The sequence below is a fragment of the Ischnura elegans genome, chromosome 12 (assembly GCF_921293095.1).
Source record: "Ischnura elegans chromosome 12, ioIscEleg1.1, whole genome shotgun sequence".
NCBI classification, from domain to species: domain Eukaryota; kingdom Metazoa; phylum Arthropoda; class Insecta; order Odonata; family Coenagrionidae; genus Ischnura; species Ischnura elegans.
In genome coordinates this window covers 23,464,881-23,597,136 of record NC_060257.1, presented here as the reverse complement: position 1 = coordinate 23,597,136, position 132,256 = coordinate 23,464,881, and the positions used below count along the sequence as shown (strand labels likewise).

General features: G+C 37.9%; 6 protein-coding genes and 1 long non-coding RNA gene across 7 annotated transcripts; 4 read left to right on the top strand and 3 right to left on the bottom strand.

Annotated features, from left to right (window-relative positions):
* Positions 1-7,238: 7,238 nt before the first annotated feature.
* Positions 7,239-8,064, bottom strand: LOC124169220 (protein Asterix). Its single transcript, XM_046547744.1, has 4 exons — positions 7,875-8,064; positions 7,691-7,799; positions 7,514-7,611; positions 7,239-7,426 (listed from the first exon to the last, which is right to left on the bottom strand). Exons 1-4 carry the CDS (start codon positions 7,916-7,918, stop codon positions 7,345-7,347), a joined length of 333 nt encoding a protein of 110 aa, XP_046403700.1. The 5' UTR covers positions 7,919-8,064; the 3' UTR covers positions 7,239-7,344.
* Positions 8,065-8,303: 239 nt separating this feature from the next.
* LOC124169219 (trafficking protein particle complex subunit 5) lies at positions 8,304-9,773 on the top strand. The gene is made up of 4 exons (XM_046547742.1): positions 8,304-8,543; positions 8,621-8,747; positions 8,836-9,018; positions 9,109-9,773. Exons 1-4 carry the CDS (start codon positions 8,377-8,379, stop codon positions 9,205-9,207), a joined length of 576 nt encoding a protein of 191 aa, XP_046403698.1. The 5' UTR covers positions 8,304-8,376; the 3' UTR covers positions 9,208-9,773.
* A 16,010-nt stretch (positions 9,774-25,783) lies between these two features.
* LOC124169394 (ribosome production factor 2 homolog) lies at positions 25,784-28,198 on the top strand. Its single transcript, XM_046547990.1, has 5 exons — positions 25,784-25,918; positions 26,004-26,136; positions 26,234-26,393; positions 26,511-26,941; positions 27,788-28,198. Exons 1-5 carry the CDS (start codon positions 25,896-25,898, stop codon positions 27,971-27,973), a joined length of 933 nt encoding a protein of 310 aa, XP_046403946.1. The 5' UTR covers positions 25,784-25,895; the 3' UTR covers positions 27,974-28,198.
* Positions 28,199-35,386: 7,188 nt separating this feature from the next.
* On the bottom strand, positions 35,387-45,853 carry LOC124168958 (8-oxo-dGDP phosphatase NUDT18). Its single transcript, XM_046547379.1, has 6 exons — positions 45,586-45,853; positions 45,198-45,388; positions 44,948-45,068; positions 43,144-43,338; positions 39,333-39,535; positions 35,387-38,638 (listed from the first exon to the last, which is right to left on the bottom strand). The coding sequence occupies exons 1-6, from the start codon at positions 45,689-45,691 to the stop codon at positions 38,363-38,365; spliced, it is 1,092 nt and encodes a 363-aa protein (XP_046403335.1). The 5' UTR covers positions 45,692-45,853; the 3' UTR covers positions 35,387-38,362.
* A 9,641-nt stretch (positions 45,854-55,494) lies between these two features.
* LOC124169569 lies at positions 55,495-56,430 on the bottom strand. The gene is made up of 2 exons (XM_046548210.1): positions 56,340-56,430; positions 55,495-55,976 (listed from the first exon to the last, which is right to left on the bottom strand). Exons 1-2 carry the CDS (start codon positions 56,428-56,430, stop codon positions 55,495-55,497), a joined length of 573 nt encoding a protein of 190 aa, XP_046404166.1.
* Positions 56,431-70,402: 13,972 nt separating this feature from the next.
* On the top strand, positions 70,403-92,186 carry LOC124169559. The gene is made up of 4 exons (XR_006867154.1): positions 70,403-70,524; positions 70,992-71,351; positions 76,381-76,486; positions 91,739-92,186. It is a non-coding gene; the product is annotated as an uncharacterized LOC124169559 (long non-coding RNA).
* An 18,028-nt stretch (positions 92,187-110,214) lies between these two features.
* On the top strand, positions 110,215-131,258 carry LOC124169053 (coiled-coil domain-containing protein 112-like). The gene is made up of 9 exons (XM_046547522.1): positions 110,215-110,482; positions 110,579-110,682; positions 110,935-111,010; positions 113,834-113,984; positions 114,087-114,234; positions 123,959-124,173; positions 125,150-125,245; positions 126,617-126,759; positions 130,937-131,258. The coding sequence occupies exons 1-9, from the start codon at positions 110,364-110,366 to the stop codon at positions 131,172-131,174; spliced, it is 1,290 nt and encodes a 429-aa protein (XP_046403478.1). The 5' UTR covers positions 110,215-110,363; the 3' UTR covers positions 131,175-131,258.
* Positions 131,259-132,256: the final 998 nt, after the last annotated feature.

The window sequence follows — 132,256 nt, the reverse complement described above, 5'->3', positions numbered from 1 at the left end:
ATAATAAGAGTGTTAAAAAATTCGTTTTTACGAGACCCTTTCGGTGTTGGCTCTCGCCATAGCGAGGGTTTCACCGCCGGAAGACTTTCATCAAGACTCCTTAACCTCTGTAATTGCTAGTGATCTGTTAGAAATGAAGTTAATGGAGTGCTCAGTCTCAAATTTATGTGCTAAACTGTCGTTCGATAAATATAATGATTAACGAAACAATGCTTTGCACGATTTTTATTCAGTGCGGCGCTGATAAATTGTTTGAATAGTTAGTCGTTATTTGAGTAAGGAAATTTAGTGATGCAAAAAAACATTGCCTTTCGTCTGGATTTATGCTTACGTTTATCGGATAGATGTTTATCTGTCGCCGCATCACTCCTGTTCCTGTATATCTGTTCGCAACAGGTATATTGGCTATTATTTTCTCCACCTCCGGTAAAGCGACAATTCGCTATAGCGAGTGTTTATTAGTGTACCGTGGGGTGTCGTTATATCGAGGTTGCACTGTAATATATTTGAATGAAATTTTGACCCCTTGTCTATCCAAGTACATAGCTTCCATAGTAATGACTTTCATTCCCCTTGGATTGTTAGGTTAGCCAAAATGATGTCAACAGTTGTGAATTAACCGATTTTTTTAGCTCAAAAACATTACTTCATATTTTATGAATTATCACCAAAAGGCAGAGTAGTTAACTCATCCAATTTTTTTTATTGAAGGTTAATATGTGCTCCAATATACTGTGAAATAAAAATGGTGGTGTTTTGACTGCCGCTATGAGTATTTCAGGTTTTACTTTTTTTTCTGCCTCTGTGAGAGGGATTTTGGACATGTACTGTAAGATAATAAGTATATGTGTATCCATACCTTCATGAGGATATATTTGAAATAATGGTCAGTAAATCTGAGACCAAACATGTTGTCTAGTGAATGTGGCTCTTGTTCATGCAATTTTTTTTAAGAACAATACTTGGCTTGTGGCAGCTGAGGGGAAAAGAGTCCAAATGGCTCAGAAATGTGAAATGATGCTTTTTTCCTTGGGTAGTTTCCTTCATCAAAGAAAACGAAAGTCATTGATTGCGATTCATTACCCACCATTAGTGTATTCATAACATACAAATTATTTGGTTATAGAAATACCGGTTTAGACGAATGGCAATGGCCAATTTTATCCTCATTTGAAAAAGGCCAGATTGGCACCCATGCGATGCCACTACACGTAACGTCACAGGGACCTAGTTTCTATACGAGTAGATAGGAGTTTTACATCGTCTGAGATTACCAATGCATGCATGAGGCACAGAGCTCAGGGAAACGTCTTAATAATCACCCATTAAAACTGCCTAAGGTCACATAGTTTTCTTTGTTTGATGGGGTATTAATAATCCTTATTTAAGCCAAGCGCTATCTGATAGCAGCCTGCATCGTATCAGCACTCAGAGCCTCGCCCCAAGATCACCTCATATGGCGAAAGGGGGAACCAGAATGACGTCACACGGGGTTTTCCCAGCATTCATACTTAGCCGTAGTGTTTTCGCGCGGTTGAAAATGGTCACTTTTCATTTAATTGCGAAAAATATATACCATCATTTAAAAATCTATAAGCGTGAAATATGTACTCCAGGAGTAATAATCTTTCAATTTATGCAATAAAAAAATAATAGGAAACCACTCTATTGATATTTATTTTTTAATACAGTCGAAAGAAAATTGTAATTGTGTTTTGCTGTTTTATGGAGAGTATGATGCGTTTCGAATGTTCGGTCATTATCAAGTACTATACTTTATACTTTGTATCAAATACATGTACTTGATAATGACCTAACTGTCAAAATGTGTCGTATTCTCAATAAACCTGTGGAAAAGTGCCATCTCTCTATTCTTTTAATACTTACAGGATGTCATTCCACTATATTTCGCTTGCTTCTGTTACTTTTATTGAAGAAAGAAGTTGTATCTTTCATATCCAGCTGGCCATTGTTAAAAATTTAACACTCTTTTCTCTTAAAGTGGCTTCAAATAATCTCTTGTCTAAATTGTTGGTATTCGTTCGATATAGGCTTGCTGTCTAGTGAACTGTCATTCTAATTTTCAAATATCTTTGCGACTGAGAGGCAGGTCCCAAGTTCTTTGGGGGTTGATGATGGAGGGCATGTGCAGGGTTTCCTCTCAACTGTGAAAACCTTAAAACAGAAAATTTCGTCTACCGTGAAAAAACCTGGAAATAGCCGTGAATTTTGTTGTAAAACCTTAAAAACCTCTCAAACTTGATTGTAGAGCTACGATTGACAGATCAAAAGAAAAATCGATATGTCGATCATTATTTCAAGGTCAGTCAATCGCAGGCGCTGTCCACGCATTTATCTGCACACATATATTCGAAGCGCAATAATTGGTCCATGTGCCATGATGATACACAGGCCTTAAGCCTGTGAGTGGAAGACCGGTAACCAAGGTGCTCATTAATCCTGGCAAAAAATTCACTTCCCTGCCACCTTTCATTTTCCCACTCACAACAATTTACCTTTAATTTTGGTAACAATAGGGTTGTTTCCTTCATCAAAGAAAATGAAAGGCATTGATTGGGATTCGTTACCCAACATTAGTGTATTCATAATGTACAAATTATTTGGTATTTAGAAATACCGGTTTAAACAAATGGCCTTGGTCAATTTTAACTTCATTTGAAAAAGGCCAGATTGGCGCCCATGCAATGCCACTCCACGTGACGTCACAGGGACCGAGTTTCTACACGAGAGGATTGGAGTTTTACATCGTCTGAGATTACCAATGCATGCATGAGGCACAGAGCTCAGGGAAACATGTCTTAATAATCACCAATTAAAACTGGCTAAGGTCGGAAAGTTTTCTTTGCTTGATAAGGTATTAATAATCCTTGTTTAAGCCAAGCGCTACCAGCTAGTAGGGTACTCTGCTACCTGCTAGCATCCTTCGTCGTATCAGCGCTCAAAGCCTCGCCCCAAGGTCACCTCACTTGCGGCAGCGGGAACCAGAACGACGTCACACAGAGTTTTCCCAGCATTCATACTTAGCCGTCGCGTTTTCGCGTGCTTGAAAATTTTCACTTTTCATTTAATCGCAAAAAATAGATATCGTCATTAAAAAATCTGAAAGCATGAAATACGTACTCCAGGAGCAATAATCTTTCGATGTAGGCAATAAAAAATAATAGGAAACCACACTATTGGCGACGTCATAGGAGCACTTTCATTGCTGCGTTTGCATTCCCAGCGTTTATTGCGTTTGCTAAATTTTTAGTTAATGTGCGGCCGGTTATTGTTACGTGATCAATATTTCTTCCTAAAATGGCTGTGTGCCTAAAAACCGTGAATTTTATAATTTAATTAGAATTGGCGTGGCTTCCTGGAAACAAACCAAAATCTGATATGCGGAGACAGTGTACCTACACTTTCAGAGGGGATTGAGGATAAACCCTTCGCATAGGCCCAGGAAATGGTCAGCTACCAAATGGCCAGCAATGCTGTTAGTTGTTAATCTTCCGTCGGGTGCAATGGATCTTATAGGCACAGCGGGAGTGTTTTTTCATTTCTTCATGGCACTAGACGACATAGGCCCGTGATGCTCATAGTAGCTGTTTGTTTTGAAATGCTCTCTGCAGCCTTTTGCTTTTCGCATTTATGCTAACAGATCAGCGGTGAATTATTTAGCATAGTTAAACAAAATAATCACACAATAAAGGAAAATAAAAGCATTACTAGCTAAATAAGTTAGCAAATTAAAAAACACTGATCTTATAGAATTCACATGCTAAAATGCATCACATATAGTAGTACTCAGTAGCCTAAAGACCATGTTAAATCGCACTTTGCTGTAGCAGTCCGGGGCCGTATGGAGGTGTGGAAAGGGGTACGTATTTACATAGCAAATAAGACATCATTTAAGTGCTTGTTTACATAATAATGGTGCTTCAAATGTTAAAGGTGTACCACTGAACCATGCTAAGAGTTAGTAATGTTTTTTCACATCTTTGCCTGTCAGGCACATTGCGCCTGAACTCAGCAATTCCAATATTGCGGCTGACGATAGGTTAACACAGCCTAGGTTGGTGAGTGACTGAATTTCTGAAGTGCTGGCCCGTGCCTGCTGTCTTTTGATCAGCAAATGAAAATTCATGTGCTGAGAAACTTTCTCTCTGGTTACCCCCACTTGAAGTAACAACATCTGCTCAGCCACAAAGATAAATTGAATCAGGTATAGCTAGCACAGAAGGAGCTCAACGTACTAGCTAATAGGATTTAGGATCGTTATTTTACTCGGGGGCACTTGCTCATTGATAGTTGGTTGTAGCCATTCTGAATTTGTGGAGCTCCTCAATCTTCTTGTAACAAATAATTTATTAGCAGTGCCAACCTGCCTATTCAACAGTACGGTTGACTCTGCTGTAGTACCGGCCGTTGCCTTGTCGTCTATCATTGTGGCACTGTTGCTTGTCATAGTGGCACCATTTGCTGGTTGCTATGGTTTTTCAAAGGAGAACTGCTGCAGTGGGAAGACGCAGCAGGAGTGGCATAGCAAGGGGTCTAGCAAGGTAGTCCAGGGGGTCTAAACCCTCCACCAAAATGTAAAGGCCAAAGATTGATTTCACATTAGCTGGAGAGCCACAATATGTACTACACATACTGTAACAACACACCAATAAAATAAAAAACCAAATAATTTCAAAGTGCAATAATCTTTATTGGTGAAAAATTTCAATCAATCAATGCGATTTTTGACATTATTTATTCTTGACGAGTGTGTCGATATATATTTCATATTGTGTGGTATGATACAATATTTCAATATGGAGGCTTCCGCGGTGATTAAATTGATGATTGGTTTCCGGGTTAATTCCACATTAACTCATTTTTGGCAGACGACAGTGTCGCGTGCGTTCCATCTCCTGTCATCTTTTGGACCCGAAGAAGGGAGCTGGAATGCAACCAAAACTGTCTTCCGCCAAAAATGAATCTACGCGGAATTAACCTGGAAACCAATCATTAATATCTACAATATTTTCCTTAGCCTCTAGGGGCTGAAAAAAATTAGCCTATGGGCCGAATGCGGCCTGAGGGTTGAAGGCCCTTTATCTAAAGCCTGTAAACGAAAATTTTTGACTTTTTAATTCTGCATAATTTATTTACCCGACCATGGTTTTCATGTGGAATGTTATCATCAGGAACTATAACAAGTATAAACATAAAGCTGTGCTTAGACAAGGGTTGCTGACTAGCTTCTCCCATCCTAATCCTTTCTCTTCACCAATTGCTTTGTGGTGTAACTGGTTTCAACTGGTAGCCTGACCGGCAATCGGGAGATCCGAGTTGGAATCCCGGATAAGCCAAATGAGTTTTTTATGGCGAATCTCATCTTCTATATTATACATGTATAAAAGTCATAGTTGTTCTTATAAAATGATAAGCAAACTCCAAGAGTCACACAGGAGACGACTACATTTATTCAAAACCTGTTTAATGCATATTATTAAAAAGGAATTTGTTGTGCTGCTCCCCGTTTGTATAGATCCTGCTAACTGTACAACTCATACAGGGCCAGCAACAGGGCTGGTTTAAGCAGTAAGAAAAGTATGCGGCCACGTAAGGCACCAAGCAAAAGGCGACACGTAAGCACTCAGTATAATTTTCAGTGCTATCACACAAGGAGATTAAAGGTTGATGGGTTTACTCCACAAAATTATTGTAGAAGGATATATTATTAAAGAGATTCCCATACCACCACTACTTGGCTCATCGAGTCGTCTGTCACCTACTGCCTCTTTCATAATGGGACTATGGATTTTTTATGTAATTGGTTTTTAAGCTCTAAAAATATCACATTCAATATACATAAGGACGTTATAAGTTCACGCTGATATTTAAGCCTCGACCCTTTTCTTAAAGTATTTATTTACAAATATATCCAGACGGAATCCCTAATACCTCTCAGGTTATTTTTGAGTGGGCACTGGAATGTTGTTTGCTTACAGTAGAAGAATGTCTGGAACTGGCCCTGGCCAACTGATGGATTTCAATTTGTATTCCCTTGTGTTCTCTAGGTCTACAGCATCTTGGGTGGCTGCATTGGTTTCTCACTGGATATTTCTTGACATTGCTGCTCACTATGTGCATTTAATTACTTAATGGGAAAGCCGAGTAGCCTTCCGAGTTCACTGAAGGAGCTTTCACTTTAGGTTGATGACTGGTGCCCTAATGCCTCCTGTGTAGGGTATTATGTAATTGTGAATCTTAATCAGTGTCATAACTAGGTATGTGCTTTGAGGTTCTGGGGGGGGGGCAACCCCCCCCCCCGCAGCAAAATTTTTGAAAGATAACATACCTGGAAATAATGTAATTTTGGAACTTAAATTTTAACTTCAAGCAAATGCAGTTATTATGTATCAATTCTAGACAATAGTTTCAAATAATTATTTTATTTATGTAATGGTTAGGCTTTGGAGGGGGATCTATTCCCTCATCCCCATAGTAAACCACTGATCTTAATTCTGTTGGTACATAATTCTGTAATCCTCCCAGTGCTAGTGGAGTGATTTTTCAGTCAATAGGATTTGTAAAAAGATTTTTACTTCTGACTGGGATGGTTTTTTATACCAATCTTTACCTTGCTTTTTTCCCAGGGATGTTATGATCGAATGAAGAAGTGAAAATAATATTTTACTTTGTCTACCCGAAGAAAAATTTCAATCGGATAAATTGCTGTCACATTGACATCAACTATATCCAATTCAAAAAATTTATTTGTTCAAATTTTGAACCGACTGACCAGGACACAGTAAGATGCTCATTTGCATCCAAGACTGGAGACAAAATGATATTGATTCTGTCTTCTCAGCCCTGAGCATTATGGATTGAAAATATTAATTTGATTCCAGCTTACTATCGTAGAAGATATCCAAGAAGGTATTTTTCGCTTACATCAAATGAGGCTGGCACTTACAAGGGTGTAAATTAGGCATATTAACAAGATACGATTTGATGTGATGCCAAGTCATATTATGCTCCTTTTTCAGTCTAACATTCCCTCTCTCCCAATAAAAACCATACCTGGATGTGCTGTAGAGTTGATAGCTTCAGGTTTTAAAAAATTATGTTAAAACATACCCACCGTCATGTGCTGGAGGTAGATGATGACGTACCTCATTCATATGAATAAAGATTCTTTGACAACACCTTTTAGAAGTCATGTTAGTTAGAATGAAACAATAAGAAAACGATAAATAACTTTAATGATAAAAACATTGTGCCATAGAATATTTGGTACTGAATCGATAGGGAATCAGTATAGTCAAACCGCATCCATAAAACCTTTCACTATCATTGGAATGAGGACGACCAAGGGGAACTCATTGGCTGTGGATTCTGCAGATACGACATTACTACTGCAGATATTGATAGCCTGTAAAATGAAGTCAAGAAATTGAACATGGAATGGTAAACCTGCAACCTATGTATAAAACTTACAAAAAGTTCACTTGTTACTCACATGAAACTACTGAGAATTTGCTTAGTGTCATCGTTGACTCGTGAATTGGCAAAGCTAATGCAGGAACAATATAGAGCAACCCAGGCACACCATTTGAGCTAAAATGAAAGGCAAAACGGCATAAGAGGAAGCATTAAAATGGCTTACGCCAATCTGTCGTTACCAGTTTCATTTTACCCTCATCATAAGACCACACATGCTGAAGATCATCCCGAGGATGTTCATGTAATCCGGAGTCAGGTCTTCGCCTGGAGCTGTTTGAGACGTGGGCGCCGGTGGCTTATACCTGTCACAGAACAAAATTACGTTATATACAGCTTGAGCTTAGAAATTAACTTCGTTTTATATTCCCAAGGCTCACCGATGCTCCTTTTCTGGCCTCCGAGGATCTGATGCTGAACTCATTGTGCGCTTTTAATGTAACCAGAGAAGAAAAAATAACCACGTAGGCAATGGATATAAATTAAATAAGGGATTATTGTGCTACTTGAATATATTTGTGCCAGTTGTACTTGGTTCTTGGATGTGCGTTTCGTTTGTCATTTTTTAAAATGCCACTTATTTGTTTGACACGGGAGTACCAAACTAATTATGTTCTTTGTTTCAATAATAATGATTTTACTCTCAAATAAAACGCATAAAAATGGTAGCGAAAGGTAAAATCTTTCAGCTAGTTACCATGATTATCAAGTCATTCATTTCTTCATTCAATAGATGTTAATTTATTCTTCGGCTGAAAATAATGCTTTCAGCTGGTATAGATTGTGTGTTGCCTAGACTGCACAAGGCTAATTTGTACCCGTGTTATTTGTTTTCACTGGTTTTCACTAACTTGTTCGTCTGAATTGATTGTTTTGTCGTGCATGATGAGTGTTACAATATCTGCTGTTCGTCCCAGGACGAGTATATTAGATAAACCTTTAAGCAAAGGCAAAGGGGAAGTTAGTCTAAGCTGCTTCGCTCTCCTTTTCTCTGAATTGGTGCAGTACTGTCAGAACAGAGTATATACTGTGCCAGAACTTCAGAATAAGTAAGTTTCGCCATGAGCGTTTTTGTAACACAATTTTGAATGAGGCAAGTTACCATTTTTCTTTCTTCGTTGTCCAGGCTGTCAGAAATGGGTCGTGAAGTTGGAGTTAAGTTTATTGATCTTCTGTTCGTGAGGGAAAGAAATGGCAAACGTGAAACTAAACTCTTGAACATGCTTCTGTTCATTAAATCCACACTTTGGAAGGTATTTAAGCAATATTCATTTCGTATGATTGATATAAATCTTTTTATCATACAGCATCAAGTTATCGTCTAATTGGTATTCATTCCAGTCACTATTTGGGAAAGAGGCAGATATGCTCGAGCATGCTAATGATGATGAAAGAACCTATTACATCATTGAGAAGGAGCCATTAGTTAATCGTTACATATCCGTGCCTAAAGATAAAGGCAGTTTAAATTGTGCTGTATTCACCGCTGGAATAGTGGAAGCTGTTCTTTGTGGGTGTGGCTTCGTGAGTAGAAATGCGATAATCTTCGTTTCAGATTTTTACCTTGCATTAACACCTTAGTCCAAATTTAATGAATATTATTATTCATTTCAGCCAGCCAAAGTGACTGCTCACTGGCATAAAGGAACTACTTACATGGTAAAGTTTGATGACCTCGTTATAACCAGAGACAAGCAGTTGGAAGACAGATAAAGGTTCTGAAATCACTGATAAAACATTTTATTCTGTGCCAGATGGTCATTAATTACCTTTTGGGAAGTAAAGAGGGCTTATTTTCCTACCTCCCTTACCGTGGCATGATCTTGTTTATCAGGTTATTCTAGAATAGGCGTGGACAATTTGCGCAATGAATGGAAAAATTCTCCATTCAATTCTTTACCTGAGTGCACTGCTGGTGGTGAAAAAAGTACTTAGTGATTTTTCCCTTCATGGCGACTTAATAGTTGACAATACTTCAACGTTACTGACTACAGTGCTTTGGCTCAAGTGAATTTCTGTAACCTATGAAAAAGGTACTGATTTATTTTCTAAGGGACTGCAATTTAGTTATTGTATGTAACTTGCCATGTGGCAGCCCTAAAAAGCTGCATATGTTGACTAGGAGTGAAAATGAGATAATTTTCCTTGGTTACAGACATGATAACCTTTTTGTATCTGTGAATTTAAACCCTAATGATGACATTCCTTTGTTAATGGCCGCTTAGAATTAGTATTAGGCCTTTGATGGATTGAAAGTTATAATATCTCGTTTCATTAAATACTTTGTTTTATTTTTATCTCCCCAATTGGTACCTTATGGGGTTTAGTTAATGTGCAATATTGTATTTATGGTTTGGGCAGTCTGCCTAATGATCTAATTCCTGGCCTTAAGTCAGGGGGCCAGTTCCTCTCCCTAAGGTGTCTTGCTCTGGGAAGATTTTGTGTGGGTGTCTGTGGACCACCCAGGATTTAAAAACAGTACACTATGGTCAGTAGGCCAAAACTTGACCCCTTGGGGAACCGCACTGCCCGATGGAATGTGGCAAACATAAAATCAATAAGATAATCAATTGAGATCCATGAAAATTGTACAGCTGTCTATTACTTTGAAATATGCTCTGTCCATTCTTTCTTTAAATGTTCACTGGCTTTTTATTTTGCAATGAATGATGAAAAAAAAACGGTTATAGTCTGTTCACTTAATGCTTGTGGGTGAGCTTTCGTGAGAGCCCGGACACTCTAGGAGGGCTTTGCTGATGGGGGTGGGGTTGTACAGAGAGGGAGTATGGGATAACTGAATGTTGCCAAATGTCACGTAGTCACTCTAGTTTGTTACTGAAAACACGTGAGTCATGGGTGGCCACAGGTACTATGGGCCCAGTGCCGAGAATATATATCTACTCATTTATAAGATAGTGAGGATAAACCCTTCACAGAAGTCCATGACATTGTCAACTGCTAATGTGGTTCCGTTGGTGAAAGGCATACCTCAAGACACACTAGGAAAAAGTGCAAATTTTGGCAACACTGTTCCACAAGCAGATTCACAATGTTGACACAATGGAGGCCTGAGAGGACTTACTGTCTGACTGGTGAGAGTTGTCCAAGGGTAGCACAAGAGGAGGGGTGGAGAACCCTGTGCCAGTGCGGTTTGCAGCCAATCTCTGTCTCCCAAACGCATCTCACACCCTTGCCTAGTCACGCAACATTGTCACATGCATATGAACCACCAAAACAAGCCTTTTCATCTAGTCACCGAAACAAGGGATTCTTCCTTTGGGTCCTTCTCGCTCATCGTCCTTTCTGGCTCCTTACTGCATGGAAGCCTTTTGTTTACATGTGGCATAGGCATTTCCCTGTCTTACCTTGAAGTCTTGCCCCCTACCCTGAACAAGACCCTTCTGCCTGTCATTGGACAACTCTCACCAGTCGGACTAGTTTCCTAAGTGCTAGGCCATGCCTGTTATCCTGATTGGTAAAGGGAAAGTCACATGTTGAGAAACCTTCCCTCTACCCCAATTACTTTAGCCACACCAGTTCATCCGCAAAGATAAAATAAACAGTCTAGAGCAGTGTTTCCCTAACTTTTTCGAGCCCCCTTGGATCCATAAAGCTATACTCAACGCCCCCCTAATCGGTATATTTAAAATAATAATCAGAATCATATACTAATTAACCAAATGAGGAACATTGTAATAATTAAATTAAAAACAATGACTAATAAATAATTAAGTTCTCTGTGTCACGAAGTTGTACCAACGATAGACCAAATGAAACTAAACCCATTCAAACGTTTCCCATGTGCAAGAAAGGCTTGGAAATATTTTTCAACTGTTCTTACTTTAAAATGTAAGAAAACACATGGTTTAAAATAATTCCGTGTGCGGGAAACAAAGTATACTTTAGAAGCTAAGCTTGAAAACGAAGACAAAAGGAAGGTTACGGAAACTTCGCATTTGTCACATTGTCAGACCCCCTTCTCGCCCCCTTGGCACTTTTCGCCCCCATAGACTATAGCAACGCCCCCCAGGGGGTGGTAGCGCCCAAGGTGGTAAAGGAGAGGTGGTCTCAGTGTCTCCCGGCAAAGACTGACGTCACGGCAGACACCCAGCCATACTCTACATATGCACTGCATTAAAATTCACATTTTTGTCAACGAAAATTGCTGTATATATGCGTTTCTGCTCTTATACCACTACTTGTGAGTTATATAAGCATTATAAAGAATGCATTGTACGGTAGCTACGTGCGCTGACAGCTCTAATAAAGCTACAAAGAACGTACTTTAAATATCCTTTCACAGGTAGGAAAATCGTTGCACTGTTGTTATTATTTTGGATGATATATAATTCTAAAGTTAAAAGCCGTTTACGAATATATAGCTCCTAATTTATATTCATTTGATTATCTTGAAAAGTTTTCCAAAGTATCTGAAAATAAAGGAGGAGAGAATCATGAAGTGCAAGAGGAACGGTTTATCACGGCTGATTCTCCGAACTCATCTCCGTCGAAGACTTCAATAGGGATTTGCAAGAGCAGCTTTTAGATTATCGCCTGAGTCGGAAATTGTATTCGTATGCAGCCGCTTTAACATGATTTTTTTCTTCAACTAAGCTGTTATTTTCTCTTCATACCATGTATTTATACACTTGTGTGTTATTCGACATTTTAAAAATTTCCTTCTTAATTAGAATACTAGCCATACTTGGCACCCCTCTGCTCATGTCACCACTATTTGTCGCGCCATGAATGTCATTATAATTTAGCGAATGTGTTTAAATTGGTCCCTTTTAATCCTTATTTATGATTACTATTAAAATTATTTTAAGTTGAAGGCACTGGTTATTGAGATCGTAGATCGATTTTGGTTGGGAAACGTTCTATGTTAATTATCGGTTGGTCTCTCCGCTATTTAGTGAGATATTTCCAGGCATTCTCATATAAAAATAAAGCAACGAGGATCAATAATAAGTAGGAAAATAGGGAGGCTAGCGTGATTCACAGGATCATTCATCACATAGATGTTCATTTCTGAAGGCTTTACCATCTGCGTAGATTCCGCGAAGTGTATGCTTATTTAATTTTCAATTCTATTACAGGGATAGGATCATAGTTTATGAAAATGGTACCCAACATTAAAGACTTGGGACTTACGAGTACATTCTAGGAGGCGAGAGAGGAAGAAAGAACGGTTGACTGAATCATGCATGTACCAACCAATGCCCTGATTTTTAGAAGTACTTACTAGTAGTTACGAAATTTTGTGTTCATGGGTTAATAAGATTGATTTTGCAAATGGCACTGTTAGTTGTTCTTCGGATATTGTGCTTTTTCAGCTCGGTGGTGACTAATCTGTGCGTTGGGAAATGCAAAAAATAGCCGGCGTTCAACGTCGTCCTGTATTTATTTATTTTTTTATATACATTTAGAATATAACAGGCTATTTCATTGAACGAAATCAGATAAAAAACATATATACTACCAATCCACAGTCCTTACATTGACATATCTAGCTAATCGGTGAGAATTTAAATAAATATGACAGTAAAAACCCGGGAATAGCACGTTCCTGCCAGGTGCCCGAGCGAGGTGTCTGCCGTGACGTCATCAACGAAACGTAGACAGCGAAGTGAGTCCACCTTACCTTCTATCACCTTGGGTAGCGCCCACTTTGGGAACCACTGGTCTAGAGGCTCTCAATTTACTGTTTTTGTCTTGGTGCTAATTTTCAGGCTTGTTACAGGCCAGGGAAATATGGAAAAAGTCAGGAAATCTTGTCAATGGCATCAGGCAATATTTGTCATTACTCGTCTATTAAAAGTTTGAGGTAATTTTCTTATACCGTTCTGTGCTTGTTTTTTAATGTTTTGAACTTGCTACCCCATTCTGCCCCGGGTTCCCCTATATATAACCATTTGCAATATATTTAAGGACATATTAATAACGAAAAAAGTGGCACATGATAATATGCATTATTAAATGGAAAAATTAACAACGTTTACATTATTGGTACCGAATGGTATTTGGAGGAGACAGTGCCAGCTTGAGGCAAAGTACTTACCTGGGAAACTTCTGTTGTGTTGCCTCCCTACCGAGGGGTCTGGTTGGAATATCCCCCAATTAAATGTTGGGTCTGGGTAACCTCCTTTGCTGTTTGGGTGTTTGGTCACCCACCAGCTATGTCTACCCGGCCAAATGCCGGGGTTGACCGGCCCTGGGAGGAGACAAACGGCAGGTATGCGTAGGGAAGGAGAGAAACCTGGCATTGCCATTTGCCTGCTCATTTATATGGGTGGTCATTCTACTGGCATTGGGTGATATCAGTGGTTTCATGGTGCCAGAATGCCGTTTCAGCACTGGTTAACAGAAGACATTGTAACACCTAATTTTGAGTGGTTTGTTTTGGTTGTTGGTGTGACGAAATAAAAGCAATAATAAGCAGCAGAGGTGGAGTGAGGTAATTGTTGGGATTGTTGACGGCGCGGGAGGAGATGAAAAGAGGGGAGTCGGATTGTGATAGTTATGGCGGACGGGTGTTCCCTCGCTCCCGAGTATGTATTATTTAAAGTGAAATAAAATGTTTGTAAGTGACGTGTGAAACGAAGAGTAATTAATTGAAACGTTACAACATGATAGACAAATAACTCTTTTGTCAACTTTTTTGCCTCAAATTTTCTAACATACACATTTGTAACAAAAAATTTAGAATTTTTTGCCTAAAACAAAAGTTTTGTAACAAAATGTAAATAATAACTTTTAATGAACTAATGGTAAATGAAGAGCAAACTTAGTGCATGTCCACAGTAATTTTATTTTATACGACGCGTTTCAGCGACCTTACTTCGCTATCATCAGGTACAAAATGCCATATTTTCATCAAGAAGTCATATACATATATTAGCCTGGGAAATTACCAGGAGGAGAAAACGCAAGGAAAATCTTTTGAATGACATTGAGTTCCTGAGTTATTCCCTGTTTGTAGCCCTCCCCCCTCTCAAAACCTTCAACCGAACCCCAAATTCTTACGTATCCCAACCACCTCCCCACCCCCTTCCCCCATCCTTTACCCCCCCCAAACCCTCTCCCACTTCCGCCGACTCATAAATATACCCCTCCCATTTGCATGATTGTATATATATATGAATTCTTGACGAAAATATGGCATTTTGTACCTGATGATAGCGAAGTAAGGTCGCTGAAACGCGTTGTATCAAATAAAAATTACTGTGGACATGCACTAAGTTTGCTCTTCATTTACCATTGTATCATTATGTTCCACAACATCTCGCCGAACACCGTTGAATACATCTTTAATGAACTAAACAAACGGTATTATTTCACTTCTAGAAAAAGTTACGGAAAGTGCTTTCCGGCACTGCTAATTTTGCTATGACGTCAGTGGGTGACTTTCAGGTGCAGGGATGAAAATTTTCTGCTTCCACCGGGATTTGAACCTGGGACCAGGAGGAGAAAAGAAGAGACACGATACCAGAATAACACTGTCATGATAGAACAATATTTTATCGTTTCCCAAGAAATGACGAATTGGCTTCATTAAGCCTGAATCAGACCACCATTTTTTTGTCCCTTCCAAGCGATCGTTCCAATGATGGTGCAAATATGACTGCATCACACGATCATTTTTCACGATGGCTCCAGGGATGGAAAACCCATCCCTTTTTCCAAAACTCGGCATGTACTTTTACCCGTCGCTGGTACCAATGTCACCTAGATAGGGGGCTTACATTCCAACTCTTTATTCTACGTTTTATATGTATCTTCAAGCACGTGTGGTCTGGGGTGATATGGGGCCCTCGGCCAGGGCACAGCCTCACATAACCAAATTAATCAATAAAATGAATACTGGGATCTATATGATCAGGAAACTTGCCCAAACTACCTCAACTCAGATTCTAAGTCTCATCTACTTCGCCAAAATCCATTCTTTCTTAGTTTACGGAATTGTATTCTGGGGTAATAGTAGTGCTGCAATAAAGGCATTTTCAATACAAAAGAGGGCTATCAAGAGTATGCTAAGGGTCTCAATTAGGACCCCAGGAAGACCCCTATTCAAAGAACTTAAAATACTTACTCTCCCCTGTATTTATATCTTGAATTGCTGTACTTTTGTGAGAAACAATAGGCACCTGTTTATGCCCAACTCGTCAATCCATAACCACGGGACACGTGGTAAAGACAATGTCCATCTGAATAATCAGCCTTTTAATGTAAGCGGAAAAGGTCCTCACCACTCAGCCTCTATGGTTTATAATAAAGTTCCAAATCCAATAAAATGTGCAGTGAGTGATAATACTTTTAAAAATAAGCTAAAAGAACTGCTACTTAAGAAATGCTATTATAGCATTGATGAGTATCTTAATGACAAATTAATATAATTATGTATGTATTAACTGCTTATCATTTATTGTAATTTCTATGTAACTTTTGTATATACTTTTCTTCCTTTTTTGACTAAATCCTATGTTATACTTGTATAGCCAACAGGAAATTAAATATTATTATTATTATTATGAAGGGGCCCTCTATTTGTTAAAAACTAGATAAAAGTTGAAAAATTGCATTTTTGTTGGAAATATACTATGAAAATAGCAAATTTCACAGCTCGTAAAATATAATAATATAGCATAATATTGCAGCATCATACGCACAAAATTCCACATATTTACAGCGGTGCAAAAATAACTGGAAAGAATGAAAAAAGCAACATATTGAAGGTATTAGCAAAAATCACAGTTTTATATTACAATTCCTCAGTGATATCCTGTGTCCTTCTCATTAACACTGTTGTAATGTGAAAATTAATATTTTGTAGAGTTTTGCATTTTTACGTTCAAGGTGATGATGAATGTTTGTTTTGTTTTTTATTTACGTTGCCAATATAAAAGTGATTGTTGTGCGACCTTGGGATATTGAAGACGAATAAAAATAGTTTAAGACGTAAAGAAGATTTTTTTTCGTTTTTTGATAGATTATGAGACTTAAACACTAAGTGTTGATGCGAAGCGAAGTTTTTCTTTTGATGGTGTGAACGGCGAATACGTTTGAGGTTAGAAGAAGTGAACCCCATAATTGTTCTTTGTAAGTTTGGAATCATCAAAAATGGCGGAAGAAAAGAAGACGTGTATCCCAATACTCGACAGCGATAATTACGATGTATGGGCTGTAAGAATTGAAGCTTTTTTAATGAAGAAAGATTGTTGGGAAGCGGTAAAAGGTTTCCATCCATACATAACATTCGGCAGTGATGGAAACGAGATAGAAATGGAAGACGAAAGCCAACTCCCACCACAAGAGGTTAGGCGCTGTCAGCGACAAAATCAACAGGCCAGAGCCATTATCATACAATACGTAGATGATTCATTTTTGGATGATATCGTGGGACTGGACCTAGCGAAGGATATGTGGGAGGCATTAAGAGACATGTGCACCACTTACGACGTGTTCCAGGAGATAATGTTCCTAAAGGAAATGGTAAATACCGAAAAAACGGAAGACCTTTCCATGATGGAGTACATGAGCAAGATCCAGAATTACAACCGTAAAATTACTAAGTGTGGCATTAATCTCCCGGATAGAGCACTGGCTGCGTTCTACCTCATGGGTCTGCCTCGAGAAAAATATGCTGGGTTTATACGAAGTATTTACAGAACAAATGAAGGAGACATAACATCCAAATATGTTAAGTCCCAACTCCTGCTAGAAGAGAAGAGAATGAAAAATGAGGATTACGCGAAGACAGAAGAACACGAGGTTCTCAAGGTAAAGAAGAAGCCAAACAGACCTAAAGTAAGCAGTGAAAATAAATCACAAAATGCTCCAAAGAAACCTATTGGGAGGAGATACATTTGTTTCACATGTGGAAAGGAGGGGCATACTGCAAGATTTTGTCCTGCCATACAGAAGCAAGATGAAGAAGAGAAGAAGTCATCAGCATCAGTAGTATCAAGAGGCTATAAAGTACTCTGCATGCAAAGAAATCCAAACCATGCAAACAACGGCATATGGATACTGGATTCAGCAGCATCGGATCACATGAGCCCTAGGAAAGATTAGTTTGTTGATTTCAAACCCCTCTCTGGAGAAGTAACTGTGGGTGATGGTACATCACTAAAAATAGAAGGTCAAGGATCAGTGACCATCCAGATGTCGAATGAATGTGGTGGATGGAAAATAAAGTTAACTCATGTGTTATATATTCCTTGCCTCCAAGACAATTTGATTTCGGAAGGGAAATTAGAAGAGAAGGGCTTGACCATTGTGAGGAGAGACGGAAAGACTACTGTTAGCGACGAAGAAGCTACTCTGTTCCAGGGGTATCGCGTTGGTTTCCTGTATTACCTCACTACTGAAGGGAGTGCTTCTATTTCACAAATAAGAAAAGAAGCTGAAGAACATGAAGGTATGAAAGCATGTAAAATTGCAGCAACAACATGGCACAACCGTTTGGGACACCTGCACCATGAAGGGATGATGAAGATAGAACCATTGCGGAACTTAATGAGTAAGAAGACAGAAGAAGAATGTGAAGCATGTATACAGGGAAAGTTTAAGAGACTGAAATTTTCCTACAATGGAGAAAAAGACAGTAAGACTACACATGTCCTCCAAAGGGTCCACTCTGATGTCGTGGGGCCTATGCCCTGTGCCTCTTTGAGTGGCTGCAGATTTTTTGTCACTTTTATTGATGAATTTTCTCATTTCACTGTTGTAGTTCCCTTGAAGGCCAAAAGTGAAGTCACTGAGCAGTTCATAAAATATCAGAAAATGGTGGAAGTCACACATGGAACTAAAATACAGGAGTTCCAGAGTGATAACGGTGGGGAATACTCATCAAATGAATTCAAGAAACACCTTGAGAAGAGTGGAGTCCTACATCGTCTCTCTGTACCATATGTTCCTCAGCAAAATGGTCTGGCCGAGCGGTATAACCCGACAATTTTGAATACCATTCGTGCTATGCTGCAACAATCTGGTATGCCAAAACATTTTTGGGCTGAGGCCCTAAAAACCGCATGTCATTTAAGAAATCATTGTCCATCAACAGCAATAGATTCTGAAATTCCACTAAAGAGGTGGCTTGGAAGAGAACTTGAAGAGAAGGATTTTCAGTACCTAAGGGTGTTTGGTTGTCAGGCTTGGTATCGAGTAGTCCATGGTGACAAGCTAGATGCCAGAGCAAAGGAAGCAGTGATGCTGGGGTACCCAGAGGGCACCAAAGGCTACAGATTGTGGGACCTAAATACAAGGAAAGTCATTATTAGTCGAGATGTCATATTCAATGAGACTGTGTTCCCATTCCATAGAAAGGTAAACAGTGAGAAAGGCGACCAGACAGAAGACACATCGAGTGAAGAAGAAGAAGTTGATGCAGCCCTCCCGACACATATGCCACAAGCCATAGCCCAGAGGCCAGGAGAGGAAAATGCAGAAATAGAGGCCCAGGTCCAGAATGAGGAACAAGAGCAGGAAAATCCTCAAGTCCTGAGGAGGTCAAATCGGCAGCGGGTGCCCAAAGGACCGTGTGAATGCTGCAACGTCACCCGTTCTGTCCTTGGAAAAGATGATGTCCCAACCAGTTACCGCCAAGCCATAGAAGGATCTCAAGCCGACAACTGGAGGTTAGCCATTGAAGAAGAATTACGGAACATCGAAGGCCAAGAGACCTGGGACATCGTGAGAAGACGACCGGATATGAAAGTAGTGGGCTGTAAATGGGTTTTTGCTCTTAAAAGGAATAACGAAGGTAACATTGTAAGATTTAAGGCAAGACTTGTGGCTCAGGGTTTTACTCAAACATACGGTGTGAATTATCATGACACTTCCAGTCCAGTTGTTGAAAGGAAATCAGTTCGTCTGTTAGCCTATATTGCTGTGGAAAATAATTGGGAAATAGATCACCTAGACGTGGTGGGGGCTTATTTAAACAGCAAGCTGGATGAAACCATATATATGTCTGTTCCTGAAGGGATGGATGTAAACAGAGATTATTTTGTTTGTAGGTTGAAGAAGAGCCTTTATGGTTTAAAACAGTCAGGGAGAAATTGGTATGAGTTTCTCAGTAAGATTTTGGTGGAGTTAGGGTTTGTGAAATGTATCAGTGACCCTTGTGTGTACTTAAGGAGCAATGTAATTGTTGGAACATATGTTGATGATTTCTTGATTATAGGTGAGAAGGAAGAAGTAGGTGTGTTCAAAAATGAAATTGCATCCTTCATTCAGGTGAAGGACTTGGGTATGGTGAACACATTTTTGTCCATCCAATTCACCAGACCAAACAGGGGAACTGTCATTTTGAGACAGAAGAAGTATGTCATGTCTTTTCTCAGAGATTTTTATATGTTAGAAGGTAAAGGTGTTTCTTGTCCACTACAAGCAGGTGCAAATTTTGAGAGTAAAGGAGAAGGAGAAATTTTTTGCAAGGAGAAATACCAGAGTGCAATAGGCAGCTTGTTATACTCGAGTACCAATACTCGTCCAGATATTGCAAATGCAGTGTGCAAACTTAGTCAATGCTGTAGCAACCCCACTGCAACAAATTGGAATGGAGTTCAACATGTAATGAGATATTTAAAGAGTACATGTGATTATCAACTTGTTTTCAGGAAAGGTGAAGGTTTTTCATGCTATTGTGATTCAGATTGGGCAGGGGATAGAGATGATCGAAAGTCTGTCACTGGGTATGTTATCACGCTGGGAGGTGGAGCAATGATTTGGAAAAGTAGGAAGCAGAGAAGCATAGCCACCTCAAGCACGCATGCTGAGTATGTTGCTATTTATGAATGTGTGTGTGAAATCCAGTGGATGAGGCCGTTTTTTTGTGAATTGAAGCAAAGCAGCCTCATTCCAAAGACCTGCACCATTTTTTGTGATAACCAAGGTGCCATATACATTGCCAATAATGACATAGTAAATGAGAGGAGTAAACATTTCATGGTAAAATACAACTATGTCCGAGAGGCTGTGAAGGAGGGAGAGATTTCATTGAAATATGTGAAATCTGATAGTAACATTGCAGACTGTTTGACAAAGAGTTTGTCTGGACCTAAGACATTATTGTTTGCCAAAGAAATGGGCATAATTAAGTTGGAGTAAGAAACTCACAACTAAAGTTACGAAGTTATGTATGATGTTTTTTGTGTTCCTTTCCATCATCCTCGAACGAGGGGAGGTGTTGTAATGTGAAAATTAATATTTTGTAGAGTTTTGCATTTTTACGTTCAAGGTGATGATGAATGTTTGTTTTGTTTTTTATTTACGTTGCCAATATAAAAGTGATTGTTGTGCGACCTTGGGATATTGAAGACGAATAAAAATAGTTTAAGACGTAAAGAAGATTTTTTTTTCGTTTTTGATAAACACAACATATTGGGGTATTTAAAATAAATCAAATGAAAAAATCGTCTGTGGTAGAGAACATCCAACGCATGAAACAACATATTCTCGTTATTGCACAAATGACTGATTAATATAAAAAAAACTGATTGATATATCCAGTATCTTTCTCATAAGATAATACATATTCAGGGCATTGCAAAAATCACTGAATTATATGAAAAATGCCTCATTGATATCAAGCATAGTCATAAAACAAACCATATTCACGGCATTGAAAAAAATCACTGAATTTCATGAAAAACCATCAGTGAAGTGCTGCACCACATTAAAATCACACCACATTCATAGTATTAAAAAATCACAGAGTTATTTGAAAAAACCCTCAGTGGTGTCCATATCATTCTGCAACATATTTACAAAATCGCAAAAAATCTGAATTTTATGAAAAAAACTCATAAAACAACATATTCACCGCACTGCAAAAATCACTTATGTAATAAAATCCCAATGTGACATCTAACATTCTGCTGATAAAAAAAACAATCACGACATGGCAAAAACCACTAATTTATATGAAAAACAATGAGTGATATGCAGATACTATTCATAAAACAATAAATTCAAGACATCGGAAAAATCACAGAATCATTTCAAATGGCACTCGGTGATATCCAGGGTTTGCTATAAAAACACAAAATGTTCAAGGCATTGCCAAATTAACTGAATTCTATGAGAAATGCCAAAATTGATATCAAGGGTCTTTATAAAACAAACCATATTCTCGCCATTGCTTTAATCAATGAATAGGGAAGTGCACTAATTTTTTTTAATTGCTGAATTTGAAAGTTTAGCCTAAAAAAGAAACATTAGTATAGTCACTTTTATTTCCTGCATCTGGGGTATGCACTTTAAAACGTTTTGAAAGTCGGAAAATTTCATGTTGCCCTGAAACACAGTGCCTCCATCTTGATTGAGATGTGACGTCACAAGACAGTAGTCACCAGTGGAGTATCGCTGTATTCCGTCGCCTTCTTTAGCGCGGCGAGAGTTTCCGGGAATCGGTGGAGTTTGCTTCCTTAAAATGTCGTCTAGTACCGAAAACATGAATTCAAAATAGAATTATAAATGATTTTTTGTTGCAAATTTCATCTCGACGTCGAAACAAAAGCCTGGAGAAGATATTCATTCCCGTGCCTTAAGCACAAGCTATACGGAATAAATGGTTCAAGGCTGCTCCTGACTCTTACCTATCGCTGATATTCTGTTTTGAAGATCATTTGAAGGTATTGTAAGATCAAAGTGATATTTATATTATAATAATTTACTTAATAGGTACCTCCTTCCAATCAGAAAGTGTGTTGAGTCAAAATATAGCATCTTCCGCGTAGACCTACGTAATTTATAAACTGAAAGTAGTTTGGATAAGAATTATGGCGCGACTGTTATTTTACACGACCGGGCAAAATGCGTACTTTGCCCATGATATGTGCATATATGATAACAAACGATTTTTGTTAAAGTTAATCTTTATTTGTTGAAATTAGTACATTTATAGGTGATACAGATATAAAGGTACACGGCAGGTCGCGCGGCGTAATTTGTACTCCACTGGTGACGGGTTTATCTTGCTGATCTAAAAAATTAGCTACGATACCTCGAACTTTGAAAACTCGCAATATAGGCAGTAAAAGTACATTGCAGGAATACACGAGACCATTCTAGCCCAGAATGTACGTACAATGTTGAAATCCTTGGTTTTCAAAGATTGGCGTATTTTATACGCCAGCGCGCCCGGTCCAGGGTTATCAACTTTTATTTCATCCTATTTGTTAATTGAAATTATATTTCGGAATGGTTCTTGTAGCACTGCTACTGAGGTAAACTGGTAGGCACTAAGGTAGGTACTGAGAAGGTAAACTCCCTTTAGAGTAATGTGAATTACAAGTGTTCGAGATATATGGCATTTTATATTCGCTTTGTGTTCTTATTAATTATGTCTGTACGCATATTGTTGCTTGCCGCGAGCCTTTAATGGTATGTGCTCTTGCAAGAGTGTTTTTTATTTTTAATGTGGAAGTTGGTCAGTATAAGCAAAGAAAAAATTAACATTTTAGCGCACACCAACCCTTGTAGTCATCGTATCTCTGCGTTTGTAATGACACTGCTAAAATACCTAAACGCCATTATGATGATAAAAAAATTGTCTCATGTCAATGATTGCTGCAATTATAATTAATGATAAACTTGACGCCGTATGATCACCATGAAGACAACAAAAAATAATGCCATAACGCAGTCTTGAACCCTGGTCCTCAATGTGGGGGAATATCTTAGACATCGTACACGCTACCACTATCCCAACAGACCCATTGAGTAAAAAGGAAATTTTGTATATATATATATATATATATATATATGACTTGTGAAAAGTAACGCATGAAAATTAATTAATTACAGCCTAACTAAGGCCCTAATTGAAAAAGATGGAGCAAGGTACGTGGTCTCCCCTTGTTGGCCTTAACGTCTTGCATTTCTATGGAGCGTTGAACCTGTCCTCCTTTTTCAAAAATTCAGTGACCATAAATACATCAAAGTTTGGTATACCATATATAAATCGTTGGAGTTTTCCTTCTCCCAACCAAGATTATCTTTTCTTGAACCCATCCTGGACAGCGAACCATTGTAACAACCAGCCAGCACGGAAATAAGGCTAACATCCCATGATTTTAGTTGCGAAGGGCGAACGTTCCGGCCGGCCATACGCAACGAATAAGTCTTGCAGCAAACGTCTGAAATAGGTTTATTAGTTTGACTCGGTTCTTACAAAAAAAAGTTTTGGCATGATAAACGGCATTGTGCCGAAATATACCCAGCGAAAAATAAATACCATCATCTGTTTATTAAAGATTCAATGTGCTATTCGTACTACTCTTTCCAAACTTGAAGTTGACACGTAAATAAATATTAATATATTACGCAATGATGAAGTCATTTACTCAAAAGAGAAGCAGCCACATATATATTCTGAAGATATTTTATGACAGTAAAAAACGGATACCCTCAAATTCTGTAATTTTTCTATGCAATAATAGTGGTAGAACTAAACGGCATAGAAGCTGCCTTCTGCTACTGCCTTGTGACGTCACGGACAATATTCAACATGGACACGCGTTTTAGCGGCCTTTGAATTTTTCCATATTTCGGACGGTCATCTCGGATCAAATATTCACTATTAGGATTTAAACTGTGGTTTCACGACATTATGTTATTCTGAACTCTAATTTAAAAAATGTGTTTGGTGCATTTGAAACACTAGTGTACTTCCCTATTATTTGAAAAGCCCACAGTAATTATAAAAATTAAAATTGTGTAAGAAAAAAATACTATGAAAAGTGACAACTTCACGTGAAGCGAATTCAAAAGAATTTTATAAGCTGTACAGCTAATAAAATTTAATTATGTAGTATGGATCTATTATCTATTTAGTGAATTTGTTCCTTGAAAATGCCCTAAAATCTAATAAACCTCTAAAATAACCTTCTCAAATAACCCATTCAAAAGGCAAAATTAAAAATGTAAAATATTAGGAAGCACATTTTGGGGCCAGATAAAGACTTTTGGTTGCTACGAATTAACTACGTCTAATTAATTTTTGTGTGGCATATAGATATAGTCACTATAGTGGTAGCTTTTATCCATACTTGTTGGTTATTGTTTTAAAGGGTAGATAAAAACTTGGTCAAAAAATGAGGCACTAATTTTGCAGATATATTTAAGAATTAACATATACACCTCGAACAATTTTTTTAAGGATAATCTTTAACAATTTGTTTCCTCCATATTTATCAGCTGACCAATTAAAACTGTTGGGCATAGAAGAAAATAACAGGTAAAGTAAAGGCCTAGGATACATATTTAATATTTTTATTTATTTGGATTTGGATCTTTATATTTGAGAATAGTCGTTAAAAATGTATTTTTATAAGTAACTGTCAAATATCAATGGACCCAATCAACATTCAATTATTTTCCTGGCCAGACCGCCCCAGAGTGAGGGGAAGGTTTGGTTCGAATGAAAGTGCGGAGCAGAAATTCAAGGGAGTAATCAGGGCCCTCCTCCCTTTTTGTTCCTGAAAAAGTGTTCGTACTTCTTATTCTGGGACTACAATTTTGACTAGCCTAGATTTGTAAGACTACAATCTAAAATTTTCAGACTTATTCTTAGTATTTTTCAATAGTTCTCCATTGTTCATTAATTATTATCTCTCTTCTCCTCACCATTCCTCCAACCATTATCTCCTTAACTTCCCTTTCCCTTATGACCTTATTTCGCACCTTTATCTTCCGTTCTGTATCTCTTTCCATGCGGGCTTAGCCCCACCTTCACTTATTCATACAAAAAATCAGGTCGAGACCCTGATTGAGTGATTCTAGAGTTTTTAATTCTTAAACAGGCTAGAACATATTCTAGACTACATCATACCTAACCGCCAAGAGGGTGTATAAGCCTAAATTAAGTAAATACTTAATTTAAGAGTGCTATCAGCGCTACTTTCCGTTTTGTAGACATGCCTTGGCTACTGCAGTGCACCTGATTGTCTATTGCAGAATGAAAATAGTATGTACATTTACACCGGTATTTGCCAGGAAAAAAATCATTAAAACGCTTTGGTTTCTCACTGCCTCATCCCTTAGTAAAAAAGATTCTGTACGCAGGACAGTTTCTCAGATAGGCGTTGATTATTAAAATTACTTCCACTTGTTCAGTAAAACACCCGTGTTGAACTGGGCGGGAGGAGGAGGTGGGTGTTTCTCGTAGCGCCATGGGTGGGTAATTTTTGGAACACATACAAAGCACGAGTGCCGCAACTGCCGCTGCGGGCCGCATCCTATGCTGTCCTCCTCTTTACAAACTACTTGCTCCAGTGAACAGAAGAATGACGAAATACGTCCGTTGCGTGTTATTGCGGGACACGCTTTATTGTCTGTAATTTACGTTTCGTCGTAATTTCTTCATTTATCTCGACGGAGGAAGGCATTCAAATATGCCAGTATTACAGAGGGTGGTGTAAGTATATAAAATAATTAATGGTGTTCGTGCTCGTATTTGCTTGACGAAATTAGTAAGGTTTGTTTATGTTTTCTCACCACAGTAAACCTACCACGAGGAAGGGGAAGAAAGTTTTATTAGGCCGAGAACCAAAAGTTATCGAGGATCCAAAGCATGCCTTATTCATCCGGGGAAGGAATACCAATGAACTCACTATGCATTTTATGAAGGATATTGTGAGTTTTGATATCAGCATGTGAATGTTGCCTTGAGACTGCAAAACATATTCAAATTTGTAATTAGTGCTGACCTGTATTTATTGTTTATTCCCAGCTTGCTTTGAAAAGACTCCATGCTACTATGCTCAACCATAAAAATGACTTTTTGCCTTTCGAAAATATTGTGCCTGTGGAGCACTTGTTGACAAAACATAATTCGTCCCTTTTTATGTTTGCATCTCATAACAAAAAGCGACCTAACAATGTGGTACTTGGTGAGTATTTTCTTTAATTGCTATGAAATCAATGACTTATCAATGGAAATATTGGGATGTACCCGCAGAGATTTCGACAAATGAATATATTCAAATCTAGTAATGTGATGTTTTCAGGTCGCACATTCGATTCCCATCTATTGGATATGATTGAAGTTGGAGTTGAATCTTACCGAGAGCTGAGCGATTTTCCTGGGGAAAAAATAATGGTTGGCACAAAGCCTATAATTCATTTTATGGGAGACTTTGAAAGTAGCCAGGACTTGGTCACATTGAAGTCCTTGTTAGCAGATATGTTTTGTGGCGAGCGTCATGTCAGCGGTGTGTCTCTCGCCGGTATTGAACATGTACTGGTATTTACTTCTGATGTTAAGGCAGGAAAAATCTATGCCAGAAGTTATAGGATTAAGCTGAAGAAATCGGGACAAAGAACTCCCCGAGTGGAGCTTGAAGAAATGGGCCCAAGTTTTAATTTGGTTGTGAGAAGAACAAAGATTGCGTCTTCCGACTTAATGAAAATTGCCTGCAGAACTCCTCAGGAAGCGAAGGTATGTGCTACAACTAAGATTTTTATAGCAGAGTCGCATGGACAAATCAATATTGGAGTATTTTATGTACTTGACATGTATTTACGATGATTGTTTTACTCATTATGAAGGCCTGTTTACACGGTACATTAACACGTACGGGTTAATGTCTAAATGTGTGAACGCGAGAAAGAACGCCAAAATGCACCATGTAACCACCCAACCTGTGCGAATGCATGCACAGGAAATTGAACCTGCTGTAATTTGGTTCATGAATTTGTACATGTTCGGTTCACAAAAAATCGTTAATGCAAACAGAAATTAACTCTTACGTGTTAATGTATCGTTTAAACAGGTCTTGAGGTTTTTCATATTTTGTAGAGACATAGCATCTATAGCATGAAACTGACGTAGCTTTAACTCTGTGATAGTGGAGGGGAGAATGCCTAATTCATTTTTTAAGAATCATGTATCACGTATTACCACTCATTTTTTTGTTCCTGATGTGTATCAGAAAAGAATTAATGGAGTCAGCGTACTCAGAAGTTTTAGTTAAAAGTAACCATTTTATCCAACTGAGCACCTCATTTTTTAGGGCAATTGCAGAATTATAAGGATGATACCAGCTTGAAAAGTTGAAACGATACATTTTTATAGTACTATTTGCATAAATAACGCTGATGAAATTATGTGGTTTTTTTTATATATCCTTCGCTAAAGTAGAAGCAAGTATATAAAGCTGTTTCTGCTTTAGAAACACCCATGAAAACTTTTCTGAAGGATCTTTCTAATTCTATAGATGAATAGGTTTGTTGACAAACAGAATTGGTTCCATATTACTTATATTATTTTCTTTTTAAATCACAGAGCCGACCAAAGAAAAATATCTCCAAGAATGTTCTTGGTACTACCATGGGAAGAGTACACATAAAGAAGCAACGCATTGACAAACTTCAGACTAGGAAGTTGAAGGGCCTACGCAAAACCGCAGAGGAGCGCAAAGCAGAAAGGAAAGCCTTGATTCAGAAAAGAAGGAAGAATGCTGTTGGCTAATGAAATTAATTCTTGTGGACTGCTTTGATGATTGTGGGCCTGTAACATGGATTACACTTCAGGTGTCTTGTTGCATGCTTAACATTATCTTTGCTAAGCTTCTCTATGCCCTGCTGCATCATCCATTATGTTGCAGATGTTTGTGTTTTAGACTGGCTTATGTACATAAATTTGTATGTATGATTACCTATTTTGAAAATTATATTGCCTTTTTTTGCAACCAGAGTGGTTCGTAAACCTGATGTTGAGTTATTCAAGGAATTAATTATGGACTAGTCAGTTGTGTACCTACACCGAGTCATCAGCAGTTTTATGTAAAGTGTTAAAGTTCCACTTTGGAAAACTCATTTGTTCTCAGAAAAAAGAAACTCCAACAGTTTGGAAAACTCAAACCGTGAAGGAACATTTGATTGTCCTACAGTTGAATTTTCTCACATTATTGCCGACACTAGCTGCAGAAAATAGGGATAGTGAGATTAATCAGGAAATAATCTACAAATTGAGAGCCCCTCTATTAATTTTTCTGTCATTAAAAGATGTCGCTGGTAAAAGCTATAATTTTTAAATGGTATAACGTGTTTGAAGTGAGCAGGAATTTTTTCAATACCTGAATGTAATGCAGTATCCCAATCCCAGCCAAGTGAGGAAATAATTTGTGTTCAAACACGAAAAATTATGTATAGATGGTTCCTTTATCAAACCCTACTTGACATCCCCTCACAAAAGAAGGCATCCATTATTCTTTGTAAGTTGAAATCCCTTTCCAAAATTGATTTTATGTTTTCCAAACGAACAGAGAAAATACGAAGAATTCAAGCAGAAAGGCTGAGTAAAGGCTGTTTTACACGGTACACGGAATTGTGCAATCTGACGTACGTGCAAAGGCGCAATCAAAATTGCGTCGTTTAAAGCGGTGAATTGCTAAATTGCTAGAACACATGCGAGAATGCGTGGATGCGAGACGTCAAAATAGCCCGTTCTAATTTCGTTCATGCATTCGTGCAATGCCGTGCCATTTTAGAAGTTAATACAGCTCTAGCCTGCACAATTCCGTGCCCCGTGTAAAATGGCCTTAAGAGAGGGTGATAAGTCATTCAAAAGATTTGTGTGACTGGTATCTCTTCCTGAACGGACTTCTGATGGATTCAGGTGACCATATTGTGTAATATGAAAATATTTTTCGTCGATGAGATGGAAGGAATATTCTGACTAAATACCGTTTACAAAAATTTTAATAGGACTAAAATGGGAATAATAACCTTCAAATGTGGTAACATTTAGTACAAATATTTAGAAGAGTTAAGAAAACATCACATCTAAATTGTTTTGAAATGGTGAGAAATCTTACAAATTAAAAAGTACTCCATGAATGTAAACAAATTACTCTAAAAATATCAACTATTTTTCAAATGCGGAAGGTATATCAAGATAGCCTAATCCAGTGCATGTGCAGGAAACCATCATGAGAGTAGATAGAACAGAGCAGAGGAGCGTGGGGAACGATTGAAGGACATAGGCCGGCGTGGCATCAATGTGATACCATCTGCCTGTTGGCAGGTGCTACACTGGGCATCAATGCGATGCCATCCGCACTCAACGTGTTAATCAAAACTTTCTTCAAGTGGATCTTGGTAGGGATGCAAGAACAAAGGTTTACTTCCAGAAAGCATCCTGCTGTGACAAGTTTTTCTATTGCAATAAGGGCAGCAAAGAATGAACCAAGGTTTATCATACTCTTATCCTTAAATAGTAATTTTCTTCCTTACTGTCTTTCATTAAGTCATTGTCTTCCTTATTAGTGGTAGACTGCGGTCACGACATTAACTCTCCAATACACCAAAAGTAACCCAAGTCATGGGAGAAGGTTTGTTTGGTTGACATAATGAACTACCTTCTCTTGGAATTCTACTTGAATCACACTGTATCTAAATATGACAACAACAAAGCAGAGTACATACTACTCACACCTACATCCAAGTTTGCGGGAGTCCAGGCAGTGCGGTGCGCACAGTACCTTAGCTATATTTCTCACCGACCAAGCTTGCAGCCTCAGAACTCATCCTAGGGCCTTGATAGCAATGGACACGACTCTTTGTTAAACTTGAAATTTCTCGCAGTATTTTATACTGTATGGATGGAGCAAGGTAGTTTAGTTATCACTTGATATTTTCTTCACTTTGTGTGGTTGAGTATAGGATTTAAAAACTGGCATCCAGATATTCTTTTATTGTTTCTGATATTAAAATGACACAGGGTATTAATTTTGCTGAATTTTCCCAGCAAATGGATAGCTTGAGAAGCAGGCTTATTTTTTTAAGGAATCTCAATAGCAAAAATAAATATTAATTAATGAGTCAATTATATGAAGTTAAGGTTCATTGATAATGAAATTAATGCTGAACTTTGACCCTACAATTCATGATAAATAACTACAAATAGTAATTTGCACACTTCAATTCACAACACAACTACTACCTATGGTTTCAACATATTATGTCATTTTCAAGGTCAAAATTGAAAATGACATTTGTTAAAACCATGGTCGGTAGTTCAACTGTGAATGTAAGGTGTGGAAAATGCCATATGTAGATTTCATCATGAATATATTAAATTTCCGCCCGAAGCGATTTTATACATTGACCTGACGAGTATGGGCAATCATGAATTTTTATAAATATTCTTCATTGAGATAGATTGAATGATAAAGAGATAAGTACTTTTCCATTTTTCAATCCATCATCTACTTCTCTAGTTATTTCCAATGAAAACTTGATGACCTGAACCCTTAAGCTGCTTACAATTAGATGATGATGTCACTGGCTTATGCTGAGCAGTTCAGTTTATCTCTGTCACTCCTCGGGCTTATGCAAAGACTTCTCCTGGTTGCTGTTGTTTTTACTATTGTGAGCCATTTCTTCATCCAGGGAAGGGGGTCTGTTTGAAAAACTTACAGAATGGAATCTCATGACTACCAACTTGAAAAGTGGGTAGCAACTTTTGTGTTTTCTTGTTTTAAACTTTTTAGAAAGTTAGTTGCTGTAAGGGGAATGTTGTTTTTTCATTGTAATGTAACTTTACTTTCTGTCTACTGAATGCCTCAAAATACTCCATTATAAGTCGATATCTCCGCTGCAAAAACCCTCTACAATCACCCACTGAATCAAATCCGCACATCTAATAGCCCAACAATATGGACACTGCCAGCTGAGCGGATTCATATTGTTGGGCTACTAGATGAGCGGATTTGATTCGGTGGGCGATTGTTGAGCGTTTTTGCAGTGGAGGTATCGATGTCATTGTATTCCTGATTTGTGAATGAAAAACTTTGCTATTTCTACAATTTGTAGCTTTATTTTCCTGACTAGTTTCGATACACTGTATCATATTCATAGGACTAGCAGTACAAGTAGCGTCGTTGTGGGTTATATACCAAAGAGTGGAAGGGGTGGAGTAGATGAGACGTCTGTAGAGCGCTACATTGTTGCGCTTCGCGTAATATGGAAAGCCCTAGGAAGGGGGGGGGGGGAGGAAAGGGAAAGGAACCGTGCTTAGGGAAGGCGGCGTGGGTTAGCGTCATGGGGATTTTTCGGGTGCAATATTGGGATGTCTCCACTCCCCCCTCCTGGACATTCCGCCTTCCCTAAGTACGCTTCCTTTCCCTTTCCTCTCCCCCCCTTCCTAGGGCTTTCCATATTACGGGAAGCGCAACAATGTAGCGCTCTACAGACATCTCCTCTACTCCACCCCTTCCACTCTTCCCCTCTTTGGTATATAACCCACAACGACGCTACTTGTACTGCTAGTCCTATGAATATGATACAGTGTATCAAAACTAGTCAGGAAAATAAAGTTCCAAATTGTAGAGACAGCAAAGTTTTTCATTCACAAATCAGTAAGATGGATTTCTACAACGTGAAGGCCTCTACTATTCAGTGCGTCATTGTATTCAATGCATCACCCTTTATTACTCATAGTGAACATAATCGACGTCATACACAATTTCCTCTCTTGATTTAAAATACTGTAGGAGTGATTTTTTTAGTCTTCTCAACCTCTGTTTCCATGATTGGCATAGTTTGCTTATTATGTAATTTACTGATGCCAGAAATGGATAGAAAAACTTATACAGTGGAACCCCGATTTATCGTTCCCGCATTCATCGTTCGCCACTCCTGGTCCCAAATTAACCCTTAGGCTGCGGGAACGTTTTTAAACGTTCTGCATGGTGAGTGCGGGAAAAACGTTTTTCTACGTTTGACCAGATTTTCTTACCACTGGCAAACTTACCTTAGGATTTTATTGCCATCCTTTCCGCGGTTGCTTGAACTCGACCCAACCTAGTGGCAGAGAGCACAAAGGCGTCTTTCGAGGACTGGGCACCCTCACCACGGGGAGCGCTACCCAGATTATCCCTTCTTCGAGAGAGAGGTCTCTCTGCTCTCCGCGGCACATTCACGAAGAAAACAATTCCAATGAATCCTTACATTTCCTAGGAATTTTTTAATCTTGTCATTGTCCATTAGCCGGGGAAACTTATTTGAAAGCATTGGTTATTCTTTCTTATACTTTCGGTGGTGGGTCTGTCGCACCTGCGTAATTACCAAGGACATTTCTTTCCTTTGAGTATTATAATCTCGTTCTGGATTTCCCACCGAATGGGTTTCCCTTCGAATATCCCGTCTTTTCCACATGCTCTATTGATCTTTACTCAGTTTTTCCAGAGTTTCGGTGGTGTACGTTTGCTCCTAATCAAGTACCTACTCAAGTGACTACATTTTGTGAATCTCTTCATTTATTTTCACTATGGATAGTGAAAATTTGCCATCTCGGCCAAAAGGAGAAAGGTTTCTCTCGTGGATGAAGTTCTCAATATTTTATTCGACTCTGATTGTAAGAGTGAGGACGGAAATTTTTCCGATATGTCTGTGTCTACCAGGGATACTGAGACGGATGAGGATGATGCAAATGATTCCGGCGATGGTGGTCCATTCAATTTGGCTGAAGACATTGAATCCGCATCATCTTCTTGGTCCAGGACTGATGATTTTACTCGTCAGATTTTCCAGTTCGACAGCTCCTCATCTGGTGTAATATCGGACCACCTTCATGAGAATGCCTATTATAACCTTTATTATCCATTATCTTTACCTACCACATCCAAACATACGTTCCAAATGCTCCCCAAAGTTCAAATCGGCTGAAGTATGGTTGAAATGTTGAGGAACATGGTTAAAAATCAATGGATTTTTTTACTGTTTGATATCAAATCGCTCATAAAAATATCATGCTGGCCAAATTTGAGGAAAAAAATTCATTTACATTAAATTTAGAAAAATTAACGTTCAAATATTTTAATTCCAATTATGATTCTTAGAAAGGGCTCAATTGTATTCATGGTCTGTCGTCAGGGGGCAGGGTGGGTAGTCCCGGATTACAAGGGTCCACTACCTGCTAGACACACGCCCGGGGTCGACGGAAAAATATCTTCCCCGTTCATGTCCCGCACACAGTGGCAGAAATTTTTTGACGCTCCCGCAGCTAAAGGGTTAAGTTCCATAAACACAATGTAATTTTTTCCCGCAACTATCGTTCCCCGAAGTATCGTTTTCCCTCATTGATCGTTTGGAGATCGCGGTCCCGTCGAATAATTTTCCCGCATTCATCGTTTGATAAAAATGAGACGAAGTGTTTACAACGTGTTATTTATGGCTAATAAAAACAGACACATAGTTTGAATCTTCCCCAGGAGATTGAAATGCGATAGGGAGAAGCAGAGTGCCATGGGATAGTTACATTAGCGAATTTCCCAAGATCCGGTATCCCCCTCCATTCAGCACTCACCTCCCCCCGGTTGAAGCTTTCTTCTTCTCCGAAATAAAAAAAGGTCCCAGCTCGAGCAGGGATCGTATTACGACGACCTTAGCTTCAAAAGAAAATATCAAGTTACTTGAGAACAAAAGAAACCTTTTTCACGCCTCCCCCTCTCTCGACCGCTGACTTTTTCTTTAGCCGACTCGCTTCAAAGGTGGAGGTCAACTGCTGCATGAATCACCAATTACCCCAAAAGGTATCTAAAAATGAATTTCGGCAATTGGTATTATACTTTTATTATATTGAGATATTAGTGATGTGCACGTAATTCAGTAAAGATTGATACCAAACACGACGTATTTCTAACGTTATTTAAGCATTTTAAGCAAGGAAATAGTTGGAATAATACGATGGTGATTTTTTGGCGAATAACGATATCCTCGCAGCTGATAGTGAGCTTCACGGCAATTGATGCGATTTTTTTTCGAAAACAGGGCGTCTGGTTACAATTTACGAGTTATGCTACAAGTTTCACTTGTCTGAGTTGCTAACGAAGCGATGTCTTCTCAGGATATTTTGTTTCTCTCGACTAGCAATCTGAATTTTTCATCATCTAGAGCTGCGCTACTTATTGTTAGAAATGACTGGGTAAGTTGCCTTCTCTATAGGTTCCGTACTTTCCGGGGTGGGTTGACTTAAAACTAGCGAGTGTTTTCCGTGTGGGTTCAATGGAGTCCGGTTTCATTTTTATTAGTTTTATTCTTATTCGTCTTCGGACTATGGCCCTTCCGAAGACACAAGTGAGAACTTTAAAAGATGGACTGAAAATAATTGATGATGAAGAAAAGAATCAGGGCTAGAATGCGTGAATATTGCAGAACGCCTAGGTATGTCCGGTAGCACATGACGGCAGGGGTGGGGGTAGAGCGAGATCCCTAGTGAAAACAAGAAGTGGGATGAAGCCGAGGATCAGGTGGGTGTGCCGCTGACGATTAACGCCACATTGCCTCAATCATATTAAAAATTTAATAGCTAGAAAGGAACATTTCAAATAAACTATTTTTGGCCTTCTTGATCCATTTCATAACCAATCTCTGCAAAGGCGAAATCAGTTGTTTGAGGCATAACACGCACATTTCTCTCGTAAATACCTGTACTTGAAATGGCATTTGATGGATAAGAATTTTTACGTCAGACAGAAATGCATAATAGCCGTGAAAATTCCGAGTGGAGTGCAGACATTTTTTTAGCAAGGCGGCTTGTTCATTTAGGATTTTAGAAAGAGAGATAAGTCGAATAAACAATATGACCTAAGTGTTTCGATAAAGTAATAATATTCCTGTAATCAGCTGAAATCTCGTTTGAATCCATTAATGAATGTCATAATTAGCAAAAATCCAGCGGATCCTGGGACATAGGCAACCCGGATAAACATTCCCGCATTGATCGTTTTCCCGCATTCATCGTTTCTTTCATCCATCCCCCTGAAAAACGACAGATCGAGGTTCCACTGTATATTCATTGATGCAGGTGAAATTCTCATGAGGAGATTTTTCAACTAGACTTTTGACACCACAAGAGAAGATAAAAAAAACCACAATATTGCTTTTTAATGCCTTTTATTTTAAAAATTGCAACTAATAATAAAATACATGAGTATCAAAAACTTTTCACTGGCTATAGACAATATTTATATAACTTGAAATGACAATTCAAATGCATGGATTTGTTTGCATGACATAGAAGAGCCATCCCTATAAAAATAATATCAATATGAGCAAAGAGTACATATATACTCTAACTTGAAGGAAATATACAAAAATGTAAATCAAAATAATACCCAGATGATACATGGTGAATATGCATTTAAAACAGTAAAAAAATGCAACAAACGAACAAATATAGGCGATAAAATATTTAGGTACCACTCAAATTATCATATTTGCCTTCAATCCCTTAATCATCCAACTGACAGAAGGCATGCATTAATATATAATTATACCTCAAGAAATTATAATTGGCCGCATCAATTCAGGAGATTAAAACAAGAGAATTTGGCTATGCGTAAATAAGATAAAGACATAAAACATACATACAACCATACACAACATGCATGGTCAACAAAATTATATGGAAAATTGTAGTTTAGGCCATTATCAATATCTATCAATCGTGCAGAGTTAAGAGTAAATGTTTTATCTCTTTAGATTATTTGTATAGCAGCTCAATTTCATGAGATATAACCCTAATGTGTGATCTATTTAAAAAATATAAACCTCTTACCTGCCATCGAACAAGGCATGATCATGATTGAGGGTGGAGACTGAATAACTCAAATACAGTTCATGAACTGGATTGAAAGCACATGATAAGCTGCATTCATTATTAGGTATTTTCTTCTCCAGTTTCCATATTTTTTCCAATCAATATCTCCCCTCCCAATGCATTATATCTATTGCCACATGAAATATAATATGATTGGAATATTTCTGTAAAATACATTATTTGCTTCTTTCATGAATAGGCACTAGAAAGAGAATTCTACCTTTTCACACCTACAGAGATTGTGTTATAACCCAAGATACATGGTGATTATTTCACCCTTTGGTGACTAGTATGGACAGAAGAATAAAATCTTGTGCAGACCATAAGAATGGGTGTAGTTTCGTACAATTTGTGTGAAGCAAAGCGCTTCTACATTCAACTACTCTCCAATTGAGTGCAGGATATAGACAAGAGGTAAATGAAGTACAGGTAACTCACAATTCACATGGCTTGCACTCCTAGACATTAGTACCCACAAACAAAAAAAGAAATTGAGATTAAGCTGACAATCACAGGCATATAGCTTACTTCGTCTGCCGTATTCCTTTAGTCCACTTTATGAGTTTTACAAGTAAACTATGCTGGGTGGGATACCTGTTTTCAAAGTATGGAACTCAATATAATTAAACATATAAATCCATCCAATGGATTATTAAAAAATGTCAATATCCAGTGACAGTTTATTTTCATATTCAACTTCTTATTGTGAGTGAAAAGATATAAGTAATTGATTATGTCAAGTTGATTGAGCAAAAAAGATAAATACAATGTTCACTCTTACATGATTGATGAAAAGGTAACCTGCTAAAAATTGCAGAGTCAATAAATAAAATCAAAACTTGTGAAATGATTAATTACAGTGGCAAAACTGACAGTTCTTTCAATCGACCATTTTGATGCTTCAGTATGCCTGAGGTGATGTAATTACATGAAATCTTCCACAAAAAGACAATTCACAAAATTTCAACAAGTAAAAATTCCTTAAGCTGCACTAAAATATTCATTTTAGAGTGCTCAACTGGACATTCCATTGCCTATTTTTGTAGAAACCTAAATGAATGCAAACATTCGGAAAACCTAAATTTGCAATGACTCAATTTCTGTCACTTGAGTTTTTCCCTCAATAATATAACAAAACCAAATTATTAGTGTGATAAAGTTAAATGGCAATAAAGTTAGCTTTTGATACGAAAGAGAATCTTAACAAAAATTAAACGCATCCTTCTATTATAGCTCCATCCAATGATTAAACAAGTTAGCTTTCTCCATCTTCGGTGATAAAAAGTTAAAAAACACCATTATGTACCTCCGAAGAAACTTGCACCTTGCTCTTCGAATTTTCCACTTACCTACGGTGGCTTTTACCTCCTTTTATGATAAAATATAATCTTAAATACTGGAATCATAGTTAACATGGAATGCCATGATGATATGCAATACTCTAATGGAAAACACTAGTTGAAGGCATTGTTTTCCAGTAAAAAAATGTAGATATGTCGTGTCTTTTACATTCCTCAATTCATTAAATTTCAATGGTCACTAAAATAATGAAGAGAAGCCATGTAAAAAGTGTCACCAAAGTGTTAATCATTAAAAAGAATTAGTTTGCTGAAATGGAAAATGTCTTCACAACCTTAAATAAGTTAAGAGGTAAAGTGGGAGTTTATATTTATGTCTTTTAGATACTGCAATTAGTTTAAAGCATAAATGAATCTCAAGTAGTTTATGCAAAAATTTTACAACGGACTCTACTTAGCTTCATTATCATCAGTCTTCCTCAGATTTTACGCCTAATTAGCAAAACTGACGAATCTTACTTGTAAAGGCATATCACAGCATATTGCAGATTAGTGATGCTTCCATGAGATAACATGAAATTGGTAACAGACTACGGCTAGTAAGCATTATTTGAGACTTCAAAATTTGAACAATATGACATAAGTAATGAACTAAGATATAGAAATCTGACCTAATAAAAGGAATACATGTTTGTAGTAGTAGTTTGTTTGAGTTTAGAAAAAAATATTCCTACGTACATACAAAATGCAAAGTAAGGATAACATAAATATAACTTTCTATGATTTCAGTCATAACTTGAAAGAGTAAAAAAAAGTCAGCTCAACAATTGAAATTTGAATTCTCAGGTAAAACGTGCATAAAATTTAACAATACATAACCATAAAAAATATAACCATAGTCATAGTCCAATGTACCCAGATGCAAATATCAATATCATAGAAGCCATTAAGGCTTTTATGTTCTCTTAGGGGGTCCCAAGTACACAGTCATATTGCGTGCAAGCCTGTTAAGTATTCTCTGCCCAAGAGGCTCCGACACCTCCAACCAAGTGTACTTATCAATCAATCCCACATCCTCAAGTGGATCACGGATAGACACCAGAAGGGTTAGACAAAGGCCATCATTCTCAGCCTTAGCTTTTGGATTCTCATTTCCGGTAAGTTTAGCTTTGTGCTCCAAGCAGATGAGTCCATGCGGACGGTGTTGCGGGAGATCAGCCCCAAATATTTCCTGAGAGTAAAACAATTTTTGTATGTGAGAGTAATCCTGAAAACATTTGACTACTGCAGTCATTTAATTCAACAGTAACAGTTGAGTCTATTTTGATTAATGACATTTTCAAAAGCTCCAATAATCAACTTGATTTGACAATCATTTTAAAATACATAAGTACTGTTCGAGGACAGTTTGAATATGAAGCAAAATGAAAAATTCCTCAAATGACCATTCAATGTTGATAGTGTACCAATGCAATGTGAAAAAAGTAGCTCTGAAAATGTTGAAAGCAATGAAAAAATGATGAATTGTGTCAAGTGTTTGCCCATCAAAACTAATACTCAAAATGGCAACTAAAACTCAAAGCACCAATGGTGAATATTGAACATTTTTCTTAGGACTATTTAATGTGAAATTATGATTAAACCTATATTGTATGTGGATGTACATGGGAGTCTGTTTTAAGTCCCATTAGTACATGCACTGAAAAACAACGGGAGGGATTTCCAAGATTTCAATTAACAACCAAGGTTAGAACAAGCAATGCCATTGCTCATTTGAATAGGGAAATAGTTTGGGGTGAATGGGGTAATGTTTCCTCATTATAAACACATACATACACACCTATACCTATGGTCGCCCACATGTTTGCAATAGTAAGTTTCTGCATGCAAAATACTGAGGTAGCTTAAAACACATAAGCACTTACCATCATATACTTTTTGAAGGTGTTATGAGTACTGTGAACTGGGTTGAGTTCACACATGGGAAGATGGATTTCATTCTTCTCTGACAGGAGAATATGAACGCGGTTGTTGGACCTCTTCCTCACACAAATGACGACCCGTAGGTACAACTTCTGGTGGGATTTCTTGACAGGCAAAAGAGATGGATGCCATTGGATAGAGGTTTCTGGAAAATAAATACCGTACCATATCTCAAGTAAATCTCTATTGGACAATGAGAGAAATGAAAAAAACTTAACAAACATAAATTACCAAACACAACACAATACATAAACAAACACAAAAAACAATATGGGGAGAGGTGGCATGGATAATTGGAAAACAAGGATAATATGAATTTCACTTATATATCTTCTAATTTAAAAAATTTAAATAAATCAAACAATATTTAATTACGTAAGCACATAGTCTGTAAAGGCTGTTTTACACGGGGCACAACTTGCACAATCTAACGTGTGCACGAAGGCACAATCAAAATTGCGTTGCGTAAAGCGATGAATTCGTGGATGTGAGATGGCAAAATAGCCCATTTTCTACTTTCGTTCAGGCATTCGTGCAATTCCACGCCATTTTGGAAATTAATGCAGTTCCAACCTGCGCAATTCCGTGCCCCATGTAAAACGGCCTTTATTTACGATCTCTTCAAAGACTCATTTAGAGCTTTCTTCACCAGAATGCCGATATTTTTAGCGGTGATAATATCACTATACCCGTGTTCCCTCTGCTACATATAAGACTTTCGTATCAAAGATCCATGCATCCGTGGATGAGTGGTCGGCAGAGGCAAGATCACAGATCCGGGAAAGTGGTTTACAAGAATACTTAAAAAAAAACTGCAAGACATTTGACCCACTGGTTTCAAAGTTATCAGAGGTTTGCGTTGTTTACAACAACTCCGTTAATTTTAGTGGTATAAGCAATTTGTTTTCGGAAAACTGCTAATAATAGATATGGCTTCTTTACATCAAAATTGCAAGTTATAGGAACGAAAGCTACGGGAATGCCAAGCGCTCAAATCTGGGCAACTTGATTTATGCGCAAAAAACTGGTACTTTTTTGAGAAAAAATTAAGTACAGGAAATACTATTGAGCCGAAGATCTTTTAAAGTACATGATACAACGTAGAAATAAATTCTCTTTCGTATGCTTTTTGTTGCATTGAAATTGATAGCTTCGTTTAGACGCTAGAGCTCCTCAAACTCTGGTATCTCGTTTTTTTTACAGACAGTACGAAATATGTAACATTGTCAGGCATCACGCCACACGTTCACATCACGCAAAAGTTGCATGGGAGGCAGGACTCAGATGCATGATCACAGAGTGTGATCGCACCCAGCTATGCTTGGAAAATAGGAATGCGGAGCTCCTGTAACGGCAACTGGCTCACAGTCATGCTGTCGCGCAACAGCAGTCTAGAAAACCAGGGCTTATAGCAAACTGTCAAATGCATTAAAATACAATTAGGTATCTAAGTGTTTATCGACCCCATTTTATACTTTATAAAGATTGTGAAAAAATTGAAGGAGGGTGAACCTCGTGCACGAACAATCAGGAGTTTATTTATTTATTTCACCACCAAAAACCGCACAAAGGCTTTCACATTGGCTGTTACTTAAATAAATAATTACTATAAGTAAACAAACAATAACACACTAAATAAAAAATAAAAGAAAACACAATTTTTTAAACATAAGAAGGGGCACTATGGATGAGACAATGGTGAATTATTCAGCTGGCATTTTAAGGAGGATTTGTAACTAGTGGCAGAGGAAAAGAGGTCTAGGAAAGGGATTTTTGAAGCCATGGAGTTAAATAAGGATGGCATTTGGTAGAACAGAGAGCGTCGAGAGATGGAAAGATGAAATCGTGGAATGTGAAGCAGAGAGTTATTACATAAGGGGCAAGGAGGAGAACTTAGTTTGTCCGGAGATAACCGCTAAAGATTCTATGCAGAAACATGAGTTCAGATAAGGCACGGCGGCTAGTTGTTTTAGAGACCCTGAGGGAGGAAAGAATAGCGTCACGGGTATCATATCTGAGAGTGGGGATTCAATGACAGGCTACAGCAATAAAGAAATTGACAGGACGGTTGAACAAGTTAAGAGTAGTGGGGCAGGTGTTAGACCAAACTGGTGAGGAGTATTCCAGCATGGGGAGAATACATTTTTTTAAAACGGTTCTTAAAGCGGTAGGGTCGTGAGGGTCTGCTAGAAAGTTGAGAGACCCATATTTATCTGTTTCCAACTTCTAGGGTTATTGGTGATGAAAAATCCAATGCATGAATGAATGCAAGGGCGTACCTAGGATCAAAAATAGGGGGGGGGGGGGGGCAGCCATGGTTGTTCAAGTTGTAACATTTTAGCACAGAAAAGGTGAATGAAACCTACATTGTTAGAAAATTATAACTGCGCTTTCCAAGTTTAAAAAATTATTTCCTTGAAAAAAAAATGTTTATTTTAATTACATTTCTTACATACTAATATCATTATTTGTGGGTTTAAAGAAAAATTGTTGAAAACTTTTGTTGCATCCACTCATAGCCTACTTCATAGCTGAATTAGCAGACCATTACCAAACAGCAGAATTAGCAATAGGGTAGTTTCCTTCATCAAAGAAAACGAAAGGCATTGATTGCGATTCGTTACCCACCATTAGTGTATTCATAATATACAAATTTTTTGATTTTGGAAATACCGGTTTAGACGAATGGCAAGGGTCAATTTTATCCTCATTTAAATAAGGCCAGATTGGCGTCCATGCCATGCCACTCCACGTGATGTCACAGGGACCTAGTTTCTATACGAGTAGATAGGAGTTTTACATCGTCTGTAGTTACCAATGCATGCATGAGGCACAGAGCTCAGGGAAACATGTCTTAATAATCACTTATTAGAACTGGCTAAGGTAGGAAAATTTTCCTTGCTTGATAAGGTATTAATAATCCTTATTTAAGCCAAGTGCCACCAGCTAGCATAGTACTCTGCTACCTGCTAGCATCCTGCGTCGTATCAGCACTCAGAGCCTCGCCCCTAGGTCACCTCACTTGCGGCAGTGGGAGCCAGAACGACGTCACCCGGGAGTTTTCCCGGCATTCATACTTACCCGTCGCGTTTTCGCGCGGTTGAAAATTTTCACTTTTCATTTAATCGCGAAAAATAGATATCGTCATTTAAAAATCTAAAAGCGTGAAATACGTAGTCCAGGAGAAATAATCTTTCGATTTAGGCAATTAAAAATAATAGGAAACCACCCTCTTGCATTCGGTGTAAGTGCAGAGTAATTTCTTGGAGTATTCTTTTCGGCCTTGTGTAGTTTGTGGAGAAAATATAGGACTCATTATTGGTGGCATACTGATAGTTATTACCACCTCATTTGATGGGGAAATTCAGGATGATGCTATGTGGCAGCATGAACAATTCAACCTTACAATCCATGGTTTGAACTAATATCATGGCATTAGTAAAAATTATGCTTATTTATGGTTCAAAACTTAACAAGTAGAAAAATGACCTAAGAAGAAGTCTCAAGATTTGGTGTGAAGTGGTAAAAATATACCTCAAAAAATTGCTCCAAATATGCATTCATTTTAAAACAAGGAGAAGCCAGTAAATTTTGAAATCAAGTTTTTTTTTAAGCTTATAATTCCTGGATTAAATATTTAAATGATGAATTTTTATTTGTGGATGATTTTTTGTCAAAATTACTACAAAGTAATTGCTATGCCACATAGGTATCCATAGGGGAAGGCAAAATACAATGGAAATTGTTTCATACCATCAGCTCCTTCCAATTCCCTTGCCTCAGCAGCAACTGCACCACCAGCCTTGTTAAAATTATGAAGGTAATTCCTGCACTGATCAACAATAGGGTAAATGTCATCTTTCCTTAGATCAAGTTCATCAATGTTGGAGATCCACTTTGCCTGAATTGAGTGGTCATCTGCATCAGCTGGAGTTTTCAGCGTTCCACCTGAAATTACAATTTTTTTTATCAAACCAAGTCCATTAAAAAAAAGTACCAGCCACTCAAAATTTTTTGTACTCTAAGCTTACAACTACGTTACATTTACTACATTCTGATTGGTTAATTCATCTAATCTTCTATATTATTTCTATTGTATAGATACCTATTTTCTCAACTTATACGCAACCAAACTCTACAAAAGAGGTACCAAAATGCACAGAATTTATCAGAGAACATGCGACTGCATGTATTACTTCCTAAATATTGCTATTGTTTCCTAAAATTGGTTTTTAAATAATTAAAAAAAAAAACAAAAACTGGTAAATATTCCTGACGTTAATGGTGCACAAACTGATACATTTGTTCATTTGCAACAATATCTCGCATTCTTTAAATAACTTTCATCAAAATTCGGCTGATTCCACATTCAAGTCTCCTGTTGATACGTGAGCACAGAGTAGGGATATATATCTACTCTGCGACCTAAGTATGAGTCATCATGTGAGTTTAACATAGGATAGAGTAATTACTTCCAATGTTGTGTGTAAAGAGGTCCTCTGACCTCAATTTGTACATGAAGATTCCAAATTAAATTTGTACATTAGACCCTGCCTTTTTTTCTACATTATAAATTAGAAACATGCCTATCCTCTGTGGACCTGCATTGAAAAGAGCGGGGTAAGCCCACTGGGAGCATCGAGCAGATTCATATTTTGATCTCAAATTCTACAGCATAACTTTATTTCATTAGTAGCCATATAGTTTGAGAAGGAATCTGCTCATTATTGTTGTCCATGGAGAAAGAATCAGCAACGTGAAAGGTAGCATCAAATCTCATTAAAAACTTTCATGTCCCTTTTTTGATACAGTTACGAAGTTTCACTGTAAATAACTTGAGAAAAGCATTGGATCAAGAGATATGTGCAAATGCACTTTATTATTTTTTCAAACTCTTTCAGAACTAATGGTTGAATAATAATAATTTAAGAGTACTCTAGAAAGTATTTTATCATTACTAATATATCTCGTTTCCATAATTTGAGGAATTTTCAGGTACTCCATCATGAAAAAGTATCATATTAATAAGAAAAATAATTTTGTAGAATAAAACTACAATTGTTCAGCTATGGATTTTATATCTTTCCAAGGAGTGAAGCCAATAGCTGTTAATTGTATTTAAGTTAGGATTCATACTTTAAACACCGAAAAAGAGATTCATTGGCCCCCCCAACATTGCACAATTTTCCACTGCCAGCAATTGCATTTTTGTCTTTTTAAATTTTCTTTTTCTCATGCCCTCTATTATTATTGCTGTGTTTTACGCGGTTATTTGCCGTTCCACTGCCTGGCAGTTAGCCTTGATCAAATTCAGTACTCAAGTGTGAATGGGATCTGCTTTGCTGGTGGCACTAGAAACAGTTTAAGTGTCAATCTGAGATGTTTCACATAGTACTACCTATATTACTCAGATAATGTTAACATATGGAAGTTATAAGCATCCTTATCGTTACCGTTTGCTTACGTTGGCTATACAAACGTAGGGTCGTAAAAAATTTAAGACGCTTGACAAATACGAATGCATTAAAATAAACAATTGATGAACAAGAAGACTTACCAACAATTTTTCCAGTAAAAACAAATCTCATCCAGCCATCAGCAGTGCTCTGTACCATTAGTAAGGAGGTTGGTTTCATATCAAGCCCAGTTTCCTCCTTAACTTCACGCACCACCGCATCCTTTAACAAAACAGAGAACGAGAAATGAGAGCAAGAATCAAACACGACCGTAAACCTATCAGGCCGAATCGTATATTGGCGGAAATCGCTAATAGTTAAGCTGTACAAGTCGTCAACCATGAAACTTACATCAATGTCTTCATTTGGTTCCAGGCAACCAGCAGGCAGGTACCATTGACCAGCACATGAGCTTTTAGCTTCTTGGATCATTAGCACTTCATTCTTTTCATTTATAATTATAGCTGCCACAACGTAGCATATAGTTTTGTGCAACTTCGGAACAAAATCTGAAGGGACGGACGGAGTAACTCCTCTGGCAACTGAAAAATGAAATCATAGTACTCAATTTGAGTATAACAAATTAAAGGACAACTTATACACTACCCAAGTTCATGTCAGAAAACCAATTTGAGCATTGAATAAGGAACTAAAGGTACTAAAATAGACAATCGTTCCTCAAAGTCAATAAATGACTCTAAATTATCAATAAAATAAACATTAAGGACGAATAACTTACCTGTTGCCTCATTTTGGTCTGCTATAGTGAAGTCACAATATTGATTCGGCTCCTCGATTGTTTGACCACTCAATAATTTGTTGATATTTTCTTCTATTCGATCCATTTCTCCCTAGTGTTTTTACGTTAAACGACGCGGTACAATTTTCACGAGTAATTAACAATTTATCAATGGAATGCCAACGTCAACATTCCTCATCTTCAAAGGTGTGTCAGACCTTGGGGCCGGATGTGAGCATAGCGAATCGAACCTTTCTTGGACTGCATTCCGATCCGCGAGGATGAGACTATCGATACCATCGATACATACCGGTGTAAAATTAAGGCGGGAATTAAGAACTTCCTTTTCGGTTTTCCGTATTTCCTTACCGCTTATTTAAACAATGATGTGTTTATAGTTGGTATATTAATTTATCTATTCCAATTTTATGAAGTATTATTGATTAAATTGATGAGCGATGATCATTTACCATTACATGAAATTTTTTTTAAGCTGTGGTAGCTGTAGGTAACGACTCGACAGTGTTGCTTATTAAAAAAATGTGTATGGGATAATCTAAAATAATTATAAATAGGTAAATATATAGGTTTACAATAAAAATATATACATAGGATGTCCATAAAATTTCTCACACCAAAGCTGCAAGCTATCCGTTATAAATATAAGTATATTTGTCGTAAATGGGAATAAGATATGCTATTTCAGAGCAGCGTATGCATAAAAAAGAGTTTCATACGAATTATTATGAAATATATGTAATCATTCGCAGTTAAAAATTAATATCGAATATTTCGCAGAGATGCATCCGCGAATAAATCTGTGGGGGGAGTTATCAATACAATGTTAAATTAGTCCTCGAAATTCCGCAATTAAATTCACTTGTTTCACTAATTTATTGTCTTGAAATATGTAGATATTCAGTGGTGTATAATCAGACAGCCTTGGTTTTCTGTGTTTCTTTTTTTTGGAGGAAAGAAGGCAGTTTATCCGCAATTTAAATACCAATCTACTCAATCAATATATCGGTTTAGGATCTGTAAGGCTCTAGATTCAACTTGTGGTGCGCGTGACCTCCACGTCAGGCCAACGGCGTCGTGGGAGAGAGTTCCAGGAAATTTTCTAAAACATAAAGGTGCTACATTTGTGTCTAATAAATTTAAAATAGTTTGGTTATTTTGCCATTCGTTGCATTTTTGTTTTTTTTCTCCATATTCCCCCTCGAAATTTTTTACCGTATGACTACATTTAATTAATTTGCTTAGATATTTGGATTACAATAAGTATTATTCAAGTTTATCGTTAAGCGCCTTGAAAAGTGCTGAGTAGTTAGATAAATTCGTGTGATTAACTTTTATTCTTTTGAATCAGATTTGTGCATAAATGCGCTAAACTTTACTTCGGCTGTCGAGGTGATTAATGTCTTCACGACTAGATAACAGTGGACTTAGCATTCGAAAAGAAATAGCGATGGTTGTTGCGAAGTTATCAGAAATATGTTTAGCCGTATTTAAAAAAATGTAAAACATTGTATTGAATATAACATTTTACCTGGAGATATCGCAAAGCAGCGAAACTGGTTGCACAATTTATTTTTAAAATGTGAGCAAGTACAAAGTACAGTCATGAATAATAAAAAAATTACTGCCGACAATTTAAGGAAAAGATTTATAAGATTTCGATGCCAACTTCGAAGCTGGCAACTATTCTATCCGAAGCTGGTAAGTCCTCCCACGAAATTGGCGGAGCAAATTCCTGGCTACGTGCCTGACGCTACACAAATATAAATTCTCACAGTAGGAGAAACAAAGGGCATTTTTGGGCCGAGTGCGGTGAATTTCCGTTGCAGGTGGTTTTGTAGACTCGGCGGAGGGGGTAGTTGGACAAACGCAGTGGTTCCAGTATCGACTTCTCACGAGGAGCCCCCTGGTATGTTAACGACCGATATAATTAGCCGCGCTGAGGTCAGGGGTAATCTCAGTTGGACTTAATATTTTATTTCGACATTTTCTAAGTTACACATTCCTTTTTTTTGGGAGACCTAAAAGCAAAACTTTCCTCATTATAAAGGGTGATCTTCCTTAAATTTCTTGCAGCATTCTGGTAACAGTCAAACACGTGACCAGAAATTTTCTTCAAGGGTTGCTTAGGATACACACGGGTTGCCTATGTTTCTTTTTCAATGTGCGCGTATTGGGAATCCATACATTTCAATGCATCAGCTATACATTTCGCTTGTACTGCGCTGAAATTGAATTCATCGTGTATTATTGGCAAAAAATATGGAATGTAACTGCATCGTAAAATGGAGGGCCCGATGCCCCTCACAATCAGCAGATATGTCGTAGGTAGTCACCACAAGGAAAAAAATCGAGGAGGAATTGGGACTCCTTAAATGCCCCCTCCGACTGCGTGCCTCGTAACAGGTATTTTATGTATTTTATACAGGTGGGCAGTTAACAAGAAAATTTGGAGTAATAATGAATTGGGCGTCAAATATGAAGAAAAAAAAATATACCACTTACAATTAGATATTTTATTCATAGTCGGTCTCGTGAAATCTTTTTAGCCCATCAAGGTTTGGAAAAATAAATTCGCGCAGAAATAAGGCCGGAAAAGGAGGTGTAAAAATTAAGATATACTATGATAATATTAGAAATATTAACCTCGTAAAATTATTGATATTCATCGCGAATAATCTGAGAATCAAGCTTTACACACATCCGTAGAATGGAATTGTGAGCTAGTCTAGATACCGTTAGCCGACCAAATGGAACACGCGATCAATACACAACAGCGACCGGCTTCTGGTGCGGAATGCATAATTAATTAGTTCAAAGATGACAGAATACTGATAAATTTAACATGGAGATAAATTATTAGGATCTTCGATGTCCTTTTTTTGTCCCTTTTGATACCCATCTTTGATGGTTGCCAAAGAAAAAAATAAAATGCCCGGTGGATAATCAGAGGTATATAATGTACAGCTGCAGGTATCGATCTATATGGCTATTTGCAACCTGTCATACTTCACGGCATTCATGCTATCATGGGAATAAGTTTGTATATTCCAAAACAGGAAATAATATTTATTTAAATGCGAAACTCGAAAAAATAACGGGTGATTTGTCTGTGAGGCTTGAAGTGATTTTTTTAACTTAGGTACAATATTAGGAGCTGAGATACGTATTAGGCACGATTTTTTTAACTCCAAAAAATAATTTTCATCATTTCGCTTGTACTTGGAGACTGCATCTACGAAGCAATGAAGAATACCTCGCCAAAAAAGTCAGCTGAAACATTTCAGCCCTCGGTTTTCTGCTTTCACCATGTTACCTATAGGTATGCATATATACATTTACCTATTATATATGGGCATATATGATATCATAGGAATAAGTTTTTATCTTTCAAACGGGAAATAATATGGACTTGTTTATAAGTGGAACTCCAAAAAATACGGGCGTCATAGGTTGGAAGGTGCGAAGTATTTTTTTCTTTAACTTAGGTACGATTTTCAGAAATTAGATACGTTTTTTAAAACTAATGTATGAAGAAAAAAATACTTGATACTATTTCGAAATTGCTTGAAAACTGCAAGTACGAAGCAATGAAGAATACCTCGCCAAAATAGTCATCGGAGACATATATGGTCCTCTTTTTTTTCTGCATTTGGCTCCGACTTCCGTGTGTTTTAAGATAGCTGTGTGGGTGCATGGAATGAAGACCGGATATACGCCCGTCTGCTTTCGTCGAAATATTCTCGTGAAGCTTTCGTGCTGATATAGATAAGCCAGTATAGACGCTTCCTCCTATTCAGTCCGTAATTGACTTCCAGCCGGAATGGGCACAGAAAGTTCTTCATCATGTTGATTGATTTGTTCGTTTGCATGTACAGTCGGATTCAAAAGTATTGCAACAAATGGAGCGGCGCCACTTTCGCCTCAGTTTTGAAATCGAGTTTCGAAGATCGAATTATGTTGCATGTTACCGTATCCACATTAAGGGCAAAAAACCTCTATTCCGAAAAGGGATTGATAGTGCAGAGGTGAATCCGTGGTGATTTTACGCCAAAGTCACGGGCAAAGAATTTCCATTGTTAGAATTTCGGTCCGAGGTCATAAAATTTTACTGAGGCAAGAAATCGTTTCCAATGCAATTGCTGATGACATTTGGCATAAAAATCGGTGCCCACATGCTGGACACCCTAGGAAAAATGGCATACCCCAGCATGCCCGTCAAGGGAGAATAATACATTTCATCCGCAGGCATACTTATAATTCACGGCGAAGATTTCGAGTGTGCAAATCAAAGATAAGCTATATTGCGAAAAGTGCTACGTTTAATCCCACGCAGAATATTATTGAACATTAAATCAGAAAAGACGATGAAAAATAAAATATGCAACCTAAATTTGAAAAGTTATTTTTTGTTTTTACTTACCGGAGTTTTCCCAGCGTTGCGTAAACGCAACATTATGCAAATCATATATTATGATGAATATAATATTTTTTCTGAAAATTAATCTTAACTAGGCCAAAATAAACCGTAAAATACGAAACAACTGAAGGTAAAAGCCCTATATGCAGTCTGGGGAATAATGGGTTAATTGATGTGGCCGGGTCGGTGAAAACTTGGTTGGCACATGAAGCATTCTACATTCTTTGTTTTCGCGGCGAGCCGACGAGGACGGACATGGACGCGACTAAGCAACCGAACCTCCAGGTCAAACTCCAGGAGTAACTGCCCAATCGAAATTAAGATTAGCGGATGGTATGCATCGAGGCAATTCACGTCCCCGCAGACGTTGGGCCGTCGCGACGGAGTGTTCTCTTTCGGTCTCCGTGGCAATGTTTTTCCTATCTTTGGATTCATATTTGGACTCACTGTTTACCTATAAGTAATACGTGGTTCAGTGGCTAAGTGGATCTATACTGTGTTCTGTATTTTCGTGAGAGTTCTGCGAGGGGTCGAGTCCGAAGTAATAATATTTTTTTTTCATTTTTGAAAAGATGTATTCTTAATATCAACATAATCTATGCAGGTGACTCAAGAAAAATTCAGTACTGTTTTTTTTAGATGACGAAAGGTATTAATTTAATGACTCTAATTAAGTATTAGTGACAGGTAGAAAAAAAATTAGTATTTTAACTCTTTCACATAAATATCCGACCACTATAAGCACTTTTCATATCATAACGGATGAATGTTATCCATTTCTTCAACTTTTAAATAAATTTCAATTATCATACCGAAATAAAGATAGGTATCTATTTGGAAATCTATTGGCCTTGCCTTCGTAATTCAATCCTAAAGAAACACCACGGCCAGCTAATTTATCCCACCTAAATACATCACAGCTTAATCACGGGTGAGCGTTATTAATTAGTTTGAAGATATGGATGACATCAATTTTGCCATTAGCGTATTGTACTAACAGTATATCTTCATTATTTTAATACCCATATTATTATTGCTATTACTACCCCGCAAGCCGCCCCACTAAGCGAACGGCGCACAGTGGTCCCAAATCGAAAAAAGCTGGCCAAAAGTCATTTTTTCGACTTTTTACGAGGAAGTTTTGAATTATGTATTCGGATTCTATAGAATATGGCCTATAATATTTAGTACCTGATAGGTTTGTGTGATTATTATGTTGACCTGTGTAACCCGTCAAACATGGGCATGTTCAGCCTAAAACGGCCGAGGCGTAGAAGTAGTCGATTTTAGGGTAATTCAACTTAATAAATGACTATTTTAATTTCATGGGATTCATTTGTCAATTTTAATATGGTAAGTTTGCATATTTTTTAACAATATTACAGTATGTTTTTTTCGTTTCAGAATTTATTATAACATTATTTAATTATTTGTAATGTTAGCTATTTTTGGGCCTATATTTAGTCAAATGTGTCGATATAGTTTTGTGCCCCTCCGTGCCCCTCGAAGATTCCTATGCTGAATCCTTAGGAAGAGTATGTACAACAAGATGGAGAAAAAAAATCTTGCCTATACTTGCCTATCCGACATCTAGAGGGTTTTAAGTTGAGCGGTGCACCGCTCCGCTGAGGGCGGCTGGCCGGCGGCCGGCGGGAGACAGTGGCATTATCGCTCAAATATTCCTGTATCGGTGGTCAAACTTGCATGGTGTATACTTAGTATAATTCTACACCCTGTACGATTACATAAATTAAGTGCTTCATGCCTATCGCATGCACACTTCTCGTTTGTGCACTCACCTTCAAATATTCATGAAACCAATGAGGGCCGGTTTTCATGCTCTTAATGAGAAACATTATGAGTGATCAAAAGCGACTACTTAAGTCCTCATACGAGAACCTTACAGTAACCACAAGATGCTTTTCTCTGCAAAACTTTCCTCATATTTTTATAGAGAAGAGATCCCTTACATGCTGTACAGCGTTGTCAGCACGTTATTCCGAAATAAGGTATTTGCGCTAAGAGAAATAAATGCTCCCTAATGCCAAGAATTGTTCACAGAATCATTTCAACAGCCCATAGACGTAGATAGGATTGAATTTGGAGGGAAAGATTCGTCTAAACCTACCAATGGAGCGTGAATCTTGCAAGTGCATTTTTTAATAATAATGGAATGAGGATGACGGCCTCCCTCACCAGAGCCATTGCATGGATGTGGTGAATATTTCCCACTCAGTAATAATTAATGATTCTCTTAGTGAAAAAGTGCCGTGCTCCAAACTGTGTTAACGCGGCTAACTCGATAAACTTCTCCTGTCCAGATAATTAAAGCACTTGGTTTGGCAATGTTTGGCATTCAAATTTCAGGATACGCCGGAAACTCAGAGGCAAGTCTATATAAGCTTGTATATCTTTTATTCAATGTCAACTCATAATTTCCGGTTTATTATTGATTAAAAAAAGACAACTTTTAGAAATCACATTCATCGTTATAGCCGTAAATACTCGTGTTAATTTTGAATTATGGGTGCCGCAAATATTTTTGTACCTTGCGGTGTACAATAAAAATACAGAGAGAAAAGAATATTAATAAGCGAAGAAGAAGGAATATGTCGTGGAATATTTGAAAACAAGATTTCGACTGAATGAAATCAAGCATGCAAAAAATATTATGACGCGTTTTGTGATAAGAATGTTTTCTCGAAATACCTGAGAAAGTGGAATCAAAGCTCGAGGACAGATGAGCATTTCAAAGAGATGTTCAAAAGCTGGTTGCAGAAGGAAATGAAATTCCCTCCAGAAGCATATCAATATCTCCCTCTCGCATCTAGTAAGTGCAAATGATTACCGTGTATACACACTCGGTGAATATATGCAGTGTATAAAAATAATCACTCATTAATCTCAATCATCATATTTTTTAAAGTGAAGTTTTAATTCATTTCAGACAAGATGAAATTACGTGTAAATATAAAATTATAATCAATAAGTAAGAAATATTGGACCCGTTTCCATAATTTTGAAAAATCTACGAATAAATGCTTTGTGTGTATGAAATGTAATTATTAATGTGATTTGTAATTTTCACGACAGTTATCGATGAAAGACTTATTCATAGACTTTCAGTGATATTAAAATCTCTGTCCTGCGGCTATGAGATAAATAATGAAGCCTTCAGCCAGTATTGCATTGAAATAGCTGAGCTGTGCATCAATTATGGTTGGTATTATATTCTGCTCATGGTACATAAAGTTCTGATACATGAAACAGCAATTTCCAAAGAATCCTTCCTTACCATTGAAGTTTTAACGAAGGAAGCATTGACATGAGGAAATTCCGAGAGCATTGTACAAGAAAATACCCAAGAATGTTAAATTATGAAGATATCTTTCGAAGACTCCTTTAAATATCTTAATCATACATTTTAATTACATCAAGAGTTACAAAAAACGATGTCAGCCTATCAGGTGAGGTGAAAATTTGCTAATTTTAAGTGATTCGCAGAGCGACAATGAGTCCAATGGGGTGACATCGGACAACGATTCTTTAAAAATTTGTTCTTTGTGATACATGAAAGCGATTTTATTGCAATTCGAACATTATTTTCCTTAATGTTCTTAATATCAGTCATGTATTTCATCTAATGTGACTTATCAAATACATGGAAGCCAAAAATGAGTGAGTGTGTGTATTTTTTTTCCGATTTTGGTATCTCACCGACTATGCTGATGGTCGCGGGTTCGAATCTCACCATTTTCATGTGTAAATTCTATAATGGGTTTTAACAACAATTTATACATCTTTTACCTTAAAATTATACTATTTTAAGCTCTCCACGAACACCAAGTTATCGCCAATGGCAATGACATCTATATCGAGATTTTCTAAAAATTGTTTAAATAATAACAGCTCAAAAAATGCTAAAATGAAGAGACATCGTAAAAATAATGCCAAAATCAGATTCAGACGATCAAAATCAGTAAGAGACACTTACTTTTGTTGCTGTTTTAGCTAAAATTACGACGTTATTAATTTTGGCCAGCTTTTTTCGATTTGGGACCACTGTGCGGCGGGGAGTATTAGAACACCAGCCGCTCGCATATAAAAAGTCCTTTATCGCGCGGGTGAAAAACGAATTCCCACACCTATCCGTTCGGCAAAATATCTCTCTTAATTTGTCGTTTCTGTCGTACTCGGAAATGTAGTGGCGTTCTAATATCATGTTCTCCGTGTCATTGTTAAAGATGTCCATTCTCAATTGCTCAAGCAATGTAAGCTTGGCTCGTAGTCTTCGGTCTCGTTCGGTATCGTTTTGAGTCTGCTCCCATCACCCATTTGAACTGCATATACCCCCCCGCATACTTCGTCCCGCCAGAGCACCCTCAAGCGATCGCATAGACCGAAAATGCGCCCGGTCAATGCCTTTGGCCCGGCGCGATGCCACTGGATCGCACACTTGTAGAGCGGTGAATTCGAACAGGAGATAGCTGTAGCGTTCATGTTTCTAGCATATGCAGACAGGATTTTTATCCTTCTCGTTGCAAAGGAATAGTTTTCTTTTATAATTCATTCATCTTTGGGTGTGCACTTGCTAACATGCGTATACGCACGCGCCGCCACTGCTTCACTAGCGTATATTCTAATATCTATAATTTGCTCAAGTTAATAAATGGGTGCTATGGTCTCTAAGGATTATTTCGTACAAAATAACAACGCCCTATGTACCAATGAACAATGTATTCATTTATTGCGTCACGAATACAATTGTGTCGCACTCAGATAATCGGCGAATCGCGATGGCCGCGGATTCAGTCACCGTTTCCAGCTGTGGCTGGCAGGTCTCACTCGCGCGGGCTCCCGGATGCTACTCTCGGAGAAGGGCGCCATATCCCTAGGATACCGTTACCCTGCCGGCGCCAAGAGTCCTCCACCTGTCTCCCTCCAGGCCGTGCTGATTTTCCGCGGTAGCGCGCACTGATTTGAACTCTACACCACCCCCTCACCAGTGACAGGGATCTGGAATGATATGTAAAAAAAAGGGAGAAAAAAGGGGAAATGGAAAGGGGGATGAAGGTTGGGTGCTTATGGGGAGTTAGGTGGCGAAGTCGCGCAGGTGCGCCGGGAAATGGACTCTGCGTCCGGATCTGGTGATGCGATCGTCGGCAGCCGGCGCCATCCCGTCAGGCTGGGGTAACGGCGACTGTTCGGTCGTCGCTGTGGGCGTCGGCGCTGCGGCCTCCCGGAGTGGCCGCAGAATGGTCATATGTAGTGCTACAGGTGTGGGTTGGATGTCCTCAGAGGCGGTGAAGGCGGGCTTGAGGAGGTCGATGGAGACCATCACCTCTCGCACACGTATGCGCAGCACGTACCCCTTGCTGCCTCGCTGGAGAACCTCGAATGGGCCCTCGTAAGGCGGCTGTAAGGCGCCGCGGGATCTATCATCTCGAACGAAAACCGAAGGGTTCCTCCCCTTAAGTTATGAAAATAAAAATGACTCTTTCACCGTGGCGGGATGCGGGCCGGGAGCTCAATGTAGACATGTGCCGCCGCAGCTGCACCACGTAATTGGACTGGTCCTCCATTGTATGGCCAGTCGATGGCGATAGAAACTCGCCAGGGAGTCTCAGCGGTTCTCCGTACACCATCTCCGCGGAGGTGGCACCGAGATTTTCTTTAAAGGCTGAGCGGAGGCCCAATAGGATAGCTGGCAGGAAATCCGTCCAGCCTTGGGATTCGTGGCATCGTATGGCTGCCTTCAGTTGCCGGTGAAGTCGCTCCACCAACCCATTGGCGGAAGGATGGTAGGCGGTTGTCCTCAGGTGTGTGGCTCCTGAGAGATCGGCCAGCTTCCGGAAGAGGAGGCTCACAAACTGGCGGCCTTGATCGTCAGTGATTCGACGGGGCGTGCCAAAACGTGAAATCCATTCTCGAAAGAATGTTTTGGCTACCGTCTCTGCCGAGATATCAGAAATGGGGAAAGCTTCCGGCCAACGAGTGTAACGATCGACCAAGGTAAGGCAATATTGGAAACCACAGGAGTATGGCAGGGGACCCACCAGGTCCAAATGCACATGGCTGCGGGTTGGTGTGGTGGCTGGATTGTTGGCTTCCCACCCGGTGGGCCCGGGTTCAGATCCTAGCAGCGGCAGAAAATTTTCAGAGACTGCCCGATCCCTACTCGAATGTTGTGTGGAGGACATTTCAAGCGCAACACTTCGTCCGTCGGATGGGACGTTAAGCCGTGGTCCCCTTGGCGCCTTTCGTTAAGAGCAGGCTAATGCCGACGCCGGGTTTCTTTCCACCCTTCCTTACCTACCCTTGAGGGAGGGAGGGCTGTGGAGAGAGTTGAACACACGTCTGCGAAGGGGGGCGGGCAGATAAGGGGCGGGCAGCGGGGGTGGACACATCGTACATGAGGGTCACATCGCTGTCAGGCGCACACACTTTCCTTAACACAAGGGAAGAGGAGCCGCTTTGCAGGAGTGTGATAAGTTCTTCATCTGTCTTTTGCTCTTTGGCAACGTCTTCAATAGACACGGCAGGCGACATAGACTCCAAGCGCGAGAGTGTGTCCGCAACAATATTGTTTTCGCCAGCGATATGGCGGATATCGCTAGACAACTGGCTAATGTAGCTTATGCCTCGTTCACATTACGATTGTCCGAGCGATAGTTGGCCGAACTAGCCGTGTGAATGCATGTCCTGACAATCAGGGGCGCAGCTAGGAATTAAGGCTGGGGAGGTTTAGGTGCAACTAACACCGGGGTGTGTGGGGTATGGAATACCCACCAGGATAAGCGGTAGGTGCGAGATTAATAAATTGCGGAATTTTAAAGATAAATGGTTTGAAATGGTAAATTTTACGGCTTTCTGAGAGATATTTTATTAATACTTACACTATTCTATTAGTGAAAATCAATCAAATTAAGTAAAATGGGTTAATCTTAAAAATTTCTCTTAGCTCTGGGGGGGGGGGGGTTTATCCCCCAAAACCCCCCTCGCTGCGCCACTGCTGACAATAGTTCACGTAGTTCCGAACGTTGCCACTTTACGATGGTTATGCCTCATTCACATTACGATTGTTCCCGCGATTGTCGGAACTATCATGCATTCACACGACGTTAAAACCTGTGCTGCCCTCTAGTGCTGACATCTAAATTGAACTGGAAATTGACGGTTAGCAGAGCTATTGAGGTATGCAGGGACAAGACATTACTGTGTTCAACGTGTATTTACCGAATAATTTTTCTTCCACCCATATTCTTCCTTCCTAGGACAAATCCATAAAAAAAAATGAGATTCACGAGCTTTTCGTCTTTCCCTTGTCGCTTCCGTTTCCGGTCTCCCAGCGCCTAACCATCGTAAAGTGGCAACGTTCGGAAATACGTAAACTATTGTCAGGACATGCATTCACACGGCTAGTTAGGCCAACTATCGTTAGGACGATTGCTCGGACAATCGTAATGTGAACGAGGAACGAGTTCGCACCGGAGAGGCTGCGGGAATAGCCTCGGGATCGCCGGCGAGAGCGGCGATCCCGGCGATGTATTACACTTACAATTTGTGACCATGTGAGACTGCTTTTGCTGCACTCAAATATATTCATATAATACTGGATGTTACTGCATCTGGATTTTTGGGGTAGCTACCTTACCCTACTAAGAAGTGACAATATATGAATATAACTAATAACTTACCATCATGGGTGGTGCACCCATTAAAAAATATGCAATATTTTTTAGGGTCTTTTTCCCTGGATCCGCCCCTGCTTACCATTATATGTATAAATACTTCAGGAAATTCCTCTATGAGGTGTATAACAGAAAAAATGTCCCAGGTTGGGCGCACACAGTAAAATACACACTTAAAGATGAAAATTAATCAGTTTTCAGGGGCACCTACTACCTTCCTCAGAGTTAGGAAAGATTTTTATTGAATAGGAGGGAACACTCAAAATTAAAAATTGGTTTTCGTTATTTAAAACCAAAAAGATATGAATGAAAAACACACACGCCAAATCTTAGAGCTCAAATTCGATTTTTAACCGAGTTAAGTAGCTTTGAAAGTCCGCTAGGAGCTTCGGCGACGCCCACGGCGCGAAACGTATTTCCATTGGCTGACGCCGCGTGACGTGTGAACCTCATGAGTGTCGCGAGAGTAATGCTTGAAGAAGCCGTAAACACACTGCCCCTAGTAGCACAAAAAGGATTATATCTAGATATAATACGTATCATTGTATACACTGTATACAGATTATATCTGTATAAAATCCATGCAAATGTCCTCTACCACGCATATAATATCTAGATATTATACGTATTATATCTGCTGCAATAATATGGATTTTATACAGATTAAATATGCGACATAATATAACCCTCCATAATATATTCAAAATATAATCCATAATATATTCAAAATATAATCCATAATATAATATATATTAACCCTCCATATACCTACGAGATAATAGAGAGAGACTATACTTGCCACAAAGAACTATTGACAATGTGAATTCGCGAGAAAAATAATATTTTCAACTAAATATGTCTGAAAGGATTGTACTTCCACTATGCCAGCAAAAGCAAAGATCAATCTAAACCTCAACTACTAGTCCAACCTCAGCTACTAAAACGTACCAGTCCCAGGCGGATATGTATTTGAAATATTGTATGGGATGAGCAAAATTTTCAATGTCACTTCAGTAGATGTATCAATCTAATAAAAATTTGTAAGTCCTGCCAAACCACCAGCATAAAAATATGTATAAAGAATATGATATCTCTTAAATCACATCTCAGCTCTTACCATGCATGAGGACATCACCATAATGAATTTTAGTGGCAGGAAAGAAAAAAACAATTACAATACATATTTTTTATTTTCATTATTCAATCACAATAATAGCTGCAATCCTCTCTTGTTACCATGAAATACTTTGCTGAAACAAATACTGTCTTTCTCTTATGATCAAAAATTATTTTAAGTGCATTGGCAGAAGCCATACTAACTATCTTCAATAGTTTCTCCAACGAATGTCTATTGCCACATCGTCACATCATCCACTTAAAAAAAAAAACAAATCCACATCCACCATTGTTATATATATGGGACTTATTCCACTGTCTTTCATTCTTCTGAATGATAGTTTGGCAACTGAAGAAATGGCGCCTTCCCCCAGTCTCGGCACCTTTAATTCAACACGAATTATCTCCCCATCTTCTCGTGCAAGGCCACAGATTCTTTTCTGACATCACTCGATGTGAAGTGCAGCTCACACACCTAAAATTAATAAATAAGAAAATAGCAACTAAATTACTTAGTCATTTCATTTTCAATTTAAGGCATTTCTGAACGAGAAATATATCTAATGACTTGGCTGGCAAATATAGGAGATAACTATACATACCTCAATGATTTTTTATATAAAACTAGATATAAGCATAAGATAATTTGAGATGATGAAAGCCGGACACAGTTAAATTCCGGTTCATTGCACCACTCACGATTGTAATAGAAAAACGCATATTTCCATTCACGGCGGTTCATACACACTAATAGTATATAAGTTTCTGACGAGACTCGATGAATGTCTCAGCATTGATTTCCATGCAACTTATTAAGTGAGTATCACTGGTCTTGCGAAATGATACATAAGCTCAAATTAATTCGAAAGCATGAATACCTTAAAAGGTATGTGCTTTCCCCCGTAATATACGGTACTACGCCAAAAATACAATGACTCAGGAAGCCTCATCGAAAATACCCTAGTATATAACTTAGGGCGTAAATAATTCAAACAGCTTTTCAAATCTAAGTTAAATAAGTATTTTTAACTGAGTACTGAGTTTCAGACGCATAACACACCAAAGGGCAAGCTAAGAAATAATATTCGATACCATAAACTTGGCTGCTGAATTATAATTCCAACTAACTCCTTCAACCACACGTTTACTGAACGAAATAATACAAAAAACAACTAAAATAAAAGAATTTTCTGTCGAATTGCCGCTACAATATTTTAAACCACCACTTTTAGTATTGGAGACATTCATCAACATCCCCAAGCCACATCTAGCTAGAAATTACATCCAAATAATTACAGCGTGAAAGGGTACATACCTTACTGTTTTTCGTGGAGGTGAAATTGTCTCTTCTGATCGCCCGAATCCACTTGATCTCCAACTCAAGATATTTTGGAAAGCTAAAACCTTAAACTTTGGGTCCACTCTGGAGTTTTCTTCGCACCCCGGTACTGAACACATGAAAGGCGTTTTTAACAAAAATGTCTCACAAACACACGTTTCTTAAGCCCAGCGAATGAAATTCAAGAATAAAGGAAAATTAACTATCCTCAGAAACTTCAATTTTTAACAACTTACACCACAAAAATCCCTAAAAAGTGGTGAAACGTAACGTAAATTCACTCGTAAACAACGTAGGAGTTTCAAGGATATCACTACTTAGCTCAAAGATGATCTTATGAGTGGACTCATTAAAACCGATAATGTGCAACTAGGCAATTATTAGTTTTCAGAGTGAATATTAATCTACAAATATAATTTTCCTCGGCAGTATACTCTTCTATATGTTACATTAATATTTTTAGTCGCTAATATGAACTCAAAGGTTTATGCCGGTATGGATACACCGATACACATAATGTAAATCCCTACATATAATAACGCTGTAATACAGCAATAATACGTTACAAAATACATTATGTATAGTGTACATCAATTTCCTTGGTAAATACATTATGTACGCGAGTTCTTGTGCTGTGTGGGGATGTTTGAAAGAGAAGCAGAGATTTTAAAATATATGATAAATATATATATAATACAGATATGTGTATCTGTATATGATGTATACCAGAATCTTTAAAATATACAATTAATATCCTTATGGTGTAACCATGGATCATCAGACATGTATAAAATATGTATGATATACAGATTTGCAAATATGTATACCGATGTATTTCGAAATCTTAAAAATATACAGATATAATCCTTTTTGTGCTACTAGGGGCGTTCGTGGAAATAGTGGCCAAAAGTTTATCGTCATGGCGAAACACAATGTTAATTTTGTTCTGGAAGATACCAGAAGTGTACTGACATTATTAACACGGACTCTGAACAATTTTTTGTCTCAAAAATTATCATTTCATTGAAATGAAACTTCTTAAGATGAAATGTTTACACTTTTGAGAGAGACAGTAATCACGGCAATTATCGTGGATGTTTTAATTTATGGACTCACCATCATAAAATCCTTTACTTATAACTGGTTTTTAGTTTCTGGATGTAAATTGTGAAATAAATGAACAAATGTGCCATAGTTATAGCTGTTTTCTTGCCCTCTGAAGGGAGGAAATTCGGGGTTCTCTCCGTTTCTTTTATGATTAGCATTCAGATTTCGTTGGAACAGCATTTTTTTAAAGCAGGGGTCTCGCTTTGGTCCACCTATGTTCCTGATAAATTTTCAAGTCAGTTTTGTACTATGAAAAATGGTAAACAATTGTCATCAAAATGAAAGAGTAACTGAGAGATGGGGATTTTTACATGAATATATCCATAAGTTCACTTATATTTACATCAGAGTTACACGTACAGTCGCTTTCAAAAGTTTTAGGACAGTTTGTTGCACCACTTCTGCTTCTCAAGGAAATTTATTATCCTATACTCCTTTCGTAGTAATCTGCTGCACTCCGCTGACATTCCGCTTGTGATTATATACATGCACACAAAGGGACAAATTATTTTATACTGCAAATTTATCATTCCGCTTCTATTTATGTACGTTGTAATGATTATTTCGTGAGCATGTACTGCATACTTGCACCGGTTTTTACCCTTAGTGGTTAAAGTAATTATTATATGATATTTGTCATGTGACGGGTAGCCGCGGCGGTTTCCTAGTGAGCAACGCTTTGAGCTCGGGTAGTAAAGAGTGAGTGGTCGGGACTGTCTCTCATAATTTCTTCAGCTCCCTTTCCTACTTATTAACAGGTTTTTTATAACAGTAATTTCGCTGTATTTGATATTAAGCTTTTATTTTTGCCGATGCGAATTTTTAAAATTAAGAGAAAAATGGTGGATAAAATCCTGGCGTTAGCATTAACGTACAGTTTGAAGTCTAGCGAAAATTAAAATTAAATTACACATTAAAATTTATTATTTGTCAATTATACTTTTTCGATTAATGATAGTGCAAAATATTTGCTAGTATTCATTCAATAAGTATTTTCCTACGGTTTCTCTGTTTTGTTGTAAGATTTGCAAAGTTATCCGTGTTTATTATTTACAATTTGTTCTTCTATTTATCTGGCGGCACCGGGAGTCAAATGTGCTTATTTCTGTTTATCGTGAGTAATTCGATATCATAATGTTCCTGTAGTACAAATTTGAGATTATCAAGAATTAGTTTGTACTATTTGACACATAATCAGCTTAGCGTCGAAGACCCTTTCCGTTGCAGTGGTTGGCTTTTAATGCGCAAGATAGAAACAAAGAGTGAACATCAGGGGAAATATGCAGTAAATGCACACGAAATAATCATTATATCCAACATAAATTGAAGCAGAATGATATATTTGCAATTAAAAAGTAATATTTCCCGTTGAGTGCGTATATATTTAAGCACCTACGAAATTTTTGCGTGTGTGGTCAAAGACAACAAAAGGAGTAATGGAAACTATATCTCTTTGAGAAGCAGAAGAGATTTACATTGAAATGGCTCTCACACATTTTATAACAGCCTATTTCTGAAGGAATATGCAGTCTCCGTGCAGCGTCGCACCACCGCCTTCCCCGGTCTGGGTCGTTTGGCACCACAAAAATTACTTTTCTGGCGTTTAACGAGAGGTAAATTCACATCTCGGCACACAACAATATGCATAAGGTTTCCTACCACTCATTGAAAATTCTCCGTTTTATCTAGTATTTACTTATACTCGAAATAACGTGTACGACAATGCACTCCTTATGCAAGCGACGCGGACATCATGAGGTTCACACGTCATCAACATGGCGTCGACCGAGAAATACGTTTTTGGCGCGGAATTCAAGTTGAAACTTCAAACTGCTCAAGTGGCGAAATTATTCTGCGCTCAATGGTAAAATTTGGTGAGAGCCTTTCTTACACCCATAGCTTTATAAATCAGATAAAATATTTGGTAGTGTAATCCCTTCTATTGTCTTGTACTGTGTGTGCCCAACCTGGAATATTTTCATCTCATATGTACAAATATTCGAGGCTGATATCCCAAAGCCCCTTCCCCTCCATCTTACTGTCTAACAGTGTTATATATTTAAAATAACACAATGCAAATTAGCTATGCAAATGAGGCTCTAATTTTCATGGTTGAACTGACCTGGCAGGTCGCTGCTGAGTTATCAGTCAGCCACGTAGCCGGAAAGGTATCAAGAGTTTTGGTGCTATGTGGCTTGCCTGCACTGATACTCTTTTGTCGTCGCTTTGGAAGTATCAGAAAAGGATACACTCGTTACAAACTTTTCAGCTACTTAACGATGAAATAATCTTTCAGCATTATAACAATTCATTGATTACTGGAATACATAATGAAATGTAACCACATAATTTGAAAATTTCACACACAGCAGATGCTCAGGATATTTATGCCCCCAAAACACCCTTATACATACACCCCTATAAAAAAATACATTACAAAACCGTTCATTATTAAAAACAATTTTAACTAATCAAGCATTACCAGTACTATTACACTTATTCACAAAATCAGATTCATCCATTGTTATCCAATCCTTTGTTAAAGCCCTACCTAACTAAATACCTAAACATGTACGCCTGAATTAATCTAACGCCACAATATGGACTATTTGTCACGATGTCCGAAGGCCTGCCTACTATCATTACCAAAAATGGATAAACATTGTTAACAAATTGCCTATTTGCATACAATTGAATGAATTAAAATATTGTTATGCACACAATATATGCCCAATGTAATTTCACCTTGATGGATGCTTTCTGAATATGTTCACTTTATTTAGGTTAATTGTCAACTGACAAATGCAAAATTTTGTCAATACCTTCACGACATTCCATTTTACTGGATTTGTACCAGCACTTTAATTATCACAAAAAATTACACGTAAAATGTTTAATTTTATGTCATCAATCACAAAGATATTAAAATATTTTATTTTTACAACATCTCCATAGTAATATAGTCAAAGGTATATAGAAAATAGATTTATTGCCTTAATTATACAAAGTAGTAGGGAGAAATAACATGTACACCATTTAATAGCATTTAAAATTAATAATTTCAAATGCTATTAAAATAATATCATTGAAAAATATCGAGACAAAATATCAACAACAATAACACAAATCGACCTTAGCAATGGGTACAATTTATTCTGGTCAGGGTGTTACTTAATTATATTTTCATGGTCGCTATATACGAAGACCTGCCTATTCTGAGTCATTTCGTATCAACTGTAAGATGCAATATTAAATCCCTACTCTCCTGCCACAAGTCTAAACTATAGCCGGAAAAAATACATGCATTAGTTACAAAATAAAAAAGGCTCTGTACAATATTATCGAAAAACATCACAAAAACAGTATTGCAAATAGTACTAAGCACTGGAATAAAGATCACAGCAACATATATTATATTCAATGGTTTCACATATGTAAACAAAAAACACAAATGCACCAACTGTTTTAGCCAGGGATAAGTCATATTTGCATGCTATTAAATAAACTTTACAATTTGCAACTTACAATTTTGTAAGCATTTGGTGAAAATTAATGACTTATCCCTGTGACACCCCCTCCCCACGATGAGGGAACAGTTTGGATTTGAGGGGGGCATGCACTACACTACACTACGACCAAAATTAATAAGAATAAAAAAACTACACAAAATATAATTAGCAATTCATAAAAATCAAGCACTACAACTACTAATATCATTCATTCATAAACCACTTTCCATTCACTTATTCATAAAATCACATTCCATTCACTCGTCATCAAATCACATTCCATTCACTCATTCATAAAATCACATTCATCCATTCATACAGCTCTGCCTACCTAAATACTGCTTTATACGCCTGAATTAATTAAACGCCTAAATACGGAATCGTGGCCACGGTATACGAATACCTTGCTAATCTGAGTTATTTCTACTCGACGGTAGGACGCAATATAAAATCCCTACTCTCCCGCCGCAAAACTATAGCTGGAAAAAATGCATGCATTAATAAAAAATATACAAACACCCTGTACAATAATTGCAACAAATATGCAAAAAACAACTGTCTTCAGGTTTGGTGTCTTCTTTCTTCCTTTCTTCATTCTTCCTTTCTTCACGATAAAATCCTCAAGTCTCTAGTTGTCGGCGCAGTAACCTTCAGGTGTCCATTTCATTGGACCTCCATAGTTGTCTCCAAAAGCAATCGCTGTCGTTGTCCACAAGCTTGACCTGTGGTAATATAACAAAAAATTCTCATAATCCAACAAAGAGGAGACCTAAAAAGTTAACTCTCAACTCAGAAATTTCATTTCGAGGAAGACGTTCAGAGAATATTAACTTTTTAAGTGTCTAGAAATTTTTAAAATTAAAAAAAGCAAGAGTGGGTAATTCCAAATTATTTGAAGCTTATCTAACCGGCGATATTTCAATGTCTTTTGGTTATTCTTAAAACATTTTAAAGATATGATTGGGCAATATAAAAAAAATATCCCGGAAATCATTACAGTGAGCTGAGTGTGTTATTTATATAACTTTTTCTAGAGACTTACTTGGACTTCATGGGTATTACTAAAAATTGATAGCAAATATATACCATTCTGCATTTTATAAATATGTACTAATATATGAATTGGAAAACAATAATGAAATTATAAAAATCAATACGATGAAATTATTTAAAAAGACGAAAACAGAAGTTACAGATATGGCATCCATATGAAGGACACCACACCTATCCAGGAGGATGTATCTTCATAATTTCTTGTAGGATTTAATATAATAATTAAGTCTTCAGATACGAAGGAAATAATGTAAGTTAATTCTCAAGATAATGAAAGAGCCAGAGGTCAAAGTTTCACTTCAGAAACAAAACAGCCGAAAAAATGAAAAATATATACTGATTTTTCCGACACCATTGGCTTAATAAATATTGAATAGCATTGTAACAATATTGTTGCGACTTTTTTTAAAAAAATGTCACTTATACTCATTAAATCAACGGAAAAATTCAGAAAGGTAGAAAATATGACCGGAATCTCATGTTTCCCTCAGGTAGGGTCTCCGAGGAAGTAATTACTTGAGCGCGCAAGCCGGTGCTGAGTTACCAAAAGCAAGGCCAATATGGAAACCTCGACCTCCACATTACAATGAGAAAATTAAACAGCGAAGTAACTACTTATGATAGATTAACGAAAATCCTCATAACTGTCCTTCATTCGAATTATTAAATTTAATGGAAATGAAGTTTCAAATCGAAATATATGAAAGCAAACGCTATCGTCGTCGTGAACCAATCAATGCCTTGAGTTTCAGCGCGAGATCTTAATTTTGGGTGCGGTTTAATTAAATATTTTCGCGTTGGGAAAGTGAAAATATTTATTTATTTTTTCACGCAATCATTACTTTTATCATCGAGGATCCCGAATATAAAAATTATAGTCTACTTATGTGATCACTAAATAATGGTTCTGAACTGAACTCAAAACTTGGAAAAGGAATGAATGAAATCTTACCGTCTGCCTCCGGCAACGAGCTGTATTTTTTCGATCTCTTTGCACGTGATTTCATCGAGGCCTCGAGTAGTCAACTCACACAATACAATCCAACGAACTCTGCAATTGGAAAAAAACGAAGACTCATAAAGAGACGAAGCAATGTCCTAGAAAATCGGCTTTATGGCCGAATCAATCAATAAATTTTCTTAAACAAAAAAAAAGGAAAAATTAAGGATTGATTTTGAAGTGGGTAACCTTTCACAGGACAAAAAATAGTTAAATAATTCTGATTCAGAATGAAAAATCATGATGGAAAATAAAATATGAAATGAATGAACAGATGATTAGAATATTCGCTATCGTATTGACATTAATAAGCTTAAATTCATTGTTAAGCTAATGCCATTGTACATATTGTATAACTTTTTGTAATTTGCCATACTTTAAAGATAATGGGTATAAATCCACATTTAGAGCTCACTGGTATCTCTCTTTATCAGAAAACTTTTGGTTTTTGGTGCATCCCCTGCCACACTTCCCTGCGGTGCTACGTGGGGGCCAGCCCTGAGAATGTAGAAATGATTCACAGAAGAATCCGCGGAAAGAAGTAGGGATAGAATGGGAAATCACAAAACGTTGTATTATATGTACAATGGCATTAACTTAACAATGAATTTAAGCTTATTAATGTCAATACGATAGCGAATACTGGTTCGTTCCCTTGCATGACTTAAGAAAGCTCGTGGTGAAACACCATTAAAATCAGTGAGTGAGTTGTCCTAGTGATAAAACAGAGAATTTACCTCGGTAAACATATGACTCCGCTGGTACAAATCTCTCCGAAATAATTTATTTCTGATACATAGCATGGCAGTTAAATATTATTCTTATCCATTTTAACGCATAATAACCACTGCTGTCGATATAAAATTTTGAATTGCGAATATTCGTTTTTTTTTGTTTTCCGCGGATATCGTTATAAATTTTTTTATCGAAATCTCAATCATCTCAATGCACGAATTAAATGGTAAATATTTCAGTTGGATATGCAGTCCATCAAGTCCTTTTTCGCATTACCCGAATGTTCTGTCGTTTTCAATAATCTGTATGCACTCACGAGACACACATAATTGATGGGGCCGGGGGGGGGGGGGGGGGGGGGTGAAAACTTGGAAGGTTGGCACATGAAGCAACCTGCATCCCGTGCCTTCGCGACACCAAGAGCCAACGAGGACGGACACGGGCTACCGAAGCTGGAGTCAAACTACAGAAACATATGCCCTAACAAAATTAAGATGAGCAGATGGAATACACTGAGGTTATTCACAATCCTGCGGACGTGGGAGTATTTTCTTTCGGGGTCCGTGGCGAGGTCTCTCCTATGTTTAGATTCATATTTGGACTCACCTTATACCTATTCCTAATACGTGCCTCCGTGGCCGAGTGGATTTATACAGAGGGCGGAAGTAGTAGTAGAGTGTTGGGGGTGATCGAGTCCCAAGTAATCATACTTTGTTTTAATTTTTTAAAAGACGTACTCTTAACATCAATATAATCTATGCGGGTTACTCAAGAAAAATTCAATACTAATTTTTTAGCGAGTTAAGTTATCCGACTAAGCGTATCCTCCGATGTAATCCGCATAGCGAAAAATTTCACATGAAGTAAATTTAGGAGTGGAAATGCTGGAAAATAACGAAAATTCCAAAACACCTACCCCAGCAATTATATCAAATTTAATAAACACTTCCAGTGTGATTCACCCATATTACGAACTTAAGCGTAAGAGAGAACCAACCGAAATTCAACATAAAAAATATTACATTAACTTTGTCGCAATTAATTGCCATAGCGTTATAAATAAGAGCGCCAAAATCGAGTAAAACTTTCAGGACGCAGATATGGTCATAGGAAATGAGAGTTGACTTACGAAGGATATGAGCGACAGCGTAGAGTTTCCTCCAAAATTAAAATCTACAATAGCGATCGACGTAATAGGAAAGGCATTGGAGTTTTGTAATAATATAATTTCGTTGTTTAATTGTACACTATAAATTTTATATTTCAATGCCAGTTAATTAATTCATGGGAGGCGCTGAATATATGTGAATTGACTGCTAGAATACTTTTGAATCGGACGGTACCTGCCCCGGTTATCACAGTTGGTTCGTTCACATTGTATGTAATATAAAACTTACTCTGCTAGCAGAGTCGGTGGCCTAGTGGAGTAAACGTGCGATTGACATAGTGGTGATGTTGAGATCGTATTTCCGACGTGGAAAAATATTGCCTACATTTTTTTCATGTCATTCACTCGTTTTTTATTTCTTTATACAGTTCAATTAATTTTAAATTCGCAGCAATGGCATCGTGTACTTTTTAAAATCTGTGGTGAGCCACGCAGTAGTTAAGAATAAGGCAAGTTGGTCTTATCCTTTTTAAGAATGGCTATATTTAAAAGGCAAGAGATTCGGGAAAGAGGGTCAGCCGGTGGTACAGAACGGGTGAAAACCCGGCGCGGCGTTAGCGTTATTGAACTGTTCAAAGACTGGTGCAAGTAGTTTTTGTTTCATTGCTTATTATTATTCTTTCATTACTTATTATTCTTTTTCGATTAATATCGATCTTGATTATCCCCTAGAATTCATTGACTTCGAACTCTCCTCGGTTTTCTCGGTTGTTCTGTAAGATTTGAAAACTTATTTGCTCCTTTGTGGAGTGTTCGCATTTTGTGATCATCGATATTGTTTAATTTTCCTTTTTATGCGTCGTTACATGACGTCTTAGATGAATTATGTAGCTTCATAATCATCACATGGTATTTCATTAGGGTTTCACGTTGAATGCGTTCTCTGGTTCTCAATTAATGGAACGATCCAACTAATCTCTTAGAACGGATTCATAAAGAAAATGTTGATGTTACTTCCTGTTGCGAATGCAAAACCTAAAAGGCCTAATGATCTTACGACTTGTTGTAGTGGCACACCTTTATATCGTCATTGCGCAAAGGAGCACATAAATTTAATCATTGCTTTCCACGTTGGGAATTCAAACTCGCAGTCACCACTATCTAAGTCGCACGTTTACTCCACTAGGCCACCGCAACTGCTAGCAGAGGAAGTCTTATAATACGTACAATATGAACCAACAGAGAAAATCGTGGTAAGTACGTAGTAAATGCACGTGAAATAATCATTAAATCCGACATGAATCGAAACAGAATGATCAATTTGCAACATCTCCTTCTGAGTTCCTTTATCTTCACTCGCAAATGTAATATTTTCGGTGAATAACCGAGGAAAACGAAAAGATCAAGGGAAACTAAAATTTCTCGGGAAGCAGAAGTGGCGCCCCAAACATTGTCCTAAAACTCAATATGTGACGTCACGAGACAGTGTCTTTTTTGTGTTGAGGGTGGCGCCCTTCCCCCTCCCCTCCGACGCTCTCTGTGGCACCCCCTAACCACCATCTCCACCCAACGACGCGCAAACCTAACCACTCCCGACCGCCTTCGTGATGCACTCAAAATCAAGGCCAACAATTTTGACTCGGCCCTGGGCTTTTTGTTCCAGGCAACCTCCCTTGATATCCTTATAATTCCCCGCCCTCCATTACTTCTCATGGCTGCAAGTTAGAAGCAGTGCGTCACTTAGGATTTTCCCCTTAGTCCCCGCTCTGTCATGGTGCAGTATTAGTCTCAAAGCAGTTCAGTTAGCGTTGAGAGGTGCATGATCTACCGCTGAGGAGTACTGGTAAGTTCTATGCTCGTAAATATCCTATTATTCCATGCTTTTTGTACGTATTAAATCATATTTTTTTACAAGAAAGCAACATACTTTGACAATAGGATTTGGTCAAAATTAAAGAGTTTTTGTACCCACATTATTGGTTATGGCTTTTCATGTTTTTTAAAAAACTATTATCAAAATCTGGCTCTTACAGCAAGCACTATTACCTCGTACAAGTTTATGCATAAATTCATGAATTTGGTTCACGCATTCGCATATGTTTCATTCAATTATAAATTTTCAGAAATGAGCATAAACTTGTACTAGTTACACTATCATGAATCAAGGTCTTTAAGAATGGCTTGAATCGTTATGCATTGCATGAATTTCCGCTGTCATAATTCCTCCTTTCCATATGATTAGAGGCATAGTGTCGTCAATACAAATGTTTTGTGTTATAGCTTTAGGCCTATTTCTTGTTTTTTTTTCAGATTTTACGAAAGTTGGAGTGAATAACTCAATGGATACATTGAGTGAAGATACAAGCTTAAAATCAAGCTTTCAACGATTCCTGTGAAGCCTTTGCCTCAACCCTTGGAGTATTATCATCGGTCATACTGTAAACAGTGTGCACGTCTCGTGGAAATAATGTGAAGCTATCTGTTGTGTTACTGAAGGGCAGGAACGAGTAATTATCTAGCTATTCTGTGAAGTGAAAGTGTCAATGGTGCATCAAAAAATTCATTATCAGTTGTTTGTTGAATGTGAAGTGTTGGTGAATAAGTGTATTTTGGGGAATCGCCGATGCACAGCTGAGCCCTGCCGCCGATGGATATGTCGTCGGATGAAAGGTAGGGAGCCTTCTCCTCTCGCATTCAATGTCAAGCTTAGGCATTTTTGCGAAAATTTATGTTAAAAAACTGGTTTCAGCACCCTCTTTTTTCGGGCGAGAAGGAAAATACTTTGAAACAATGTGGGGTCGTTTGTAAATGCGAAATTTTCTTTGAATGCTGAGTCTAGCGTTTGTGTAAAATAGCGGGATTAAGTAAAAAAAGAATTATTTTCAGATTAATTCAATCGGTATTAAATACAATTTATGCCCTTTTATGATCGGGCGATTCGGCCATTAATTTTCACAGCCTCGACTTAGCTGAATTACGAAATCATTGGATGAATAATAAAGTTCGCCATGTCATAATACTTAAATTTAACTGCTCTCATGCGTCAGTCCTAGTAGTTTAAACTCAATTAAGGTGTCTGTAAGAGCAAGTTAATTGCAGACAAAATTCTCAAGGAAGTACGTATCGAGTGAAAATTGGGTATGATAGAGAAGAACATCTGAGTCAACTTATGGGAACAGTGGGTTAGAGCGAGAAACGTTTTTGGTCGGGGGAAGTGGATAAGCTTCTTCCCCCTTCCCACTGCGCTCTGTACACATGAACCTGTAAACCTACGTGAAGCAATGATCGCGGCGGGCATGCCCGTATTCGACCGCATCTTTTTCCCATTTCACCACCTATGGTGATGGCTGGATAGTGCTCTCAGGTTCAAGAGACTTTTTTTCTCTCGTGAATGACATGAACTCAAAAGAATTACCACAACCGCTCGTCAGAATGTATCTTCTAAATTTAGCTTATCTAAAAATTCTAATGATTATATTTGTTGTATAGCTCTTTCACGAAATATTCTTTTGGATTATTCAGGGTATGCCTTCACTAGTTCCTTTGCATGCCTTATAATTCTTCGACGCAACGCAAGCCATTTATGTTGACTCGAAATTTCGGCCGTATTTATTTCTTTCTTGTGTTTATCAAAGTTAAACCCCCTCCCCATATTTTTCTTCTTCACGTGGTCCATGGCAATTGAAAATTTTTAAACCATTTGATAGCTGAAGTAAAACCAGAGAAAACTTACCTAGTGTATTTCTTAAACTCATATTAATTTTCGTCAGAATAACCAAGTTTTCGGCAAAAGTTTTGTCAGTTTCCCTCAGATTTAAATGTTTAGAGGCAGGCGAAGGGTCTCTCTTCAATTTTAGTGGACTGCGACCTACATTAGTATTGAATTGCGCTATATTGATAGGCGAACATCACAGGCTCGGTCTTCAGTACTGGTGAAACATTCATTAAAATTCTCATGCAAAACGCGTTTATTAAAATCCACGAACTCGTTAAGTTAGCAGTTAGGAATTGAAAATCACTGTATTAGGTGTGACCGTGGTATGAATTTGAAGAACGCTAAAGCTGACATTTACAGAATTTTTTTAGACTGCTTTTTCTTGCAGCATGCAAACTTTTTTGTGAAAATGGGGCTTTGTTGATCGCTAACGGACTCTCGTACCCTTAGCCGCTATAACCTCAGAACATCTCATAGGCTCTTACCGGCTTATAAAGTGAACAATTAGATGTAACTGACAATGGTTATTTTTTGTGGAAATTTTACCCAAACTTGGTAATTATGTAGAAAAAAGTTTAAACCTACTCAAGTTGCCAGTTATTCTACTATTAATTAATAACAAAGACAAATAGATCAACGGAAATTAATTTTAGTGATGATAAACTGCATAATCATAATGATGACGATATGGCTTACCTACAGTAAGATTCGATGATGAAGACCAGGAATTTTGACTGTCTTCACGGAAAGAAATCAATTCCGTCAGTCACTCATAAAATTTTCCTTAGTAGTAGGTAAATTATATCTTCAGTTAGTTTTAGAGGCTCCAGTGTTGCTTCCAATGAACCATTCAGCAATCATTTGACGGCATCAGGATATTCAACCAAGGCATCGCTTGAGTTGAGCATGGCTATCTGGGAAACGAATCTGCAATTGACCAGTAAAATAAATACTACTATGTTATTTATACATTTCATTCAAGGGTTATTAATGTCATCGACATTCAGATGAGAGAATCATGGCATAATTATACTAATGACACTATTTTGAGTACAATAAAAGTGTGCAAGGTACTAACCTACGGCATTATAAATGAACAGATGCAACAAGGCGTAGAAAGCTTTAGCGAAATCTGTGGCATAGTGGAAGAACATTTTTGACTGAATTTAATAGCATAAATTCTTGGGAAGATTGGAGACAGTGATTGCTATTAAGAGTTCTGTTTTAGCGCTGTATAAGGTTTCACTGTTAGCAAGGCAACAAATAATTTGCGGATGTCATTTGAAATTTCATCTGCGATTGAATGTTAAGAAGCAATTATGAGAATATCGAATAACACATTCGCATCTGGGAAATCGATTGAATATTTCCGTTTCGTAAAATCTTTACCACGGACATTATACGTCTGAATATCGATCTGAAGGAGAATTGGTCAGTTATATCCCTAAGAGACGAATGCGATCCTTGAATAAATGGAAGCTATTAATGTTCTTTGTGGCTTTCGTTCAATTTTAAGGTATTTGTACTTAAATCGACCATACATTTCATACTTCAATGATAATGGAGTGAATTGTGAAGGGGAGTTTTTAAAAATCACTTATGGGAACACAAAGATACTTCTCGCTTTTGTGAGTATCGCATAGTGGGATTAAGGCAGTTTTACACGGTACATGGAATTGCGCAGTCTGACGTACGTGCGAAGGCGCAATCAAAATTGCGTCGTGTAAAGCGGTGAATTGCTAGAACACATGCGAGAGCGCGTGGATGCGAGACGGCAAAATAGCCCCTGTTCTAATTTCGTACATGCATTCGCGCAATTCCACGCCATTTTAGAAATAAATGCAGCTCTAACCTGCGCAATTCCGTGCCCCGTGTAAAATTGCCTTCAGAAATGTTCTTAATGCACATGAACTCCGCAATATCAGTACACTGCTTATATCTGCCACTCACTTTCGTATGCAATTATTTCGCATGCGCCATATTAGTGATATGCTACTGCGTGGTTATTATCGGTATTAGACTAAAATTACAATTATGACCTCTTTCACTTGTACCATAAAAATCACTTGTTCTCACTTACCTCAGTCAATAATGCTGCATTTCTTCTTTGTCACCGCTCTCCATTCTCATTTCCCCCGGAAGAAATAAGTGACTTCAACGAACGAAGAAACGGCTGAAATGGTCTGGAAAATTAATTTTATAAATTTCAAACTCACTAAAACATGATTCTGCTGCATGGACGGTTGGTGACGAACTGGTCTGTGTGTTGCGCTTTCTTCGTTCAGTGGGGGGGGGGGGGGGGGTGCTGGATTAGAAGCGACAGTTGAATGCAGATTGTTGAAAGTCTAATGTATTGTTTTTCGTAAAGCGATTACGTGTTCTGCAGACGTACCCAGTGACCTTCGTAGAAGACTAGAATATTCTGGAATCTTGATCACGTGTGTTTCGACCGTTGGCTTTTAAAGAAATTCCGCGCTATTTTTGTGCTAACTTGTGCTCAAATCCTATTGGTTAAGCGTTTTATTGGCTTTCCGCGCGGTATATTATTTATTTATAATATAGAATATCAACGTATTTATTAATGTATTTTACTGGAATAATTTTAAATAGTCTAACATCTACGATATTTAGCAGTTTATAGGTTTTGCGTTGCCTTTAAAAGAAATCTTTTCAAAACCATCGTGACTTCACATGCATACGTCACGCGCCTGACGGAGTACCAGAGGTACCCCTCCCTAAATTCTTGGACTTCACTTCGCGGCCAGCTCTCATGGGGTTAAGAGGTGAGTACCTAAATCATTTCTTGAGTGAAAATTTTCTAGTATTATTTTCAGTGCACTTCCAATTCTCTGAAGTCGAGGAATAATTCGCAAATGCTGTATTATTCAACTTTATTAAGTAATTGTGATCATAGTGGCTATTATTTTGAATGAACGATTTTTATAACGCCGACCGTATTCACGTTCCAAAATTTTATGCCATGTGAGGAATTTGACTCGAAGTGAAAATAAGTTTCAGAGTAATTATTTTAAGGCACGCGAGTGATAGGGAAACGTCTTCTCCGATTAAAATCGTACTTTCAACCCTGTGAATTTTGAATGGAAATAATTCCTTTGGTGAAAATTATTGCGAAAATGGACGAAATGCCATGCTTGATTTGTTGCCAAAGCAGTTTTATGTCACAGATACTGAATTATTCAACTTGTTTGATCCCCCTTTAAGTTCGTGTGTATTCGCTTCCGAGTGGAATATCTGTAACTTACGAAAATTGCATTACGTAATGGAGTGTCGACATTTGAAATGAATAAGTAGCCTGTGAGTAGTTTTATCTTTACCTTCATCGTGACTTAGAACATCAAAGTGTCAATACAGGACTTATCATCCTTACGGCAATCCGGTAGCTTACCTCAAGTACTCCGGTAGCTTAGTGACTTTTTTTAACGAACGTCAAACTTATGAATTTTATCGCTGTGAATGTAAATATGAGGTGTTAACAGTAGACGTGGTAGTATACTTCATGCTAGCCACACTGATTCGTTAAAGATTACGAGAGAACCTGAAATTTCAAAATGAAGCTTCTATCGTGATTGCTTCAGTTGCCAGATAATTCTTATTCGCGTTTTTATGATTTTCTTTTGTTGGTACTTGAATAGTGAGTTATTCTACAGGTTCTGAGAGGTATTTTGAAAAATCCTTGATATTCAAGCCTATGAATTTGCTGTCAACTAATTTAGTTAAGGTGTTGAACTGCCACTCCGAATCCGCTCTGCAATTATTGGTCATCTACTTTTGATGAGGAGTAAAAGGAAGAGAATATTGGCGATCATGATTCGATTTAAAGCACTTCGTTTGGAATTTATATTTTCACGTATTTCGCCTTTGAGGTCGTTAGTGAGATATTTATTTGTAGTTATGCTCAATGTTAGCTGTAAAATTCTAGTGCGTGAATATTGCCAGCCTTTAATTCGAACTCTTTCTTTTCAGGTGCGCACGAATAATATAGGGATAGCGGATGAATTCCGTGGAATGCGAGGGGTTTAATGGGGAATTGCGATGAGGTTCCAAGGAAGAAGAAGACTGAAGAAACATGGTGAGTCAATATCATTCTCTTTATGAAAATTATTTGATAGATCTTTAAATATTCCCATGCATATGTCATCTGTTTCTCTTTTCGTCTCTTAGTTACTACGTCTAAACCAAATAGTCTACAGTTTGCAAAAAATAACTTCTGTGATAATTTTTAAGTGAAAGATATTTCATAATTTTTTATTTTCTAATAGTGTTTTATGCTACGAATACCCAGCTGTTAATTTGTATGATCATTTGTGACTATGATAACTACGAAGGCAGCTAGGAGGAAAGAAAAGTTTTACTAGGTTACTTAGCTCGCGTTAATTTTGAGTGATTACCTTAGTCCTTTTAATTTCCATATGGCCGAATAACCATCAGTTTCTCATTTTCTGTCCTTGTCCATGATAACTACCATGGAGAAGCATGCTCAAATCGTAGGTTTTGATGAATTGTTTTCTTACTTTATGCTAAAATTTTCTACTCCTTTAAGTGAGCTGATCCTTTACTTGTCTGAAAAGTTCTCTTCGCCTGGGCTATTCTACTGATTAGGTATTTATTCTTTCATCGCTGGTTATTCTGCTTCCCAAATATTATAACCGGTCGACCTTTTCCGCCAGTTTTTGTTTCTCTAGTTTAATGCTAATCTTGACTTCATGTCGTTTGGTAGGTACACTCTGATATTTGATGATGATTTTCAGATGGTATAGGTTATTGTCCTGCCCATCTTTACTAGGGTCTTTTTACTTTTCCATAAGCCTCTGGCAATTTTTGCTAGATGATATTCATGCCATGTAGACTCTCAGGCCGTTCCTAATGCTTGACTCTTCGTAGCTGAGTCCTGATTTTATCACCCCTACTTGGTTTCTTAAACGAATTACAGATGATTCACCTGCCATTGTTAAGCACCCCACCTTCCCTCAGGATTCTAAGCATTGAATTCCAATACACGCTACTGTTACGTCAAATTATTACTCGATATCCATTTCGATTGGTTTCGTACTACTTGTATTTGCTTTAAGTAAGGTTTTAAGGTAAGTAAGTAAGGTACTATTTGTATCAGTCTTTGCTTTAAGTAAGCTTTGCACAATTCTTCTAGATACTCAATCCATCTCTTCACTTTGTATTAGTTTCACTTTGTATTTGTTTTCATTCATGAGTTCTCGGTTTTCGTCACTGGCGCAATTACATCTTACGTTCATTATTTGAGGTGGTTCCTTACGATCCTCGAGGTAGCTTCTGCGTTTCCATGTACATTATGTTCTTGTGCGCTATCGAATTTATTCCTCGTCCACGTTTCTTTGGCTTTACAACAAATCTCGTTTCTTATTCTCATTTAGAATTCCTCAGTTTTCGTGTTCTCGCCGTGTCTTCGACGTAATCCAAGACTTTTTGCGTGATCCATTTTGATGATTATCTTTCTGCAAGGAACTTCAACTACTTCCTTTAGCGCACTGCAAAAGTTTTTGAGACTCTCTTCCTCTTATTTCTCGGCTACATTACACTTACAAAATTACACTTGATACCAAGTTTGTTTAAATTTGCTACATACTAAATGGTTTTACCGCTTTATGCTTAATTTTATTTTATTATTTTATGTGCCAATACACCTTTATTAAGTTAAAGCTGCTAGAGTCGGTCGGCCACTACGGTAGCTTTTGCCGTCCTTTTCCTAGTTGCTGAATCTTTTCTTTTGCTAGAATTTAATTAGCTAAGAATCCTCTCATGTCTACTGGCATTTACCTTGTGTAACTTATTTGGCTGTGATTATTTAATGTTGTGTTCGCAACCACTATCTTGTGCTTTGTGTCAGTCTTCAAATTTACTTTCATCATTACTCTTTCCTGGCTATTCTCTCGTCATGATCTTCGCTGATGATAGAATTAATTTCACCTAGAATGTTAAAATTTACTTCACGGCTTACCTGATTGATGTTTTATGAGATATCTTGATGGACTTGCTCCTCTTCTGCATCCTCTGGCAATTTTGTGTAGGCTTACAAACCTTCGGAGCTGCGGTCGTTATGGTTTATATCTTGAGCATTACCAACCTTTCAATGAAATAAGGGTAGTTTTTTTATCTGATTTCTTACTTCGATTTATGCCTACTTCATCTCTACCGTTTAGCAATCTTGTGTGCATTATTTTATTGCTTCCATTCCATACGTCTCCCACTTCAGGCCATTTTATTTCGCTGATTCCTTGTGCGTCCAGGATCATTCTTAGAATTTCCACCTTCAGGTTTTCGGGCCTTCTGAAACTTCTACATCTAAATAATGCCCTGCGAGCCACGTCTACGGTGTTTGGCAGGGTGTGATCAATCACTAGCATGCAATTGGAGTCCCGCACACACCACGGGGTCCAAAAAACGTCACTCATACTAAAAAATTAACATATCCTGTTAGAAATAATTATAAAATTAATAAACATGCATTAAGTTTTACCTAAGTTTGTAGACTACACTGTATGTCATCTAATCTATTTATGAGTTCTAACGCTGCCGTTAAAATCTCTTATTGATCGTGAAATAAGGAATCCTGAATCTGTCCATTCTACAGTCTCTCTTATTTTATTTTATATGATCTGATCTTCCGTAGTAAGTTGGCGTTCGTAAGATATGACTAACTTTATTAGAAATGCACTGCTCTTGAATTTATCTGAAAGTTTGGCTATTTTTCCATCTACGATCTGACAGATTCCCATCCGAGTTAATTTAAGAGGTCAGTTACACTAAAAAGACTATCGTAAGGACCTTTTACGTACCTAGCAGCTCTCCTTTGCACGCGTTCTAACTCTGTTATTAAGCCTTTTTCATGAGAGTCCTAAACACAGGCAGCGTATTCTAGATGGGGTCTAACGAGGGAGAAGTAGCCAATTTCTCTCACTTTATCGTCGCCCTTTCCTAATATTATTTTAACAAACCCCATTTTACGATTAGCTTGACCGGTTATTTCCCGAATATGTTTATTCCACAATAGATCATTATTGAGTCCAACTCCTAGATATTTCTCGGATTCAACTGTTTTTCATGGGTTCCCCGAATGATATAGCTATGTTGTTATGTCGTGGGGAGTTATTCTTCTTCCAGAAATTCATTACTACGCGTTTTTTCAAATTTAATTCTAACTGTCATGCATCGCACCACGCTTGGATGGCAGCAAGGTCGTTCGTTACGTCATCCCTATCTTTGCTTGAACGGATTTCCCTGTAAACTACAGCGTCGTCTGCAAATAATCGTAGCTTGCTGTCTACTACTTCACCAATGTCGTTTATATAAAGAAGGAATAGGAGTGGGCCAATTACACTACCCCGAGGGACGCCAGAAGTGACTCTGGAATCGTTGGAGGCTGCACCGTCTAACTTAGAAGAGTTCTCTCGTTTCATTTTCCTATCTTTAAGAAAATTAATCACATTTGATCGATGTGCTCCCTCGCACAGTCCCCACCCTGATATTCCAATGGGGGACTATTTTTTGATTAACTAAGGAATATTTTTCTAAAGATGATACCATCATGATTGTAATGAGTATAGTGGAAAGGCCTTTTGGGATAATTGTGGTGGTATTATTGTGGTGGCCCGTATTCTTCTGCGACGCAGTAATTTAGCCGTTAAAAAGATGAAATAATGACGCCTGCAGTGAAAAATGTGTCGCTCTAATGATCACTTCATCTTGCGCCTCTACATGTGTGAAGAAAAGCTACTGTCCTCTGCCTCTCGTGATAGAAGGAATATTAGTTGTCGACCTCCTGTTGGGGGTAATTTTTTACTTGAATACTCAATTGAAACAGCATTGAAATCACAAGCTGCAACAAATATCAATAGTCATCCGTATGCGTCGTTATCAAGAATACTTTTTTAAATTTACCACGAGTTTTCCCTTGGTGAAGAGTTCTCGGGATTGCCACCGGGACAGGAACTCCTTATCTGTCGATGTTTCGATGTCCGACTCGGTCATCGTCCTCAGGGCTGTGAATGTGGAGTGAGCCGATTTTGACTTGCTTATATACAGTCACTCTGGTGGTAAGGTGACTGCTGATTGGCTGTCGTCAGCGGCATATTCTGATTGGTTGGCGTGATGGTTTTGCCTAGCCTTTAGTACAGCCTTGAGCACAGGTTTTCAAGTGCTGCTCAAAGCATATCCGGAATTTCTATTGATGGTATTATTGGCCAGTCTAACAGTTTTCCTGATCTAGGTATTTGCGATAACCCTGTTATACCCGAAGATAACACAGTAATGGGTTGTAACTACGTGAAGAGAGAAGTTATCAACCTGGAAATATAGGAAGGCTTTTTTTGTTCCCATCAATCTTATCTATCGTATTCTTTAACTAACGTAAACAAAGTTACTCCTTAACTTCAGCCACAGATCCCTTTATTTAACATGAATGATAACATATAGTTACTCCTAATTGAAATGTAAAGGTAAACCTACTGATTGGTTTTTGCAGTTGAAAGGCTACTGGGTTGGGCCAAAGATATTCCGTTGAGGGAGGAAGTTTCAGAGCTCTTTAACTAATATCAACTGATTAACTTTGAAAAAATCCTCAAATAGTTCACCCTCTTGCGATTTCAGCCTTAAAAAGTTCACCCTGCATTGGAGGTCTATGTCACCTCGTAAAAATGAAATGAATTCAGTTCAAGAACATCTGCTCTGTAGTAGGCCAGGGAATAGACTGACTCGGCATCACGGGAGAACTTAACCACATTAAAACGGTGCTGTCAGCATTGTAGAAGTGAGTTCTTGGTTACCTACGCATAACAGTTTTACAATGCAACATCTCCACCTAACCAGAAACCACTTCTAACCCAAATAGAAACTGTTGTCATGTGATAACATTTTGAGCTAAACTCAACCTTTTTCGAATTTTTGCAATTTTAAATTTTCTTAGAGATTTCGTTAAAATATCAGCTATCATTTCTTCAGTTAAAGAGCACCGAATTTCAACCTATTTGTATTCTACAGCTTCTCTTACAAAGTGATAACGCACTATCGTTTTGAAAGTACATACGTAGACACCCACGAGTCCTACTTAACTGATGGGGCCATGTCGGGTAAAATTTGTGAGGTTGGCACATAAAGCGACCTGCATCCCTCACTCGTATGCCAACTCGTATACCAAGAGCCGACGAGGACGGAGGTAGACGCGACCTAGCGACCGAAGCTGGAGTCAAACTCTAGGAGCGCAAGCCCAATCAGAATTAAGATTAGCGGATGGAATGTACTGAGGTAACTCACGTCCAAACTCACTTTTGGCTGTCGGAGGCTTTCGGGCTTTGAGGCGAGGTTTTTCCTATCTTTATATTCATATTTGGACTCACCATTTATCTCTTACTATTACGTGGCTCCGTAGCCGATTAGGTCTATATTGTTCACGGTAGTTGCGGTAAAGTTCCGGGAGGGTTCGAATCCGAAATTATAATATTTTTTTTCACTTTTTAAAAGAGACATTAGAGAAAAATTTAGGGCGAAAATGCACACCAATCTCTCACCTCTTTCCTTATTCTGGCTTCTGCACCGTTGGGTCCATATTTCATCACAGATACTTGGTTTTTATACAAACTATGAACAATTATACGATCTTTGTAGAGCACTCCGATTTATTTCAGAATTTTAAGCATTGAATTCCAGTCCACGTTATCAAATGCCTTCTCTGAATCAACAAATGCTATGAAAGTCAGTTTATATCCATACTCTTCTCTATGAGCCGTCTAGGAGCCAAAATTGCTTCTCTTGGGCCCGTGCTTTTCCTAAACCCGAATTGGTCTTCATCCAGGAATTCTTCTGCTCTTCGTTCTATTCTCCTGTGAATGATTCTTGCCAGAATCTTAGACGCATGTGTCGTCAGGCTTATAGTCCTAAAGTCTTTGCACTCCTCTGCTCTCTTGTTTATGGGTATGGGAATGATGATGTTTTTCTCAAGCAACTACGTAAATCTCCTGTTGTGTACATATCGCAGATAGTTTTATACAGTTGGGCTAAGATCTTCTCTCCTACATTTTTGATTGGCCCTGCTGGAATGTCATCTATTCCTGGGTCCTTATTATTTCACAGGTCTCTTATTGCAGCGTCAAATTCCTATCATAAGATACTCGCTCCAATGTCATCCTTTTCAACTTCACTTTCTTCTTCGATAACTTTTTTAGCTAAGTTTGCTTCCGTTGTACAATTCCTCCAAGTATTCCTTCCATCTCTCGGCTTTGTCTTTGTTTTCAGTTAGAATATTTCCATTCTTTTCCCTTATGGTATTACATCTGCGCTTCGTTCCTTGAAATGGTTCCTCATTATTCTATAGGCCGCTTCCACTTTCCCTTGTACGAGGTTATTTTGCACGTCCTCGCATATGTTCCTCACCCCCGCTTTGCAGCAAATCTCGTTCCTAATTCTCTTGTAGCAATCCTGTCCTTCCTCAGTATTCGTATTATCATGATTTTTCCGTTCTTTATTCTTCCGTACTTCATCCGTGATCCATGACTTTTTCTTTCCACATTTTCTTCACCCTAGAAATTCTCTAGCGGCCTCCTGAGGCCACTTTTGTTTTTTGTCCAGCTATTCTCCACTGATTTTTCAGTCTGATCTAATCCTATCTTACTCTCCAATACTTCTTGAAAGGCCTGTTGATTTTTTGGCTCCTTTAGTTTGCCGGGCGTTCTTCGCTGGTTTCTTCAATTTCTTGAATTTCAGATGGCATTTAATCATCACTAGATTATGATCACTGCCGATATCTGCCCCCGGTAGCTTTAACGGTCCTTTATCTGATTCCTAAACCTCTGCTTCACTAAAATATAGTCTAATTGAAATCTTCTTTTGTCTCCTAGTATTTTCCATTCATATCTTCTTCGCATGTGATTCTTAAATGCGAATTGGCGTCCACTAATTTGTGTTCTGTGCAGAATTCCAGGAGTTTTCGTTTCGACTTCCTAATCCATATTTTCCGGTTATTCTTTCATCCTGATCTTCGCCGACGATAGCGTTCCAATCACCTAAAACAATAAGATTTTCTTCACTCCTCATCTGTTTGATTATTTCCTTGATATCATCGTAGACGTCTTCAACTTCTTCATCCTCGTAGTCTTTCGTAGGCATGCAAACCGGTACCACTACGGTATTTACCGGCTGAGTCTCTAACTTTACCATAACTATCTGTTATTGTACTGTAGGAAGGTTTTCACAAGCATTCCGGCGCTCTTTTTGAGCATTATCCCAACCCCAGCATTACCGTTTAGGGATCCTGTGTGTATAATCCTATAGCTTCCACTCCAAAAGTCTCCCTCAGGCCATTTCATTTCGCTGATTCCTAGCACGTCGATATTCAATCTTTGCATTTCTACCATATGGGTTTCTAGCTTACCGCAAGTCCTAAGTTCACGTACCATTTACCTATCCTCATAACTTTATCACAATTGACCTATGTACCCTCTCGAATAGTCCCCGCCCGGTGATACGAATGGGGGACGAGTTTACCTTCGGAATTTCTTACCTGAGATAATTCCATCATGTCAGATGATTTAAAGTTTGAGTAGTTGCGACTCCTCGGGATAATAATGTGGTGGTTTCCCCTTGCCTTCCACATCGCAGTACTGCAGCCGTTAAAGTAAATGTTATCACGCCTGAAGTAAAATGAGTATCGCTGTACTGACCTCCGTGATCTCCACCATCACTCATATGAAGAACAGCTGCTGCCCTCGCCCCCGGGTGATACGAGGCATAATATTGGCAGCTTCCCATCACCAAGTTACGGCATCTTCACAGGTTTAATGTATTATTTAGATGACCCTTCATACCCAGGGATAGACACATACCACCTCGGAATGTCACGGCTGCTTAGTTGACAAGTAAACTCGCTTATATCGCAGCCAACCTCTATATCAGAGGTTGATCCACCATCCGCAACCCGGTGGACGCACTCGGTGGCTTAAAGCTCAGCCGCGAGAGGTTTCAATTAATTGCCGAAAGCTCTTCACTTGGCATCGTATTAAGGTGCATTTCACTATCAATTGTGCATCATCTTACTCGTTCACTTATTATTATTATAGTATTCTACCGATTAAGGTAGGTTTCCATGGAGTGTTCAAGAAGTGATCTGGAAGCCTCCCTTTCCTTCCAGCACTGCCTTCTTTAATTCACTGTTAGGCCTAATCCCTTTCAATCTATCTAAAAATCCTATTCTTTTCCGTCCCCTCCTGCGTTTTCCTAACATTCTACCCTCTAACACCTTTTTCAACATCCCCTCCCCGCTAACACTAACTCCATCCATACCTTCTGTCTCCTCCGTATCTCATCTAAAAGCTGCCTCTCCTCGCTAACCATATCTAGCACTACGTCGTTCCTTTTCCTCTCCGTCCATTTCACCTTCTCCATTCTTCTCCATACCCACATCTCGAATGCCTCCAATCTTCTCTCGTCCTCTTTCCTTAGTGTCCACGTTTCCGCACCGTGTAGAGCTATACTCCAAATCAAACTCTTCACTAACCTTTTCTTTAAACTCTTACATAACGATCCTCTCAGAAGCTCCTTCCTGTTCATGAACGCCTCCTTTGCTAGTGCAATTCCCTTCCTGATGTCCTTATTACTGTTTCCGTTTTCCTCTAACGTGCTGCCCAAATAATTATACTGCTCTACATGTTCAATTTTTTCCCCACCTACTTTTATCTTGAGTCTCACATTCCTCGCTCGTGATGCTTTACAAAACCGCATAATCTTAGTCTTCTTGTGATTAATCCTCATCCCATACTCCTCGCACCGCTCGTCTAACGCATCCACTAGAGCCTTTAGTCCCCTCGCTGACTGGCTAATCAACGCCTGATCCTCCGCGAATCTCACTGATTTGAACATCATTCCTCCCACTTTTATTCCAGCTTCTAACTCATCCCAAGCTTCCCTTACCATCTCTTCAGCGTACACGTTAAAGAGCAGCGGTGAAAGAGGACAGCCTTCCTGTTCATGACTCGTTCACTTACTGAACTAAAATTTAGCCTAAACGTCAGTAATAAATCTCTTTAGTTTGCAAGGTTGGCTCCTGATTCGGAAATCAGAAAGCCGGAATCACGAGATCGATATTTTCCATCCCTTAGAATGATAGGGCAAGCGATATGCTTTCAGGAACTTAAAGAGTGAATGCTCGACCCATCATTTCCTTAATTAAACAGTCATTCACACCGTTCCATTTTCCAATTGCTGTTAGCGTGCGTGCGTTATGATTGGTTGAAAATTGAGCCGAAGATTCCTTTAGTTTTGTCGACTCTCATTCTCAAATAGTCTGTTCGCCTTTAAAAACAAATACTGAACAAAGGCTCGCTGTTGGGTTGTTTTCCCACTCAAAACCGGTGCAACACTCGAAGTATCGTAGAAACAGTTTTTTTGCAAAGGAAAACAGCGCATACGGCTGAAATTATTACAACTATACTTAGGTGTGTGGACAGATGTTTCATTAGTTAAATAACATGCTTAGAAAGAAATAATTACTATCTATTAACATTATTATATTTTGAATCCACTAATTTTTTAGTTAAATATGGTTTCGTTGCTAACGAATCATGCTAACTCAACATTACTGGTCAACATTGGTTTTTCCCAGCTCTCCACTTAATTAATCCTGTCGGCTAATCATTTCGCACCTTCTTATTTCTTCTATTTCACACGCTTCTTTTCTTTCTTCTCCTGCTCTCTTCTGTATCGTCTCTTCCCGGATATCTTACGCGATGTAATTCTTTTCCGTCATTTGCATCAACTTGTTCCTCGAAGATTGTCTTCATCAGGCCGTCATGTCTTAAGATGTGACGTATAAGGTTGTTCCGTTCTCTTATCAATGTTGTCCTTCTCTTCTCTCGTGCTCTGCTCGTGCTCGTACACGATAATTAGTTGGGAAACTTTAAATGAGATATTTTCATGATACAAGTCGATATACTGCCAAGTCTCTTTGCAATTCAGAAAGGATTAATTTTCAACGAAGATGGAAACGTAGTTGTTGAGATTTTCGAGTAATGACTGTTTGCTACCTAATGACACTCGGCGATCGAAGAGATCTGAAACAGTGCCTCCCTACTTTTCTGTGCTGTATGTTTATTCCGATTCTCTTAATTAAGCACGGAGCATGAAATTTCACATCATCCAGCTGGTGATGTTTTCTCACTAGGTTCTGCATTCATTTCAGAATTGAAACAGGCTCTATATTTTCATTTATTCTTGTTCATCACGGCTTTGCACCCTGAGTTTTTCTTTACACGTTGGCTTTTGCATTAGGCCGTGCAATTTCTTGTCTCGACGGGAACGGGATTTGGAGCCCATCTAACTTATTTCTCCCAAATGCGAAGGTCTGCATTCGTCTCTGGTCATGAGTGACCAAATACCCCCTCCCATTCCCAGAACGCAAACCCTAAACGAACTTATCCCGGTGTTCCCCGTTTCGCTCGGAATAACGTGGACACGTATGGCCTTCGAAGTGTAACGGGAAAGAATCTTTTTTGAGGGGAAAGACATCTTTGAGTCGTGGTCTTCCATAAGTATGCCTTCGTTTATTATCCCAATACGGTTGAGATTTTGATAGTCATAGATAATTTTGTTATTATTGTACGTCACAATTATGCATTTACGCGTTTATTTGTCGCGGCTCTTTTAGAGAATTAATATTCATATAGATCCCGCGAAAGGAGAAAAAATTGAATATTCTGTATTGAATGTGTGGCACCAGCGTTGGCTTCGTTTGTGAAGTTAGCCTAATTTATGGTTATTGCAGAATCTTCACACTTTATCTTGGGAATTGGGATTATAATATTGCTCTCGAAGTCCTTAGGTATCTCATTTGTCGAATACATTTCAGAAATGATTTTGTACAGCCCGTTCAGCGTCTTTCCTCCTGTACTTTTTATTAAAGTTAGTTTGGGTTATCAACTATTTTTACCGTCAAATATTTGTAAAGGTAAATTAATTTTGCAGCCTTGTTATTGATTTCGCCCGTTTTTGAACGTGAGAAGGAAGTTCGGCGTATCACGATATGTTGCTGATATATCGCTTTTATAAAGCTGATATCAATCTATCTTATCCGTATGTTTTCAATTTATTTATGCAACAATACTATAAAGCCTCAGGCGTTGAGTTTTACAATGTGTGACATCAATGAAATGATGTATACTTTTAAGACGTGATGGATGTCCCAGCGAATTTCCTCGATCAATATTAACCTTGCAGTGGATCTTTAAATTCTCATATTAGCGAATTGTTGTTTTTGAACATTTCATTCCCACTAGATCAGGTTTTATTGAATGTTACGTGATTTTTAATACTAATTTTGGACGCGTAATTTTGACAATGTTCCATTTCCTTATTTTTTAAAACTTCGCATTTATTTTGGGACGCCCCCCAGTTTTGTTGCATTTGAAGAGTAAATAAGTCATGAAAATTATTTTTTCAATCGGATATCGGGAAAACGTGACGCATCGCACTTAAAGTGTTGGAAATTTGGTATTTTTGTGTGTTTTTCGGACATAACTGAATGCGATGTCACTCTCGAATTTTTCTATCACTTTTTTGTCTTCTACAACGACTCAATAGACATTTGCAGATTATCACCTCAAATGTCTTTCATTTCTACCCCTTGGTTCCTTAGATATCGCACCGAGAGTGAGCGCGCGCCACCCCAGTCAGACGATTTGGGTGGAACGCGGGTTGCATATTCTCATATATTTGTAGCTCATTCTCACTCATCGTAAAAGCATAAAATTCTTTAGAAAAACTTGAATGCTATATTTATCACATTTTATTACCAAAACGGGTTTAGTATCAGTAGTTTATTCTCCATATCTAAATCTTATATCTCAACATCACTGCTTAACAATCCTAGGATTGGTTTGACGCAGCTCTCCACTCAGTTCTCCTATCAGCTAATCTTTTCACACCTACGTATTTCTTCTCTTTCACATCTTTCTTTACTTGTTCCATATATTTTGTTCGAGGTCTTCCTTTTCCGTTCTTGCCTTCCACTTGTCCCTTGACGATTGTCTTCATCAGGCCATCATGTCTCAAGATGTGGCCTATTAGGTTGTTCCGTCCTCTTGTTAAGGTTTTCATGAGGCTTCTCCTCTCTCCTACTCTTCTTAGGACTTCCTTGTTACTAACTCGGTCGATCCATTTGATCTTCATCATTCTTCTGTAGCACCACATTTCGGAGGCCTCTATCCTTGCTTTCTCCGCTGCGGTCATTGTCCATGCCTCACTTCCGTATAGAAGCACATTCGAAATGTAGGTTCTTATAAATTGTTTCTTTAATTCCATATTTAAGTTTCCCGCTGTAAGCAGGTCTTTCTTTTGGTGGAATGCTCTCTTTGCCTGGGCTATTCTGCTGATAATTTCTTTCTTGCTTCTCCCGTTGCTAATTATCTTGCTTCCCAAATAACAGAATTCATCCACCTCTATCAGTTTTTGCTTCCCTATTTTAATGTTAGTCTTGACTTCTTCTCTTCTGCTGCATACTAAGATCTTGGTTTTCTTCGTGCTTATTTTCAGTTGATATCTACCCATTACCCTACCCATATTAACCAGAATATTTTTCAAATCCCTCTCTGTTTCTGCTGTAACGGCTATGTCATCGGCAAATCTTAGCACGCTAATTTTTTCTCCATGGATATTCTCTCACAATGCCTTCTCTTTGATTTCATTAATGGCTTTCTCAATGTAAACGTTGAAAATTACGGGTGACAATGTACAGCCTTGTCGCACTCCTTTCCTAATTCTTGCTTCTTCACATCTGGGCCCTGATTTTATCACCGCTACTTGGTTTTTGTATAAAATGTGGATGATTGTTCTGTCATTATAAAGAACCCCAATTTCCTTAAGGATTCCAAGCATTGTGCTCCAATCCACGTTGTCAAATGCTTTCTCTATGTCCACAAACGCAACGAACGTTGGCTTGTTCTTTTCCATTCTCTTTTCTATGAGCAGTCTTAGGGCCAATATTGCTTCCCTTGTGCCTTTGTTTTTTCTGAATCCAAATTGGTCCTCATCCAAATGCTATTCTGCTCTTCCTTCTATTCGTCTATACTCGATCCTTATCAGTTCCTTCGTGGCATGTGGCGTTAGGCTTACGGTCCTAAAATCTTCACAGTTCTCTGCTCTTTTCCGCTTAGGAATTGGGATGATAATGTTCCTCTCGAAGTCCATTGGTATTTCACCTGTTGAATACATTTCACTAACGATTTTGTACAGCCGGTTCAACGTCTTCTCTCCAGCATTTTTAATTATCTATTCGGGAATGTCATCAATGTCAGATGCTTTATTTATCGTGAGGTATCTTACTACCACATCAAATTCTGATCTTAAAATTGGGGCTCCCATGTCATTGGCATCCACTTCCCTCTTGTTTTCGATAGTATTCGTTCTTAGGCTGCTTCCTTTGTACAATTATAACATATAATAATAAATAATTTATTCCATTTACAATCAAATATTACATTTTAGAACATACTTAAATAATTATGGAATATATAGGTACCCCTTTGAATAGTTATGGGGCTACCATCTTGAACTTTTTACATAGGTCTGGTGCTAGCACACATAAGAAGTAAAATTTCTTTGCATTCTGTTATTTGTTCTATTGCCGATTGCATTCATTATTACAAAATATATTTCGAATATTTGCACAAGGATAACTATTTTTCTTATTTTTCTTATATAAACGCATAATTACATACATAGAATATACAATATACCTTTTATTGTAAACTTTTTAACCCACCTTTCTTAGTAGAAATTCTACTTCCTCACACCTCATAAGCCATTTTTTTTTTTACAGCGGATGCAAATCCCCATCTTTTTTCCGAGTTTGCTACATTACTCGGCAACATACTAAACAATTTAGGCCCTAAGTAATTGTATGAATGTCGATAAATTTCAGTCGTCGGCCTAGGTATATGGAAGTTTCTCCGGGATCTGATGCCATAAGTTTGTGGTCTGGCCTTTTCACCACTACGGTTATAGAAAATTCTAAGGACTTTATAAATGAATAAATGCCTTAGTGGGAGGATATCTATTTTTTTGAAAAGAGGAAATGAGTGGCTTTTGCTATACGATCGTGTTATAACCCTGATAACCCTTTTTTGCGCCACTATCAATGGTTTAAAAACTTCAAATAATTAAATTACTCCAAATGTTCCTTCCATCTCTTCCCTTTGTCTTCGTTTTCAATCATTAGTTTTCCGTTTTTGTCCCTAAGGGTATTACATCCCTTTCCTTAAAGTGGTATCTCACTGTCCTATAGGCGGCCTCTACTTTTTCATGAGTGTTTCGCACGTCTTCACAAATATTTTTCATCCACATTTCTCTTGCCTTCCGCGCTTTACGATATATTTAGTTCCTTATTCTCTAGAGACAATTCTGTCCTTCCTTTGTTTTTGCAGTCTTGTATTTTCTTCTTTCTTCAATGAGATCTAGTACTTCCTGCGTAATCCATGGTTCTTTCATAACGACTCTTCTTTTACCAAGAACTTCCTCAGCTGCTGCCTGCAGACCACGTCTAATGGTTGTCAACACTCTTCCACTGGTTTATTGGTCGTACCCTCCCCCATTCTACTTTCTACAGCTTCTTTAAAAGCCAGTTGATGCTGTACCTCCTTCAAATTTTAAATCTGCCAAGTATTTTTCACGGCTTTCTTATATTTAAAAAAATGAAGGTGGCATTTCATCATAACTAAGTTATGGTCACTATCGATAACTGCCCCTGGATAACTTTTGCAGTCCTTCATATAGCTTGAATATAATATATCTATATAATTTATAAAATATAACTTTGAACCTTGCCCTTCGAACATGGCAATCATTAACGATCAATTGAGCATAACTCTTTTTTAGATATTTATTGTAATATAGTTAGCAATTATTTGGCTTGGTTATTATTAATTTAGCTGGTCAGAGAAGAGAAGTTCAATGTATGGGAATATTAAAAGAACATGAAGTTTAAGTAAATTTTATATTTTTCGTATGACCTGTAATTAGCTCATGTGCGTAGATTAGTTTCTCAAACTTTACTATCCACCAAAGAAAATGAAACCTCATCCTTTAATCAAATATTGGCATTGTTTCAATTAATGCATAAATTACTAAATTTATTTTACATATAGTTGTCACATCTCTCTAAATACATGATAAATATCATTTATTAAATACCGTAAATTTAGCTTTTGACTTATTCTGAGCCATAGGCTAGCAAGATTTTCATGCAATGCTGTCCTGTTCTCTTGAGTAATGTCGGACTTACAAACTAACTTGAATTTTCTTTTCTTTACAGAATGAAAGGATACGGAAAAAGTGTCTTCGAAGGAACGAGAAGTGAAATCACCAAATGAAGAAATTCAAATCGTCGGCCGAAAAGTAATTTAAGGAAGAAATACATCTTCAAGGATAGGGGGGTGATAGGCTCTTCATCTCTAGGAGTTTTGAGATGAGTGATGTTATTGTGCAATGCCCGGAGTTTAAACGAATCCTTCCTTTACACATACATTCACATTTACACAAAAATAACACATGGTATGAATCAAGGTACAAATGTCCGCGATACACCAGTGGTGACGTCAATCAAATGAACGAAATGCAAAGAGTCAAAATTGACTCGAGTATAAAAAATAAGCAATGGTTAAATGGTTGCAACTAATAAGAGGTTATAATAACTGGTACCAGATCAGGTGAATAAAAAATCACAAAGGTGATTGGCCAAGAACAAGGTAAAGAAAATGATGAAAAAAGCGCTTAAGGTATGATCCCCAAATGAATACTAAAATGAAAGGCCTTGTAAACCTTTAGTATGGTTTATTTAGATTATTATGAGCTCAAACGTAGGTAGGGGTGTGTGTGTGAGTGCGTGTGTGCGACCATTTTTTTGTTTTTTCCCCTTTTTTGATTGTGTTTTGTATGTCATGTATATTTTTGTATGTGCATACTAATCCTACCTCTCCACAGATTCAATTCATCGCTGGATTTGAAGAAAAGAAGTTAGAAGACAACGGCCGAAGAAGACCAAGACAAGAGGATAATGCGAGTGTTAGCTTTGATTTGGGCTGTTTGGGCCGATTAATTTGCGTAACGTAAGGCTAGGCGATTATATGCGTGCGTTAATTTTAGCCTTTTGAACCAAGGTTGAGCATGCACGCTAATCCATTGCAGCGTACAGGAATGGGACTTTCACTTGGTTTAAGTGCAAAGATACCCCCTGTATGTTGTCGTGGAGTGTATGTGAGGCTTTGGGGATTTTTAGTGCAAGGATTTTTTATTTGTGTATGTGCTACTAATCCTACCTCTCCCCAGGTTGAAGAGCAGCGGGCATTGTTAGAAGAGGACCAAGATAAGAAGAGTCATCCTTGGATTTGAAGATCAGAAGACGGAAGACAACGGTCGAAGAGGACCAAGACAAGAAGATAATGCGAGTGTTAGCTTTGATTTGGGCTGTTTGGGCCGATTAATTTGCGTAACGTAAGGCTAGGCGATTATATACGTGCGTTAATTTTAGCCTTTTGAACCAAGGTTTAGCATGCACGCTAATCCATTGCAGCGTACAGGAATGGGACTTTCACTTGGTTTAAGTGCAAAGATACCCCCTGTATGTTGTCGTGGAGTGTATGTGAGGCTTTGGGGATTTTTAGTGCAAGGATTTTTTATTTGTGTATGTGCTACTAATCCTACCTCTCCCCAGGTTGAAGAGCAGCGGGCATTGTTAGAAGAGGACCAAGATAAGAAGAGTCATCCTTGGATTTGAAGATCAGAAGACGGAAGACAACGGTCGAAGAGGACCAAGACAAGAAGATAATGCGAGTGTTAGCTTTGATTTGGGCTGTTTGGGCCGATTAATTTGCGTAACGTAAGGCTAGGCGATTATATGCGTGCGTTAATTTTAGCCTTTTGAACCAAGGTTGAGCATGCACGCTAATCCATTGCAGCGTACAGGAATGGGACTTTCACTTGGTTTAAGTGCAAAGATACCCCCTGTATGTTGTCGTGGAGTGTATGCGAGGCTTTGGGGATTTTTAGTGCAAGGGTTTTTTATTTGTGTATGTGCTACTAATCCTACCTCTCCCCAGGCTGAAGAGCAGCGGGCATCATTAGAAGAGGACCAAGGAAAGAAGACAGCAAAGTCATCCTTGGATTTGAAGATCAGAAGACGCAAGACAACGGTCGAAGAGGACCAAGACAAGAAGATAATGCGAGTGTTAGCTTTGATTTGGGCTTGTAGGGCCGAATAATTTGCGTAACGTAAGGTTAGGCGATATGCGTCGTGGGGATTTATAGTGCAAGGGTTTTTTTTTATTTTTGTGTGTGCCTACTAATCCTACCTCTCCCTAGGCTCAAGTCATCCCCGGAGACGAAGATCAGAAGACAACGATCGAAGAGGACGTGCAGCATGATTCTCCGATTCTTGAAGAACATAAGTTAATGGCGCCATCACGTCACAGTAAGATTAAATTTCACTTTCATTCACATTCATGTGTATCGAGCCCTCACTTTTAAATTTAAAAAAAATTGTTAATTTTATAAAATCAATTGAGTAATCGAGAAATATTTCTTTAAAAGTAATTTCATTCTCGAGCTTACTCTTTGTTTCATTCTGTTGTCACATTTTACACTTCCAGTTAAATGTTAACGTCAATGGGAAAATATTAGAAAAATATTTTACCACAATTTCATTAAAATAAACAGTGAGTGCAGTTAATAAGTATTTTTACTCCGAGGTTTGTCCTAAATTTGTCCGTTTTACGATTTATCATAAATACCTACTCTGTTGTTAATGTTAATCTACATAAATATCAAACTCCGTTGTTAATGACGATATGTTATATATTATTTTAAGTAACTGCCTCATTCATTTGATTTTTAAGAGGTCTTTGTGCAATCTTTTCGCGTTTGCAACGCTGACTTTAAGTTAATATACGCATTTTTCTCTTCATAGGTGTGACTCATTCCCGAAATTTGGGAGAAACAGATTTGCTGTGGGTTGAGAAGACTTCAAAGGGCATTGTAGCAGTCACGCACGAGGTAGGAAAGGATTTAATTTATTTTCTTTTTAACTCATGCACACGAAAATCAAAAATTTATCCTGTTCATATATAAAGAAAAAGTAAGCAACTTTTGAGAAACATGTAATATGGACTTGGGGTACATAATTGCGTATTGCTTACTTGCTTCCTAGTGTGTTACTTTTCCATTTCGATATCAATAATTACGGGCCAGTAATAGAAGACTTCTTTTTCATTTTAGAATCACCTAGAATTAAAAAATTCGCGTCATGAGACAGTCCCATTAATCATATTCTTTGATGTGATATTTTTTTTCGAAAATGGATCATGAAAGAAGCTTTTTCATTGTTGTTTCCGAACAGGTTCATTGAATTCATTATAATCCTTTATTTAAGTTTTGTGATGCTATAGACTTAAGACTTCTCAGTTTCATTTATATTCTTACTTCCTTCGTTTTATGGAGTATTAAAAAATGTTACAATTTTCTGAGTAGTTTGTTGGAATTGTAGTATGTTTTCGTGTGGCATTAATGCATAAATTCAATTATGCAGTTCTACATCTCTACTCTAGTATATTTTGTAATCCAATCCAGTTCTGCATTTCATAAAAACGTAAGATTATCACTGTGCGTCTTTTTAAAGAAGTCGATGGAATAAATTATGCAGTAGTTCATTTGCTATAACACATGGAACTTGCAAATTCTTTTTAATCATCAGATACCAATAGATTTATTCCAATCATCATCATATATCTACATAATTTTGAATGTATTGGAAAATGAATTATTTGAAGTTCCTCATCCATTGCTGACTAAACCTGTCTCTCTTTAGTTATTCTTGTTTCATATTTATTTTTTATATACAGAGGGGAGAACCTCTATAACGTAGTTAGTCGTATCGTTAGTAAAAGTGATGTTTCTTATTGCAACAGGTGTCTCTCCATAATGCTGTGTTACCTGGAGAAGAGGTTCTCCGAAGGGTCTGTCAAGAGCCGAAGATTGAAGAAACTGAAGAAGCAGAAGACCTGCACTCGTGTTGTTCTCATCAGTGATCTGTGGACTATTTGAGTGTGCATTTTTATTGCTGTGCGTTTAATTGTAATTTATTTATTGTCATGTGTTGTTTTTTTACAGCATTGGGGGAATATAGGCAGGAGAGTAGGAAATTAGATTCTTAGGTCGTCGACATGCGTAGCGTATCTACCAGGGAATTATATAGAACTGACTTCGTACTTAGGAGGCTTAGCTAGGGGCAGGAACTTAGATCCGTATTGATTTCCACCTTAGGGATCGCTGCGATGATGGGTACCCACTCGAGATTATCATGGGGGTGTATCGTAGGTGTGTGAATGTTGTTTGGTGTGAGTGAGTGAGTGAGTTTGTATGCTTGTAGTAGTAGTAGTAGTAGTAGTATTAATGGTAGTGTTAGTAGTAATGCTAACACTAACTGTCCCTTCCTTCACTAAAATCCTTCCCCACCCACCCTCCCCCTCAAATCCAAACTGCTCCCTCTACGTGGGGAGGGGGATAAACAGAGAAAAGTCTATACAATTCAATTATTGCTCTGAATGAATTATAAATATTAACTCATGGTTGAATTGTGACATAAGACTTTTTCTCTGGCTAAAGCAGTATGGTAACTAGATCGTAATTTTGTGTATGCTCTATGTATTTAGGAGGTGAAGCATTTCATCCAATTTTTTGCTTGTTTGATTTTCTGTTTATATTTTTTAATTATAGATTATTTTTGTTTCTTTGATTGAAATATATTTTAAAATAATATTGTTGATTTAACTATCGTATACCTTTTTATAAGCTATTGCTGTTTCTATGTATTGCACAAATGTTTTGCATTATTTTTTTATTTTCTCATTGCTATTATCTGTTGTATAAGTATTGCTGTATTTTTTAAGAATTAAACTAATTTGAAATGTATTTACTGTCATTAAATTTATCAATTTCAATGGAGGTTCAGTGATATATATTTTTTCACTGCTCTAAAAATAGGTAGTTCTTTACTGATATTAGGTAAATATGGTATATAAATGAGGTTATATTCAAGGTTAGACATGTTAATGCATTATTTTCTCAACATAGCTTTATAAAAATCATTTTTAGTTAATTTTGTGTTATTTATGTGTTCTACATAAGTGTAGAGTCTGAGTGTGCTATATTATAGCAGTAATTTTTCGATTGCCTTTGTATATAATATTTTTGTAAGTATAGGCAGAAATGGCTGTAATCATTAAAGATTTGAAGTTCTGCGCTTTATTTATTTTTTGCTAATGATTTTTTATTGTATTTTGATGAATGCAATAGCTGCTTCTATATTTCATGCATTCATTTTAATGGATTTGGAGGATAATATCAATGTTATATGGTTATTGGGGTCATTATAATTGACAAAAGGTGAGAAAGGCTGATGTTTTTAAGTTGAAAATTTTGAAACAGCAGGAAGATTTTTTTACCTAATACTGTGGGCCCTAAAGGAATATTTTATAAAGTCTTTTGTTTGGGGGTTTTCATGCTAGAAAATTTCGGGATAGAAAAATCTGAATATCTCGGAGAAAATGTGATATTCCAGGTTCATGGTCATGGGAAAAATAATGGCGTTGCATGGCATAACTAATAATTATAAAACTATATAACTAAAATACTAACCCTATTTTTTGAGGAATGAAATCAATATCGAAAGTGTTTTGACAATCAGGGGTTTTGATTGGCACAAAGAAAAATACGTTCCCTATAAAACAAAATCATCTAAGCAGTAGGGGCCGTAGTTTTACTGTGCCGTTAGGTTCGAAAAAATCGATCTTAATTTCTGCTTCACAGATCATCTCTACGTATCACACTAAAGGCTTTGCTGGGTATGTGCTCTAAATATCTTAAGGTAACTCGGTGATCCTTTTTTTTATAATCCTACATAAACACAAAAATTCGACGAAAAATATGGTCCGGCATAAAGAAAATTAACTATGACAACCATATAAAAATATAGTATACTTTTGTTACTATTGAATTGCTAAAAATGGTATGCTATTAGCTTTTAACTCGCTGGATATCGAGAAAATTTCAATGGGTGCAAATTTGGAGAATTTTCTTCAACTTTGAGGCCGTACATGTTGTTTTAAAAGTAGCGTATGTAAAACATCAAAATATGGAATAATGCATCAACAACTTTGCAAAGTTTTAATTTCCACCAAAACTCTTTTTGAGGTTTTTTCCAGCTTTATTCGATTCCGGCCACTGTGTACCACTGCGATGCTGTAAGGAGATGTTAGTGTATCCCGACCCATTAAAACTTTTAAGAGTGGTATCATTCGCGATCATGAAAAATTGTAAAATTCGTCATACTAGGCCCAGTTCATGCTAAGAATCTCACTTTGCGCATTTGCACTAGATATTGACATTCAAATCCTTCGTAATTGTATTCTGTACGTCATCCTCTCTTAAGCTTACAGAGGTAAATTGCAGTCACACCTTATTCATATTTAAAGAATTTGGCTCATTAATGAGAAAAATAATAAATATGTTTTTAATACTTATCATTGGAACCGATTAACTTTGATGCATTAAATATCGCAGACCACGTTATAAAATAATAAAAAAAACTTTCACCGTGGTATGCAAACATATATTTTTATATAATTTTGGGGCTCTTGATTATATTTGAAATATATGCAAGTTCCCTATTATAGCAACTAATTTTGCTTAGGGGACTTACAAAGATTTGTTGTGCAGCCCGTCTAGCTTTGCTATCAAAGGCTGCTTATGTTTTTTTTTTACAGAGAAGAGGTTTCAAGGAAGAATGGACGAAGGATAGTCCTACATAGAGGAAGGGCTGTCGGACGGCAGGGAAAGGAGTTCCAAGGAACTAGGGTATACCCTTTCCTTACTCTCAATAGATGTTGTATGAAGGATAGACGAATGGTAAGCGAAGTAGTTCCCAGGAAGGGTAGAAGAAGTATAGGCCTACCCTTCCCTTAATGCAGGGTGGAGGGATTGAAAGCAAAGGAGTTCCCAGGAAGGGTAGAAGAAGGTTTGTTCTTCCCATCCCTAACCCTCTACGGAGTGTAGAGCGTGGGTTGAACAAGGGTAACTACCCACCATGATGGCTACTACCCTTCATTAACCTTTCTTTTACCCACAATGAGGAAGTTTATTTTTATCGGGGTGAAAAACCAATATGGAAAGTTTAAATTAATTTCTTAAATTTAATTCATTAATATTCTTAAATAAACTTTACAAAAATTCTTAAATAAAATAAAATTAACTCTCTCGTTATTGTTATTCCAAATTGTTGATTGAAATTGTCTTTTTGGAACTTGCTCATGGTAAAGGAAAGTAATGATAAATTTGTTATGTTTATTTAAATGTCTTCACCAATCCGTCTTGGAATTGGCATGTTGCAACTCAACTGTCAGTTTAGTAGCCATGGGGGGGGGGGGGGGGGCTCCCCTTAAGCCTTTAAAAGATATGCTTAAAAACAAGAAAGATGGCCTCAATAAATTAAAAAATAATATATATTGTTTTTGAGTCCTTGAAAAACGAATTCCCACAGCTATCCGTTCGGCAAAATATCTCTCTTAATTTGCCGTTTCTGTCGGACCCGGAAATGTAGTGGCGTTCTAATATCATGTTCTCCGTGTCACTGTTAAAGATATCCATTCTCAATTGCTCAAGCAATATAAGCTTGGCTCGTAGTCTTCGGTCTCTAGCGGCTCCTAACGTAATGCGCTAAACATTTATTTAAAGCTTCCTGCACACCCGTGGCAGTTTTTGACTTATCTCACAGATTTACTTTGTGTTTTATTAAGTTCAACGATTAAGTCTTTCTACACCGCATCCCATATCCTCGTTGCATATTTAAGATATGGTCGGACGAATGCGAAATACACAATACGCTTGACGAATGCTAACTTCTTCAGGGCTCTCAACAAATATTTTTTTGTGTGTTCCCAGCAATAGGTTCGAAGCCATCGTAACTCCGAGATACTTTACTTCATCTGTTGCCTTTGTTTACCCCAAAAATTACCCGAAATGAAATATTCCGGTTTGGTTTTACAGATGGCTCTATTCCAATTTTTAAGGCTCCAAAAATTACTCTATGATCACATATACCGTCTATGACATCAATTTGTTTTATCAACTTAGGATGGCTTCCTGAATAATGGTGGAATTTTATTTCCTCTTGCGAGCTTGTCAACTACTTGGGCAAGTGAGTGATTTGCTAGTGTGTTCACTAAGATGTCGGTGATTTATATATTCCTTGATTTAGGTGGTAGAGTGTAAGAATCAAAATTTATAGATGGGAGATTGAAAAAGTAAATGCAGATATTTGATTTTCTAATTGGAAAATAATATTATTTCGTTGATTAATTGTGCACCGTAAACTTTCTATTTCAATATAAGTTGATACATGGGAGCCGCTGTGTGATTAAACAGCTAGAAAAACTCCACCACCTATCCCATCGTGTCGATCGCAGTTGTAGATCTTTTAATACTGGAGCTTTTTTTAAAACAATTACTTAGTGTAAATTATGCTATCGTGAATAATTATTTCAGGAAACAATCAAAGACTAGCAAGTGGTGGACTACTTACCTTCATAATTTCACCCTGAAGTGTACATTAAAAAAATGAAAAAAATATGTATTTTATCCGTCATGGGAATCGTTTATTAATTTATGGTATTACCGCACCTTATCACGGACACATCTAAAAAGAGATAAAGCTTACTTAAGATAATAAAACTTACTGATATTTTCTTCGAGAATATATCGACCGCTCCTATAGCCATAAAGTACTATCTCAAAAAATCATTCCATGCCGGCGTATCTTGGATTTCCAGTCTAGAAAATCGTACGTGTAAACTTTTAGCCTTATAATCATATCTGAAATTTATTCCATTATTCGTATGTTAGAATACCCATCCACAAGGCTTATATCTCGTGAAATCAGTCCACATTGCCACACCTCCATTAAATTATTTGATTTTAGTTTTGTGAAATTGATTTCCATTATTTTTGAAAATTTTTATATTTACATTTTATTTTTTTTTTACATTGTAATGGACCTTTTGAAATGCATTGAATACAAAAATGCAATAATACAGTGGAAAAAATCTTAATTGTTAGCGCGGGGTTTCCTTTGGGCTGGCACTCCAGAAGAATTATTGGAACAAGTCATTTAGTGAAGGTATTTATTGACAACAACACAAATTGCGTCGCGCGCACGCCCTGCGACTTTTACACATCAGTACCTTCCGACGATTAAGACGTTCAATTATACGAAACTAACGAAAATTAGACGTACTTCAAACAGGTACCGAGAATCACTGTAAATCAAAACGCTTGAATATGACTTACCATCGATACAAAATCTTACGAAGTTAGAAAACAACGGCTAAAATTCACTCACAGTTCACATATTAATTCACTCCGTTAGCTAAACCAACATGGCTGCAGAAGATGAGAAATAAAAGGTTAATCTATTTCGAATACTTTCTGATAGCTGACAGCACTTCCTATCCGCAAAAAAAACATTCGCCCCTACCCCCGTTCTACCCCGTGTTCCCCTGTAAATCTGTTTTCTCGGCTTCATAAAGCCTTTTCACAAAAAATGAGTCGAATTTTATTTGGGAGACTTATCTTCATTAAATTACCAGAATATTGAGATATTAAACACGAAAATGGTTCTCATAAAATCTTAACAATAAAAGAAATGAAGGATAAACGAGTTCACTAAACGAAAATTGAATTATTGGCCGAGACATGGCTTTGTGGATTCTGACATACGATTTTATTTACGATCGACGTGAAATATGAGATACAATTTTATGGCTCAAATATTACACTTTACGATTTTGTGGAGTAGAAATTCAATACATATACGCCTGAACGGAATGATTTTTGGAGACACTACTTTGCGGCTGGGAATGGTCGATACATTCTCAAAGAAAACATGAAAACTTTTTATTAGTAAAAACACGAATATTTTTAGCTTTTTCCATGTTCAAGTGCGGTAATACTGGAGAGTAATAAACGTTTGTCGTTACCAGTAGAGCGAATGGTTTTTCCTCTGCGAAATTTTTGCACTATATATGCACTTTGAGATGACTGCGTAAAGTTATGTGCATCACTACATAGTCTCCAGTTATTTACTGGAATAATTATTTACGATATCATTACTGAAACAAAGTGACTTAAAAAAACTCTAAGCAATAGGGTGGTTTCCTATTATTTTTTTATTGCCTATATCGGAAGATTATTACTCCTGGAGTACGTATTTCACGCTTTTAGATTTTTAAATGACGATATCTATTTTTCGCGATTAAATGAAAAGTGAAAAATTTCAAGCGCGCGGAAACGCGACGCGTAAGTAGGAATGATGGGAAAAAGTCCGTGCGACGCATTTCTGTTTCCCCCTCCCGCCTTGTGAGGTGACCTTGATCGAGGCTCTGAGCGCTGATAGGACGCAAGATGCTAGAGGGTAGCTGAGTACCTTGCTGTCTGGTAGCGCTTGACTTAAAAAAGGTTTATTAATACCTTATCAAACGAAGAAAACTTTCCGACCTTAGCCAGTTTTAATAGGTGATTATTAAGACATGTTTCCCTGAGCTCTGCGCCTCATGCATGCATTGGTAATCTCAGACGATGTATAACTCCTATCTTCTCCTATAGAAACTAGGTCCCTGTGACGTCACGTGGAGTGGCATCGCATGGGCGCCAATCTGGCCCTTTTCAAATGAGGATAAAAATGGACCATTGCCATTCGTCTAAACCGGTATTTATAAAACGAAATAATTTGTTTATTATGAATACAGTAATTGTGGGTAACAAATCGCAATCAATGCCTTTCGGTTTCTTTGATGAAGGAAACTACCCTATTGTGATACTTTCGGTAAGGGGAACATAATGCCCGCGATCCAAAGTAATTTTGACACATGTTTCCGACTATGCATTTAATTCGTGGCTGTTGTAAAGAGAAATAGGTCTCGTACTATGCAAGCATCGCCATATCCTCAAATTTATATGGTACTTAATTCCTATCCGCGGTAATTCTTTTCCATTCTGCATCCTAACTCCTTTGTTCAGCGTAAATCGCAGGTTTTTAATAGGGTATTTGTATAGGATTTATCGAGAAAAGTAATCTATACGACATCCCATTAATTTTAACCCACAAATGATCGAGCATCCTGATTAAAATATGGCTATGAAATGCGGAAGGATTCTCAATGTGTCTCATCCATGTACACACTACCTCTGGCCCATTATTATTTAAGGCATACTAACGGTGACACTAGATTAACACGGTGCATTTTGCGACTAATACCGTTCTGTCCCTCATCCCGCGTTGAAGTTCACTATTCAATGCACACTGAGACCTGCTCCGTTTCATTCTATCCATTAATCCTGTTATCTTCTTCCCCATTCACCAGGCATTTCCCAATTTCCCATTCACCTAGTAGCCTGTGCTGTCATGGTACCGGAACGCGTCGAAATGCCGTTCCATCACTGCATAAGAGAAGACAATAGTCAAATAACGCTATTATTAATCTTGGTGCCACAAAATTTCTAATATATACATTCGTAATCAAAGCATTTTTTATCGATTTGTTTACTATGCTGTATTTGCTGAAAAATTGGTGGTTGGGTGCATTGGCGCGCCTTTTCCCTATTTTTAAATTTCATTGCTCTCCTAAACATTTTTTTGGACTAAATCATCCTAAATAAGTTTCACTGTGTTCATAATATACCCAATTCGCAAAAAGTTTCATTCATTTAGCAATAGTTTAGACTACAGCGATTTTTGCCCAGCTTTTTTCGATTTCAGCCCACTGTGTGGCGTAACTATGGATATGTTTTGGGGGGGGGGGGGGGTGAGATGGCCTGGGGTGGCGACTCCCCCCTCCTCCCTTGGGGGGTTCGGGAAAATTAAAAAAAAATGACATGCCAGGAAATACATTTTACATGATTTTAGCTCTAAAAAAATTAAATTTAAGCAGATGCAGTTATTATAAGTGAAAGCTAGACAATTTTTTTAAATATTTTTTTTATTTCTCAGAGGCTATCCCCTTCATAGCACGCCACTGGTTGGGTGAATTGCTTGGGTCGTTGTACTGTAAGTGCGTTCCGGCCCTGATAATTTTGCCATGCCACCACAGGAAGTAGCCAGAAATTTGCATGTAGAGCTGTTAGAGGTATGCGGGTTGCATATATAGTAATATTTTGTGGGCCTTTGGCACGTATCGGAAAAGCATGTAGAATGATGAAGATAATATATATCGACCTTGTAAGTAAGGAGGAAGTGCTGAGGAGAGAAAAGATGCCTTCTAAAAACCTTAAGGAGAAGACGAGGAGGCTAAAATGGTCACATTATGAGACATGATGGCCTCGTCAAAGTACAGGTGGAAGGGAAGAAGGGCAAGAGAAGGCCACGAATGAGTTACATAGGATCAGGGATGGCAATAGAAACGAAAGTCAAAACCAGTAAAATTTCAATATTTTCATTCCCAGGAGCGAAATGTAGAAACGAAACTAAATGGATTGAAACCTGGGGAGCTATACTCAGGGGCGAAACGAAATCGGAGTAAAAACTACTTCGGATCGGAACTAAACTAAAATTCTGGGACGAAAAGAAACGCAGATAATACGGAAAAGTTTCTCGGGGTTTCCACCGGTTGATGTCGTCCATGTCTCCCGACATTTCGAGCAGCGCTTTGCTGATAATCCTCAGGGGATCTTCCGAATGCCAGACAAATTTCGAAGAACGGCATTCGGAAGATCCCCTGAGGATGATCAGCAAGTCGCTGCTCGAAACGTCGGGAGACATGGATGACATCAACCGGTGGAAAACCCAAGAAACTTTTCTGCAACTGATACGCCGAGAAAACCTAAGATCATACAACACGCAGATAATGTTTCGCACCGGAGGGACCACTTGCTTCCCCTACGAACAGTTCAGTTTCTACCCACACCGAGTACGAAGTATGGTTGAATGAAATAGAGGTTTGGCCTACCGCCAGTAGATACATGGTGCACTTTTATATATTCATCTATAACAGGAGAACGGTCAAAACTGGCCATTCGATTTTTAAGCTCAATATTTTGACCTCTCCACACGTATGTCAAACGTAATGGGACGAAGCTATTCCCTCCTATCCCATCCACTCAACTTCTGGGATCGAAACTTAACTGTGAGCATCGGAGTTTCGATTAATTTAGTTTCGTTCCTGGGAGTAAAGTTTCGTCGGGTTGATACTAAACTCCTTGGTGATTTTAATTTCGTGCGGGAACGAAACTAAATATAGGCCTCGTATTTACGTTTCCCTCCGGATCGAAAAGAAACATTTTCGTTTCACTTGCCATCCCTGCATAGGACAGGTTATAACGGATGTAAAAGAAAAGAAATACGTCGCTTTTGAAAAGGATAGCGGATAGGAGAGAGGGATGGAGAGCTCCGTCAAACCAATCTTAGGATTGTTGACTAATGATATTGATGATGAAGCCTGAATTACTTTTTTCCATACATCCTGAGGGACAGCTTCAATGATCACTTCAATGAAGGCGGAAAAAGGACAGTTTCACGCGATCATTTGTTGGGAATCACTTGAGGGATGGAAATGCTATCCCTTTTTTCATCTCTCGGCAAGTCCCTTTTGCCGTCGCTGAAACCATTGCTGGCACCTTCCTTCAGAAAATCAGATCTCACGGCCGATAACAGCTATTTGAACTCTGCGCTTGGCTTTTAATCGTATCATAGTTGTAATTACGGAAAGTCATGGAATAAGCGATGGAAAAAGGGATGTTAAAGATGACCGTGTGATTCAGAAAATGATGGCTCGAGAGATCGCTCTTTCGGTCCCTGAAAACCTATCGGTTGAGATATCATTCTGAGGGACAGAAAAAAATGAATGTGCCATTCAGGCTTTACTAGTTGGGACCCAAAAATAACTGGACACAATAAAAAAAATTCAACGATGGTCACCTTCGTAGTACACTCCATTTACACTGATACATTGGTTAAAAAGTTTTTTCCATTACGCTAAATACCTTTGTTACTCGCCGTTTCCGATGCATTGCAGCGCCGCCTTCGATTTTCTTTTTACCTCCGTAATGTGACCAAAACATTTCCCTTTCATCGCCATTTTCATCCGGTTGAACAAAGGGAACTCAAAAAGTGCGAGATCTGGTGAGTAGGGTGGGTGAGGAAGCAGTATCATGCAATTTTTGTTACCAAAAACTAAAGTCGCGGCAATCAGCAACACGTGCTGCTTTTCAGTGGCGCAGTGAGGGGGGATTTTGGGGGATAAACCCCCCCCCCTCCAGAGCTTAGAGAAATTTTAAAGTTTAATCCATTTTACTTAATTGGATATATATTACTAATAGAATAGTGTAAGGATTAATAAAATATCCCTCAGAAAGCCGTAAAACTCACCATTTTGAACCATTTATCTTAAAATTCCCCAATTTATTAATCTCGCACCTACCGCTTATCCTGGTGGGTATTCCATACCCCCAAACACCCCGGTATTAGTCGCACCTAAATCTCCCCCAGCCTTAATTCCTAGCTGCGCCCCTGCTGCTTTTGATCGTCCAGTGGGAGAAGCCGTAAATATAAGAGCGACGCGCGAGGCGATATCCGTCCGGTTATTTTTGGGTCCCCCCTCGTCCGGGATAGAGTTCCTCAGGCTTGTGGTCTCCTAAGCAAATGTATCGCGGGTAATCGCGTCAAGGGAAACAGTTTCGGTAGAGGCGGAAGCCCCGAAAAAAACCCTCTCCCATGGCTACGCGCCTGCCACTCGTCCAACATTGTTTTCTCTGCCACCGTTTTTTTTCAGCGTCTCCAGCCATCTTTGTACTCGCTCCAGCCAAACCCTCAGTCTCCTCCATATGAATCTAGAATTTCCTCTGTTCGTCTACCATGTCTAGCACTTCACCCTTCCTCTTCCCATTCGCCATTCTCCTTCACCCATACACAAATCTAGAACGTCTCCACCATTTTCTTGTCCACTTTCCTAAGTGTTGTACACGTTTACACACAATAAAAACCAGTGGCATAGCCAGGAGTTTCGTTCGGGGGGGGGGGTCCAAAACCAGCGGGGAAAATCTTTGAAAAACAGGGTACTAAGAAGTGGGTTTTAAACTAATTTTAACACTTTTCATTATCGAAAAAATTGATTTTTCAAAGAAATCTTTTATAAATTCACTTTTTTCAATGTTTTGTTTTCATTTATGAAGCAAAGTAACTGTGTTTTTATATTTCGGAGGGGTAGGAGGAGGGGGGCGGCAGTCCGGACCACCTGGACCCCGTCTCGCTCCGCCACTGGAGACTTCATCTACCTTTCCTTCACATTCTTGACCCGATGGTCTACTCAACAGCCCTTCCTCCCTTTGGTAACGTAATTTCTTTCCTGATATCCTTACTGCCAGGCGAAAAAATCCTGAGGCTTGATTTTCAAATTTTAGTTTCAGGAAAATGCTACATACGGTCCGCTCTATGTATTCTTAAAATATTTTGATGATAGCATAAATATCATGCTAGTAATTCGCCGCGAAAAAATACAGGGGTGATGCGTCCCACCCATACCTCCAATCGGATATATCTATTTTCGGTGACGGCTTTGCTAAATCTCAGGCTATAACCTTGAAATTTCCAAAGTAGGTTCGTAAATAAGTCAAGATTTTCCTACATCTCAAATTTGAACATTTACCTCATATTTTTACGATATTTCAATATTTTATACTTGGGAAACATACGAAAGTTTATCTCCATTTACTTGTTCTAAGCTCTATTAACTTGTATACCTAATGCTAAAAATTTTCTCTTACTTTTAGTTATTAAAAGTAATTTTAAATGTACTCCATCTAGCCTATGAAAATTACAGGTTAATAAAATTATTTTTTAGGGAGTAATACGTAACGAAAAATGACAAAATAGGAGCGGTTTAGGCGGAGGTTTGCCTCCTCGCGATTTATTTTCCAATACAATTGAATCGGAAAAAAACTTATGGTGTAGGTATATGGCGTTCGACCAAACACTCGTAGGAATGCGATGGCTTAATGTCACAATGGCCCCTTCGTGGGAGGTTCGCAGATAAGAATCACACCGTCTTGCCCAGGGTCTGGCGCCTATGTTCCTAGGTTACGGAGGTATTTTGCCCCAGTAAGAGTCCATAGGTCTTTCTTTTTACATCCATCTTATCTGGTCTACTTCTTTCCTGTGACCGTGTCGTATTTCATCCCACTCTTCTCCGTTCTTAAAATCGTTTCGAAGTTTGTTACATCCATGTTGCTTCGAAACAAAAGACCGGGACCGGGAATAGGGAGACAGTTTCCATGCAGTTTCAGCGACCAATGTTAAATTTGAAGACATAAAAAGTATGCTATTGCGCTAAAATTCATTTTTATTTGTCTTTGCATACAGTCTGATAGATTGGGGCCAGAACGGCCAAAAGTATTTCGAACATTTAAATATAGGTTCAACAAACTCGTAATCTCTGCTGATTAAAAAGTGTTATCTGGGCACATAAACTAATAACTTTAATATTTGTTGCCAATTCGTGGCTAATTTTGTATTTGCCAATGCCACAGTGGTAATTGTCAGAGTATTAATGCTCACTCACGGAAATCAGCTAGTATTTATTAGCCTACGAATTTCTTAAAGACCGATCTAATTATTCCACCCTTCCTTTTTAATTATGTTAAAAATCATTAAGATAATTAATGTTATTAATCATTAAAAGTACCAATGCGATTGAGTGTCTTCCTTTGCAATTGTCATAAATCATAGAGAACGGGGTTGGAGGAAATGATGAATTCTTTTCTCAGAAAACCCGTTCTTCTGTCGATGATATCGAAGTGGTGACCTGCTATCCATTGCGAGTTGATTACTGGAAGACCAAATACTTCTGGAAAATGGAGAAGCACATCCGAGTCGTGCACACTGACTGATCGGGGGGCGAGGTTGGTGAGGGCTGCACCAAGCCCATATCCTGATTGACGAATGATGATTGTGATGGTAATATATTTTGAAGAACTTAAAAGTTGGTACGGCTATTACAGCTTTTATTAAGAATAGCTAATATCAGTATCTGTATAGGAATAGAGAGAAAATTTTCAGTTAATATGAAAAATATTTCTCCTTTTGTTCAGTCGGAGGAAAGAGCATAATATGGAATTAAATTTTTTTCTCGTTGTCTTGACCTCTATTTTTTAATGATCATAGGTATCTTGGAGTTTAGGTCAAAATGATGCAAAAATTTCATGCCGACTTTTCGGTTTATTTATATTGGTGAAGATGATTCCAAGATGGTTTATAAATAAACCGAAACCTCGGCATAAAAGTTTTGCATCATTTTGACTTAAACTCCAAGATACTTATGATCAGTAAAATGGAATATAAAATCTTTAAAGCTTTGATCCTAAGATATACCTAAGTCCTGAGATGTATTTTAGTTAAACATTAGAATGATTTACTCTCCTGCAGAAAAATACTATTTTATGAGTGTATATAATTCTTTTTGTAATTTAAGAGCCACGTTCACTCAATTCTGCTCCCGCATTAGCAGTTAAATACGTTTATTTGCTGACCACGCTGTCATCTATCGCGAAATTAGTGATCACTCTGACTATGAAATTCTATCATCTGACTTAAACAACGTTCATTTGTGGAGCCAAGAGTGGGGACTCAAACTTAATCTGAGCAAATGCATGGCGGTACATTTCTTGCGGAATTCGTCCAACTCTAACCACGTTTATGCAGTGGATGGCATTAATGTAAAGGCAACAGACGAAGTGAAGTACCTGGGAGTTACGATAACCTCGAACCTCACGTGGGGATCACATATAAAGAATATTTGCGGCACAGCCCTGAAGAAATTAGGATTCGTCAAGCGTATTGTGGGAAGATTATCAGATGAGAAAGTTAAAGAAAGGTGTTATTTCACTCTCGTCCGACCGCACCTTGAATATGCAGCGAGCATATGGGATCCGGTGCAGAAAGACTTAATCCGCGAACTGAATAAAATTCAAAGGAAGGCTGCGCGTTTCGTCAAAAACTGCTACGGGCGTACAGACAGTGTTACCCAGATGTTAAGCGAATTAGGCTGGGAGCCGTTGGAGACTCGGAGGCTGCGCGCTAGGCTTAGATTGCTTGAACAATTGAGAATGGATATCTTTAAGAGCGACACAGAGAACATAATATTAGAGCCACACTATATTTCCAGGTCCGATAGAAGTGATAAATTAAGAGAGATGTTTTGCCGAACGGATAGATATGCGAATTCGTTTTTCCCCCGAACCATAAAGGACTTTAATAAACGCTAGTCCCTACTTCGTTTGAGCACTTAATTTTTTTTTTTTAGCTGTAAACGGCTGGTGTCCTAACACCCCCTGCCACACGCCTTTTAGGCGGCTTGCGGGGTATTATGTAGATGTAGATGAATTCTTCTTTTTTTATCTAATTTAGCAAGAAAAAGGTGATAAATATTTATGAATTTAAATGAGTACTTGATTTCACAAGATTTTCCGCTAAAGTAGTGTCAATCGTTCGTTCGTGTCATGTTATATTTGCTCACTATTTTGCCACAGTACGAAATTGGCGCTTCTTGGTTAACTAGCGCTGTCGTGATGATTTTAGTAACCAACAACATTTGGGCATAATGTGATATTAGTTTTAGGTACTCTTCATAACTTCCTTGGTTTACAGCGCCACTGCGGGCACCGCGGCACAAAATTGTATTAGCGCGATGCTTATTTGTTTGCAAGAGGATTGTTTGAAAGTGGTCGTAGTGGTTGCTAGTGGGGCGTTGAGAAAATCAATTGAATCAAATACTGGCGTTGACTGGATTTTCGGGGCGAACTGAGGGCAAGACGATTTCTGCCTTATTTATTTTCTTAACGGCCTAAACATGCGGCAGAAACAGTTCGAATTTGATGAGTGTTCAATGTTATGTGGTGCTGTGAAATCACTAAATGAAAATTTATTTAAGGAGATATTTGCATTTCAAGAAACAATGAAGGCGAAGAGGTGAATATTTTTTGTTCAGGATATAGTAGGAGTGGTAAAAGCTCAGAATTTGTGAAAAATTACAATTCTTGCGTGCTTATATTTTGCCTCTTACAGATTGAAAGAGAGAGAGGAGAACCAGAGAATTATTTCTGAGTTATGTGGGTCAGTTAAAGAGATTGCTATTGATGTTCAAGATTCCAGAAAACTTCAAAATATTGGTCAGTTGATTGGTCGCCACCAATTTGTAAAGTATGCTCTCCTAATGATACTTTGCAGGGTTGCATGAGAATCGTTAATAGTGGATGGATCCTTGCAAACTTGCTTGCCCGCTCGACTTTACAAGCGGATAATACATGAGATCTCTGTTTTTGATAATTCTGACTCCTTTGAATCTCTTTGTTGTCTTTCCTTTTCATTAATTTAACATGTCTTGATATTTTTATGATCATGAGTTTTTTCTCTTTCCTTAGATATCAACAAGTTGCGTGCTCGACTGAAAAACATACAAGAGAGAATTCAGAGTTTGAGAACTCACAATGAGTTGAGGTGAGAATTTAATTATTTAGCCATGTTTAATTTGAATTTGGGTGACTGACTGACATGACTGAAGACCAGAGACTAGTCGACTAATTACTGAGATAGCTTTTCCACCATGCCATTTTATAGAAAAAGGTGAAACTAGGATGTTTTTGACAAAGTGGAATGGGAGGAGGGTTTAGCCATTCTTGAAAGTGAAAGGTACAAATCCCAAGGCATGGTTTGACATAGTATCCATCTTTTGCCTGGCTATTCTCTGATGTCAGACCATTACATATTTGTGCATATTTTGGGAAATGGTGATCTTCCATTTACAGATCATTACATCTTTTTATGTTCTGTGGTATATCTTGTAGTTCATGTTGCCTTTATGCATTCTTCGTGAAAGAATGAATAAATTCCAGAAATAACCCTTACACTGTTGGACTCTCGTCCACAGTTATTTCCCAAAATTTCCACCAGAGGGAACACCTCTGTTATTCAATATTTAGTCTTAGTATTACGGGGGGATATATTTTGGTAGGGTTCACACAGAGAGGGTATACCTTGGGCTACTATTCTGGGGGGAGGCCATTAGCATTCTGGGTGGAGGGGGAGTTGGAACGCCTTGTATTCCCCCTTGTGCAATCCGGTTAATAAGAGGGTTGTACCAAAAGTAAGGTTACCATATTTTTTACAAATACAAAACTTTGTTTGTTGATATTCATTTTCAAATCGTTGAAAAGCTTACACTTTTGCCTACTTTTTAATGTAGTCTCCATTTTTTTTACACACTTTTAAAGACAGTGCTCCAGCTTTTTTATCCTTAAGTTGAAGAACTCTCCCACCTACCCATTGAGGAAGTGTGTGCCCTCTGCTCAGACTTCATCGTCGCTCTTGAAGCGTTTGCCACCTAAGAGTTTTGATTCGGGGATATAATAATATACCCACGCTTCATCTCCGGTGACGATAGAGACCAACAAATTCTCCTTGTTGCCCCCCCCCTAAAATTGTTGAAGAAATTTGCGAGTTCAGTCAAGGCGTTGCTCCATGTGTCCGTCAGTCAGCATCCGGGGGACCCAGCAAGCACACATCTTGCGATAACCCAACGTTTCTGTTAAAGTTCTTTCATTTGTGCCTTTGGAAGCTTCAGGAATGCGTTCAACAAGTTCACGGACAGTGACCCTCTGATCTTTGAGCAGCTCACTGTTCTGGACAATTCAAAACCGGCCGTCTTCCACTCCGTTCTTCATCGTGAACTTCCGTGCGACCCTCGGCAAAAGCCCTGCAACATTTGCGGACGAGCTGAAAGGACATGCACTCTTCACCATAAAGTTCAGTCAGTTGCTGATGAATCTCCAACGTGGTAACTTGGAGCGGTAACTTCCTTGCAAGGAAAAATCGAATTACTGCTCAATCCTCACTCTTGGCGGGAACGGGGATCATCATTTTCATTGTTGACGGTTGCTAAGCCAATAATGAGCGACACAGTGAATTGCGGACTGGAGGACTCTAGAGTAGGGGAACCACTGCGCACGGTACTGTTGTAGGATTTAGCCTATCACCTTTGCTCAACATTGTAGCTCACTGGGAACCTTACTTTAGGTACAACCCTCGTAATTTTCTGTGCATGCCCAGGGGGCTGCCACCGGGGCTTGAACCATCTATGAAATATTGAAAATATCATATTGCAGGGAGTAACTCCATTTGCATTACCATCCAACCTCTGATGTAACATATCTAATAAGAATCTGATATGGCTCATGTGTGGGTTACCCCTACTGGGAGGAAAATACATGGGTGACCCACCAGTAGGTCAGAGTGAGATGTTTTGTGACCCATTAGTGATCTATACCATGGCAATTGCGTTCATTGTTTTAAGCGCTTGGTGTGATTGTGGGAGGTCCTAGTGTTAGTGATATGGAATAATTTTTCCTCCTTGGAATTTTTATGCCTCCGTGTTTTGCCTGGGTTCTACTGTAGCATTTTTTTCTTTGAATTCTACCATGGAGATGGCGATAAATTGGAACTGTTCTTGTGTGTTTAAAGCTTAGGGAAGAGAAAACTGCTGGCCTAATGATAGGTAGTTGTATAATGCTTAGAAATTGGCATCAGTTAACATGACTCCCATTTATTGTGAGTGAACTGAAGGATATTAGTGAACTGAAGGATTTATATGGGAGAGCTCAAGGTGTGTAGTGAGAATGGTTCTCTTGCTTAATATGTGCATATTGTCTTTCATATCTGGTGATCCTAATCCATCCCATGAAGAATATTAAGGTGTTAAACATGTATGCATATTTGTAAACGAAGGTAATAAGTTCAAATTTTGTCTCAGATTCTATCAAGTCTAGCCATTTTCTGTGCTCCAATCTTTGGATTACTGCCAACTGTATGTTAATTTCAAACCTCTTTGCCTGCTACGTATTATAGATTCAGTTCTTGTGATATTTCTCACCATTGCTGATTTGGCTGGCTGAAGTCAGCAATTTATTTTACTGTCATTAACCCTCTTACCGCCACCGGGCTGATGTATTGACCCTCACGGGTTGTGCGAAAACTGCCAGGGGCCGATTTATCGGCCAAACTTGTTTGACTTTTTTTTTTTTTTCGAGATTGTGGCCTTTTCAATGGCTGTAATTAAAGTAAACCCATTAATTTATCTATGGTTGTAAGCTATAAATATATCTTTAGCATTGGGAAAACTCTAGATGTATTAAATAAAGTAGCTGAAATAATTTCAAATCTGAAATCTTACAAATTCCGGAAAATGGCCTTGGCATTCTTCAATACATCCCACCCAAAATGGGCTGGCAGTACAAGGGTCAAGCTTAATGTATCCAATCTTTGTAGCATGAAGAAGCTTAAGGATGAGGAGCTACACTTGAAAGCTGAAGTGGATAAGTTTTCAAATGCGATGGAAAACTATGAAAAGCCTGAAGAAATTAGAATAACTCCCGTGCCATCACTCAAGTCTCAGTTTGATAGTGATATGAGGTGTGAGGTAATTATGATAAGTAATAATTATGGAAAGTGGATCTCATATTCATTACATGTTTTTGTGCATAGTAAAATTTATCCAACGTATCGCATGGAAACTTTTCAGGAAATTGTGAAGTTTGAGAACTACTTGACCAACAACGGTGGACATTTTGGTGGATGGGACGAAGAGGATCATTTGGTGTTTGTACAGATCCGACAAAAATATCGACAGAAGTTGCTGTTTGTCAAGGCAGTGCAGAACCGATTCCCTAGTAAGTGATTCAATTCTGTTCCTCATGATTGGTCCTTGTACATTATGTTAATTATGTGAAGTGAAATTGCAATAATGGATATGTGAAATATTAAATAGTTTCTGCTCATGAACTATTAGCTTCATGTACCTTCCTCCTTTATATATTTGATGTTGATAAAATTTTAAAACAGTTTTTGCTTAGCCAGTAACTTTATAGTGACCCTTAAATATGCGTCCAGTGAAAATATTCCTCGGGAAAAGCCATCCATTTTTTTCCATCCATCATCCAATAGGTACTGTATGGTGGATAAAATCTCTCTGAATAACTTCATTGTATGTTTCAATTCTCTTTGGCTCAAGTTTCTTTGTACTTTCATATGTGTGTTTCTAATTTACCACTACTTAAATATTTTTACAACATGTTTCACCGCTAAGTGGCATCATCAGGTACATTTACATTACATAATTCTTGTTTGTTTTTGTTTACATTGAATGAACTTAGTTACATATGATTTTTTATGAATAAATAATCGTGAAAATAACATGTATAAATTAATCATACATAAGGTTTAATATATTAATGCATAAAATGATATAACATTACTAAGAATTAATTACAGAAAAAAATATATTTTGCAAAAGAAGTGTCTGAATATATTGGGAAGATTTGGCATATGACCTGTACTTTTAATTTTGGTTTCATGTGAATGTGGTGACTCAGAAAGGAGGAGGGTGCTCGAAGTACATGTTGTTGCAGAGGGTTCTGTTAGGTTATAAAATGAATCTTCAAATTTCTATTTGTTCCAGAGCATCCATTTTCAGTCCTTTGTACAATGTGTATAAATTTCTTGATTGAAGCTTTCGCGGCTCATGACGATTAAAAATAACTCACATACGGGTGTATGCCGCGTGTCGTACTGGAGATTGCCCCGACGTTTCACGACCGACTGCCGGTCACTTTTTCAAGGGAATAATGTTGGGATTGGTTTTTGCTGCCTTTTTATATATTTCAGGTGGGAGGGGTGGGCGGAGGGTGTGAGGAGTTAGGACTGGAGACGACACGCGGCATACACCCTTATGTGAGTTATTTTTAATGTGTATAAAATTTCTAGGATAAAATCACACGCATGTTTGGTGTCGAGGAGGTGTTTCACTATACTCTGTCCATTTTATCTCTGCGGGTGAGCTGGTGTGGCCAAAGGAAGTGGAGGTGAGGGGAGGGAAAGTTTCTCGACACGTGACTTTCCCCTGACCAATCAGCAAACAGTAGGCGTGGCTTCAGTGAGTCGCTCTCAGACCTCCGCCGAGTGAAAATCATGAATCTGCTCGTGGAGCAGTGTTGCCAAACCTCATGCGTTCTCCTTGTATATGACTAAGTATGCCTTCCACCAACGGTGCCTCATTCAGCTCGGCAGCTGACAGTGTCATGGGCTTCTGTGAAAGGATCATCCCCAATGCCTTCCAAATGAGTTGGTATATTGTCTCGGCACCGGGCCCAAAATACCTGTGGCCACCCCATGACTCACATGTTTTCAGTGTCAAAGTAGGGCGGCTATGTACATTTGGCAACGTTATGTTTGCTCCTCCTCTCTCTCTCTCTCTCTCGCTCTTGTTAGTACCCTATCAGCGAAACCATCCGAGAGTATCCGGGCTCCCACGAAAGCTCACCCGCAGACATAAAGTGAACAGACTATAATAGAGAGGTCATTCCTTGTCATTGAAGCACCTTCATGTCAGCGACATGAGTGGCAACTTTTGTAACCCCATTTAAGTGCATGTTGGTGACAATACATTTAGAGGCTGACTTTAGGATCCCCTTTTGAAATATTCGTAATTCATAGGTTAAGAAGACGAAATCCTCTGAATGGCTAATTTTGCTTTCTTTTGTATCAGTATTTTGCATACCAGCAAGGAGTTGTACTCATTGCTTTTTGCTATGTTATTTACAGTGCAACCTCGATAAAATGAGACCCCACGGTGCTCCAAAAACACACGCTATAGCGAATTGTCGCTTTACTGGAGGTGGAGTAAATAATAGCCATTACACCTGTTGCGAACAGTTATTAGGGAACAGGAGTGGTGCGGCAACAGATAAATTTATATCCGATAAAAGTAAGCATAAATCCAGACAAAAGGCGATGTTTTTTTGCATCACTAAATTTACTACTCAAACAACTACTACCTATTCAAACAATTTATAAGCGCCGCACTGAATAAAAATCATGCGAAGCATTGTTTTTTGGCCATGGTGTCTGCCATTCAAATGCTTTCTATTCACGCAACTCACGGACGTGCGGGAATGCTGCCGTCTGCTTTCTGCCGCCCGAGGAACAAAAGAAGATCAAGCATTCGCGAATATTAATGCCACAATATTTTCACCAAAATGAACTACTTATTTATATCGAACGACAATTTACTACAAGATTTTGAGACTATGCACTTCATTTCCGACAGATCGCAAGAAATTACAGAGATAAGGGACCCTTGGTGAAGGTTTTCCGCAATCTGTCCGGCGAAACTCTCGCTATGGCGAGTGCCAACACCAAAAGGGCCTCGTAAAAACGATTTTTTTACATGTTTATTATAGGGTCAATTGACGGTGCATCGGCTATCTCTCGTAATGGCGGGGGTCTCGCAATAGCCCGTACTCGCTTTAACGAGGTTCCACTGAATAATATTCAGTTCCTTATTGAATTTTTTTGGTGGAAAAAAGTAGGTAAGAAGGAGGTGGATAATAGAATGAAGGGCAGCATGTTCATGAGAGAAATGGTGAACAGAATCATTTGGTATTATGTTGTCTGTGAACAATGATTTTCTGTAAATGGAGAACTCAAGTCTTTTTTTGTTGTTGTGATTAATAAAACGAGGACATTTAAAGTACCATGAATGTCTTTTTTCGATGTTGTAAGATATGTTTGGGTGAATTTCATTAAAAGGATTTAGAAAGGAACCACTTGAGTGGTGAGTCCCTGTCTGCAGGCAAAGAATATTCTCAACATATTGGAACCAATAATTCACTTTTTTAATATGTTGGTTATTGGATTGGGAAATTTTTATTGAGAGAAAGTTGAGAGCCCCATAGCTATTTCCTCTAATTGGCTAAACATATTTTGTAGTTGTTGAAAATGAAATAGTACATTCAATGGTTTTTGGCTCAACTTTGTGGAAATTAATACACGAAAATGAAAAGGAGACTTCGTTGCTTTCCACAGATTTATTTCGTCCGTACGACATGTTTCGACCATAGATCTTTTATACAGTAGATGGCGCTTTCTCCTAGCCCCTTACGGCCGGAGCTTGTAGCCAACATACCGCCCCCATTTTCGCTCTCGGAGTCACATGGTTCGGGTCAAATTAATGGCGGTGTTTGAATTCTCTGTTGTGAATATCGTTCCCGCTCCAGTAAAAGACATGTTACTTTTACTTACAGCGCTAGGGAAATACGTGTCTATTTTGCTATTTATTTTTATTTACGTTTTGCTGTATTATATATGAACCTGATAGCGAAATAGAGTTAATATCAATTCAGCTTTAAGAGGAACTAGTTTCCCCAATTATGAGCTGAAGCAGCCTATAGGAATACATGTTTGTTTTTGTTTGTGTCCTTTACAGAGGATCACCTGCGTGCAAAGGCTCTGTTTTTATGCGTAAATAAATTTGACAGCAGTTAGCAATAATACAGAGGTAGATTACATGGTTTGAAAAAAATGTATACACAACCATAGACGATGAATTTCAAACACCAATCCAGTACATTAATAAGTAATCTTATACAAATGATAGGTACTATCTTTTATCAATAATACGCCATTGATAGAATGTCATTGTTAACTAACCATGGGCTTCATGAATGGATAAAAGGAAATTCTAAGGAAAGGCACTTACAATGTTGCATGACTTTCAAAGCCAGAGAAGAACCAGCTGGTTATTCCTCCTATCTGGTAATTATCTCTCGTTGCTCAGGGCAAATTGATGAAAATACAACTTAAGATTCCTCAGAATGTTTATTAACAAAAGTACCCGCAATACCTACAGTGCCGGCATTGATTTTATGAAATTTTATACGTGAACATCTGTCGTACGTAATTCAGTGCGCATAAAATGATTAAATATGCTTCAACATGTACTAGTAAGAAATTCTTGTTTATTAAAGAAACCTTAAAAGATATACGTCCACTGGATGTGTTATGAAAACATCGCAGATAATAAAGTTCATTCGAAGATGTATTGCCGACAATGGAAAACAAGGTTTTTTTTACATAAGTGAAGATCAAATTTCACTCCATCAAAGAAGACTAAAAATTTTACATTCTAAATGACCACAAGTATGTAAAAATTTAGATTTTCATTAAAGAAGTTGATTCAGAACATCAAATTGAAAGTTTTCTCAATCTTCTAAAGAAACAGTAAGGTACAGCAATACACACCGTGCAATTACCAAAAAGCAAAACATGTACTACTCAGTTTTTTGCGATTAGTTCTGGGAACTGTACAACTGCATTTACAATAGGCCGTCCAAATATCTTTCCTCCTTTTCAGTAGAAATGATATATCCTGCGAGTGGAAATAAATACTTTTGATATCATTCATGAAAAATATGTTCATATATTTGGTAAAACATAGGGGAACCCGGTGCGGAACGGGGTAAGTGATTTTAAGTGCGAAATAAAGCAGGAGTAAATATTACTCCGTTCCGACCAGCCACCTCGTTCCGCCCCGTGTTCCCCCATATATAAATTTCATAGAATTCCAAAATGTGGTTAGACAGCATCCATTAAACAGAATATGCAAGGAAAAAGGGTTTAGAATATAAATTATAATATAATAGTTTAATGTATGGTTTATAATAGTAATTAGAAACCATACAGTCTAAACGAGATTCAGTTAACATAGGGCATTGAAAAAAGAGGAACCTGAAGAGCTGATTAAGGGCTCAGCTTCAGCTCACTCTCAAATAGGCATAATGTAGCCTAAAAATAGTCTTTACAGTTACATGCATGGAAGCCGTACAGATTCTGTAAAATACATTTTGTTCAGGTAGCCGAATGAGTTGAAAATACATTGAAAATAAATCTTACTTGTTCTTAAACTTGATTGATTATTAGGTATTCGAATCTTATTGCACTATATTTTATTGTTATTTGTCTGATTTTCTTCAAAATCTTGCTCCAGGATATAGTCCCTTAAATGTAGAAGTAGGGAAGTAATAGCTGTGAATACTTCCATCGTCTATACACAGAAAATATCCTTGTTCCGTAACTTACCGGATGCTTGAGATACCCTGAATGCTTTTATTTTCTTATTACCTAAATACACATGCACTGCATTACACGCATTGTTACGCAGTAATAAATATATCCTTGGCTAATATGGCATTAAATTTAACGGGAAAAAACTTATCAGTGAAAAGAAACACAAATTTCTTTCAGGAATCCCTCATCGCAACCGAAGGCACTACACGTATTCGCCACGATGCTGACCCGAGTCACGTGGTAGACGACAAGCTTATGTTGACCACGTTTACGTGACGTCATGCGCCATCTACCTACATGAAAGATCTATGGTTTCGACCATAGAGGTCATTGTCAAGTACAAAGATTTTGAATTTTAAGCAAAGGCAAAACTCTTGAAGGGATTGGGGGAAAGAGTGGAAGGAGTGGGTGTCAGGAGGGGGGGAAGGTACTGGGTTGGAAACCCCCAGTGGAGGTTGTGTTGAGAATTGAGAAAACAACCATTGGAGGACGGCGCTGGTGAGACGGAGGGAGGGGGGGGGTTTGTTGACTGGAAAGGGTTTTCCCGTGGAAGAGGTAGGTGATTAGAGGGTGTGGAGTGGGGCGGTAGGGGTCTGGATTTTTGTCTATCCGTGATGTTAAGGGACATTTGTAGGAGTGGGGAAAAACTTTCAAAAAAGATGTCGTTAAGTAATTGACAGTTGGTCATATTCCTCCTTATTTCCAGCTCCTCCATTTTGTCCAATTTCCTCCCTTTCTTCTCTAAGTGTAGTATCTCCGGCACAAAGTCACTTTCATGATTTTCCTCCCAAAGATGTTTCGCAAAATCAGTGGCGGATACAGAAAAAACTCAAGGGGGGGGCGCAACATAGCTTCAGTTGTCTTTACTTTTATCGTTATAAAAGATGATCAAGTCACAGGCAAAGTATATGAAAATTTTATTTAAAGTGATTATAAACATGTAAAAGACAATGCCATCTTATGATATAAAAAAGTTAGAATTGTGGTTTTGCAATGTTCGGCAATACAAGCGGACCCGCAAGGGGGGGGCGCGCGCCCCCCATCTGTATCCGCCACTGCGCAAAATGGGACTGCTACAGATTGCAATTTAGGTAGCACCTCTTATGTTCTGCCACTCTTTTCTCGAACGTCTGTCCAACATATGCCGCAATGCAGTTGTTGCACTTTAACTTGTAAACTTCACTCCTTTCCAAAGGTTGCACTTTGTCGTTTGTATTGAGGTTGTCACCGTTATAGAATGCACACCTATATTTATCCTTCGGAAAGAGGTTTCCTACTTTCTCAGAAATCATGTCATAATACGGCAATTTACACCACCGAATTCTCTCTTTTTCTGTTTTTCCTGGTGTGAAGAGTGATTGATGGGCTCTGTGTGAACGCTTTTTCATAAGCATTTTGTCAATTAAATTTTTATGGTAACCGTTTGAGGTGGCAATTAATTTTATTGTCTCTAATTCTTTGTCAAAAGCTTCTTTAGAGAGAGGGATGTTGATTAGTCTGTTCAAGAGAAAATGAAATGTTTATTCTTAGGGCCCCCGCGCACTGGCAACTTTTACAAAGCAACTATTTAGTTGCTTTGAGGAAGTCCCTATGGAACACACGGCAGTTGCGGCAACTAAAAAGTTGCCCGTGCGCGGGGCCACAGTCAATTTCGTGTGTTTCATTTGAACATCCACAAAGCAACTAAATAGTTGCTTTGTAAAAGTTGCCAGTGCGCGGGGGCCCTTAATCAGTAATATTAGAAACTGATCAACAATCGTTGCTCTCAACAATCAAATCAAATATCCTTCTGGAATACATAGCTATGCAAATGGCAGAAAGCAGTTATTCGTGTTTTTGACCCTGTTCCACCAATTTTAAAAATCTGAAAAAAAATAGGATTATACTTTAAGATAGGGGTAACAACATATATTCTTTTGGCGTGTCTATTGTTTTCTAAAATTTTTAATTTAATTTTGAAAATTTCAAACTTATGTAAAAGTTTAGTTTTCGGTTCAAAAATTTTGAAAAAAATCAGGACTGTAGATCATAATAGTATACACAATTTAAAATCAAGAAAACGATTTTACAAAAATGAAAACTGGAGATATGGTCAAAAAACTAAAAATCGTGTTTCAATTTTTTCTGGGGTTAATTTCCATTGTTGAGGCCTGAAACTGTGGTTAAACACTTAATTTTGGATGCACTTAAAGTGTACATATATTTTTTATTTCTCAAAATATCGGGGGGCACTTTTCACCATCTTAACCTGCTACACCCTTTGTTCTTTTGCTTAGTTTATTGATATTTTCTTACAATGTAGTAGGCAATGCTTATTTACTCAAACATTCATTTATTTACTGTATTTATAATACTGTTACGGGTTCTAATCAAAATTAGCTGTCGACAATTTAGAATTCAGCAGCTCTTTATTGAAAACACTTCAACGAATGATATCTTATCAGAACTGATTTACTGCAATACAAAGAATCAATATAAACAAACTGCCCATCACCCAGCGACGCCCACATCACACACAGGCGCCGCTACAATACTATATACAATGTTGTGTTCTTTTGATTTGCCTATTTTCTCACGATGTAGTGGGCAATGCATATTCATTTACTTGAAAATTAAATTTTTTACTGTGCTTATTTCATTACACTTTATGTATGTTTTATGTAGAAAATATTTCAAATTAACATGTCAAACTTCAATGCTTATTTTTTTATTCTTATGCAGTCCTCTTGTAATCCTCCACTGTTATAGGAATTTATCACCTTTTTTGAAATGCAGCTTCAATTGTTCGTAACAATGCAGTTCCACGAAAATATGAGTGAAAATGGTGAATCCAAGAGGGTTTCCTGAGCGTTATAAATTCCATGTATTTCATCAACCCATGTAGATTGACGTCACAAGCCGACGGTAGTGACAATCTTTGCTGACTGAAGTTACCACCGACCTACCTTCCTGCACAGTAGGTCTGATTGGAAAAATTGATTTCTTTAAAATCCATCCGGCTCACTGAAAAAAAGTTGTGTGACTGATAAAATATAAGGCCTGAAAAATTTGAGACTTCTATGTGAACCCCTGACCCATTAGTATATACATAATTGTAGATTCTCTGCACTCTCCTCCCCCTACTTCCTTATTTGTGTCTCTATAAGTTAGAGATGTAATTCCGTAACCTTTGTAAATGAGAAACTTGGCAAGTGAGAAACCTCTGTAAGTGAGAAAAAATGAGGCGGTATTGTAGTGGCCGAAAAGGAGGCAGTATTGTAATGGCCTCAAAATCCGAATACCACCAGCAAAATTGTTATGGAGGACAGGGCTGTTTGCAAGGCAGAGGAAAGAGTGAAAACAGCCCTGATAGTCATATAAACAGGATATCTGAAGGTGGGAAGAGGAAGGGAATAGCCAGAAGGATGACAAATAAAAATATAGACCGAGGTGCAAGAATAACCTAACTAAGGGAATCAGTTCCATTAGTGTGCCTCAACTTTTTCTCATTTAAGTTAATATCCGTTTTCACTGAGTTACCCCTCCCTACCTGTAGATGATAGTTTTTTAAATAATTGCGCCTGTACTGTCATAATAGCCTCACACATATATTCAACAATGTGAGGCTTCACTTCATGGAAGTTGTTTATGTTGTTGACTTTGAACACTTACTGTAAACTACTGACTATTCTTGGTAAAATCTTTTAGACTTGCCTTGGCTAAAAGACTACTTTTAATCATATCAGGGATGCCGACTTACAAAAAATATTGGGGGTGGCCAAACCGGGGATCTTTGCCCCGGGAAATTTTATAAGTAGTGAGTTTTAAGCATTTTAGAAGAGTCATATGATCAACATTAGAACCCTAATAACTCGAATCTTGATATCTGGACACATGCAGAAAATCGACAAGCCTGACACATTTTTTCCTCACACCCATAACGAATTTTTGAGGGGGCTCGGGCCCCTTCAAGCCCCATGGAGTCGGCGCCACTGAATCATATAAAACTATTACTTGAGGTGGAAAAATTATTTTTGAACTGCTGAATGTATGTTGAGCAATATGTCTTTATGAACATACTTTTGAGCTGCCTATAAGTGAGATGATATGCATTTTAAAATCTAGCCTAATTAAAATTTCCTATTGGAATAGTTGGGGAGTGAATTATTCAGACTGAAATATTTATAGCTCTGATCTTTGTTCTATCCTGAGAATGATAGGTTAATAAGTTTAGTACATGCAATATACTGTCCGCTGGAATATGTGAAGTGGCACCAAAAGTTCGACATAGCATGTGCCTCTGAATTCAGGTTCATACTACTCAGATGGCAGGTAGTAACTTTCAATGGACAGTTGTGAATTTCTTATTTTTTTACTGTTTTAAATTATTCTTTTCCTCTTGATACCTATTTGTATATTATCTCATAAGTTTTACAGATAATGGTTTGTAGTGTAGCATTTATGTTTTATGCATATTGTGTTTGAAAATTTTTTTGAAAAAACTTTTCTTAGGGTTGACAGAGGATAGTGTACTCAAGCATGAAAAGTGGTATGCACAATACCTAAAATTACGAGAAAAACAACGGAGTGCTATTAGAAAATGGCGAGCCGAGAAAGAACAGGAGAGAAGCAAAAAGAGATTTAGTGCTGTGAAACCAACGGCTCGTACTGCTGAAGATGACCTTGTAGAGAGACTTGAAAGGAAGCAGAAGCTGGAAGAGTGGAAGGTATGAAATAGTTAAAGACATGATGATGCAAAGCAGTGATGTTGTCGGCCATCTAATCTTATTCAAGGACTGTATACTAGGCAGTTGGGTGCCTTTATGATGACACCTACAAGTACACGTTCAGTATGGATACTTGTAGGTGACTCTGTTAAGGTATGGTACTGTCTAGTCCACAGTTATTTCCTTGAATTATATCTAAAATTCTAGGAGCCCCATGTTTTCAAAGTTCAGGTTTTTGCCTCAGGCAGTGGCATAGCTAGGGAGGAGGTCCGGGGGGTCCGAACCCCCCGAAATATGAAGACAAAATTACTTTCCCCCATAAAAGAAAACAAAATATTGAACAATAATGAATTTACAAAAGATTTATTTAACAAATGAAGTTTTTTTGATTATTAAAAGTGTCAAAATTACATAGTTTAAAACCCTCTAGATACTTAGTACCCTGTTTTTCAAAAATTTTCCCCCTGGCTTTGGACCCCCCCAAACGAAATTCCTGGCTATGTTACTGGCCTCAGGACTGAAGTGCTATGCACACAAATATGCTGCCCTTAGACATTATATGCCTGACAATGTGGACTATTTTGGCCTCTAAGGACAACAAAACTCATTAGAGGAAGAAGATGCCTTAGTTGTACCTAAAACCCCTGGAGTGAATTTGTCAGATCTGGGTTTGTATCTTTGTCAAGGCCATTGATTTTTTCTTCGTGAAATGCTATTATGTTGATTTAAAGCTTGTGGAAAGACTGACACACTGTAATGAAATCTTGGTGAAATTCACATAAATAATTCAACCAGATTTTGTTGCTTGCTGAAATCACAAGGTACTATAAATCAAATTACAAATTACAATATTTAAAAATCCAATTATGTACTACATTTCAATGGTCAAAATGGAAAGAATCGTCAGAAATACTATTAAATTGATAATTCCAATAGATAATTAATGAGACTACTGAATGTATACTTCAATTAACAGAGGAGGAAGATGGAGGAGAAGAAGCTAAATGAAGAGGAGAGGCAGAGAATCAGGCAATGGAAAGCACAGAAGGAATATGAGAGGAAGCAATTGCAGGTAAGCACATAATTGGATTTTTTGTGTAGCCTTCTCTATGGAAATATAATTTGTGAATGAACAGAGTATCTATTTTGGAGTTTATTCTATTTAATATTGGGCCCTGGGCATTTTTTCTTTTATTAATAGTGGTCCCTAACGAAGGATTGCAAAGAAATAAGTGACTCCTGATATGATTGCTGTGCTATCTCCTTATGTCTTGTTTTTATTGCCGGTGACTAAATAGTAGTAACTGAAGAAATATAGTACGCACTATGATCTTACCACAGGCTCTGGTTGTCATAATACAATAAGTTTTATCAGAAAAGTTCTGTAAAAGACAAAAATCACAGTTTTGGTTGTCTCCTGGTAATGCAATTAAGATTTCCTTTCATTGATATTCTTATCATGTGGAACAATTGCAATCTGTTTTTTCCCCCTGAGCCCCATCCAGATTGCAGAATGACAATAGATCCCCAGGTTGAAGTCCTTTGCTCATGTGTGCGTACGAAAATTCCACTACCTATTCAGACAGTAGAGTCCTGATTATCGCTATTTGCATGACCATTCTTTGATTTTTCCTTCCATCAGGTAATTGACCAGTCTGCCCTCCTCCACCTTACATTTCTTACTTCCTCTATACCTCCTATCGTAATCTTACCCAGTTTATACCATTGTGTATTTAACTGAAATTTCAAAAGATTCAGAGAAGTTATGTCGCTGAAATCTGTTTGAAGACTGTTCTTTAAATGATATTGAATGAATGATCATTTTATTATCTATTTTGCCTCTCCCTCTTTCAGAATGGGTAATCAGTGCTTTACTCTTCTTCACTGTATTAGCATTTTTGTCCCAATATCGGCCAAGGCCCATGATGATGCACTTGCTATTTTATATATATACACAGGTGATAAATAACAATATTATGTTCTGTTTTGTGAATAATTGTTTATTATTTGAGTGCATAAAGTATTCACACATTTGCATTTCTTTGTCTTGATACCACGCAAGTTGTAGGATTAAAATATGTGGTACTCAATTTTTAAATAATTTGAGATTAATTGGGAGTAAGGAAATCAAAGATTGGTCAGGAATTAAGAAACGAGTATTCAAGATCATCTTGAATGCCTTGAGCACTCTGCTCAGTGGCATTATTATTACATATGTATGTATTTCTGAATGAAAATAGCCACATTTGGATAACTGGTGGATCTTCAAGTGAATCGCTCATTGAGTCATTTATTGCTTGAGGAAACAATTTGATCTCTAATGTAGAAATACAGAAAACCCTCCCAGGAATGAAATAACTGATTGATTTTTATCTCATATGCTTCATGGGATTTGGCATATGACTTGGGATGGTATGATTGAGTTTTTACTTTTCCCTTAAAGGATTTGAAAAGGGCTGCTGTGGAAGTTTATAAGAAGGAAAAAATGTACAAGCAGAGTGCGCATCTAATGCTTCAAGAGCTGAAAGAATTGAAGGAGAGGGAGGAGAAAGCAGCTCAAGCCAACATGCTTCTCAAGAGCTTCAGGTAACGAGAAACCTGGGATTTTTCTGGTTTAGTAAGGGAGTGTCAGTTATCTGAATCTTGTAATTCATCATAAAAGCCAGTATATGAAAAACTCAGCTATAAATTAAAATTCAGAACTTCACAAAAAAATAGATTCAGAGGTATGGAGTGTTTATTGAAAAAAGTTAATGCATACTTGACACCATCTTTCATTCATTTGTAGGTGTAACCGAAAACTGCTGCACACAAGTTATTTAAATTGAGTCGGGTTGTTTGTTAGCAGTATCAATGTTATTTCCAGGCTTTACTTCTGAATTACATATCATCATCATCATCATCATCATAAGTCAACTATCCTAAGATTGGTTTAATGCAGCTCTCCATTCTGATCTCCTATCCGCTAGCCTTTTCATAGCGACGTATTTGGGACCCTCATGAAATTGGCTTAAAAACAGAGTTAGAACGCGTGCAAAATAAGAGAGATACACTGTAGAACAGACAGATTCAGAATCTCTTTTTTTCCACGGTCAATAAGAGATTATAAGGGCAGCGTTAGAACTCACAAATAGATTAGATGACTTTGCAGTGTGGGCTACTAACTTATGTATACTCTAATGCACGTTTCTTTATATTATTATTATTTCTAACAGCATGTGGAAGTGCAATTTGTTAGAATGTGTAACATTTTTATGGCTGTGTGGTGTGCATGTGGGAATCCAATTGCATGCTACATGATGGTGATTGATCACCCCCTACCAAACACCCTAGAGGTGGCTCGCAGGGTATTATGTAGGCGTATTTCTTCTCTTTTATATCCTTTATAACCTGTCCTATGTAACTCGTTCGATGCCGTTTCTTGCCCTTCTTCCCTTCCACCTATCCTTCTGCAATTGCTTTCATCATGCCTCATAATGTGCCCTACCCAGTTGTCCCATCTTCTGATTAAGGTTGTCATGCCACTCTCATAGGAGGGCGTCCGAGTCGAACTTGGGTTTGGAACAGGGGGGTTAGATCAGCGGAAAGAGAGACCTCATTCCCTCGAGAGTGACACAAAGTTTTATTCTTACGTTTTAGAGATGGGCGCTAGGCAGCTCTCACTGGTTACTTGTCTCCCTCAGATGAGTTGAATCCCATGCTAATGGTCCCACTCGTGATGGACCAACCCTTCGTCTGACGGCAGCCTCCCAGTCGTCGCAAAATTACTTCCCCTCTCCCAAAAAGACTTTCCCTTTTATCTCCCTCCAAGAGGGGTCGTCAGCTTAGGAAAGAAAGGAAAAGGGAAAGGAGGGGAAGGTTTCTCTCGAATATTCTTGGCGCCCTTTGACCATCACGCGCCCCGCGCTCACCCATGTGCCTAGTCATCCGATGCCGACGCCCAGCATCCAAGGGCAAGGAGAAAGCGACCGTGAGGGGGGGAAGAAGGAGATCGTATATGACTGGCAGAGGACTTCGCCTTCTCACGTGCTGATCGCTCAGCCATGTGCCTTAGACCCAAGACTTTACGAAACCACTTGGGAAGGGAAGGGGATAAGATAAGGGAGAGAATAATTTTTGGAAGTTGGCAGAAAATTTGTGATGCTGCCTTTGCCTTAGATTTCCTATTATTCTGATAAGCAGAATATTACAAGGTATTTAGAAGACTTAATTTTTCTCTCACTTTTCATAGTACTTCCTCATTGTTCACTCAGTCGATCCACTTTATCTCCATCATTCTTTGGTTGGCACCACATTTCGAATTCTTCCACTCTTGACTTTTCTGCTACTGTCAATGTCCAAGCCTAGCTCTCATATCTATGCTACATTTCATTCTGAGATGTCTTCCTCCAAGGCTCATGTTTAGAGATAGCAAAATATGCATGAAAAAATGACAAGGGCATTCTGTGTTCCAAGGTTTTGTGCTAATTTTCCTGGTAATTCAAAACTGGCCTAACGCCTTGCTAATTTTAGTGCTAATTTAACCAGGTTACACACTAGTTTTTCTATGGGTACTGGAATCTCACAGTAAGTGTTCTGTACAGATTTAATTTTTTAATTTAATTTAATAATAATTTAAGTTCACCCAACATGAAAATGCAATAATAGGGTAAACTATTTTCAGAATTAATCATAATCACAATCATTATAGAAAAATATCTTAATAGGCCACTAGTACAATTAAGCACCAAAAGAGTCGAGGCCAGCTGAATGCCACGTAATAGATTCTGTACAAATTTATAATGTCTCTAACATCAACGATATCTGTCTGTGAAACATTTCCATAGGTAAGTTTATATTTAATTCGCTTCAAAGTCCATCGAATGAGATACAAATTCTATGAATAGGTGCATTAATACAATAATTTGTATGCACACTTCTTGTATAAAATGCCTTTTTGAGCCTTACTTTTTTGTTGCTTTTGATAATTTATTGCTCATTTTTTCTGTATACCGACCTATACTTCGCAGCCATTAATTTATCTGTTTATGGATCTTTAAAAAACCTCACATTTTGTGTTTTTGTTATTAATAGTTTAAACAGGAAAGACATTTTAATGTTAGAATTCCAATAAATTCTCCCCTGACGGAGTATATGTGGAAGCCCAGTTGATAAGATGCTTAACTTATGGGTGACAGGCATGAGGTCTAGACCCAAGTGGAGATTGTAATGTTCATCTTAATTTATGTTACATTTGTGGAATCCTACAATGCACTCTTGTTTTTCACTTTTTCATCAGAAGAATAATTAAATTTGTGAATATTTTTTTGTGTTTACTGCATCAGGCTTTTTTCTGATGCAGGCAGCCCTCTGATTATTTTAGGTTTTTGTCTATATGTATACCACATTCTGGAAAAAATAATTAGCCCTGTGATGCTGAAATTTTTGTTTACATAATAAAAAAACATATAACTTTCAAAGAAAGAAATATTTTCCTCAATATGCCTGTGAGTTCAAGCAATGGAAAAAAATATGTTACATATTTCCTTAGAACTTTAAATTCTATTATTTTTTCAAGCCAAAAATCACAAACTGGTATGTGTCAATGGTAGCTTATTTGAATTTTGTATTATAATGTGAGGTGCTGGTCGTAATGGGCATGTGAAAGTTAAAACCATCTCATGTTTCTAATCGATCTTACTCAACTAATGTTTTGTGATTTCTTTATGAATTAAATCAGAAATAAATACTTACTTTATTCCTTCACCTCTTATGGCCTCTGAATTTACAGTTCTTCTTGCTTGTGATTTTGCTTTGATACTATGGCTGATTGCAATTTTCTTTCACTGCTCTTTGAAATTAATGTCTTTTTTCCCCACTTGTTGCATAAATAATTCTTTATCATTTATGCTCATAAGCTTGGTTTAAGGTGAGAATGTTTTTATTTACTGGGTGTTTAGTATTATTTTGTTGGGTTGACTGTTAAGAATTACTTTCCCTTACCCTTGGTAAATTGAGGGTAGATTCAACTGATACCTATGTATTATGTATTATGAAATACAGTAAAACCTCTTTACATTGTAATGGAGGGGACCAAAATTTGGGCAATTTGATGTATGGAGGTTCACTATAGAGAGGTTTTAGTGATAGGCACAATTTTTTCATATCCGTCGGAAATGAAAGGCAGTAATGTCTTTTAAACCATTACATATATTTATGTGTTTAAACAAACATGCATGCATTAGTGATCATACATTTATTATTTAATAATTCCAGAAAGGGAGCGCTATCGCATGATTTTTACCATGATTCGAGAGAAAACGATGTAATCTCTCTCAATTCAACAGTCACTTAAAATGATTAGGAGAGTTGGATTCCTCTTTTCCTATTTACTGTTAGGTATGCTCTCATATTGAATGAAATGGCCACAACTAATGATTAAAGTGAAAATTACAGCATATTAAAGGTACATATAAGAAAAAAAAGTGAAACATTTATGTATTACTGAAAATGTCATTTCATGCACGTAATCACGGCTGCATTAATGGTCTCTTGTTGTCTTGGTACGATTTGCGGAGGTAGTTAGGCAGTCTCGGGGGTGTCTCCTTGGTATGATAAGTGGAGGTTTTACGATATAAAGAGGTTCACTACAAAGAGGTTTGCCTATAAATTTACATGTAAATCAGACGGGACTGTAGGGGTGGTATGAAGTATGGAGGTTTACGGTGTAAAGAGGTTCACTACATAGAGGTTTTACTGTACTTCTTTTGTCTTTCATGTTAAGGCAACAAGATGAGACATATATAGAAAGGAGAAGGTTGTATACAAGCCAGAAACTGAAAAATAAAGAAAATGAAGCCAACAAATGGAGATTAATTGGCAGACGAGTTAGCACTTCTGTAGAGAGGGACCCTGACCGCTTGTTACAACCAACCCTTGCCTGGAAGGATCGTTTGATGAGCAAGTCTGCAGAACCAATCAGCAAGCCGATTTTGCATCTGAGGAATATGCCTCATCTGTGAGTAAAAATTAGTCGTTTGCTTATTTCAAACTTAATATTTTCTTCTTAATGCACATGGCCAAGCCTGTGGAATGGTGCAAGAAAGTTACATAAGTATGTACTGTGGACAGAAATTTATTTGGAGTGTATCGTTTGAGACTGTATCTCCCGAGGATTTTGGGGGTGAGAACCTCCAGATGTTACTGCACTTGCTACGACCTTGACCTTATGTACAGTGAAACCTCTATTTTACACTTTTGAATGGACCACTTACAAAAAGTGCAAAATTGAGGAAATTGTAAAATAGAGTATCATTGTTTACAGATGGTATTGTTTGGGACCTGATAAAAAGTGTGCAAAATCAGGGAAAATGTAAAATGGGGGAATGTAAAATCGAGGTTTCACTGTATTTAGATCTCTGTCAGGACATTGGGATAAATTTTTTGGAATTTATCAATGTTTTTCTGTATGTTTTCTGCTGTCTTTATTTTACAATGTTTTAAGTATCACTCTGGATACATAAGAGAAATCATTTTAAAGAAACAAGTCCTACCCTTGAGCTTTCATTTTTTCTTCATTTTAACCTTTTCCCTACTAAAGACGAAATTATGCATCTGGATGTTTCTTGACCCGGGAGATGAAAGCAGCAAATTTTCGTTGGAGATTTTCCTATGCAGGTGAACAAATGCTAAATATATACACGTTTCCTAGCTCTCCTCCTTTTATGATGGTCGGGGGTATGGGATGTCTTTGTTTCGGGACCCGACAGAGCAGGGCTGAGGCTTTACCCTTGAAATCTGGGAGCAGGTACCCGAACCCCTCATCATATATTACCCCTCTTAGCGGTCACACAATTGTCTATCCAGTCATTTTGCAAAATAAATATTTGTTCCTTTCTCAAAAAATACAAACTAAGAATTGAATTCTTTATCTTTTGATCAGCGTTTACAATTTTAAAACAAAATTCTACAATAAATATTAACTTATATCTTGATTTTAGTATTAACATCAACATGGAGATTGTCGCTGCATTAAATGTGTTAATATTGACGATAGAGCTTCGTTCCAAATTTGACAATTCTCAGAATAAAACGAAGAATTCAA

Bases quoted from the DNA above. Each gene is read 5' to 3' on its own strand.
- LOC124169219 (XM_046547742.1), top strand. From the start codon at position 8,377: ATGATGAGTGTTACAATATCTGCTGTTCGTCCCAGGACGAGTATATTA. The intron at 8,544-8,620 runs GTAAGTTTCGCC...TTCGTTGTCCAG, and splicing joins GTGCCAGAACTTCAGAATAA to GCTGTCAGAAATGGGTCGTG. The intron at 8,748-8,835 runs GTATTTAAGCAA...TATTCATTCCAG, and splicing joins TTAAATCCACACTTTGGAAG to TCACTATTTGGGAAAGAGGC.
- LOC124168958 (XM_046547379.1), bottom strand. From the start codon at position 45,691: ATGGATCGAATAGAAGAAAATATCAACAAATTATTGAGTGGTCAAACA. The intron at 45,069-45,197 runs GTAAGTTTCATG...GTTTTGTTAAAG, and splicing joins AACCAAATGAAGACATTGAT to GATGCGGTGGTGCGTGAAGT. The intron at 38,639-39,332 runs GTAAGTGCTTAT...TTTTACTCTCAG, and splicing joins CCTTCAAAAAGTATATGATG to GAAATATTTGGGGCTGATCT.
- LOC124169569 (XM_046548210.1), bottom strand. From the start codon at position 56,430: ATGTGTCCACCCCCGCTGCCCGCCCCTTATCTGCCCGCCCCCCTTCGC. The intron at 55,977-56,339 runs GTAGGTAAGGAA...ATATCTCGGCAG, and splicing joins CAGCCCTCCCTCCCTCAAGG to AGACGGTAGCCAAAACATTC.
- LOC124169394 (XM_046547990.1), top strand. From the start codon at position 25,896: ATGCCAGTATTACAGAGGGTGGT. The intron at 25,919-26,003 runs GTAAGTATATAA...TTCTCACCACAG, and splicing joins CCAGTATTACAGAGGGTGGT to TAAACCTACCACGAGGAAGG. The intron at 26,137-26,233 runs GTGAGTTTTGAT...GTTTATTCCCAG, and splicing joins TGCATTTTATGAAGGATATT to CTTGCTTTGAAAAGACTCCA.
- LOC124169053 (XM_046547522.1), top strand. From the start codon at position 110,364: ATGCGGCAGAAACAGTTCGAATTTGATGAGTGTTCAATGTTATGTGGT. The intron at 113,985-114,086 runs GTAATTATGATA...GAAACTTTTCAG, and splicing joins ATAGTGATATGAGGTGTGAG to GAAATTGTGAAGTTTGAGAA. The intron at 126,760-130,936 runs GTAACGAGAAAC...TTTCATGTTAAG, and splicing joins ATGCTTCTCAAGAGCTTCAG to GCAACAAGATGAGACATATA.
- LOC124169220 (XM_046547744.1), bottom strand. From the start codon at position 7,918: ATGAGTTCAGCATCAGATCCTCGGAGGCCAGAAAAGGAGCATCG. The intron at 7,612-7,690 runs GTAAAATGAAAC...CTTTCATTTTAG, and splicing joins TGTGTGGTCTTATGATGAGG to CTCAAATGGTGTGCCTGGGT. The intron at 7,427-7,513 runs GTGAGTAACAAG...TTCATTTTACAG, and splicing joins CAAATTCTCAGTAGTTTCAT to GCTATCAATATCTGCAGTAG.